The sequence below is a fragment of a genome, unplaced genomic scaffold, assembly GCF_019419815.1.
Source record: "Pyrus x bretschneideri cultivar Hongxiangsu unplaced genomic scaffold, Pyrus_bretschneideri_v1 Contig16, whole genome shotgun sequence".
Classification (NCBI taxonomy): domain Eukaryota; kingdom Viridiplantae; phylum Streptophyta; class Magnoliopsida; order Rosales; family Rosaceae; genus Pyrus; species Pyrus x bretschneideri.
This window is the reverse complement of record NW_025999457.1, coordinates 398448-536660: the sequence shown is the minus strand read 5'-3', so window position 1 is coordinate 536660 and position 138213 is coordinate 398448. Positions and strand designations below refer to the sequence as shown.

The 138213-nt window shown below is 37.2% G+C and overlaps 21 protein-coding genes across 34 annotated transcripts; 11 read left to right on the top strand and 10 right to left on the bottom strand.

The window, feature by feature from the left end:
* Window positions 1-5664: 5664 nt before the first annotated feature.
* LOC125475675 (loganic acid O-methyltransferase-like) lies at window positions 5665-8959 on the top strand. The gene is made up of 3 exons (XM_048580672.1): window positions 5665-5796; window positions 7391-8044; window positions 8449-8959. The coding sequence occupies exons 1-3, from the start codon at window positions 5701-5703 to the stop codon at window positions 8788-8790; spliced, it is 1092 nt and encodes a 363-aa protein (XP_048436629.1). The 5' UTR covers window positions 5665-5700; the 3' UTR covers window positions 8791-8959.
* A 2959-nt stretch (window positions 8960-11918) lies between these two features.
* On the top strand, window positions 11919-13941 carry LOC125475697 (dolichyl-diphosphooligosaccharide--protein glycosyltransferase subunit DAD1). Its single transcript, XM_048580756.1, has 5 exons — window positions 11919-12082; window positions 12185-12232; window positions 13296-13383; window positions 13481-13524; window positions 13719-13941. The coding sequence occupies exons 1-5, from the start codon at window positions 11987-11989 to the stop codon at window positions 13800-13802; spliced, it is 360 nt and encodes a 119-aa protein (XP_048436713.1). The 5' UTR covers window positions 11919-11986; the 3' UTR covers window positions 13803-13941.
* Window positions 13942-15480: 1539 nt separating this feature from the next.
* Window positions 15481-16781, bottom strand: LOC125475804. The gene is made up of 2 exons (XM_048581170.1): window positions 16633-16781; window positions 15481-16367 (listed from the first exon to the last, which is right to left on the bottom strand). The coding sequence occupies exon 2, from the start codon at window positions 16291-16293 to the stop codon at window positions 15754-15756; it is 540 nt and encodes a 179-aa protein (XP_048437127.1). The 5' UTR covers window positions 16294-16367; window positions 16633-16781; the 3' UTR covers window positions 15481-15753.
* Window positions 16782-18129: 1348 nt separating this feature from the next.
* LOC125475696 (TVP38/TMEM64 family membrane protein slr0305-like) lies at window positions 18130-24531 on the bottom strand. Its single transcript, XM_048580755.1, has 7 exons — window positions 24090-24531; window positions 21803-21855; window positions 21311-21403; window positions 20996-21219; window positions 20120-20186; window positions 18526-18636; window positions 18130-18401 (listed from the first exon to the last, which is right to left on the bottom strand). The coding sequence occupies exons 1-7, from the start codon at window positions 24514-24516 to the stop codon at window positions 18378-18380; spliced, it is 999 nt and encodes a 332-aa protein (XP_048436712.1). The 5' UTR covers window positions 24517-24531; the 3' UTR covers window positions 18130-18377.
* A 2532-nt stretch (window positions 24532-27063) lies between these two features.
* On the bottom strand, window positions 27064-35178 carry LOC125475694 (bifunctional aspartokinase/homoserine dehydrogenase 1, chloroplastic-like). The gene is given in 19 exon segments (XM_048580753.1): window positions 27064-27528; window positions 27803-27895; window positions 27980-28063; window positions 28291-28426; window positions 28589-28734; window positions 29681-29906; window positions 30489-30571; window positions 31156-31350; window positions 31521-31619; window positions 31956-32069; window positions 32160-32247; window positions 32337-32545; window positions 32626-32678; window positions 32860-33163; window positions 33261-33349; window positions 33902-34279; window positions 34378-34445; window positions 35032-35123; window positions 35125-35178. Coding segments are annotated over 19 exon segments (2757 nt in total). The 3' UTR covers window positions 27064-27282.
* Window positions 35179-35427: 249 nt separating this feature from the next.
* LOC125475695 (histidine--tRNA ligase, cytoplasmic-like) lies at window positions 35428-43723 on the top strand. The gene is made up of 7 exons (XM_048580754.1): window positions 35428-36771; window positions 38235-38414; window positions 39170-39427; window positions 40655-40789; window positions 41573-41854; window positions 42070-42210; window positions 43252-43723. Exons 1-7 carry the CDS (start codon window positions 35443-35445, stop codon window positions 43552-43554), a joined length of 2628 nt encoding a protein of 875 aa, XP_048436711.1. The 5' UTR covers window positions 35428-35442; the 3' UTR covers window positions 43555-43723.
* Window positions 43724-46013: 2290 nt separating this feature from the next.
* On the top strand, window positions 46014-48922 carry LOC125475820. The gene is made up of 3 exons (XM_048581183.1): window positions 46014-46572; window positions 46664-47097; window positions 48600-48922. The coding sequence occupies exons 1-3, from the start codon at window positions 46191-46193 to the stop codon at window positions 48729-48731; spliced, it is 948 nt and encodes a 315-aa protein (XP_048437140.1). The 5' UTR covers window positions 46014-46190; the 3' UTR covers window positions 48732-48922.
* Window positions 48923-49696: 774 nt separating this feature from the next.
* On the bottom strand, window positions 49697-51147 carry LOC125475849 (heavy metal-associated isoprenylated plant protein 8). Its single transcript, XM_048581217.1, has 4 exons — window positions 50806-51147; window positions 50519-50697; window positions 50291-50384; window positions 49697-50035 (listed from the first exon to the last, which is right to left on the bottom strand). Exons 1-4 carry the CDS (start codon window positions 50894-50896, stop codon window positions 49734-49736), a joined length of 666 nt encoding a protein of 221 aa, XP_048437174.1. The 5' UTR covers window positions 50897-51147; the 3' UTR covers window positions 49697-49733.
* Window positions 51148-51527: 380 nt separating this feature from the next.
* LOC125475693 (molybdopterin synthase sulfur carrier subunit-like) lies at window positions 51528-55977 on the bottom strand. 4 transcript variants are annotated; one of them, XR_007257039.1, is made up of 3 exons: window positions 55333-55942; window positions 54594-54654; window positions 52061-52190 (listed from the first exon to the last, which is right to left on the bottom strand). XR_007257039.1 is itself a non-coding variant. In XM_048580751.1 (2 exons), exons 1-2 carry the CDS (start codon window positions 55287-55289, stop codon window positions 51827-51829), a joined length of 567 nt encoding a protein of 188 aa, XP_048436708.1. In that variant the 5' UTR covers window positions 55290-55326; the 3' UTR covers window positions 51528-51826. The 4 variants fall into 4 exon arrangements, 2 of the variants coding, with proteins under 2 accessions (XP_048436708.1, XP_048436709.1); XM_048580751.1 differs by lacking the exons at window positions 54594-54654; window positions 55333-55942 and adding an exon at window positions 55087-55326 and having other exon boundaries at window positions 51528-52190; XM_048580752.1 differs by lacking the exons at window positions 54594-54654; window positions 55333-55942 and adding an exon at window positions 55159-55326 and having other exon boundaries at window positions 51528-52190.
* Window positions 55978-56430: 453 nt separating this feature from the next.
* Window positions 56431-58514, top strand: LOC125475692 (RHOMBOID-like protein 13). The gene is made up of 2 exons (XM_048580750.1): window positions 56431-56643; window positions 57155-58514. The coding sequence occupies exon 2, from the start codon at window positions 57326-57328 to the stop codon at window positions 58139-58141; it is 816 nt and encodes a 271-aa protein (XP_048436707.1). The 5' UTR covers window positions 56431-56643; window positions 57155-57325; the 3' UTR covers window positions 58142-58514.
* Window positions 58515-58753: 239 nt separating this feature from the next.
* LOC125475819 (protein ENHANCED DISEASE RESISTANCE 2-like) lies at window positions 58754-61018 on the bottom strand. The gene is made up of 3 exons (XM_048581182.1): window positions 61000-61018; window positions 59928-60890; window positions 58754-59168 (listed from the first exon to the last, which is right to left on the bottom strand). The coding sequence occupies exons 1-3, from the start codon at window positions 61016-61018 to the stop codon at window positions 59131-59133; spliced, it is 1020 nt and encodes a 339-aa protein (XP_048437139.1). The 3' UTR covers window positions 58754-59130.
* Window positions 61019-62593: 1575 nt separating this feature from the next.
* LOC125475691 (pentatricopeptide repeat-containing protein At5g40410, mitochondrial) lies at window positions 62594-64813 on the top strand. Its single transcript, XM_048580749.1, has one exon. The coding sequence runs from the start codon at window positions 62852-62854 to the stop codon at window positions 64595-64597; it is 1746 nt and encodes a 581-aa protein (XP_048436706.1). The 5' UTR covers window positions 62594-62851; the 3' UTR covers window positions 64598-64813.
* A 364-nt stretch (window positions 64814-65177) lies between these two features.
* Window positions 65178-68203, bottom strand: LOC125475690 (disease resistance protein RPM1-like). Its single transcript, XM_048580748.1, has one exon. It carries the CDS (start codon window positions 68148-68150, stop codon window positions 65286-65288), a length of 2865 nt encoding a protein of 954 aa, XP_048436705.1. The 5' UTR covers window positions 68151-68203; the 3' UTR covers window positions 65178-65285.
* Window positions 68204-73435: 5232 nt separating this feature from the next.
* LOC125475689 (SCY1-like protein 2 A) lies at window positions 73436-82174 on the top strand. 2 transcript variants are annotated; one of them, XM_048580746.1, is made up of 14 exons: window positions 73436-73930; window positions 74828-74932; window positions 75263-75373; window positions 75819-76001; window positions 76296-76422; window positions 76987-77048; window positions 77177-77263; window positions 77540-77626; window positions 78262-78375; window positions 78673-78801; window positions 79184-79246; window positions 80252-80413; window positions 80547-80665; window positions 80819-82174. In XM_048580746.1, exons 1-14 carry the CDS (start codon window positions 73436-73438, stop codon window positions 81759-81761), a joined length of 2787 nt encoding a protein of 928 aa, XP_048436703.1. In that variant the 3' UTR covers window positions 81762-82174. The 2 variants fall into 2 exon arrangements, with proteins under 2 accessions (XP_048436703.1, XP_048436704.1); XM_048580747.1 differs by having other exon boundaries at window positions 73796-73934.
* Window positions 82175-84742: 2568 nt separating this feature from the next.
* Window positions 84743-88317, top strand: LOC103956569 (endoglucanase 3). The gene is made up of 6 exons (XM_048580745.1): window positions 84743-84981; window positions 86069-86572; window positions 86703-86852; window positions 86997-87108; window positions 87333-87496; window positions 87690-88317. Exons 1-6 carry the CDS (start codon window positions 84751-84753, stop codon window positions 88020-88022), a joined length of 1494 nt encoding a protein of 497 aa, XP_048436702.1. The 5' UTR covers window positions 84743-84750; the 3' UTR covers window positions 88023-88317.
* Window positions 88318-91383: 3066 nt separating this feature from the next.
* Window positions 91384-92009, top strand: LOC125475688. The gene has a single exon (XM_048580744.1). The coding sequence runs from the start codon at window positions 91456-91458 to the stop codon at window positions 91780-91782; it is 327 nt and encodes a 108-aa protein (XP_048436701.1). The 5' UTR covers window positions 91384-91455; the 3' UTR covers window positions 91783-92009.
* A 3117-nt stretch (window positions 92010-95126) lies between these two features.
* Window positions 95127-96584, bottom strand: LOC108866635 (RNA-binding protein 7). Its single transcript, XM_048580743.1, has 4 exons — window positions 96325-96584; window positions 95785-95996; window positions 95438-95600; window positions 95127-95296 (listed from the first exon to the last, which is right to left on the bottom strand). The coding sequence occupies exons 1-4, from the start codon at window positions 96356-96358 to the stop codon at window positions 95127-95129; spliced, it is 579 nt and encodes a 192-aa protein (XP_048436700.1). The 5' UTR covers window positions 96359-96584.
* A 7631-nt stretch (window positions 96585-104215) lies between these two features.
* Window positions 104216-106384, bottom strand: LOC125475687 (urease accessory protein F). 8 transcript variants are annotated; one of them, XM_048580740.1, is made up of 3 exons: window positions 106231-106384; window positions 106056-106126; window positions 104216-105569 (listed from the first exon to the last, which is right to left on the bottom strand). In XM_048580740.1, the coding sequence occupies exon 3, from the start codon at window positions 105544-105546 to the stop codon at window positions 104710-104712; it is 837 nt and encodes a 278-aa protein (XP_048436697.1). In that variant the 5' UTR covers window positions 105547-105569; window positions 106056-106126; window positions 106231-106384; the 3' UTR covers window positions 104216-104709. The 8 variants fall into 8 exon arrangements, with proteins under 8 accessions (XP_048436697.1, XP_048436692.1, XP_048436698.1 ...); XM_048580735.1 differs by having other exon boundaries at window positions 104216-105566; XM_048580741.1 differs by having other exon boundaries at window positions 106060-106126.
* Window positions 106385-110615: 4231 nt separating this feature from the next.
* LOC125475686 (SUN domain-containing protein 4-like) lies at window positions 110616-115592 on the top strand. Of its 3 annotated transcripts, none has more exons than XM_048580731.1 (5): window positions 110616-110788; window positions 111597-111780; window positions 113016-114337; window positions 114471-114556; window positions 115323-115592. In XM_048580731.1, exons 2-5 carry the CDS (start codon window positions 111627-111629, stop codon window positions 115570-115572), a joined length of 1812 nt encoding a protein of 603 aa, XP_048436688.1. In that variant the 5' UTR covers window positions 110616-110788; window positions 111597-111626; the 3' UTR covers window positions 115573-115592. The 3 variants fall into 3 exon arrangements, with proteins under 3 accessions (XP_048436688.1, XP_048436689.1, XP_048436687.1); XM_048580732.1 differs by having other exon boundaries at window positions 110616-110802; XM_048580730.1 differs by lacking the exon at window positions 110616-110788 and adding an exon at window positions 110854-111227.
* A 133-nt stretch (window positions 115593-115725) lies between these two features.
* On the top strand, window positions 115726-120664 carry LOC103939874 (probable glycosyltransferase At5g03795). The gene is made up of 4 exons (XM_048580733.1): window positions 115726-117738; window positions 117951-118195; window positions 119071-119419; window positions 119856-120664. The coding sequence occupies exons 1-4, from the start codon at window positions 117421-117423 to the stop codon at window positions 120528-120530; spliced, it is 1587 nt and encodes a 528-aa protein (XP_048436690.1). The 5' UTR covers window positions 115726-117420; the 3' UTR covers window positions 120531-120664.
* Window positions 120665-126011: 5347 nt separating this feature from the next.
* Window positions 126012-137173, bottom strand: LOC125475685 (dynamin-2A-like). Its single transcript, XM_048580729.1, has 22 exons — window positions 136711-137173; window positions 135945-135995; window positions 135733-135853; window positions 135388-135477; window positions 135226-135287; window positions 134972-135089; window positions 134355-134691; window positions 133538-133685; window positions 132827-132928; window positions 132626-132745; window positions 132114-132197; window positions 131826-131953; window positions 131417-131501; window positions 131120-131264; window positions 130282-130358; window positions 129186-129242; window positions 128482-128626; window positions 128222-128379; window positions 127340-127453; window positions 127183-127250; window positions 126855-127030; window positions 126012-126366 (listed from the first exon to the last, which is right to left on the bottom strand). Exons 1-22 carry the CDS (start codon window positions 136852-136854, stop codon window positions 126116-126118), a joined length of 2781 nt encoding a protein of 926 aa, XP_048436686.1. The 5' UTR covers window positions 136855-137173; the 3' UTR covers window positions 126012-126115.
* Window positions 137174-138213: the final 1040 nt, after the last annotated feature.

Sequence of the window (138213 nt, the reverse complement as noted above, 5' to 3'; positions counted from 1 at the left end):
GTCATAAGAAGGCTTAATAATTAGCTTTCCCATGTAGCAGGTTTGACATGCGATTCCTTGAATTGAACCTAAACTTCAGGTTAGTGGATGCCCATGTGATGATTTGAGGATGCGCCACATTGCTATTCGTCTAGGGTGTCCAAAATGATCATGCCAAAGTGTAATTTCGTGCGGGGTCCCAGAAGTAGGGTCAACCATATAGTGGCTTTTGATAGGGCTTATGGTTGTAGTATACAGACCACTAAGGATACACTCTATCTTCTCAAGAATACATTTTTGGCCATATTCGTAGGAAGTTATGCACATAAATTCAACTCCATTTTCTACATAGGTTTTAACGTGATAATTATTATCTCTAATGTCTTTGGAACTCTATAATGTTTTTTTGGAACGTGGAGAATAGAGTGCCTCATCAATGGTCAAAATTGTACCGTTGGACAACATTATACGTGTCTTACTATATCATTCGATCTGGTTGGATGGGTCTGAGAGGGTTGTCAGAGGTGCATTCTTAAGTATGAAGTTAGTGAAATAGATGCATTCACACAAAACGGTGTGTGTGATTGCACTATCTGTCAAACAACTAACTTTCCCACTGGTCATACCTAGAAATAAAAATTAATTTGGAATTAGTCACATGCATAAAAGTTCGAAAACTTAAATCCATTCAATTAATTTTTTTCGAGAAAAAGTTTATGAACTTCAGGTTCATAGTACCTATAAACAAACACACATATATATATATATATATACATAAATATGCACCAAGAAAATACGTGAATAGAACTTCAGGTCTATAATTATAATTGAATTAATTATATGGACTTCAGACCAAATTTAAAGTGTGGGTGAAAAATTATAAAACCCATAAGGCCTAAAAAAAATAGGCAATTAAATTCGGGCCCCACAATAATGGGCCAAAGCCCATAAGTGGACTGAGTAGGTTAATACTGTGCAACCCCGGCCCAAAAATTGGGCTAGGTATAATGTGGGCCGAGCCAACAGAAAAGGATGCAGGCTTTTCTGGGCTATAGGAGCAGGCCTAACCTTATGGGCGAGATCCAAGAGGGCTCTGAATGGCACAGATTCGCTGCTTCGCAACGTAAATGATCCTGGGGATGCGATCTAGTGAATCAGGGTGCAGGGAACACCGAGAGCCCCATAGGGGCTGGGTTTTACTACAATGAGGACATGGGGACACCAAAGCCCAATTAGGCTGGTGTCGCGAGTAGGTTTAGGGCGAACAGCAACTGGGTTTGGTTCGCAAGCCCAAAAAAAAATTATACAGATAGCTTGAGAAGGGTCTAGGCCCAAAAGGTTGTAGGTCAAACCAAACACAGATCCCAGCCATGCTGGGTGGCGCATCAGAGAAGATGTTCGGCGCCACCGCTTCTGGCAGCTGTGTCTAGGTTTATAGGACTCGGGGCAAGTCACTGTGGTCGTTGACGACCATAATGGTGGACATAGATGGTTTAATCTCAACGTTTCAATAACCAAACCCTAGAAAAATTAAAATTGGATTTTCAAAAACATTTCGATGAGATTTAAGTGAATCTCGATCCAATTTTCGTCGGGGACGACTTCCAGTCATCGAGGAGGGAGCCATGGTGGCTGGGCATGGTTGCAGGCCATGCGTCACGACGGTTCAAGGGGGTGACGTTGTCTAGGCATCGGGTTTAGGGTTTGGGTTCTCGGCTCGGGGAAGGGAGCCTATCAACATAAATGGGTGTTCAACGAAATACTAAAAAAATTCTTTACAATTTTTTCAATTCTAGATTAATTCAATGCATATTCATATAAATAATTTACTGCATGGACGGATATTTGATGCAATTTGTGGCAATATCAAATTCACATAATTCAATAATTATGGATATAATGCATACACGATTTATGTAGAATCTAAAATTCAAAAAACGTAAAGTTGAGTTATGCATTATAGTGAATGTTCATGCTATCAGGGCTGCAAAAATATCAAGATAAAAACCGTTGTTTTGAAAGAACCTGATTGCGTGATGATATTAATGAACTGGTTTGATGCAGAAAACTTCCACGTCAGATTCCTAAGCGCAGCGGCAGGAGCGTGCTGATAACGTGTTGTGGCTTATATTTAACTGACAAAGGAGAGGGGGCCTGACGACACAAAGAAAATATAGAGAGAGATGTGTTTGTAGGGTTGTGTAGATGATATGTTATTCCCCTTACGCAATGCCTTTATTTATAGTAATAAGAGAGAGAGAAGAAATTATTCTCCTCCAAGGAATACAAGTCCTAATATGAAAGAATAACTAGAATAAAATCTAATCTTAGATTTACACAATCACACTTAAATAAGAAGTTTATAACACAAAGGCAAAAAAAAAGGAAAAAAAAAAAGAGAAAAAAAAAAAAAAAAAAAAGGAAAACTAATGAAAAGGGCTTGAAGACTTTGAGTTTTAATGATAAGGACAAAATAAAGGGTAAAGTGAATGGTACTAGGATTGACTTTTTAGTGTAAAAATGTAGTTTTTCGTTAAAGTGAGTACCGTGGACTTTTCATTAAAACTCTAAAAAAAAAAAGGATTTTGACCTACAAAAGTATTATAAAATATAAGATAGTAATAAATAAAATAAGAGGGGTGTGGTGAAGGCAAGGGAACCCTCGCCTAAGACCTAGGGTTTGAAATTCAAATAAAAAACTAATAAAGAAGAGAGAGGCTGCCAACAAACAGGCGTGGGCCTCCTCTCTTCCTTGGGCTTGGCAACTAAACCAGAAATAACAAAGAAAATGGGCGTGGGCCTCATCTTCTTTGGGCCTAACAACGTTCTTAAAAAATATATGAGAAAGGAGTTTTGGGCTACCACTTGAAAGAGAAAATGTGGAGCTTTGTTATTTTGACAACTTGGCTATTAGCAAGGTACCTTCTTCGGCAACTCTCTTTGATTGGAGACTTGGGGGACGCCTACTATATGCTACTACACTTCAGTACTTAGAAGTTTCGTGATTACTCGGTGACTTGAATTTTTCAATTTCCGAACCGAGAAGCTTTCCTCACTCAGGAACTTAGGGGAGCATTATTTATACCATACTTACCCAATCCCGAAATTACTAAGCACCAGTCAATTTTATACCTTCAAGGGCCCATTGAGAGGTTCATGTTGAGGCAGCCCTTGTCGAAGCACGAGAGTTTCCCTTCACTCAGGAGGCCAATTACAGCATGACATATGTCAACATTAGAATAAAACTCATAGAGTCCCACATTGACCGCGAACAAAAGCTTGAGACTCTCCTCAATTATAGAAGAATATCATTCTCCTACAATTAATCCCTAGTGTCATTATTGTACTTAAACTAGTCATTAGAACCCACTGATGATGATTATACTTAAACTTATGTATTTGTGTAAACCCTTCACTATTAATAAGAACTCCTTTACTCCGTGGACATAGCCAGACGTAGGGTGAACCACGTACATCTTGTGTTTGCTTCCCTATCTCTATCTCTTTACATATTATTATCACTAGGTGACCAAAACAACCGAACGAAGGTCACAAATTTGACACTTAACGTTGTTCCAAAGTCTTCACTAATTTTGTACATCAACAATCTCATCTCTCTTTCAAGGACCATACGTGCTTTATAATACCTCATACAATAATTGACAGCTGGCCTTTTTAACAAATTCTCCTAATAACAAGTAAAACCCTCAATTACAACTAGCTTGACTCTTAATTTGTGATTAAGATAATAACAATCCTAAGTTATAACATTACCCTTTCCTTGAAGAAGAGACTTTAATTGATTATCACGTTCTGGTACAATGTTACTTTCATTATATGATTGTTGAATGTTCAGTGATATTCTTATTCACTGGTAATCTAGTAAGTTAATATCTCAAGTTTAGATCACATGTAGGTGATTACGTGTAATATTTGTGTTAAGCTCAATACTTATAAGTTATGGCTTACTTTCTTTCTTTTTTTTTTTTTTTTTTTTTTTTAAAGTTCTGCGTGCGGGGAATTGTTAATGAAGAGAAAGTAGATTCATTTAATCTATCTAATTATTTCATGTCATCCAAAGAACTGGAAGCTGCTATAGAATGAAATGGACGCTTTAGCGTGGAGAGATGGGAAAATTTGCTTCATTTCGCCACACATGACATTGTCTATATGATTCCTCAACTACCTGCATCTCAAGTGAGAGCTACAGTGGAGGGACTCATCAAGCAGCGATTTGGAGACGAATTCTCGGACGAGCTCTTTGACTTGTATGGTAAAAGACTTGCAGAGCAATCCGTTGTAGTGGCTGCAGGGAAGGCAACGCAAGGCAAATTGGCTTGAACATGGTGCTGTGTTGTTGGTATTTATTTTAGGACTATTGTTTCTTCTTTGTGCTTCTGTCTTATTTACTAATAAGGCTTCACCTTTGCTTTCAATCTGTCTTGTGTCACATAAGCAAAACTCACTTGTTGGGCGTGAAAAAAAAATAATTAAAAAGAAAGAAGGGTTGAAACCCTAAACCGGCCGGTGTCCTCCCTCCGTGAAAAATTGGGGGTTTCAACCCGTGGCGCACTCTCTCTCTCTCTCTCTCTTTCCCCTTCGCCTGAACTGTCGTCGGAAAGAAGATGGTGTCTTGAGCTCTGCTCGGTAACGATGTGGTGGAACCGCAAATGGGTTATGTCCACACGGATTATGTCTTTACATTTGGTGGAACCACAATATCTTGGAGGTCTACTAAGAATACTAAGCAAACTTTAGTTGCTACATCTTTAAACCATGTTGAGATACTTGTTCTCTATGAGGCTGCTCGTGAGTGTACATGACTTAGAGCTGTTGTCGAGCATATTCAAAGCACTTGTGGATTGTGATCACTCGTTGACATCCCAACAACGATAGTTGAAGATAATATTGCATGTAAAGAGCAAACTTGAAAATGGTACATCAAGAGAGACCATACCAAGCACATTGCGTCAAAGTTATTTTTATGAAGTTTTTCATAGGAATTGAAATGCTGTAAATTGTCCGAATTATGCAACTTGCAATCTAATTAAGCAAAATGCATGCATAAGTATGATTTCTTTCTGCCACTATGGTAAAGCATCCTATTGTAATTACCTTTGATGTGTTTGATTTTCTTCCTATTAGGATTTATTTCATGTTAGAATTTAATTTTATTGTAATTAGGACTTGTTTAGGATTTGTTTTCTATTAATCGGATTTGTTTCCCATTAGTAGGATTTGTTTTCTATTAATCGGATTTGTTTCCCATTAGTAGGATTTGTAGATTGGTTTCCGATTAGTAGGATTTGTTTTCATTAGAATTAATTTCTCTTCTTTATCTATAACCTTTGTACACTATATATTGGCCTCCAAATAAGTTAGAATATACATAAAAAAATCCTACAGGCACCTAATTTTAGCAGCCCCATATATCCAAGGTCTATTACTCGGCTTGAATAGGTGAGTTGTCCCCTACCATGCAATTACGTTTTGTTTTTTTTTGTTTATCATATGACACATACTACTGTGCATGCAGAGTTCTTGACGACACACTGTACGCATGCAGTTGCCAGTTGGGTTGGGGATGCAAATAAAATACCAGGCACATAATCAAAAACAAGAAACTGATTTTCATTTCACTAAACGCATATATACAACTTGATAATATTCACACAGAGAGAGAGAGAGAGAGAGAGAGAGAGAGAGAGAGAGAGAGGAGAGATGGCAGCAACAGAGGAAAACAGCAAAATCTGTGAAGCTTATCCAATGAAAGGTGGAGATGGACCAACGGGCTATGCTAACAACTCCGTTTACCAGGTTTCTTCATTTCACTATGAATCTCTCTTAAGTGCATTTGGCTAGACTTTGTCAGAATCAATTAATATTCTAATTCTTGGGGACAGAAATAGTTACCTCTTCTGCAGTTTGAAACTACACATATTGACATACGCTACATAGAAATAATATATATATATATATATGACTTATTCTCATCAGTCCTCCGCTGGGGTTTGCTTACATACATTCCATAGAAATAATATATATAAGTTATTCTCATCAGTCCTCCGCTGGGGTTTGCTTACATACATTCCATAGAAATAATATATATAAGTTATTCTCATCAGTCCTCCGCTAGGGTTTGCTTCTAGTGGGTGCTTTGGTTTGATGATCCTTTCTCTGAACATTGTTCTTCTAGTGCTTACCTTATTTTTTCCCCTTCTATTTTGGGGTTGTCGGGTGGTAGCTGCTTGCCTTGTTTTGAACGCCTCCTTATGGAAAGCGGAAAAACAAGTAGCGTACGTGTTGTACAGTGTACTATTATTTTCGTCTTATAATAAGAGTGAATGACATGGTTTATATGTCTAACTTCTAAGGTACATGATGTCATTAAATATTATAGTCTGGTGGTATTCCTCTTCATTTGATGAGAAGTCTTCGGTTCAAATCTCGTGGATGGCAAATTCGATACCAAATTAGGCTGACCATTGTGTGGTTTTGCCAAACTCCTCCTCTCCTTAGTGTAAAAATATCAATGTACTAAAAAAAATCTTCTAAGGTATATTCATTAATTAAAAAATACACACGTACGTTTTTATTTGAGAGGAACAATAACGTCTTGTGGCGTGTTTGGAGTACACCGAGAAACTTTCCCTTTCACTTGTTAATTAGGCCAAAGAAATGTAAAATGCAATTGATAAAGGCTTATAGTCTTATATATATATCAGAGTAGCAGACTTTAGTCAATCCATGGCAAACATGCTTATTTATCTTGTACCTCCAAACATAAATTATAAATATGTTAATATATATAAAGTGGTCTGCAGACTAAAATCGGAAATAATTAATTCTTGGCTTTTTAGATAAAATGGTCTTGAGATTGGTATAACTCATTGCTTTGGTCTCTGAGATGTGAAACTAATAGAAGTGGTTCATGAATTTGTCCACCATCAATCATTTTGGTTCTTATTTAACAAAAAATTTCATGGAATGACCAAATATGATTGACAGGGGACAAACTTAGGGACTACTTCTATTGATTTCAAATCTTAGAGAACCAAAGTGACGAGCTATGACAATTTCAGTGACCATTTTAGCTAAAAAACCTATATTCTTTGATCTCATTGTACGCATAGAATATGTACATTGCCAAAACGAATTGAGTAATTAAGAAACAATTTAATTGGTTGCTAGTAATTAGCTATTCACTGTTATAAACATATATGTAATGTTCATTATTTAGTAATGTATAATAAACTGAACATTGCTTGGCTCTTTACGCATAAGCAGTCATTCAAACCAATATTAATTTATACAAAAATATCTCCTTGGAACCACACCAGAAAGAAAAAAAAAAGTTCTGGATTCCCTCTAGATTCAAATAAATGTAACACCAACGTTTCTCCTTGTGCAGAGAGGAGGTGCGGATGCTTCCAAACAATTTGTAAACAAGGCAATTGCAGAGCTTGAACTGGAAACCTTGTTATCTTCCAAGACCTTTAGAATTGCAGATTTGGGTTGCTCTGTTGGCCCCAATACATTTTTTTCAGTGGAAAACGTAATTGAAGCTCTGCAGTTGAAATGCAAATCCCTAGGGTTGAATTCCCAAATACCCGAATTTCAGGTTTTCTTTAATGATCATGCCTCTAATGATTTTAACTTGCTCTTCAACTCCCTCCCACACAACCGGCAATACTATGCCGCGGGTGTGCCAGGTTCCTTCCATGGTCGGCTATTTCCTAGTAGTTCCATCCACCTTTTTCACTCTTCCTTTTCCATTCCATGGATTTCTCGAGTCCCAAAAGAGGTAGTGGATAAAAACAGTCCTGCGTGGAATAAAGGTCGAATCTTTTACTCAGATGCCACTGATGAAGTGTTAAGGGCTTATGAAGCCCAAAATGTTGAGGACATGGAGTGCTTCCTGAATGCGAGGGCACAAGAGATTGTGAATGAAGGACTCATGGTACTTATCATTCCAGGTCGCCAGGACGATACCCCTCATTCTCAATCTCTGCCGAATATGCTCTTTCAAATTTTGGGATCATGCCTCATGGAGATGACTAGGAAGGTAAGAGATTAATTGTAAACTGATCTTAGTGTTGTATTAAACTACTATTTATAGTTCATCATCTTCCTTATGTGTAGTCATCTAAATAATGTAATCTTTGTTTCTCCAAAAATGAAATCTAATCTTTGTAAATTAAAAATTTAGAACTAAAAGAAGACTTTAATTGATTATCACGCTCTGGTACAATGTTACTTTATTACAAGATGTCTAGTGGTATTCTTATCCACCGGTAGTCTAGCTACTAGGGAGTTCAAGTCTCAGGTTTAGATCATTTGTGGGTGATTAGATATAATATTTAGGTTGAGTTCGATACTTATAAGTTATGGCTTACCTATTGTGTTATCATTAGATATTTATGGTTTTTCCTTTTTTTTTTTTTGTTTTTTTTGAATTTATGCATGCAGGGAATTGTTGATGAAGAGAAAGTAGATTCATTTAATATACCTAATTATTTCATGTCATCCAAAGAACTAGAAGCTGCTATGGAACGAAATGGACGCTTTAGCGTGGAAAGATGGGAAAATTTGCATCATTTTGCCGCGCATGACATTGTCTATAATATTCCTCAACTACTTGCATCTCAAGTGAGAGCTACAATGGAGGGACTCATCAAGCAGCATTTTGGAGACGAAATCTTGGACGAGCTCTTTGACTTGTATGGTAAAAGACTTGCAGAGCAGCAATCCGTTGTAGTGGCAGGGAAGGCAATGGTCTATCTTGTTGTGCTTAAACGCAAGGCAAATTGACTTGAACATTGTGCTGTGTTGCTATTTATTTTGAGACGACAGTTTCTTCTTTGTGTTTATGTCTGATTTACTAAGAAGTACGTGTGAAAAGTTTCAATATTGTAGACGAGTTTTGACTTCCTACTGTCATGTCATTCTTCATTTGTGTGTGGAAAAGCAGAAAAAAATCAAAAGAAAAAAGGTTATGTCTTTACCGTTGTTAGAACCACAATATCTTGAAGGTTTACTAAGTAAACTTTAGTTGCTACGTATTCGAACCATGTTGAGATATTCTTCTTGAGCATATTCGAAGCACTTTGTGGAATGTCGTCTTTCGTTGACGTCCCACCAAGGATATTTGAAGATAATGTAAAGACTAAATTCCGAAAGGATGCATTAAAGGAGACCATATCAAACATATTGTATTGATATTCTTTTCTCTCAGTAGCAACTAGAGCATCATAATATCGAAATCAAGCGAATTCATTCCCATGACAACCTCGCAGATCTCTTCACCAACTAATTACCGAAGTCTAGTTTTTTGAAGCTTGTCCAAGGAATTGAAATGTGTAAATTGTTCGAATTATGCCGCTAGCAATTTAATTAAGGAGTTTTGTCGAACTCAGAGGGAGTATCTGGTAGAAACCTAGTTGACCTTAATGTACTTCTTTCCCCTTAGTTCAGAAGCATTTGTACCATTTTGATTTGTTCACTTGACAAGGTTTTAACGATGCACCTATCATAGTTTGGTCATACCCTAATGTGAGCATTAATCGCAGTTTGTTTTCTTCAAGCATTGACTTTGCACTTCTCAACCTTTTCTCTAAAACTTGGGTTTTGTCCTGCTTTGGCTTTTACTATTGCCAGGATTTTGTGAGTTTATGTTTCCTTAATGCAACCTTAATTTAGATTCATGTGTATAACTGCTAGGGATGGGCAAATACCCATTGGTTATGGGTAACTGCAGTTATCCGTCTATTTCAATTTGACGGTTACGGTTATGGGTTGTTTAGATAAATAAACGGTTATGGGTATAACCGTTTACCCGTGAAATTTAAATGGGCGGTTATGGGTATTACCTGTGGTTATAACGAGTACCCATTTAACCATTTATTTTAATATATGTAAAACAAAAAATTAAAAAATAAAAAAAAAATAGTTTCTAACTAGGTTTAGTATCCCGGGATATATTTGGTTATAAAAGGCCATAATATATATATATATATATATATATATATTTAGTTATGCCTCATTTGAGATAAAAATATAGTTGATAGAACGAGCTAATGTTTAATATGTGTAATTGAATGTGCTAAAGCATTAGAGCGTTCGACAATTTTGTTTTGGAGTCTTCTGGAGCTTTGACTAATTCAAGATAATGATTACCTTGAGCATTTAGAAACATGTTATTATTAGATGATGCGTGTATATATATATATATATATATATATTTAATTGGCCTCGAGTTTTCAATAAATATTTGACCCCAAAATTAGAAATCGATTAAATGGCTTGGATCAATGAACATAAGTTTCTAAATAAAAATCCAAATATTTATCAAATTAGCTCATTAGCAAACTGATGCGTACTTACACATACACACACACACACACACACACACACACACATATATATATATATATATGTATATGTATATGTATACAAGAATATTAATTAAGCTACAACCATGCATGATTCTTGTAATAGATTGACCGTCAAATAATTGGGAGACATCGCATATATTCATTAGTAATATTGCCGTTAATATAAAAATACATGTTAAATGTACTTATAACAGTTTTTAATAGTTAGCAAAAAGAAAATTATGACAACTTTCTTTTTAATTTTCAAGTTGTTAAAAAAATAGGTAGATGGATAAAACAAAAAAGTAAATAGGTACGCTGTTATGGGTAAATGGGTATGCGATTATAGGTAAATGGGTATGCGGTTATGGGCATGGTTAACCGTTTATAAACGGTTATGGGTATGGGTATACCCGTTTATATAAATACCCAACGAGTAAACGGTTATGTGGGTAAAAGCTTAAACAATTATGGGTAAATAACTGCGGTTACCCGCCCGCCGTAATCGTTGCTCATCCCTATTAACTGCTTATGTAGTTTGAAGACTTTAACAATTATCTGAGAACACCTGATGCGACTACTTCTTGAGCTTTACACACTTAAAAAGGGATGTTGTAGTTGATATTATTTTGAAGTTTGATTGTGTAAATCTAGAAGTAGGATTCTAAGCAGATTTGGGAATCAAATCCCCTTATGACTTGTATTACTTGGTTAGAACGAGTAAGTCCATGTAATTAATATAAAACAAATACACAAGACCATAAGGAAAAAACAAGTAATTACAAACCGTGAGCTCCCTCCTCTCCCTCTCCCCCTCACTCGCCCTATGTCTCTCTCCGTCTCTCATCGTCCTCATTCTCTAAATTTTCCTTCAACACTTAGAATCGTGCACTAAAATATGGAAAGCATTGTGGTCTAGATTCCAATATCTATAGTTACTAGGGAGAATGGAAGATTCGACTTTACTATAAGGCTTGCTGTCACCACGGCTGCTCTTGGCGCTGTCATTGCCATGGGGTCTAGCGATTAGAGTATGATTCTTTCTCCTCTTTTTTCTCTGTCCTTCCTTCCCTTCCTATTTGAACGGTCACGGTTAAACAACGTCAACATCTTATATTAGATTTTTATACAAAGAGAAAGACAAAATAGATAATGTGAGAGGAGTGGATGGAAATGAATGAAAAGAAGAGAGGAGAGAATCCTAATCCCTAGCAATTAGACTCTTTTTTTCTTCACACAGCTTTTCCAATTCCACACGACTAAAAATGAACCCAATCAAACTTGAATCCGATTGAAGTTGAATGAAGCCCAATTCGAACCCAAATTATGAAAATTTGGTTGACCTTCCAACCCATCCGAGAATAAAGCAAGAGAGATTCTGAATTGGGTTGGATTTAAACAAAAAGGAAGCCTATCTTGGCCCAACTAGAATTTCAACAAAATTAAAGATGAGAGATTTTGAAGAAGCCCACCCAAATCACCCAAAGCATTACACATGTACGTAAAATGACAATAATGTCCCCAAACCATTTAGGTCGAAAGACCAGTCCGTGCGTTGGATCTAGTAAACACTGCAAGTCTGAAGCAGAGAGAGACAGAGAGGAAGACTGAACAAGAAGAAGAGAGAGAGAAAAATGGGGAAAGCATCATCGTCGTCAACGGCCCAGGACGCGCTTGCCCTCTTCGATTCTTTCCGCTCTGCTTACTCCGCCACTCCCACCACTCTCAAGGTCTCCTTCTCTCTCCCCCTATATCGCTAAGAATCCACAAACTGAAAGCAGAGAGAAGCTTAACCTAATTTTTCCTTTTTGTTTTGTGTGTTGGATTTCCAGATCATCGATCTCTATATTGGGTTTGCCGTATCCACAGCCCTCATCCAGGTAATTCCATCATCTCAATTTTAGTTTTGGGTGCCCAGAATATTCGGAAAGCTATCATTTTGCAGAGATCGCGATGCCCCCATTCGATGCGATCTTCAGGAAATTGAGTTTTGTTTGTATTGATCTGAAACTAGTTAAGTTCCAACTTTCGGTTGACAAGCATTTCTCTTTTCAAATAAAATGTTCGTTCTCAGTTTGGTCGTTGTGTGTTTCTATTTGAATTGAACTGAAAAGAGAAAAGATTAGTAATACAAGCTATATTTATCAAATGACAAAAAACGACTTGCACCAGGGACCAAAATATGGTTTAGTCATTTTGCGTCAAGCTGTTCGTATCTATGTAAAACAAATATGTTCACATGACATGACATGACATGGGGTTACTACCCAACATCTACTCTTTGATGGAATACATCGAAAAGATTTTAGAATATGCGCGTGGCATATACATGATTTTAAATGTGTGTGTGCGTGTGTGCGTGTGTTTGCTGTGCGAAATATTACTTTGTGTAATCGTTTGTGTTATGGTAGTCGTAATTTTGCAAATACTAGTCTACTTCTTTAATTAAGGTACGCTTACAATTTCTTTGTTTTTTTTATATATGAAATTTTCACCATTGAAAATTACTCTGGACTCTGCAAGCATGATTCGAGTACAAGTAACATGTTATTTTCTTGGTGTTAAGTAAGATGTTAGCTTAGATGAACATATGTTTGAGGTTCCAGTGGTTGTCTCTACATGTCTGACACCAACATGACCACCTTGTGGTGTCCATGCTTCATCTTAAGGTATATAAGAGTTCTTGTTTGGATACATGTGGGGGATCCATGCCACCACCCTCTTTCTAGAATTACAGGTCCGTTTTGTCAATGTTTGATTCACAATGTCCATCTTTGCGTCTATCACTTTAACATATTCTCTACCCAATACCTATTTTCTGATGATATCATGATGCTTGAAACACTACCAAAACAGAGCCTGAATGGTTTAAGTGAACGCCTGCGTTGCAGTGCTATAACAGTCCTTTAATCTTCATTTGGTCATCTATTTTGTTTTGGACAGGTAGTCTACATGGCTCTTGTTGGATCATTCCCATTCAACTCTTTTCTTTCTGGAGTACTTTCTTGCGTTGGGACAGCAGTCCTTGCTGGTAAGGGGATTACGTAGTTTATTTCTTTTTCAGGTGTAAATACATATTAGATGTGAGGAGATTAACTCTCAACCTGATTTTTTTTATTTATTTGCAGTTTGTCTCCGTATTCAAGTGAACAAAGAAAACAAAGAATTTAAGGTACAGTGTCTTTCTTGTCCTTCTGTCCGATTCGCAAATGGTTAGTTGCGACATTTTTGCACACTCTAGACCAGCTTTTCATTCTCTACTGTCAGTTCTTCATCATAGATTGAGGATAATAAGTCGGTAGCATTGTTTTGCCACACCTTTCTCATCATATCCCATCATCGTGATCAATGCGTGTAAATCTGCAGGATTTAGCACCTGAACGGGCTTTTGCTGATTTTGTTCTCTGCAACGTGGTGCTGCATTTGGTGATCATGAATTTCCTTGGATAAATTAGCATATTTTCGTCATGTTGGATACTGTTTCCTTCAAAATCGTGATAAGATTATGATCTTAGACGAGTTTTATGAATTTGATGTCACAACTCTTCTCGGAAAGATTTTCATTTATCTGATATTATAAGTTTTGGTGTGTTTTAGAATTGCAAAAAACAAAATAAGGTAGTAAACAGAATCAGATTCATCATTGCAGGCAATTTCCCTTGTCTGTCGGCATGGTGGAAATTTTTGTAAGACATCAGATTCATCATGAACCATCAAAATATGTAAAACAGGAATTTGGAATCCACTTCATCTTCACATCCAAAGCTAGTTTTGACCGCAGTATCTGGATTAAATACAACACATGTTCATGAGCCTCCCAAATTTACACATTCAATCTTCAATATTATCACAAACACGCACATGGCCTCTTTCCTCCCTTTTTCTGCTCACTCGTAGGGGTCCAGACCCTCACAATGGGGTAGGGAGTCGACTGAACATCTTTGCCATTGGCAGGAACTTCGCCCCCATCCAGTCCCCAATTATTCTTCAGAAACACACCCCCAGATCGTAGATCCTGCGTGGCAAATACGATTAAGGATTCAGTATTTGATGCATGGACATCAAATCGATATCTTATTAGATTTATGAACTTGAAACAATTTGTCTACTGGAGTAGTTTAAACGACCACATGAATATCGTGAAATATTCAGAATGTTTGGTAACAAGGGGTGATCTCAGGGATGTGTTGTACCTTCGGGCGATCCACACCTCCTCGTATGGACTCCAGAAGTTGCATCGACACGAAATCCAGTCTCAGAGTTTCTAGTTTAGCAAGACATTCAAGACCCTTTGGCAACGCCTTCAGTTCGATGCAGCTATCAAGGTGCATGTAATGCAGGTTGGCCATAACCCCTTTTCAACAGTTAATAGATTGAGTGAAAAACTGCAGATGAGTAAGATTTATAGAACATAGCAAATTAGTACTAAGAAATTCCTCTTCGCCACTTGCCACTAAGAACAAGTAGTGAAGGAGCTTCATCTTTTGGATTGAGAGACATAGGTCCATCTCATCTCCTCCTTTGATATTCGTAATGCCAGTTCTAGTAAGCTGGGTCAAGTTCCCTAAAAGTCTTAACAAAGTTGCCTTCTGATGCAATGCACGTCATTACTCGCTGTTTCTGCAACGTACGAATACTTGACGGTGCCCTAGCCCATTACATATCTGAAGTCCTTAATACTCTCTATCCGGGAGCGATATCGTTATTTCTGTTCCGAAGTTCGATATGCCACACATCATCCAACACAAAATAGGTACCTTTTCGAATCCAAGTAATCGACCATATAACATCTCTAGCACTTCTCTATAGCTCGTGTAGTCCAAATTTGTGGAACCGCTTCCTTCGGCTTGGCAGAAATCCTTGATCAAATTTGTTGAGCCAACTTGCGAATCGTCTCCCACTTTGATATATATATATATATATAGATACACACACACTGTAGTATAGATATATCATTATTGGTTTGATCTTGAAAAATTAATCTTTTAATTAAACATTTCCTTCAGAACCAACCTTTCAATGATAACAAGTTACGCGTAGGGGTGATTTTCATATGAATATATCCGATCAGAAATATTCTAGTTCCAATGGAAAAAATATCGGCAACAAGCTTTCTTTCCAATTTCAGTTATCCAACCTGCATACCTAGTTACGGTGCATCAAAGTATACTATTAGTAATAGTAAACAATTGTACATGGATACCAAAATGAGCTTGATCTGTAACTCATCTCCAATCCTTCATTCTACAGACACTGAATATAATATCAACTAGAAGCTGGATTAACTATTCAATCCAATTCCAGACATCAAAAGAGGCCTAAATTAAGAGATTCGACAACTTTTAGACCATACCCTCTTGGCCTAAATTAAAGGACAAAGAAAAGGAATACATACGAGATTTTAATTTTCAAATGTTACATGAAATCTCTTATATCTCTGGGTTTTGCACTTGCCCTTGGATCTGAATCTTGTGAACTCCATTCCTTCTCCTAAAGGTAAGGTCACATATTCAAGTCCTTTCTTTTCCTTGAAAACTTGATCGAGAATTGGACCTCCATTAACAGTCACATCAATATTGTTTCTCACCACTATACTCCCATTTGGGTTGAGATTCATAACCTTCAAAAGTTTCAAGTAATCTTTAAACTTGCAGTCCACAGCCGCAAAATCAACATTCTTGAAATGCTTCACCATTCTACAAGGATCAGTATCATAAACATATTCAATGACGTTGTCGAGACCGTTTTCCACAAGTAGGGTTTTGCCAATCTTCTCCGTATGATCGTCGTCGTCGTCATTATTAATGCACACGATCAGTCGGCCTCCACTTTGCTTTGCAGCCACCGCAAGCGAAACCGTCAGCGGTGTTACGCCTTCAGATGTGACTTGCAACATTAACCTTGCTCGCTTTCCAGCTGCTAAAGCTGATATAAATTCCATGCATTTTGGTTCTATAACACCACCACTACATGTTTTCTTCCATGCACCAAGTCTTGATCATTGTGAAACTTGCGCTGCATTAAGAGAAAATAACTGGATGGAATAAGCAATTGAATGTGAATTACTCAGTTAACAAAACAAGGAACTTAAAAGAACTGAAAACGAGTAGTGTTGTCGATGTGGGCAGTCGTATATATGACATGTTATGTTGTCAAACTATTATTATACTATATGTATTTTACATCACGATCTATATATATAAAATGCATCACATAATAACAATACGCATGAAATCCTAACAATAAAACACAAAAACAAAGTCAAGTATTAGAAAATTACCAGCTGAAGAGTATCTAAGTAAGCTTTCAAGGCAGCTTGAGGAGACCATTCCATCGTAAGTTAACGATTGCTGGTGATAGAGTCTCAAAGGATTCAACTTCAAAATGGTTCGAAGGAGAGATTCTGAATGATCTGGAGCCAAAGAGTTTATGGAGGCACATTTATAGATTTGATTCCTTTTTCCCAAAGGGTGGTGAGTTTTGACAAGTGGCACCATAAAGCATCTGAAATGCATGCATTAGGTGAAGTCGTGGCGGACTCTGAGGAATTTGATCATGTGACTAACTGGTTGAAAAGCAAACAGATGAAGTTGTTGCTTGTTTCTCAGACATTGAACGTGGGCGGTAGGAGACACTTGACACTTGTCGCAGCCAAACATGGCCTCTGCAGGACATGTGGTGACCAATCACACTCAACTCAACCATAACTTGCATGCATGGCAACCTGCATACGGTATCGATTAATCTATTCCGTTATGGTTCTTACCAAATTTTATTCAATATTTGCCACTCAGTGTTCTCTTAATCGAAATTGTCAACTCTCTTTTATGACTAATCTATACTAACAATTGTACAACGACTGTTTCTACATAATCGTTTCTAGACAATTATTTACTAACGTAGGACTTAAAAATAGGCATACATGTTATACAGTTATAGTATAAGTAGATTAACGTAGGACTTGCTCATTACATACGTGTTATAGTATGAGCAGATCGGTAACATCGTGTGATGATTACATCAACAAATTTCATTGTCCAAAACAATGGAGGAGACTCGTCGCACACGTCACTAAACCTGGACAAGCAATAGTTGTGTTTGTCACATTCATGTTGTTTTTGTTTTGTATCCATTATCTTAACTGATCATGTTAAAACTCTTATCTTGACGAGTGACCCAAAACAACCCGATCTGTCAACAAATTGACCCCAAACCTATTATTTTCATATTGTTTCATGTCAGATTAACGGATTCGTATAATCAATTGTAAAACCTACACGTCACTATACGAAGCGTAAGACTCGTGGATGGTGACCGACTACGTTCGATTAATTAGAGAGAGAGAGCATAATATGAAACGAAAGATCAAAGTTGGAACGGAATGTTGAGTTTTATTCAATGAGACGGTAATCTATGTTCCACTGTAATTTTATTTACTGGTGTTGTAACAAAATGTATAATTGGTAACTAAAACCATACCATAAGTATAAACTTGTTGTCAAGTGCTGTAATTTGGGTTTGGTAGTGCAGTTTCTTACTCGTCGAGACAACACAGTGCACAATGGATTGCACGGTAAACTTCACAAAATAGCATCGGAGAAGTTTTATAAATAAAAACTGCAATATGAACGAACATGAGCACACTCTTTGACTTTGGGCACCGCCAACTTTGCCAAAGAACTGACATCAAACCAACTAATGTCTATACCAACATAAAGTTTGTGTTGAGGTGTGTTCACTGGGTTTCTTTTTGCACTTGAAAAACACATACTCCAGCTGGAAGGAAACATTTGAACCACATTTCTCAATTTTAAGATCGGTCTCATACGACGATGCAAGACAGAGAAAAGAAATCGATGGGGCTAAATATACAGCTAGGAACCCAGGAATTAATGATACAATTCCTATTCAATTTGCCAAAAGTTGGATAATTACACGGGCAGTGAAGTAGCTATCATCTTTTTCTAATCTTTTTGCGAGTTTCAAATACATTGTGTAGGCTTCATGGGCAGACAGACCCGTCCCCTAATCGATATCTTTTACAGCATCCTGCATCAAAAACCAGAATTCAACATGGTTTTAAGATCGCCTTCTTAGCCGTCTGGTTTTCGAAAGGAACAATGAGATTTGGCAAACCCTATAAATGAAAATGCTTGTCAAAGCAGGAACTTACCTTTGCCAGTCGTGTTACATAAGCAGCTGCCAATGCTGTGGCTAACAGTCCAACCCCTAGTGTCAAGAGCTGACCATTTCCTCCTGGCAAACCAACCTCAGATTCTTCTTGCTGAAACACCACCAGGATAAAAAGAACATTAGCAAATGATTCAAAATGAAACTCGGCTAACTACATGGAACCCAACTAAATTCCTTAACTAAACAACCAGTAGACGGAAACACGTTTTCTAATTCATATTAGAAATGTCTGATAAACAAATCGAGCAGCATTTGGTAAGGCCAAATTCTGATCCTTGGTAAGTAATAAATTTATCCAGTAGCAGTATGCAACTACATAATCTGGAAGACGTAACAAAATGTTCTGCACTATATTCTTGATAAGTAATAAATTCATATTGACTTCATTACAACCAGCTGCTTTTTACCTGTTTAATGGAATATAATTCTCATAAACTTCTCATGTTTTCCAAATATTCCAGTCTGAAAGCAATAACACTATACTCTTCCCTAACAGCGTACAGTTTGCACTATATCCGAAGCTAATTTAAGATATAATCAATCAAAATATTTCCTTGAAAATGACAACTGCTACCAAATGGACCCCTGAAAAGATGGATTGTTACTGTCTCTATTCTAAACCAATTTGATGGTTCCTGAAATTTCTGACTATTCACTTTATCAAATTCCCCCGCCACAAGGATTGCAAACAAGTGTAACTAATCTGATAGGATACCCAAGCTAATAACTGCATGAAAACCATGTGCATTAATACATATATGTAGAGCTCAGTGTTGCAGATGCCAGCATGACAAGCAGCAAGCATCTGGATGCTATGGAACCTATCCATTTCCCAGACTTGTAACCTAATTAACCACACAATTGACAAGGTTGATACCTGACTTAGGTCTGGTAACTATCTATCTATCATAAAAATTAAGAACGACCTAGGGTGTGAAAGTTTTTCACTAGATCAATCTTTTATAACTCATAGTATCAAAACTAAAAGACAAAGAAGAAGAGTTTGATAGAAATCTGATGATCCAATAAAAAATTAACCAGCCACTTACTAATGTAAAAGCTGTATTTGTGTTACCTACCTCATCTTAACTCATAGTTATTATTGATGATGGTTCAAGTCATTTTACAGAAAGAATAATCCACACTATATTCCTCAGTATTCTACTTATATTAACTTGTCACAACATTTTAAACTGAGAAGAAGACCCCTACTTCATAAGAATTTACAGACACAAATATACCTCAGCAGATAAAAAATGTTAACATTATCCCACTGGGTTCCCTTTTTCACAACCAGATGATGTGCAATAAGTCAGCTTCTTGTACTATCATTGTTCTATATTCTTATCATGGAAAATTAAGCTTCAGCGACTAACAATATATTTTTTCTTAAGTTTTGTCTTCATCTGATCAAAGTCGATGTCAATATAAATTTGAAATTTTTTTGCTTTTGCAGTGCGGTTGGTCTAAACATATATTCATACCCGTTCACTCACTTAACACCACTCACGTACCCTTTAGACAGGAGAAACATAGAATCTCCACAAGAGAAAAGGAAAAACAGAGAGACTCACAATTATAGCTCGCCCAAATGCACCAGCACTCACGTAAGCCCATGTTCCTGGAAGCATCCCCAACCAACTGCAAGTCAATTACAAATTGACTTAGAACCAGAGAGTAAAAATTGGTACAAACTCTTAAGCATATTTATATCAGTTCATGAGACGAGATCTAACTCAATACATAAATTACCAGATGTGTCCTGAGTCCTAACCACCACATTCTCTCCACTTTGTTTTAATACCTTTTATCCAATGGGCCAATGCAATAATGCTCATATCAATGAATTTTATTTGATATTTCAATCGTACATTTTCTATACAACACCCTAATTGTACACTTAATAACCTCTACAAAATTAAAATTGAGCAATATGTTTATGAGAATCACTGGACCGCCATTCAAAGCAGCAAGGAAACAATAAATTTCCTTTTTACTAAAACTTTCAGTTCTATTGCTTCAAAAACTGACGATATGTCATCTGTCAGGACTATTCAATCTAAACAGAACAAAAAGTGGATGGAAAATCTTGTTTAAGTTGGTTATTAATTCATTTCGACAACCTAAGGGATAACAAGTTGGACCCAGAAATTTACCAAATCTTGTTTAAATTGCCAAAGCCACTTGAATCTAGTCCACTTTGGTCTGGCCTAAACTTAAACTGTAACCCATCATATAGGGCAGTTTAAGCTTGGGTTAAATATTTGATCCAATATCATCCTAAGAGCCTTAGGAATTGAGCTGGGATCAAAAGGGTCCCAATTCCAGCTCAACCTGTCTAATTAACAGCCCTAACTCTCAAGAGCAGCCAATAAAAACATTTGCATAACAAAAACCCAACTTGAGATGTGAGAACTTTAACTAAGTGAAAAAGGAGCAGGGCAGCAAACCTTCCCAACACGTATGGTACAAACTTTACAGATGTCAATCCATACAAATAGTTCCCCAACGAAAAAGGAAGTAAAGGGCTCAAGCGAAGGAGAGTGACAACTCTAAATCCATTTTCTCCAATAGCCTTATCAATGGCAAGAAACTTTTTGTTTCCCTCAACCATTTTCAGAATACGCTCACGAGCAAAATATCTAGCAATCAAAAAGGCAATGCTAGCAGCCACCTGAAAAAGTTAAATATCAGGAAAAGAAAATTTTAGACCAAATATTGATAGTTCTTTGTATAGTTAGAAAAAGGGAAAAAGAAACACTCACCGTGCCACTTATAGAGACAAGAATAGTGCCAGTCACTGTGCCAAAGAGAAGACCAGCTGACATGGTCAATGGAATTGCTGGAATCGCAATGATCTAGGGAACATAATATTTATTATGTTACTACTTGAAATGAGGATTTGGTTCTCTATATTTATAAATCTAAAACAGATGCTACAGAAGGAAAAAAAAAAAATCTACAAAGGTTGAATGTGGTTTTGAAAGAGAGATGAGGGAGTCAGGTTCAGAATATGTAGTCCATGAAGAATCATATTGTTTATCCAATCATATATAATTTGTAAAATATGTTTAAAAACCTGAAGGTGGGCACACAATTACTTGTTCAAGACAAAATTTGCCTAGTTTTCTTTCTCTTGCATAGGTAAATGTACATAAATAGTGCAAGGGTGAACAAATAAGTGGGAAGAAAAACATATTAAGGCTAAAAACCATATACATAGCAATACATTTAAGAAATGGGTATCAAAGGCATACTTCCAGTCCGGCATAAACTGCTACAAACAAAGCATATCCAGCTGGACCATAACCTGTTCACCAAAAGTTTCATGAGATTTAGTCAAATATAAAATTATACCAACAACAACAAAAAAGCCTTTTCCCACTAAGTGGGGTCGGCTATATGAATCCTAGAACGCCACTGTGATCAGTTATGTGCCACAGCCTTCCTTTAGACCCAAGTACTCTAAGTCTCTTCGTAAAGTCTCTTCCAAAGTCTTCCTAGGTCTTCCTCTACCCCTTCGGCCCTGAACCTCTGTCCCGTAATCACATCTTCTAACCGGAGAGTCAGTAGGCCTTTGTTTCACATGTCCAAACCACCGTACAAATATAAAATTATACCAAAAAGAAAGAAACAGAAAGCCCATTGTAATGCTACATCACTTTTTTTTTTTTTTTTTATCAAAAGGTCACTCATGCAAGGTACAAGAACTAGCGCTTCAAGAAATAAAAGCAGGAAAAAGAGCACATTTTCCCCTGCATGGTAAGGGTTGATTGTTGTAAAGCGCATAGGGGCAGTGGCGGATCCAGGATTTTGACCTCATGGGGTCAAGATGTAAAAATGTGGATTTTTTTTTAAACAGAAATAACAATGAAAAGTTAAACGATAGTACATTCATAAATCATAATTCAAGGTAAAAATAATATTACAAGCTACAATTGTCCATGGTGCTTCTTCATATTCTGAAAAGGTTGCATTAAATTCCAGGGACGGCTCCATCTCAAGTTGTGGATGTAATCAGCTCCCTCAGGTATTCGCCTCATCGAAAACACGTGCAAGGAATTTTTCCTCCTCATCCATCCACGAGTTTATGGTTCCAGCATGCAACCTGGCATACCAAAAGCGTCTAGGTCGCATTTCATTGGTCTCTAAGGCAAAGTCTCGCTTAATCGTTCATCGATCTTTTCTCGCTTAACCGTTCATCGATCTTTCTTCTTTCATCAATCGGTCATGTCTGATCCATAGCTGGTAGCAACATGAGGAGAGGGTCGTGGGGCATTTCGTCGAACAGATGGTGTGCACGAAATGCCCCCTGCTCAGATGACCATAGGGTCAACCAAGGCTCACCCCAGCCAACTTTCTGGCGTCCATGGGGTCAACTGACCCACTTTGACCCACCGTGGATCTGCCCCTGCATAGGGGTTGGTCTTATGTTCAATGTATCGCAAAAGGGAAAGAGTCCATTGCAAGAGCTCCCTAAAATCAAACTAAAACACGCAATTGTACCTAAAAGGGGAGAGCACCTAGGAAAACAACGCATTTAAATATATAACTATATAATTGAACAGTTACACTGTTACTCATACACAACACAACTACTTCTAAAGCACTGTTTTTCTCATGAACTTTGGAGGGCTATTGTAAACTTGAATGGTGAAACTATCAACTATGGCTAGTGATAGCTTGAATTGCTTATGCAAACTATATTTGGCTAAAGAAAAATGCTAGATGTTTAACCAAAATCTGAAGATGATCTAACTCGAAAAAAATGGAGGCTATTTAAACGGAGATCCTTCCTTGCAGAAAGTTCGAAGAAAAGAATGAAACAACAGAACATGCTTTAATTTTCAGTGGCATCTTCCCAATCAGTTTTGTATTTGATCTGTATCACTGCAATGTTAGGCTGGTAATAGCTTATTTTCTGTTTGTTATGTATTTTTTTTCTTCATACTGCTTGTTGTAAGCTGCTCAACTGCCTCATTTTATTCAGATGAAGAACATATGAATACTGTGTGGCAAGGTAATGACTAGTGATTAAACTCTTAGGTACCTTGACAGATTTCCGTGTCCATAAATGGCATGAGTTGGGGGAAGACGTGAATGATAGCTAGTTTTATTTTCCTAATAAGTTGCCTAGTTTGTAATCAGAATCACCTCACCCATTCAAATTCCTTCAAAAGGCTAGAGTTTTACATAGCTAAATCTAATGAAGGTTGAGAAACTGAGTTAACAAAACAATCCATATGCCTCGAATTTGTCGGATGTTTCCATATTACAATTGATCAGGTAAGCGAAATTCCACATGCCAATAACTACAATCATAATGGTATCACAAAAGATCTGAAAAACTGATATCCAATTGGCATACATGGCAATCCTATCCATTCGAGCCCAATCATTGCACCCAGTAAAATTCAAAAAAAAAAAAAAAAAAAAAAATCGAATGGATGCACAACAAAACCAAATTCTAAAACCAATGAACGAACAAAATCCAAGCAGAATTCAAACAAAACCTGAGAAGAGTAAAAAAGTTGGCAAATTTACCTTCAATGAGAGTGGAAAACTGATTCAAGAAGGCGTTGATCTGGTCCTTGTAGACGTACCCAACACCAGCGAGCCCACCTACAATACCGACCAGGAAAACACCGGCCAAAATGGTGCCTTTAAGCGCATTGTCGCCGTCGAAACCACCGTCTTCATCCTCGCCTGTATTTTCATTATCGCCGCCGTCGTCGCTCTTGGGGATGTTGAAGAACCAGCGCTGGCTCTGCGGAGGAGCATTAGGGGTGTTCTGGAGGGACTTCTTCTTGGACTGCTTGAGAGAGGAGCACGGGGTGAGGAAGTGGAAGCGTTTGTTGGGTCGGAAGCTGAAGAGGTGGGAGGAGAAGGGAGGAGGAGAGAGCGCGGAGAGGCATGGGAGGACAAGAGACGACGAAGATGGTGGTGGCCTAAGAGTGAGGAGGGTGCGCATTTTAAGTGGTGGGTTGTGTATAGGATAAGAGCGGGAGTCTCACCGCTGCCATATATTATGTATGGAAGATAATTGGTAATATTATTTTGAGGCATGGAAATTGGAAAGGTCTGGAAATTGGATATTCTCTCCTCTCGTTTTTATATCTCTTTCCATCATCTCCTTTCACATTATCTTATTTTGTTTTTCTCTTACTATAAAAAAGTAATATAAAATGTTAACATAATTTAACCGTGACCATTCAAATATAAGATAAGGAAAAAAGAGAGGAGATATAATTGAGTGGTTGGGCTGTTTTGTGTGCACACTTCGATTTTGTGCAGTTAAAAGTCAATTGAAAACTTGGAAGAGGATGATATAATTGAGTGGTTGAGATTTTATTTGGGGGTAAAAGAGCGGTGGAGGGAGTGCCATGTATTCTTTTGTTTACCTCTAATATGATCCATACATTATGTAGGAGATGGAGTGATGGAGGGAGATGAAATGTACAGAATATACGTTGGGGGTGTAATTCGGGCACGTCAAAAAGTAAAGTCAATTCCAATTGAACCTTTACTGTTCGGATTGGATTGGGATATTGTTCTGGGTTCACATGGGTTCATATCGATCGAGTTTAAGGCCTAACTCGCTCAAGTTTACTAATTTTATCTAATTCGTTCTTATAATATTTTATTGACATGATTTTTCAAAAGTTCAATCAAATAGCATAAATATGAGTTAAAAAGTTCAATCACATGGGCGTTCAAAAGCTTTCACTGCTAAGTTTGCTGCAAAATGAATCTGTAAGGCAACAAGGGGAAGACATAGGAGAAATTAAAATCTCTCTTTTAGCATCGGACAACTGTGAAATGGTACTTTTTCCTATTCAATAACATGATAATAAAAAATTTAATACTTTTTTGTATCCCATTGCCTAAGAAGCAGAGGACGAGCTAATCTTATCTACCTAGGACAAGTCATTTCTACAAAGCTTTGCTGAAATAGAAACAACTAAAGAAAGTTGAGGTTTCACTATAAAATCAATCGGCAATAAGGAGAGTAGCCCAACTAGGATAACTGTATTTGCATAGAATAGGGGAAAGTAAGGAAGCAGCTGAGGCCATCTCCAACCGATTTGGCCAGCGGGCCGAAAATAGCCCAAAATGACACGAAAATTGTTTTCAACCGAAGGATAGGCCAAATGGCTCGTGGGCCCCACCTGGTCAAAAAAGGAGAAAAGGGTCAACCGGCTAGCCCAACCCAGCCAGCTAGCCAACCTCGGGCTGGGCCAAATATTTGAAATCAACGGCTAGCTGACGTCAACAAGCCGTTATATTTGAATTTTTTTTTTTTACAGTTCTTTTTTTTTTTTTTATAAATTTTTTTAGAAAAAATTTAAAAATTCTATTTTTTTTTTCCTATAACTTCTTAATTCATTTAACAACATTAAATAACATTAAGTAACATTAAACAAAATTAAACAATATTAAATAACACTAGCATTTGCCTACATACTTTGTGTGTATGAACACATTTTTTTAGAAAATGAAAAGGAGAGAGGGAGAGAGAGAGGACGTGGGGGAGTGGGAGGTTTTTTTTTTTTTTTTTTTTTTAATATTGGAGGTATTTTAACATCATATGTAGGTAAGGTTTCAATAAAAAAAAGGTAAAATTTGGACCTATGAAATTACATTATTTCCCATCATTTTTTTTGTGTGATAGAAGACTAATTTGTTTTTTCACTCTCTTTTGGTTGACAAAGAGGGTTTTATTAATTAATAGAGATTAAGTAACATTAAACAATCCAGCCAAAGGGCCAAAAATAGCCCAAAATAACACGAAAACCGTCTCCAACCGAGATCTAAGCCAAATGGCTCGTGGGCCCCACCGGGCCAAAAAAAAGGAGAAAAGGGCCAACCGGTTGGCCCAACCCAGCCAGCCTCAAGCTAGGCCAAATTTTTTAAACCAAAGGCTAGCTGACTTCAGCAAGCTGTTATATTTGAATTTTTTTTTTTTAGAGTTTTTTTTTAATACAAATTTTTTTAGAAAAAATTTAAAAATTCTATTTTTTTTTTCCTATAGCTTCCTAAGCCATTAAACAACATTAAATAACATTAAGTAACATGAAACAACATTAAACAATATTAAATAACGTTAAGTAACATTAAACAACATAAAAATTATATAACATAAATAAAAAACATTTAACAACATAAAAATTACTCACACATCGACACGTGTCACTCGAAATCCAAGACGTAAAATTATTGAGATTCCATCTCGAAAAATTATTGACAATCCATAACGTAAAATTATTAAGGTAATTTAAAATAAGTAACCATATTCATTCAATTAAAATAATAACTTATGTTTGGCCCCATAGCCCTTTGGCCCCCTTCGTATGATTTTTTGTGACAGGGCTATGTTTGGCCTATGACCCTTTGGCCCCTCGTTTGGAGATGATAAGAAAAATGGTCTAACATTGTTCATTAAAATATTAATTTCTTGAATGGCTATAGGGCCAAAAGTGAAATGCACAAATAATTCATGTAAACACTTTCAAGGTCATACATTAAAAACCTTGCTTCTTATTCTTTTTCGTTTTAGTTTCGTCATAGAAAGGGACATGAGACGGTATCAGGAGACAAATAACACGTTGTTTTATGTTAGAACCTCATCTAAAAAAGCTACACTTATCAGAAGCCACAAAAGATCCTCATCTTAAAAGGCTACGCTACTCAGGCCGTGTTGCACAATATTTCAATCTTGCGGCAACAGGCTTCCCACCTATGACGGGGCACCAAGGTATGAAGCAAGCCGCAACAGGTCACTGAAGACACCGCCAGCAGTGACTTCAGCACCAGCACCAGGGCCACGAACTATTAGGGGCTGATCTTTGTATCTAGTTGTTGTGAACGCAATTATATTATCTGCCCCGGATAGTTGAGCGAAAGGATGATCATTCTTGTACTTCTGCAGCTTCACTTCCCCTTTCTGATTGACCATGTCAACCACTCCAACGTATCTCAAGACCTTTAAACATCAAAAAGTCAGCAGCGAAGATGAGAATCATATAAACAAATCAAAAACAAAAAACCGGGGTTAAGGGGAACACTCATCATCTACTATATTATATACAGTTACATATCCCTGCCCAGAGAACTCGGAGGATAAAAAAATCCACATTTTCTAACTAGTATGGCCAATAAAAATCCATAGCGCATGTCAAAAATTAATGTGGCATCAGAGGAAAACAATGGCTAGATTAAGAGGAATAAGAGAATAAATGCACATTAGAGGTACTTACTCCTCCTGCATCCTCAGCAATCTGTCTTTTCTTACTCATCTCTTGATCGAATTGAGAAAGTTTTTGCATGAATTCCTCGGCTGATGCACTATCCTGAAAACAGATCACGAAAATTCCACATCAATGGTAAACTTTTACACTTGGTAACATATATTAGAATATGATTTTACAGTTTACCTTCAAGGGTTCCGGCACAAGGCTTTCAACAGGGATGTCAGAGAGTTCCAGCTTAAGACCAGATTCCCTTGCAAGAATTATGACCTGCATTTTTTATGGTGTTGCTTAGGCAGCAAATCTCAGACAGTACAACGAAAAATCACAAGATATCTGATTGGATTTTGGCCTTGGGGTAAAAGTAGCACAAAGATGCCTTTGATCTCTTGTATATAACATAAACTATAGGGTCTCATTCAAAATAGAAGAACTCAATACTGATTAAATAACCAAAACATGTAAGCCTAAGCAGACAAAAAATTAGCACATAGTACCTTTCTACAAACATCTGTTCCAGAAAGATCATCCCTTGGATCCGGCTCAGTATAACCTGCCTGCTTTGCTTCAGCCACCACCTCACTAAAAGTGCGTCCTCCAGTGAAATTGTTGAAGATATAACTCAAAGTACCACTGCAACATCAAAGGGTAGAAGCAAGACTTGCGTTAAAAGTCATAAGAGGTGTGCATTTACAGACATTGGGATTTTACAAGCGTGAAAAAAGGAACTACTCCATTTAAAAAGTGAGGAACTACTCTGGTAATATTTTTAATTTGCACTGGGATTTTACATACCTGAAGATGCCTTCAATGCGCAATATTTTGTCTCCAGTTTCCAGGAGACCTTGTAATGTATTAATAATTGGCAGACCAGCTCCAACAGTAGCTTCATAGAAGTAATGTGTATATGATTGCCGTTGAAGAGCTCGTAATTTCAAATACTGGACATGAACCAAAGCAATGTCATTATTAGTGAAACACCAAAAACAGAATACACAAGATATGAACACTATTAATGCATTCTTCTCAAACAGAAACTAAATTAGAGTAACACAAAATTAAACAGAAATAATAGCTTCTTTTTCCTGCAAGTCAGTATATGGTAATGCTGCAGATGGATTCAAGTCAAGCAGATCAAACAAAATAGTATGCTAAAAATATGATATGGATATGAAGGTCCAAGTGTGAACTCAAAATAAAATCCTTAAAAAAACAAATTTAGCAACCGAGCTGAGTTTAATTCCTACTATAGTCAACACTACGCACACTACCAGACTATAAATCCATTAAAATCCCTCAGCATCCCAATACACCCCACCCTAAATTCGAAAGATAAATATTGGGATCTTTCATATTAAAGAAGGAAGTCAAATTTATATTAACATTGTATCACTTAGCATTTGCATAAACATTTCTGGAGATCTAAGCACGATTATTAGAATAATTACACATGTAAATAGCTGATGTTATCACCATTTTGTTCAGACAACAAGGTATTACTGAAGTCTCTCCTCGAAATGTAAAACCCAAGTGTTAGGAACCAAAACTCATCGTTCACATCTCAAAAATGAAAATAATAAATTGATAAAGAACTGGAAATATGAAACTTGAAAAACATATTTGGTGGAGACCGTAAATGAGCATAATCATGGCTTGATAACTGTGTAAAAAAAGAGATATCTCACTTTCATGGGTTTTGGATGCAAAATATTAATGAAAACCACATAAACGCACTTGGGTAGATGAACTAATAAAAAAATGGTTGATGTTCTTGTTCTTTCTCAGTTAATTGGAATTATTCATACTACTGAAACAAGAATTTGCAATTAGATATCACCAAAGAAAAAAACACTCGAAAGAAATTTGCAGTATAAAAAGAGAGACTACTTGATCAAGTGGCCCTGAGTTTGCCTTTTTGTTGGGAGTGACTACATGAATTCCTTTCCGCAACCAGTCATAGTAATGGCTTGCAATACTAGAGTCAGCTGTGCAGTCAACCAAAACAGTATTTGGAATAAAATGATTCCCATGTACATGCTGCACAAACTTTTCCATATCTGCTACTACTCCTTTCTCTTTTTGGAGTTCTCTCCATCTAGATAAGTCAACACCCCTACAACAACGAAAACTAAAAAGATTAGGGTTCCTGGAAGTGAAACTATAGAGTGAATGATTTGAGGAGTAAATGTATTTAACTAATTACTGCCAACCTATACAAAGACATGGATGACCTTATGAGATAGAGGCTCATGGGAAAAAGGGTAGAGCAAGACCTAGGAAGAGTTGGACATAGACTTTAAGAAAAGACATGGAGTATTTGTAGCTAACGAAAGACTGGGTGCAAAACCGAGCGTAGTGGCATTCTAGGATTCATAAAGCCGACCCCACTTAGTTGGATAACGCTTTGTTGTTGTTGTTGTTGTTGTTGTAAACATAGAAAAAATTACAACAGGAAAAGGTCGAAATCAAAAGGAATAACAAGGAGAACTAACTTTTGAAGTTCTGCATATATAGTAATTGGACTGTAGAACGAGGCAATTTCCACTACTTAAAAAGAAGCATGTTGGTCAATTATCAATTCAAAAACATTTCATTAAAGACATGTATGAATTTGACCACCACCATTAGAAGGTCTACTTCAGATTATGCAAAGCATTTGATTAAATGATATTCCATTGAAAGCTTTTTAACTTACGCCTCACTCAAAAGCATTGTCCGTGAGCCAGTGATTCCCATAACACGCAAATCAATGTTAAACTCTTCCTTGAGGGTAGTTGTCTGCAAAGATTTGAAAATTTCAATTTAATGATTTGCCCAACCATATGAAAGAAATTCAAAACACCTGGTGTTCATCAAAGTTTGGTTAGTAAGAGAAGCAATATATAACTTTGATAGTAAAATTAGAGCAAAGTGTGTGCAAGTGTGGGAAGGAGAGAGAGGAGGCAACTATAAACTTATGACAAAGATGATAAATTTAGGGAGAATAACTCAATTGGTTGGGCCATGAAACTATTTTAACTTGTATGTGGCTGTAAATGAACAACATGCATGCCCTCAGAATATTTTTTACTATTCATTTGGCTGTATTTTCTGTGCACAAGCAACCCACATCTCACCTCATAAACAGAACAAGAATGGATTCAGTACAATTCAAAATCTTGCTGCTCTCTAAACTAAATCCGACTAGGATGGGTACTAATATGCAAAAACCGAAAAAGGCCACCAACAAAGCACACAGAACGATACAATCTCTCTTCTAAGTTTTCAGTTTCTAAGTGCCATGAAGAATTTTCATTGACAGATTACATGTGCTATATTGTACAAAACCAGATAATAACAAATGAAAAGGCGAAATAATGTACCTGATCCCTTAATTGATCTAGTAATGTGGCACCAATCAGACCAGGTCCGATGATGCCCATTGCTATTGTGGTCCTTGAATGATAGAATCTTGAATGGACAGCTCTCAGAGCCCTAATACAATCCTCCCGCTTTACAACTACAGTAATATTGTACTCAGAACAACCTTGAGCAATGGCACGCACATTAATGTTTGCCTGCATTTAATAAAACAATTTACATCCCTTCATAATGTAATAATGGATTATGAGAATCAAAGACTACAATAGCCCACATTGTAAACCAGTATACAAACCATGAATTGTTAAAATCCAATATAATAGTCCAACTTGTTGCTAAAATTAATAGAATATAATAAATCCCTAACCTTTGCCAGTGCATTGAAAAGAGTTGCACTAACTCCAGGAGTACTGGCCATTTTTTGGCCAACTGTTGCCAAAATACTACAGTTTGGAATGACTTGAACCTGAGAGGGAGGAGGTGCCAGAAATTGGTATAAAAATGAACCAAAGATCCAGTCAATAATTAAAATGAAATAGAGTGCAATTTCAGTATTCACAAGGAAACAAACAAATCTGAATATAAAACCAACAGGCTTTGACATTAAAATTCATGTCACCATTTTCAACTCTTCTTGTACGCTGTAATTTTTTAACTTATCCACAAAATGTGGGTCCAATAGGTTTTTCATTAGTAAATAAACAATAAACTAATTGTAAATGTCAGTACATTGTCCTTGATCTGCTTAAGGCAAGTATCAAGCAACCTGGCCAAGAAAATTAGTCAAATAAAGAGTAAGCACCTGAGAAAGACGCCCAGCATTCAAAGCCTCACGAAATCTAGACTGCAGTAACTCAGAAACAGCATTCACTTCCTTCTCAGGGACAGCAAAGCACACAGAGTGCTCACTACTAGCCTACAGTGAATCATCACTAACATTAAGCATCATAGATGTGTTACTCTATCGGCATGCCATGAACATGATGGATTCAGAGGATGAAGTAACCTGAGATATCATAATAACATTAGCCCCAACATCTTTTACAGCACTAAAGATAGCACTGGCTGTACCAGGAACACCAGCCATTCCAGTTCTGTGATAAACAAAGGAGAATGTTACAAAAATGGGGGAAAGTAAATATTAATTCAAATCCAGCAACAATCACTGTAATGCAAAGCTCACCCTTCCACATTGACAAGAGCCAAGTTGTCTATTGTGGCAAACCCTTTGACAAATGACTCCAAACCCTGGGCAGTTTCATCCTCAGTAGAGCGACAAATTTTTGTTCCAGGTGCAGCAAGGTTGAAAATGTTCCTTATTATAATTGGAATGTCATATCGCATCACTGGGATGATAGTGCGTGGATGCAGAACATTTGCCCCAAAATAAGACTGCACATACATGTATATTAAATGTCATAATTGTAAACGCACCAATCTCAGAAAGTTTGATGGTGAGTAGTGAGGTTCACCATTTCCCAGGCTTCTTGATAAGACAAAGTCTTCAGAATCACTGCCTCACTGACTGCAGATGGAGATTTCTTATCATTAGTTAAATCCCACAGTAACTCAGTAACATTTTTAACTTTCTCAAAATGGCATCAACCAATTATTCTCCCAAAAAAATGAGCACCTGTATTTATATGTATAGCTATTAAAAGTTATGATATTTTATACTGTTTACCAAATACAAAGGCAATACGAACCTTTTCTGGGATCTGCACTATAGACTCCATCAACATCTGTCCAAATTGTGACTTGACGAGCCTTGAATAGAGCACCCATGATAGCTGCAGAGAAGTCACTTCCATCTCTCTTCAAAGTAGTAGGAATATTTTGAGGTGTGCTAGCAATAAAGCCAGTAGCTATGATTGTTTTTGATGGATTTTTGGAATACCATTTCTCAAGTCTATCTTCAGATGCCTTGAAATCAGGATCAACTTGATTAGAACTTGTAGGATTCACAATAAGGACTTCCCTTGTATCCATCCAATTGCAATCTACCCCATTCTGCAGAAGGAAATATAAAAAAATATTAATATATTAGAAAACTAGGAAAAGTGACATTCAGCAAATGCCCTTGAAAACTGACAGGCCACCAATATACCTTTCTAATAACACATGACAGCATCTGCGCAGACCATAACTCTCCATGTCCTACAACAAATTCTGTGAATGATTCTGTCGCATGACCAGCTGCCATAAGTAAGGAAAATAGTCAACCTGATAAGCTCCGACCTCAAAGTTTATCCAAACTTAGAAGAGTGGACGCTAAAAAAATTAACCAGTAAATCCAAATTAAGTGGCACAACAGCTAAGACTAGGAAAAATAACAAATTCACAATTACAGAAATTGCTGATGTTAGGGCACTAACCCTTCTATTTATTTTCATCCATTCGGCTAATGTATTGTAATTAATCAGGAAGCAAAATTGGAAGAATTACAGAAGTCATTAACTCCATTCCACACTACTGAGAATTCATATAAAAGAATTAGTCTTTCTATGAAGGAAAACACTGGCTTATATTGTTTGTAATATAAACACAAACATAATACAATACTAAACATGAACTGTTTAAATTCTGATAGGAACTGTTGAAATTACACAACAAATTTACTTTTTGTGAAAATCCATTAGAGTTTATATAGATAGAGAGCCACTAATGTCCTGATGTTTGGTGGAAAATAATAAATGAATAAAGAGAGAGAGAGAGAGAGAGAGAGAGAGAGAGAGAGAAGTGTAGTACCAATGTATATAGCACGAAGCATCGCTTTCAGGTTACTAATGTCGTGATGCAATTGTGCTAAGAAACTACTAAGATCATCCCCATCAAGTAGATCAAGAGCTGTACATTTGTGCTTTTCTAAAACCACATCTAATGCAGATATGTAGGTCTCATCTCGTGACTGAGCCTTGTAGATAAGATCATACATCATATCTGTTACCTTGGACATTGCAGAGACAACTACAAACTTCCTCTCTGAATCATCACTAAGAATTATTTTTGCAACATTCTTAATTCTTTCTGAACTCCCCACACAAGTACCGCCAAATTTATGAACGGACCAGCTGTCACCTTTTGGAAACTGAACTTTTTCAGGGGATGCATTTACTGGAGTATCTACTAATAAAGGAAAGGAAACTAGAGTTAGATGAAAAGTTAAACATACAAGACCCTTAGAGAAATATATGAAGAGTTATAGAAAAGTATGGGAAATGAACCAGTGACTGATGCAAAGATACGGGTTTTCAGCGTCCGTTTCCTTTCCAGCCCCGAAACAAAACCCCTTCTGCAAAAGTCAGCAAACCTCCTCGTAAATTAATAAATAACTTAAGATAATCAAAAGTTACATCACTAATTTTAGAAGTGAAAAAGGAGGATGATAAAAAAAAAGGACTGTTTAACTGCACAATAAAAAGTAAATTTCTCAAAGTAAAATGCAAAACTGTGATAGAAAATTGAACATCTATCTTGAAGGTTGAAAGTACCTACTTTGGTCATGTTAGTTGTGAGATGTAATCAAATTCAATACTAGTCAATATAGAAAGCAAGAATGTTCAAAGAAAAAAACAACTACTTGGAAACGACGGTGACATCAAGCAAATAGAAAATTCATCCAGATTGAAGCAATGCGATACTATCTCTTTCGGGCGTGCTCGAAATTAAAATAAAACAAAAACTGAACTAACAATGAATTAGCTAAAAGTACCAGCACCAAACAACAATTAGACAAAAGAACAAAAAAGGTCCCAACATCCCTTGGAAAACATTTCCATTTTCCGCTGTGCTTTCGCTTCTCGGTATACACAAAGCTCTTCCATTTTCTCGGGAAACAAACAGAAAATGGAATCCAGAAAAGAAAAAAAATTGACTACCTGCAAATGGGAGAGCGGTGAGGAGGGAGAAGAAATGTAGGGCAATGAGAGTAGCAGAGCTTCCTGGGCTTGGCGTCGTGAGCAATTGCGTTGAGGGGAGAGCGTGTGGCCGGGAGTACTGGAGATCGCCGAGGAGAGGGACGCCATGGCTGCTGCCTCCGCGAAAAAACGAAGAGAGATTTTGGGTGGGTTTTTGGTGCGTTGGCGGCTTCGCGATAAATGATGGTTAATGCCAGGAGACCAACTTTTAAACCACGTGATGACATGACGTGGCCACATGATAGTATGATGTGGCTACTTGATGACATGATGTGGCTGCTGAAAAACCCTACCTCAGAAACGAGAAAATCCCTACTTCGGAAACCAGCTAAACCTCTCCTCTCGCCGTCTCTTTCTCTCTGAGCTCCGACAATGGCGAAGCTGCCAGTGATAACAGTAGGAGGTAAGGGCTCGTCTCTGTCGTCCTCATCCGTCTACGCCATAGCCGAAGGCCTCGCTAAGCCTCGCATCGACTCGTCGGTGCTCAATCGGTTCGCCTCCTCCTCGTCGCCTCTCAACGCCCACAACCTCTTCTCTTTCCTCCCCTCCCTCCTAACCGTTGTAGAATCCAGAGCCTCCCTCGTCGTCCTTCTCAGCAAGCTCCTCTTTCTCGCCGGTTCCCCCAACATCCGTAGTGATCTTCCTGTTCGAATCGCCAGAACCCTCAGTTCCCCAGGCTTGGAGCTCGGATCGCTCGATTTGACCGAAGAGGAGGCTCTTGCGTTGGAGGAACTCAAGTTATCCTCTGCTGTGTGCGCGATATGTGCGCTTCTGGACCACCAGTCCGCCACTTTGTCTACTTTTTCCGATGCAGTGGCGGCGATTTCTTGCGAGGCTTTGAAGGCCGACATAACGGCATTTAATTCGATGGATTCAGGGGATGGGTATGCCTCGAAAGAGGTGATTGCGGTGGCCAGTGATTTGAAGGTCTTGCTCAATGGGTCTAAGTTAGTGGGTAAGCTTCAAATTGGAGCGGTGTTGGGAATCCCCCAAATTCACGCGAAATTGAGAGAGCAAGTGAAATCTGTGCACTCCACGACTCGAACGGTGCTGAATTCTGGCGGGGAGGTAGATAGTCTCTGGACAGTGGGGACCGCTTTGTTGTCAGTGGCTTTGGCGCTTTATCACTTGGGTGACCGTAGTTTGTCCCGTGTGAAGATGATTGTGGATGAGGTGGGGAGTGAGGATTTAAGGTCAAGTTTGGTCGCATTGTTTGAGAAGAAATGCCCAAGTAGCGAAAGCTTGAGAAGTGGGTACAACTTGGTTTCCCAATTGAGTTCTGAGGCGGAAGAGAATTATGATAAGTTTGCTTGCGAAGTGAATGTGTTGATGGGAATTGTGTGGAAGATTGTGACTTGGGAGGCATTAATGGCATTTGTGGCGCTTGAGGGAGCTGAGTTGAACAAGAGTGAAGGTAGTGAAGTGAATGGAGGAGGGGATGTGAAAGTGGACAAGAGGAGTGAGAAGAAGAAGAAGAAGGTGGTTTTGGGTAAAGGGACTGGTGTTGTAGTACAGTTGATTAAAGATAGGTTGCAGGGCAAGGGAGGAAATGCTGTTGATAGTTTGGGGTTGTTGGTAAATTGGGTGGACGAGTTTTTATTGTTTTTTGACCTCAAGAACCCGGAATTTGATTGTTTTTTGAGCAAAGTGAAGGAGATAGTGGAAAGCAATGAGAGTAGAAGACTCCCAAAGATTGCAAAGGTAAGATTCCAGTACTCATGACATTTAATCTAATGTATAGTTGATCAGATATGATTCAAGATGATTAACGGATTGATTTTCATGTGTTACTTGATTGGTGGCTGTGGATAATGAAAAAAGATGAAATTGAAAGTGACAAAAGTTCTGCTAAGTTGATCGTTACTTGTACCCCCTAATTGTGAAGTTGTTTAAGTAATCATCTTTAAAAGCACTCTTAGAGCGAGTTTTTACATCAACATAAACTTTTAAAAGTTAGCAATCATTTTTAACCCTTTACAACTTTGAATTTTATATATGTGGCTAGTTATTGGTTTTGAAATTAGTATAGGATCTTGTTTTTTGAAACCTATCAAGAATTTTTTTTTCCGTGTTTCTTTTATTTCCAGATGGTCCATATTAGTATCTCTCTTAAAAGAATTTGGCTTACCACACTTTAGTTTAGAATGGAAACACGTGCTTAGTTGGGAAGGAAGCAGAGTAGGCTGGACTGAAATTATTATAATACTTACTTAAGCTACAATTAATGCAGTTTGTTCACCTATTACTAGTTTGTGGCTCGTAAGTTTACTTGATCCCTGAACTAGTGTTTGCAGAATGTATGTTGGATGGTTAATAAAGTAAGAAATCTATGAAATAATGTTGTTAACAATTCAGTTCTGTAGCATTTCAATACATGTTAATGGAGAATCAAGTTTTCAATCAGTAACTCAGGGCTAAATATTTTTTACACCAGTCTACGCTCATCTATTTGATTTATACATTACCCATAACCTATACATTTATCCTGCTCCTTAGCTCTCTTACTTGATACATCTGACTTTTTTGTAGAGAAATCTAGAATCAATGATCCTATCTAACTAGTCCATCATATTTTAATAATTGAAAACCCAAGAGGGATATATAACTAGTCCCTGTCTATCTGTGTAATTGATGTACACATATATCTTATGCTGTTATGGGATATGTCAATATTTGATAACAGTGGATCATTAATGACATATCACATCTGTCCTGGCGTATTTTCTCTAATCCACATTATTTCATTGATTTGTAGTAGAAAATTAATTTCATTCTTTTCTTATCGTTTTGTTTTACCTTTTTATTTGGGAAACTGTGTTTGTGTTTGTCAGGATACCCATGTGTGGTTATTACTATCTACCTCTTACTTTGTGTTGTCCTTGAAAAGAAGTGAGTTTTCTTAGAAGATATTGCACCTTTGTAGTTCGATACAAAGAGAAGTTTGAATCTGTAATCCGTCATCCGTGATCATTTGCAAAGAATTGAAAGCTTTTTACAATTGTGTGAATATGCATCTTCAAGAAACCATACTCAGGATGCTGTTGCAGTTGCCTTTGCAGATTATGTTCTTTTTTTTCAACTGATTTTATGAGATTTTGTTTATGGGGTTGTGATGAGTGGACTTACTAGCATTCTAACCTTGTATATATTATTGCAAATCCTAGGGTACTCGTGACTTCTCAAAAGAGCAAATGGCAGTAAGAGAGAAAGCATTCTCAATAATTGTAGGGGTCTTTCAGAGGCATGGTGCCACTGCCCTTGACACTCCAGTTTTTGAATTGAGAGAAACCCTGATGGGGAAATATGGGGAAGATTCGAAATTGATTTATGATCTTGCTGACCAGGTACTTTCTCCATTTAAACTGTTGTCAATTTAAGTGGAGTTTTGCTTTTATGTTTCATAGTTAATTTCTATGTTTTTTCTTGTCATGACTCGTACAAATGCAGTGTGAAGAGGGGGTGGGAATAAAAGCTTAACTCAGTTTGGTTCTTAGTACTCGCTCTATTTTAGCCGAAGATCACTTTTTGTACTCGGAATTTCTTGGGTGATCTTTTAGTATTTCGAAAAATCGTGAAGTATTCTAACCAAGAACAGCATTCCAGATAGGCATTTGGACTGTCGAGTCCAAGGCTTTGACCTAGTTTTGTGCTGATATAATTAACCATTGTAAATATATTTTTCTTTAAGTTTCATGAAGTGTTTCTTAATTTGGCTATGAAATATTACGTCAAAAGGCCTTTTAGGTTTATGTGCATGAGCTAGGGAGCTACTCCTTAGATTTTCTTTTGTGGTTTTCCTAAGGAATTGGCTATAGGGATGACCTTGTGTCACCTTGTGTTGGTTGCATCTTGCTCGTAATTTTATCCTTTTTAAACTTTCTGATGGGTATTGTTGTATTTTTCTGACGGGTATAGTTTCATGTATCAATCGGGGAATTGCCTATTATCATTTGACAAGGGCCTTGATATTCTTCTGTTTCTTCCTTATAACTACTTCTTTTAGGTTCCTAGCAGCTATGTTACAATGTTGTTATAGTTTGACAATAAAACTGAAATAATCACTTATGTCTAATGGGGTTTGTGTTTATCTTTTCCTCAGGGAGGAGAGCTTTTATCACTACGATATGATCTAACCGTTCCATTTGCTAGATATGTAGCTATGAATGGTATCACATCTTACAAAAGATACCAAATAGCAAAGGTCTACAGAAGAGACAATCCGTCCAAAGGACGATATCGTGAATTTTACCAGTGCGACTTTGATATTGCTGGCCAATTTGAAAAAATGGGTCCAGATTTCGAAGTTATTAAGATTTTGACAGAACTTCTTGATGAGCTGAACATTGGAGATTATGAGGTAACTTTTCATTTTTACCCTCTGTTTATGTCATTGCGTACAAATTTTTGTTAAATTGGAAATGACTGGAAATTCTTTTGAGGGTGAAGCATATTGGTTCATGGTGAGGAATAAACTTCATAAATGCAATCAATACGGTAACAATAGAAAAAGTAAAAAGCAAAGTGTCCATCTCACTGTCTTGATTCATGTTAGTATGAATACAGAAACAAGACTCATTCTATTCTTTAATAAACCCTTCAATCTTGTTGTAGAGCAATTATGGAAAGATGGAATTTGACTTAGTCTTTGAGTCGTCAACTTGTAAAAGAAGCAAATGTAACATATTACCTAAATGTAATGTAGACTCTCCATGAAGTGCTTCCTACACTGCTAATATTCAGACTTCCAATTGGTTGTTTTGGAATTCATTTTGCTCGGTAGAAAAGTAAAATTATTCCAGGATCACATCCGCTCATTCCGCTGTATGGTTTCATAGTAAAGTGTTTTTTTTTTTTTCTTCTAACAGATGTAAATATGATATAGATTAATTGATAAAACATTATATAATGTCTTAAAGTCTTAAAGTCTATCAATTTTGACTGCATGTTTGCTTGCATTTTACATCCTAATTGTAGATCACTTCCATATGTGTATATCCTTGAGCTGTGTGATTTTTACGTAAAATCATGTCTGAGACGTAATGGAGTTATAGTTATTTACTTTTATGATTTTTAAAAATCAAGGATATCCTAACTTGGTCCATTGCAGTAAAATTTGTGTTTATACTGATCTTACATGCTGCGCTTAAATTAGTTGGCAGGAGCTCAACTACAATATTTTCTTCTTCTTTTTCCTTTTTTTTTTTTTTTTTTTTTTTCGGTTAATAAAATTGTGGAATATGTATGTTGATTTCTTACATGTATGATTATTCTGTAACTGCATAACATTTTGAATTCTTCAACAAAATGGATGTTTATTTGTTTAGTAGCATCTGTGTCATAATATGAGCAATTATTTTGTTATGCCTTATTTTTCTGGCTTAAACTCTAAAATTGTGGAATATGGATGTTGATTCCTTACATGCATTATTATTCTACAAGTGCATAACATTTTGAATCTTTAAACAAAATGGACGTTATTTTGTTTAGTAGCATCTGTATCATAATGTGAGCAATTATTTTGGTATGCCTAATTTTTTCAGGCTCAACTTGAGTTTACATTTGTTTGTCACTGTTTATTATACAGATTAAATTGAATCACCGAAAGTTGCTGGATGGAATGTTGGAAATCTGTGGAGTGCCTCCTGAAAAATTCAGAACTATTTGTTCAAGTATTGACAAGTTAGACAAGCAGTCTTTTGAGCAGATAAAAAACGAAATGGTAAAGACTCAAAAATTGCAACTGATTTCCCATGTGTATGCTTGAGTTACATTGCTGTATCTTGGGTTTGCTTGTTTCTATGCTCTGCATGTGTTTGCTTGAGTTACATTTCATCCCAGTCTCTTTGCTTTTATTTGTAATTCAGTATGAAAAACTTAACAGAACATTAATTACTGCATAATATTGTCTTATGAAGTACTTAGCAAGCTGACCCTAGTAGTTGGTAGTAATCCCATATATAAAAGGAGGATGTTCCTCATTTATAACTTAACAGAACAATGATTATTACATAAGATTGATTTTACGAAATGCTAGCTGAAACCAAGTAGGAGGAAGACTTTGTTGTGAATGAAATATGATAATAGTTCTAATGTGTCTGCTTCTTAAAAGGAATGGCTGTCTAGTTGGGAAGTTTTCCTGGTTAGTATCTGTATTTGTATTATTGCCTGATGGATGGCTGAAGTCTCCACCATGAGGTTAAGCTTTTGGTCCTGTAACTACCAACCCAAAAGTTTGATTGATAATTAATTGTTCACTCTCAAAACACTGAATGGTATTGATTTTAAAAAGTAGGTTTTGAGTTCCAAATAACTGGATGGCAAAACATTTGTCTGCCCGAATTATGAATAAACCGTATTTCATGCTTTTCTCCGTAATTGTCGGGCATACATTTTCATTTCTATCCTTTATTGTTTGTCTTGGTTCATGTCATTTTTCATATTATTGACTTATTTTCTCTTACCCGAATATAATTTTATATTTGGCATCTTTGAATTTTTTTAGGTGGAAGAGAAGGGCTTAAGTGTTGAGACAGCAGACAAAATTGGTGCTTTTGTAAAAGAGCGTGGACATCCTCTGGAACTTTTAAGTAAGCTTAAACAGGAAGGCAGCAAGTTCTTAGAAAACATTTCATCGGTAGATGCATTGAATGATCTGGGGATATTATTCAATGCTTTGGAAAAATCAAAGTGCATAGGAAAAGTGGCTTTTGACTTAAGTCTTGCAAGGGGTCTCAATTATTATACTGGAGTAATATTTGAAGCTGTTTTTAAGGGGGGTGCCCAGGTAAAATTATGTAAATGCTGTAGTGAAATTCTTTTTCATTCATTTGTGTGTTATTGCTGTTTGCATAACACGTCTCATTTGCCTTGTATAATCTTTCAGTGACATTTTTCCAAAATTTCAATTCAGATGAACTGTGCAAGTAATAATAAATGGCGTATTCCCTTTTCTTCCTCACCTTGACTTATGTGTTTCAACCTATATTATCTTGTTATCAGGTTGGTTCAATTGGTGGTGGTGGACGCTATGACAACCTTATAGGGATGTTTGGTACAAAGCCGGTTCCAGCTGTTGGTGTGAGCCTTGGAATTGAACGAGTATTTAATATAATGGAGCAGCTTAACAAAGACCAAAATCAGGTGACAATTCACATGTTTCTGTGCATTTGTCGATTAATAGTATACTTGTGTTCTGGGTGAATGTTATTGTTGGGTTATAATCTGATTGGTAGTGACAGCACTTCAAATCCTATTCCCCCAAGTGGGTAATTAATAGAACAAAATTTTATGAACTATAAATTCAGTAGGTTATACATTTCTTTGGTTAAGTTGCACTATGCCTTCCTAGCGCTGGTCCATATCTTAGTTTAGTCCCTCAACTTTATATAATGTCATTTTGGTTCCTGAATTTTGGTTGGTTGATCCAAATCCAAACTTCTATCGATGAATTTAACTGAATTAATCATGTGATGTGCACAGATGACTGCTTACTCAGAGAATAATTTATCCATTCCCTATACTAACCCACAACTTCAACTCTCTTTCTTTTTTACCTTTTCTAGAAAGAAACTGAAGCTGAAATAAACCCAAAGGTTAAAAGGAAATAAAGTGGAAAATCAGTATTCTCACATTGGTGCTTCAAGGAAACTAAAACTCGTTATTTTGGTGCCAGATCTAGTTATTCTAGAGCCATCTTTCCATTTGTTCAGCATCCCTAGTGTTTTTCTTTGAATCCTGTTTTAGTTTAGAGCAAGGAATTGCCATTGGTAGATGGGTTGGGTGTTTAAAAAAAAAAAAAAAAAAAAAAGAGCAAATAGGTATGTATCTGTCATATGTTACCAGGTATCTATGTTGTGTTTCTGTGACTTGCGATATTGATTGTGTCCTCCTACACTCTGGATTGGTTGCTTCCAATGTCACAATATATCTAGAACACTAAAGGACTTTTTTTGGGGAAGAATTCTTGTGTGATTCTAAGGCTTCTTGTTATATATATTTGTCCGTCTAAGTATATGACTTTTTGGCTAGCTACATGCCAGCTTTTAGGGATAATGTCAATTGATATTTTCGTTAATAACTTGGAGAGCCACATGGCATTATACCTTGCCTTGTAGTTAAGTTTTGCAGCCTTGTATGAGGCATTGATCTGTTTTGTATCTTATTGCTATTATTGCTATACAGAGAACACGAGCAACGAAGACTGAAGTCCTAGTGAGTATATTGGGGGATGATTTAGGACGAGCAGCAGAGCTATCAAGCGAGTTGTGGGGTGAAAAAGTGAAAGCAGAATTCTTGGTGAATAAAAGAGTGACGAAACACTTTGATCGAGCAAAGGAGTCTAGGATCCCTTGGATGATAATTGAGGGTGAACGGGAGCGGAATGATAAGACTCTGAGATTGAAAGACATGGAAGCTGCCGAGGAAATCACAATTTCTAGGGATAGAATTGTGGAAGAAGTTCAAAAACGGCTGGGTTCATCATAATTTAATGTTTGAAGGCGCCAAAGATGTCAAACCAGATTACCCTAAGTTTTAATCCATCTTTTTGTTTTGTTTTGGTACACCGTGTGTGGGTATGCTTTAGAAACTGTATTTTGTTAAAGACGCTATGTTGCTGATTGAACTTGATAATACAAAATCACCGTTTCCTCAAGAAATTGTGCATTCAAAATTTCAATTTGAAAACTTTGACAGCAAATTCGACGGAGTTTTACGCTTACCTCCCCATTTGCCCCCAAACAAATTGAGTGATGCGTTGTTGAGCTTTTCTCACCTTGACAATGTTTTCTTCGTGTATGAACCGTTGAGATTTAATAAATGTGCGGGAGAGTATCCCTTGAATTTTACTTGTGTTAGATTTGCGTACAATGCAGATCCAAGGTCAGAAAGAAAGGAGGCTCGTAATTATTAACAACAAATTTCAGCGTAGAAAAGTAGGGAAAATAATGTTGGGTGAAGAAAAACAAATTGCTTTGTCCCTCCTCAAATCACTTGAGATTTTGTTGTGGAGAGTGGTGCATCGTGGATGGTGGCCTCTGTTGGCCGGAGAGAGAGACTTTTCCGATCCATCGAAGATGCCAAAGAGTGGGTTGCGCAGTTACAGTTTGCAGAATTTGTTCATGTTTTACTTTGTTGCAACAAGATTGCTCACTGTCTAGATTGTTTTGCTTTGTTAATTGGTAATTAAGTCTGGAACGAGAAACCTTTTGATGTTATTCGGGATTGGGACCATCTCCAAGATTCAGTGTGTCATTAATTCTCGTTCAAGGGATGAAATGAAATTATCGTTCCCATTAAAAAAATATATCAAATAAAAATTGCCCAACTTTATTATTTATTTGTTTAGTTTCGCTACATAATTAATTATTTGAATCAATGGTATCCTAAATGTACGACCTGGAACCCAAGTTTGCTACTCGGGCCAAGGGTCTACTGTACTTAATTACATGTTTTATTTGTGTCTCTTTTAAGTAGAGAGATACGTGTCAAAAAATTAGTAAAGAGACACAAATGAGACATACAATTGGTACGTTTGTTAGGTGTAGGAGAAGGCCGCAAGTGTTTTAGACAATTTGGTACGTTTCTACGATTCATTTAGGAATCTTGTATAAACTTAAGACAAGAGGGCAGCAATTGCTGAAGCATCTATTATGATTGCTTAATTTCTGCAGTAAAAATTTGCTGGTGGTGGACATTACTACAACCTTAGAGAAACAGTAGGTAGAAAGCAGGTTCAAGGTTTTGGCGTCTCTCTTGGAATTGTGACACTCTCTGTTGCTTTAGAACCTACTGTCAATGAATAGCTTCCCTAGCTCCAATCTTTCTAATTTAAACCAGCAAAATCAAAACCTGTGGTATTTGAACTGGAGAAAAAGTGGGTCAAATGAGTGAAGTTGGGTTTAATTTCTGATACCAACTTGTATGGCATGAATAAATTGTCATAATAGTGTTTTATTCTAATAATATAAAAGTACGTATGAAAAATCAACACACATATATATATATATATATTATTCATATAACCAACACAAAAGTCTTTATAATAATGTACTCTTGCCTTACAAATTCTTAATTCCCAATCGATTTTCCATCCAAATCCCAACCGCTCATACCATCTAACAAGTCGGCGCATCCATTGTTGATTATTATTCTCAATTGTCGCCGAAAAAAATAAAAGAACAAGAATCTATTTGGGATGTGATGCGAGACTCCAAGTGACAGACCACCACAGATACATTCGTCAAGAAAATAAGCACACGATCGTCCAATCCTAATTGGTCTGTCTCAGAGAGACCCCAGCAGGCCATCAAGGTACCAAAACCCACTTAAATCCAACAGCCATGAATAGGTACCGTGGTTGGACCGAAGAAAAATCGGTGGTGTGGGGTTGTCTTGGAGCCGACTCCTTCCTTTCTTCCAACAATCCCCCAATTTCAATTCCTCCCACACCTACTCCGTCAAGAAAAGGACATCTCAAAATTCTCCCCTACAATTTACAACACGGATACGCCGCACGTAATGTTTTAGTATCAATGAAATGCTTGTAAAAACTTATTTCTCTATTCCAATAACACGAGTAACACGAAACGGCACTATAACAGTACACCCGTGTCCGTATAAGTCATTTTATTCTAAAGAGAGCCAATGTTCCACCACTCGTCATCCCACTTTACCCATGACGTGGCAAGATTCCACAAGTCAAAGCTCCCAAAAAGTATTGAAATTTACGAACTTGACCTCTTGCTTTTATCTTTTGTGTTATCCCGATTCTTCCAACACCACAGGCGGCCCAGCTTCAACAACGGGTGAATCTTAGTCCTCGTCAATCATCATCGCTCTGCTCAAAATATCAAAATAAGGAGGAGGGTGTAATCTGTGGGAATTGGGAATAAAAGGGTACCTGTATTTGTGTGTGGTTTACGAATAAAAACACTCTGTCTTTGCTTTTCGTTGCCAATCCAACACCCCAAAAAGGAAAAGAAACCTCATTTCCCTTTGGTCACGGTCAGGGTATGGCTTACTCTATTTAGATTTTGGGTTAGGGTTTGTTAATTTGATACTGTTCTATTGAGTTTCTATCATTTCCTCCGGTTCCGAATACCCGCCAATCAATTCCCGCCATGGACGGAGGACGAGGAGAAGTTGGTGAGTTGCAGGACTGGGAGGTGCTAAACAGCTCGGACCCTACCCTGGTTAACTCAGACGACTCGATTGATAGCCCTAGGAGCTTCGAGGGAATCGATGTGCACGCCGAAGGTATGATCAGGCCTGATTACTTCTCCCTGGATAATCATGGGAAGTTGGGGTATGGTAAGGCGGTGATTGATGTCAGCGAAGACGGTTCGGTTGAGTCCGACAACCCCAGTTGGATTGAGCCGGGTTCCGTGACTCAGTATGGTGGAAAAGAATCGGGTGGGTTTTGGTCCGATTCGGCAAGTGATCGGTCCGATGACCGAAAAAGTTATGATTTTGAGGGGAAAAAAGAATTGGGTTTTGTGGAGAGTGAGAAGGTCCATGTGGGTTGTGGAAGGGCTGGAGAAATGGAAGCTGTGGATGAGAAAGTTAGTGGGTTGGATGCTCAGGGCCGAGTGAGCATTGAAGAAATTGGGGAAAACGGAAGTCTTGATAAGGATTTGGGTAAGTTCTGGTCTGATTCAGGCGGCGACAGTCTGGTTTCTGCTGAAATATGAGAAGGTTGCGATGGAAAGCGAGATAGGCTTTAGTGGCTTGGAATGTGCAATTAACTTGGAGAATGAGCCAGAAGAAGGACAATCGGTTGAGAGTCGAAGTAGTGCAGTTGAAGAGGAGAAATCAGAGGCGAAATCCGGTGAAGAGGTAGTGAAGAGGACAATCCTGTGGTGGAAGGTCCCATTTGAGGTCTTGAAGTATTGTGTTTTCAGGGTAAGCCCTGTTTGGTCCTTGTCTGTGGCTGCAGCGGTAATGGGTTTAGTGCTCTTGGGGCGGAGATTGCACAAGATGAAGCGAAAGAGCCAAAGCTTGCAGCTCAAGGTTACTCTGGATGATAAGGTCAGTTATTGCAATTTATTATTGGTTAATTTAGTGATCATGGTTTTTCAATTCATGTTATTGCAATTTGTTAAGTATGCCGGCATTGAGATTACACTGTGGTCTGTACTTTATGGCTGTCAATCAAAAGTTTTAAACCATCTTTTTGCATCTGTTTTCATGCACTAGTGTTTGTTATTTATTTGGAAAGTTCAAAAGTTGAAATACGAAGCTTTCTTGAAACCAGTTATATCAAACTCTTTGTATTCCTAGGTCCTCTTGTAGCAAAACAATGACTCGTTAAAAGGAACCTACCCAAGTGCGATAGGAATCATTCTGATTGTTTTTTGTCATTTAGCGACTTGTGTAAGCAAAATTTTAATGCTACCATTTCATATCTTTCTTTTCTACTTTCCAATCTTGACTACTTCTCTTAAAGATAAATAATCATTTGGGAGTACTTTTTGCACTCTGTTTTGTTTTTTCTCGACATTTTCTGGTGCAAAGGAATGTAAAAATCCCGTTTTATTCACCTTCCTCCGTTATTTGATAGATTATAACCTACTGGTATCACCCTTTTTCTCGTTTCTTTGGATGAGAAACGGTGGATATTTGATCACTATAAAAGTTAAATATCAAAGTTTAAATTGAGGTGAAGAAATAGTCAAACTTATACAAACAAACAACATTTTGATGGCAAACATTTTTGGAAGCTGAGAACTATACACAAAGGTGATACCCCAATCTCTGTCATTGAAAAACTAATTCTCTTATCCTTTCCTCATAACAAAACATAGATCCGAAGAAGAGAAACTAATACCCTGCAAGTTGACTATCCTAAGACCTATGCTGATGCTACTACACTGGTTTTAGTTCCACCTATTTGCTTCAGCCTCTATCTACTACTTTTTCCCTCAATGCAACTTAATGCTCATGTATCTGCATTTTTTTTGTGTTTACCGCTGCTTTGAAGTGGAAAGAAACTTTAGGCTCAGAGATCAGTCAATCTAGTACTTTTTAAAAATTTATGGACCGAGAGAACTGATAGCTTTTAAGAACTTGTGAAAGCTTGCAATATATGACAGTTAGAAAGTTATGCATGGAAACACAACTAGAAACAAAATGGATCCTTAATGAAGTCTATCAGTTTATTTTATACTTTCAATTTAGCATAAAGGTGAAAGGTTACCTTTTAATGGTTATTTCAACATATTCAAGAGATCACGAATCCGAAGATAGGTTGCTATAGAATAAATCATCGTGGACACTTGAGGTATTCTAAACCTTTTTTTTTTCTCGCAACAAAGGGCACATTTGTGAATCTTTGATCTTGATTACTTATTCTTCAAATTATTTTGTCTTGGGCAATGAGCTCTAGCTCAAGCGGGTCTTGTTGTAAGAAAAATGATTCTTTTGTGGTGGCATTTATGCACGTGGTCTTACAAATGTGAGCTTTGCTTTTATGTTTTGAGATATATGTTGAGGTGGCCAACCTGGGATATCTAACTGAGCGATATTTACAGAAGGTTTCTCAGTTCATGAGCCGTGCTGTGCGTCTCAATGAAGCATTTTCAGTGGTGAAGCGAGTTCCTATAATGCGACCTTCGCTGCCAGCAGCTGGAATAAATCCATGGCCTGTAATGGGTTTGAGATAGAAAAATTCTTCCTGTGAAGTATATAGAAAAAGAAAGTACTTTGTCCATGACCGTGCTAAAAGTACTACGTTGTTTTGGCTTGGTTTGTATCAAAACGATTGTGGCTGTTATGTATTTACTATAAAGTTAAGAATTATCTGTAAAATGCAGACAAAGATTTCCACTCGGTATCGATCGTTACTCTTCGTTTCCCTGTTGTGTAGCATGCTTTATCGTTTTATCTGAATTCTCGGCGTGCTTTTCATGCCCGGAACTTGGAAAATGCAGAATGTAAATGTGTTAATATGCACTGTTCTAAAAATTCCCGCCTAGCACCGCATAGGCTTTAGGCGGTTGACTACCGTTTCGATTAATGTTTAGGCATTTGAAAATTAAGAAAGGGCACCTAGACTTGTTAAGGCGCCTGCCTAGACCACCTAGGTACCTTCCTAGACTGCCTAGGCACCCATCTAGCTCGTCCAGACCCGCCTAAACACTTGTCTAGGTTGTAACTCACTTAGATTAAAAATATATAACTTTCCTTTTGCATTTTATTGTTTTCAATAAATTGTAAGAGATTTATTGAACACTTAAATAACACACACATTATATATATTTTAAGTATAAACAGACATTTATTTACACAAAATACAATAGATTTATTTAAATCCGCCTAGCCACCTATGCGCTAGGTCCCAGCCCGCCGTCCGACTAGCATCTAGCGTCTTTTAGAACCTCGTTAATATGATATAACAGCCCAACCTACCCAGAATTCCTACTAATTACACCAATCCTTCTCTCAAGTTTTTTGTTTTGGGTCAACTTGTTAGCAAGTTAATACGGCATTAATCACTCGTTTGAGCCATCTGTGCAAATGAATCTTATGATTACCGAAACCGTTTAATCATTTATTATTGTTGTGACATTTATTGCTATGGACAAACCAAAAACTGAAAGCATCCGAAAAGATTTTGTGCACCATGGAAGGAGGAAAGAGCTACAATTACAATCTTAAATTGCTTTTTACATTATGGAACATGCATAAGGATTTTCATCACTAAATGTTTGACAAGGGTAAATGTGTTGAGCTGAATATTGAGGTGGATATTGGAATACACATTCTCCTCCTCCTCCTCCTCCTCGGCTTCTGTAATTGTTGCTACCGCTGTCCTTGCCTTGCTCTTTCTTCTCATCTTGTTCTTGCTTCACTATCTCAGCATGCTTCCCTAATTCCTTCTTTAAGTACTTTACCAGCTTTGCTTCTTCAACTATTCCCCTCACTCTCACCGTCGACCTTTCCATGTTCGCTTCCACACTTAGAACACCTAAAATATGCCCCAAAAAAACCGAGCAAGTTAATTGATCCCTAAACTCGTTTCTCCATGTGTTTCATTCTCGTCCATTACTAAGATCTTGTTTTCTATATACAACAAGAGAAATGAAAATTCTGGTCCCGAATTAAGAACATGTTGTAGAGAAGAATTATCTATTTAGATTAAACGGCTTAAACGAACAATTTCAAATTTTGATGATACATAACACGAATTAGCAATTGCACATCCTCCGCAATAGGGATTTACCTTTCATTTTCTCCAAGTATTTCTTGATATCAATTGCACATCCTTCACAATGCATCAACGTTTTGAGCACCACAACTTTAACCTCAGGCGGAGCCTACATTTCCGAAACCAAAACAAGTAAGATAACGGTTGACAAGAGCAAATGAATATGTCGATGTAAAAAACTGAATGCTCCTCTCTGTAGTTTAGATTAGATTAATTAGAATATCACTCGAATAAAAAAGATACCGCTTCTTTCTTTTTGGGCTCTTTTTGCTCTTGGTTTTGTGGTTTTGGTATTGGAGATATGAGTTGAGCATTTCTACTAAACTTGTTTTGTAGTCTCTCCAAAACCTTTAGAGGGTCGGCGTTCTTCCCCTTTACTGTCACTTTATGATTTGGGTAATCAACCACAACTTCCTCAACGCCTAACCAGCCAAGAGAAAATTTGCAAATATTATTTCTGCAAGTTCATCATATGTAGTATGGGGAAGATGCACAGTAAAAAACTGAGATATTTGTGCAAGAATTTTTACCTTCAAAACTTTTCAAACATTTGGAAACCTGACTTTGGCATCCTTCACAATGCATTAATACTTTCAACACAATTACTTTGCTCTCTGCCATGTTGAAGTTAGGTTGTCAGAAATCTCCTTTTTGATACAAGCGATGCCGGAAGGGAGGAATGGAACTCGGGACTTCGTATGCAGGAGAGAAATTATCTAAACCAACTCAAGTACAAGCCGCTTGTGGATTATCAGTAATTCTCTATGTTAGTAGGATAGTGGTGAAGTATATAAATAAATGATTATTTGACTAGTGGTTTACCATGTTACCAAACATAGATTATTTATATTTGGAATATCGTTCAATTGGATTAACGAAAATATTATCTACTATTTCTATCCTGGAACCTTTATTTGGCTTCCAAATATTTTCCTGCCTTACAATTCATTTCTATTTCGGTTTTTTATGTTATAAGAATAGGACATTGAATGCCCATTATGAATATATTCTTTTCAAAGAAAAAATGATAATATTTTTTTATGCGGTTAATAATCTTCTGCTTAATTTCTTTAGGAGCAATACCGTTATGATATATTAATGGTATACAAACTGGAGAAAATTATAACATTTATCCGATGTCCCACGTGACAGTGTAGAGTGGTAGAACATTTCAGTTGACGTTTAAAACGTAAACTCTGGTCATCAAATTATTAGGCACAACTGCTGCAGCCTTAGCAAATGCATCTGCGTATGTAGAAAGCGAGCAGATAATTTATTTGGTGCTACTGTTTTGTACACATACATCAAAACATCATACATCCAAGAACTTAAGATAATCTGCTTATGCTCTCCTTTATTGGCTACCAAATGTCGACAATAACGCAAGGGTTTCACCTATCAAAAATGATATCCAAGATTTTCGGCTTCGTGGATATACTTGCAGTTACTTGCATGCATATGAGCTCAACGAAAGCTATGAACAATTTTTTATTACTATTCAAGGTTTAGAATACATGGATATCCTTAGAGTTCTTGGTATATGAGATGCCTTTAGCCACCACTTATTGGAGGTATTATGGCCAACTCATCCTTGTCTTTAACGACAGCAGAATCAGCCGTGTACGCCTCATTAAGAGCAAGCACCATGCACCCACGGATCTCTGACAAGTTTGGAAACATGGTGATGAGCTTATCTAAACAATCAAGTGCAGTACTACCAGACGACACCTCCAGTTGTGTATCACTCAAGCCAGTTAGGTCACGAGCCCTGGCAAAGAACAGCACCTTTATATTAACAGATGAACCCTCGATCCCTTTACTTGTAGAGTCTGTGGTTGCCGTCTTCATCTCTTCTTGTTTGGAATCAATAGTAGAATACCCTGCTCCGTGAATTAGTTGTTGTGAAACATGTTGGCTGCAACAATAACATCTTCAGTTTTAAGACACCAAAACATAATAAAATTGATGGAGCAATGATATGGAAATCAGCACAAAAAACTAACTTCTATCATGCTTATCAAAAAAAAAAAAAAACCACCAACATATTATGACTGCCAAGGATACGTGGTAAATAACTAATGCAATTAAACAATTCCAATATCAGTCATACAATCATATAGATTTGACCTCACAAAGTCTAGCATGACTACAATTCTCACAATCGTTTTCTCGTTGGTCAGACAACTACTCCACAACTGTTTCTTTGAGATCTGGAATAAGCAAATTTTACCCCCAGAATTTGAGAACATATAATTGAAATATTAGACTTACAATTCAAGATGACTAAATCCTCGCCATTGCCATAATGGCAATAACAGCTCTTTCTAATAATAGTTCTAGTGACATTAGCAAATCGTTCTCTAAGAGTAATCCACATTTCCCGAGAATTATGACAACCAATGATGCATGAAAGTGCAGAAGGAGACAAAGTAGCACTGATTAGAAATCACAGCAGCATTGTCAATAATACTATCATCACATACAACTTGAGAAAATTTATCAGAACGGGGAATAGATCCATAATAAACCCCATTATTCCATTTCCCTCCAACAAAAGGTCCATTTCGAAATTCCAAGTGACATAATTCGAGTCATCCCATTTCACAGTAACAGTATTACCCACAATTGCAATTAAAGATGAAACTGGAGACTGAGTAAGGGCTAATTGATTAGCAGTAACCATTGTGCACAACCACAGAGAAAGCAGATAGCTTCAGTTTTAAGAAAGCTATAGAAACAGAGAATCAAAACCACTGAATCAACAACGACAAGCCACACAGATGTGATAGAATCCATGATAGAAATCAACAATCTCAGCAATGATGCAGCAGTATATAGAAAACCCACAAAAACTAGGCTTTGAAGTGATTACCAGGCCAGAAAATAACCAACAGAGCAGCAACCAAAACAACAAACCAGAGCTACAATGCAAATTGAAAAATGAAGCAACTGGAAATTCAAAAAGATCCAGCAAGCTGCGACGAAAAACCCCCAAATTCTTGGGTTTGAAAGCAGAGCGTCACAGGAAAAATCAACGGCGAGCAGAGAGATGGCAATAACGACCAACTGTAAGAGAATGACAATGACGACAAAAAAGAAATAGTAAGCGGGAGCACAAGGATCAATTCTTCAAACAATCGCGTCTGCCATAACCTGCGAAGGTACCGGAAGAAGAAAAAGAAGAAGAAGTAGCGTCTACCAATTTTATTTATATCGCATGTAGCTTTTGTGCCTTGGTGTGAATAGCTACATTTCTAATCATTAAAGCCACAAGAAACTTCTAACTCATCCAGGAGCAAAACATATTCAGATAGAAACAAATCCCTTAAAAATTACACTTTTAACAAATGCCACAAACTTTTCCATGTTTTATGCAGCTTGTCCTGCTGAAGAACAAAACTATTCATAAATATGAAAGCATATGGTTTTGTGATGAAATGTTTAAAGCCAAGAAATTTAAAATATTACTGATACTTGTTAAAACTATAGAAAACAACAAGAAAGTTACCTAAACACACCAAAGCAAAAAACAACTTTCAAATTTGTATAGAAAGTCAACATATATTGCTCCACAGACGTATTGGATCAACTGACTCGAAGTGAAAACCAAAACACCCCGTCCTCCATTCTCTCAAAGCGAAGCCCTCTGTCCTCTAGCGGTATTTTCGACGGAGTCAGATAAACCAAACTGTCAGATGCATCGTGGATCAATGGCGGAGATAGAGCCTCCATCACCAGCTGAGCTGCATACAGATTGTCTATGGAGGAAGCGGGAGGCAAGAGAGATAGAGGATGAGTTGGAGAGGGCTAGTGCGCAGTGATTTGTGATGTAACTAGTTTAATAAGTTAATTTCAAAATCTGATCTTTTGGTTTTGAAAGTTTTAGTTAGATTTGGGATAACCTATGCCTAAAGTGATGACGTTTCTAGGATATCCACGTCCTCCACAAGAACCCAACCATTGAGTTTTCATGTAACTGCTAGTAATAACCCCACTCCGCCTGTTAGAAACCCAACAGCTAAAAACCAATTGGCATTGAAAGTTGAGAAAAAAATTCTTGCGCTATAGAGTATCAGTTGCCCAAATACAAGGATTTGGATTTGGCTCACCAAATTCAAATCCATCAAATCAACTACCTCAATTCACACAGGCCTTCCGTGTTTTCCTAGCATTTTAAAACCAATAGTTCTCACATGTGAGCACAATGATGCCAGTTAGCAGGCATCATCCCACAAAGCAAGCAAAACCAATATCAAACATAAAAAAAAGAAAAAATAAAAAAAAAAGAAGCTATTGTATGTAGACATTTTGCAGTAACCTTATTCAACTTCGAGAGAGAGAGAGTAATAGAAGAGGAGCATTACGTTGTCAATTTTCACCTAGAAAACAAATTCATGAAAAAATAACAAACAAACAATCAGAAACCTCACTTTAACTAAATCTTGCACGCAACAAAATTGAGATACAAACTCAAACTCAAATTGGTTTTCTCTCAAGTCAGGTTTTGAATCATACCACCTCCGAACACTATAAGATTCCAAGACATAACGATGATCGAAAGCGCACATGTTGAAGATTAAACATATACAGGTGACTCTAGATATCATTTGATTATCCCATTCCCAACCCTGAACCAAAAACTACGCAACACTTAAACTTTGAATTAAAATAAATGAAAACTGAATCACTATAAATTCTGATGTGAACTATAAGCTATTACAAATATTCAGGGGCACGAATATTAAGTCAAATCCTTCTCAATCAATTACGATTCATACAAGTTACAAGTATGAAGTCAACTACCAAATTACCAAGGTGAGAAAGGGGAAAGCTCTGGTTTTGGAAGATGAAATAAATACAAAAGGATGTTGAAAACTGAAAACCCCGACCAAGAAGCGAACTTGAAAATGAATTGAAGGGAGGTGGCACAGCAGCAAACAAGCATTGTGTTTTTTAAGGCAAAAATGGTTTCTGGGGATGCCCAGAAGATAAAGACAGTAAAAGTTAAACCCATCTAATAGTTGCTGGAAATTGATGGGAACAAATACAAGCTTTACCTTCACCAATCGTTCCGAACCCCAGAGACTGCAGAGAATAACAAGTGCGAGCGCTGACCAAATAAAAACGAACAAACAAACAGGAATACCACTTCGACGCTTCTGTGTTGGGGTTGGTCTTTGGGGCTTTTACAACTTTGCTTTCTTGTTTTGGGTTTGTATTTGTTTTAGGTTTATTTTCTGTTATGCTCTGTCAATTTTCGATACCTTTTTGCGGAATTCAATTCTTAATATATGCCTATCAAATAGCCAAATTGAAACTATATGATTGTTAGTTGAGGAGTTTAGGATTTTTTTTTTTTTATTTTTTTAGAACCATATTCTTCATTATAAATGAATGTCATAATTGTTTTAGATTTATATTTTTTTTTACAATGATGATTTTGTGAATAATGTTCTAAACGATAGATAGTTCGGATTGTTAAAGTATAATACGCAATGGGCTCACAAAAATGTGTGTCAAAATTTTTGAAAAAAAGAAGTGGAAATTTAAAAACAAAAAAAATGGTGCTCCGGATCTGTTCCCCAAATGTGTGTATACACAGTCCCCTTAGTTGAGGGATCCTTTGTAAGGCACACTCCATATTGTATGTCAACAATCCAATCGTCAATCTTTTAGATCTTATATAAAAGATCATCTTGACGAAAAACAACTAAATCCCAAACCATTTAACTGTTGGATTAAATGATAGTCATAATATTGTGTCTTTGGAAAAATGTATTTATCTGTTTACTTCATTGTAATTGGATATCTTAATAGTTTTGAATTTGTTTAATTTTTTACCATTTGATGATTTACGAATAATATACTAAAATATAGACGGATCTTTACGAAAAATGTTAAGGAATGAGCATCCTAAGGTCTCTCAAATAAGCTTATTTGAGGAATTAAGGGGACTATATGTATATGCGTTGATAATATTTGTGATTACCCCCTGTAAGCATTAGAGTTTTAACGATAAAAATAAAATAAAAAGTAATAAGATTTACTTTTTAATATAAAAATATAATTTTTCGTTAAAATAAACAGTACCGGAACTTTTCATTAAAGTTCCTGTAATAAAACCTTGCTTAATAGTTAATACCTTTCCCTTTGCGTCACTTTCAACACTACTACGAGAACACTCTACACATCGCGCATGGAATGCGCCGACCACTATTAACTCCCCCATTCCTTTCGTCCTTCTCATCTCTCTCGACATTGCAGCCGCGTTTCCCAGAAAACATTGAGGATTCAATTGATTCATAACCATCTGCTTCCTCCACAGATCTTCGCAGCACAGCATCAGCCCCCGTCTCACTCTGACTCAGGTATTTCACTGATTTGGGGTTTTATGCAATTACAAATTTAAGTCCGTTCATGTGTTGATCTCGGTTTATTTCTGTTACTCTCGATCTGACTGGAACACAAAAACCCTAATTTTAGATTGTTCTCTGAGTCCAGATTGATTTCATTCACTACATTGCTAAACAAATTTCCCCAATATCACATTTTCCCTTATTATTTTCATACATTTTATAGTTCTAATCAGTCTTTTTCGACCTTTATCATTCCCTATACAATTGTGAATAAGTAAGTTCCATGTCTGCAAAACTCTAATTACTCTGATTCAATTATCTTTCTGGAACCTAATCCCTCAACTTATTAAATTCGTTAGAGAGGTGATTTTGGATTGAATCCCAATGTTCCCTTCCCATTTCTAGGGTTGGTGTTTTGTGCACATTTTGGGTGGTGGGTGTTGTGAATCATCACATTTTATTGAAGGTATTTGATCTGGGTAAATTCTTAACTTACGAACTGTTTTCTGAGTTTCCAAAACAGTTATGCGGTTTTGAGGAAGCCCTTTGATTTATGAACTTTGAAGGAGCTGTATACGTGCCATGTTTGGTAGTGCAAAAGTGGTCTTGATTCTTCTGCAGCTTGCTACAGTTTTGGTCTTGGGATAGTATAGGTTGTGTTCAAAACATCCTTGAGAACTAGGGTTTGGCACAGATGGGTAGGCCATTGGTTTTTGAGATATTGGACAAACCAGCCACAAGTTGTTTCATAGGAATATGCAGTGCAATTTGGTTCTACATACAGAAGAAAAACATTGGCTATTCACATGTGGGCTTGAGTTATGAAACTGCGGTTGCAGGGCACCATTGGAGGATTATAACTTCAGCTTTCTCTCATATAAGCATTATTCATCTTGTTTTCAATATGAGTGCCCTTTGGAGTCTTGGGGTAGTAGAAAAGCTGGGTCCCATAGGGCTCGGGGTGGAATATTATCTGCAGTACACGCTTGTCTTGGTTGTTCTATCCGGAGTGCTAGTCTTGGGAATTTACCATTTGTTAATCCAGAAATTCAAGATTGAATATTTTCGGAGAGTGACGGCTGTTGGGTATTCATGTGTTGTTTTTGGGTGGATGACAATTCTTTCGGTGAAGCAACCCACGTCAAAGTTGCATCTTTTTGGATTTCTCTCACTTCCCATTAGTTTTGCACCATTTGAGTCACTTATTTTTACCTCAATCATCGTTCCTCAAGCAAGTTTTATTGGCCATTTATCTGGAATCATTGTTGGGTATGCTATTGCGTGGGGTTTAATTCACGGGATGAACAATTACTGGGCGGTTTCCATGTTGGGATGGATTGTGCTTGTTACTGTGTTCAGTTTGAAGCGATCCAGTGCATATGATTTCAGTTTTCTTGAGATTGAACCTGTTACTGATTCTTCGTTGCCAGCCGTACGATTTATTGCATCAGGACATGGTAGAACATTGCAAATGAACGCATTACCAGCTTCGGGCGTTGAGCTTGTGTAATATATTTGTAAATGCAAGCTTGACTTAAAGTCCAGTTACTTCAGAATTAAATCCACCAAGCTCTAGTCGTACTTGAAACTGCTAATTCTCAGAACTTGCCGAATATTTCACCTCTGCATGCTGCGGTGATACAAATTCTCCGGTGCTACGGGTTTGACGCTAAAGAGTGACAGATTATTGCTTACTCTGCATATGTGATGGTAAATGTTCATAGTTGTGTGAAGCAATTTTTTTATTATCATTTATTGGATCTCTTGACAATGTTAAGTTGAGCAGACAATGTATAATTTTACTACTTTTTTTTCTCATAGAAACTGATCGGAAACAAATTGTGTAATCGTATTGACAGTGGAGTTGCAGCATTTTCATTGTATGATACAAGCGTTAAGGAAAATAATTCAGTAACAGATGGTAGGCGAGGTTCCATATCTTGTGGAAATGTTGCATATCTCGATATCCTTTCTTTGGTTCGAGCTACGCCTTGTATCCTCAACCAGTGCTTTGTTGTAAAGCACCTGTGTAAGTGCTCGAGACCTTTCGAAATCCTCTCGAGCACTGCACCAGACCTTTCAAGGATCCTCAAGCAATGTTTAAACACAAGAAATCCAACGGTTTCGGAATCCAAATTTTTCATGAATAAAATGTTAGAAACATTTTAACTGGGGAAACAAGTGTTGCAAACGTTAAAAAGTGCCATCATCGGGGGATAATTCGTGGAATCTTGATAGGTACCAGGGTACCGCTATAGCTTTTTACACAGGGCGACGCTATTCTATACACACTCGTTTAAATATCAAATGAACAAAAGAATTGTACCTACATAAATTAAAATGTTGATAATGTGAATATCTTGCCAACTGGAATTAGGGCTCAGTGCCTACCCCAAGGCCTCCTACTCCATAGCGCCGGATAATCAGAGACAAGCAGAAGACACAAGTGAGGCAATCCATATTGACAAGTTTGATCTGTGATGCTTCAACAAATTCGAATCACTTTGTTTTGTCGCCATCACATTTCACTTGACTATCTGCAAGTATAACCATGTCCACTCATACATCAAAATAGATGCAATCAAAGTGCGAAATAATATAAGTGTACTTGATCAAAAAGATCCACAAAATGTTACTATGGCTGTGTTTTGTTAGACATGTAAACACCAAAATCTTTAGCCTGGTCCTGAACAACTGAATATAACAACATAAACAAAACATTACACCCACAAAAGGAAAAAGAAAGGTTTTGTCTATATTTTTGTGCAACTTTAAAAGGAGTTTCTATTCAAAGGCTTAAATCCGAGTTCAAACAGCATTCATGGATACATTGTCATTCTGTCAAGAGTATCATTTGACCACAAGCAAATAAATGATGTCATAGGATTTCTTCTTTTGCATAATGCCATCAGAAATTAGATCCTAATTACTAGCAACATTGGTTCAGACATCGACAACGAAATAGTTTATTGTTTGTTCACAATAAAGGAGCATATGGGACAAAAGGTGAAGACAGTGCACTGGACAGGCCTCAGTACGATTACACATTCCAACCTGCAGAACTTCCTAATGATAGAACCAAGAAACAGGGAAAACAACAGAGGGATAAACGAAAGAAAAAGAAAAAAAAGCAATTTAAGCTGCATGCAAGAAAAAAGATTATAACTTTCTCTGGATTCGTATGGAAGTTTCTTGAGGAACCATTCTGATTACATTTCCTCCACAACAGAAACTCCACATGTGCAAAAAGGGGGGGCGGGGAAGCTCAAATGTGACCACTGGTCAGAAGAACTTACCATTTTTTAAGCTGTTTTCATTATCTCCAATCCCATTAACATGTGCTGAACCCGAGCTAGATCCATTTTCATGGTCACCTGAATGAAGCATGTTGGAAAATCCTTGTCCAATTGACTTCCATAACCGTGTAGGCAGATTAGACTGCAAACTGCCAGTACTCCTACCAAGATATGGTTCAGTTGGCCTTGCCACCGCAGGGTCTAGTTCAGAGAATCTTACAGCACCTAAAAGTTGTTCTGGAAGCTCTGATTCAGTTTGGCTCTCGATGAGAAATGCAAGGTCAACAGTCAGAGTTGTGATATAACCAAATGCCAGATGAACTATTGCACTTGCAACCATGGAAGACCCAATATCCACGTCTACTTCTAAGAAACTATCTGATGCACAGTAATAACAAGAAAGGGCACGCCCAATTATGCATATGGCCTGCTCCCCAACTGCTTTCCTCACGATCCAAGGGCCCTTGACAATGTTGGCAATCAATTTAAGCCTTGAATTCCTAAACCCATCATCTCCCTTCAAGAACTGGTCCATCAAGGACCCCTCAGGAATAGGCTCTCTGGTTGTAAAATACGCCACAGCACTGTAATTATCCTTATTCGGAACTTGAAGATTGAAAGCCCAAACAAAAGGCTTATCACCTGTCGGGAACTCCTCCTCAATAGCCTTCTTGACACGACTGTTTGGATGTTTTAAGACCTCCCCAATCTTTGTCGAACTTCTAATCCAATCGAAACCAAGAGGCTTTAGAAGATATTCACCAGCAGGAACTTTAACTCTGGTTGACAAGTAGTCAGGACCTCTAACTAAGAACTTGTCCCCAGGTGGAGAAGCCCAACCATTTCGACAATTGTCTGGATCAAGAAGTGGAACAGCTCCTTCTGATCTCACTCTCTCTATCCATTCAAGCTCCTTCTTTTCACCAGCGCATGTCCATAAGAGATTTTCCTTCGGCAGCAAACCTATCACATAATAAGAGAAAACAAGATAAATACGAAAAGACGTATAACTGTTTTCCTGAATTACGTTTTATTTGTGTCATAGAGACACAATCAATAAATATGGCCATACTATCCTGACAATCGTACATTCTACAAATACTTTATACTATATACCATAACCAAGAAAATGCCCCTAAAAATCAGAATAAAGAGGTAGTTTGTACTTCTGTAACTATGCTGAAACACCAGCCTCTTTCTGATAGAAACAAAAATTAGAAATAATCACATAACTATTCTTCACACCCTTCCAATACAAAAGGACTTCAGAACGCGGATAGCCGGATGCTATTGCCGCATATAACATGTTCACCGTTACCGTTCAACATATTTTTCTCCAAAGAAAATATATTCCGTGCACTCTCTTCCCTGGGATGCTAATGTTCCTTACCTTGTTCTGCTTTACAACAGAAAGAAAAATCCAGAACAATCGTCTAATATCTCAATAGTTTTTTTTTTCTTCCCCAATTATTTAAAATTTAAACAAATTAATTAAAAAATCCCACACAAATGAATCCAATTTCCAGCTGAACTTATAAGATTCACAGCTAAAGATAACCAAAACAATGAAAAATATAAATCAATCAACCAAAATTGCGATCATATTGAACCAAATTGAAGCAAAAAGATAAGTAATTTACAACTTGGAATCAAATAACATAAAAGCGTGATCACAGGCTCAGAGATAAGGAAGAAAAACCCTAACCTTGAGCTTTGGGGTAGAAATTGCGGCAATCAAGCGTGGTAGCTTTGCAAACCCTAATTATACGGATTAGCAAATGGGAAACGGAAATTAGGGTTTTGCAGTCTGATTAATTTGGGGAGGGAGGGAGGCCTGGTTCCTTGTGTGTTACTTTTGTCTTTAACAACGAAGGAGAGGAGGTGAAATTGCTAACACCATCTGCAGACGAGCTTTGTTATGTTCAAACGAGCCTTGTTATGTTTGACAGCTTACATTTTTTTTTTCCTTTTTTTTTTTTTTTTTTTTGGTGAGGATAAATTATGCTTTTCTATTTTCCATGGTTTGAAATTTTTTATTTTTAAAGAGATCATTTGCTTAATTTTTTTTTTTTCAACATTTGATTAGAATTTAAGTATTTTTGGCAATAGTATTGGCTGTACCAAATTATCAATTTACATGTAGAAGTTGTAATAAAACGCATCATATGTTATATGTATTAGCTCATTTTTATGTATATATTCACGATTTTAAGAAGCTGAGATGAATTGGAGTACTAATTGTAAGGAAACAAAAGATAAATACCTCAAGTCTTATAAAAATCTTGAAGTGATGAAAATACACTTAAAAACAAACCCAATAAAAATACAAATATGGCTTGACTAATGTTTAATGAATCAATGTAGGTGATATATTCATACCAAAGCATGAGTATAAGTTACCATCATACATCGATCTAGTTTAAATTTGAATGAGAACCAAAGTCGTTCAAGTCAATTTGACCCTTAAAATTCTTTTTATTCGGCCAGGTCCAATACACCGGTTTAAATATACAATTTACCCTAAATCAAATAATTAAACGAAAAAAAATTACATAATACGAGTATAATGTCATTGTAACATCTTGTGCCAAACTACAAATCTCATATGAACAGAAATTACTGGCAAAGTATCGTGACGTCTAGTATCAAATCACAAATACAAAAATCTAAATACATATTTATATTATTGACAAACAGCGTCGCGATGACACTGTTCCTTTTCTTTTCAAACAACCCGTCTTTTCTTCCTTTTCCTTTTCTTTACTGTCAATTTCTCTCAGACAACCAAGTAATACCAAACGCGCCAAACAAAAAGTAGTGAGAATCAGAGCAAGCTAATGTATGAAAGGAGAAGCACGCTTTTTGTTTTGGCAGATGGAACAACGCATACACAAAAGGAATGAATGAATGAAAAATGATGGGATATGTTGATGAATCCAGACACTTTTCTTTCAACCCTAATTTTTTCTCTGAGGTCCTGCACTTCCGTCTCCTTTTGCCGCGCAATTCAGGCCTGCGTGGTCAAATCGTTGGATTATAGAGATGGGTTCATTGGCGATCAGCTGGTTTCTTGTTATTCAAGTTTGGGCCGTGCAGATGATGCACGGAACCTGTTCGATGAATTGCCCCATAAGGACTTGGTCTCCTGGAATTCTTTGATTTCTGGGTTTTCGCGAAGAGGGTATGTGGATAAATGCTTGAATGCATTTTTTAGGATGAAGTTTGAAATGGGAATACAACCCAATGAGGTTACACTTATGTCTATAATCTCCGCTTGTGCTAGTAGGGGAGCTGTTGTTGAAGGAATGTACATTCACGGCTCTGCATTCAAGTTGGGTGTGCTGTGGGAAGTTAAGCTTGTCAATTCTTTGATTAATTTCTATGGAAAGTCAGGCTCTTTGGATGAAGTTTTTCGACTGGTTGAGACAATGCCGATAGCAAATGTTGTATCATGGAATTTAATGATTGCGATTCACACTGAGAATCGGAGTGCAGCAGATGGAGTAGCTTATTTTAATCTCATGAGAAGGTCTGGAATTGATCCGGATGATGGCACTGTGGTGTCCTTGCTTCAAGCTTGTGAGAATTTAGGTTTGCGGAAACTCTCCGAGTGCATCCATGGTATGATTATGAAATGTGGTCTCAATGAAATTGTCACAATTGCAACCGGACTGCTGGATTTGTATGCAAAGTTGGGGAGACTTAATTACTCGCTTAAGATTTTCGGGGAAATAAATAATCCAGACAAAGTAGCTTGGACTGCTATGCTTGCAGCCTATGCTGTGCATGGGTACGGGAGAGAAGCAATGAAGCTCTTTGAAAACATGCTTAAAGAAGGTGTGGAGCCTGATCATGTCACCTTCACACATTTGTTAAGTGCTTGTAGCCACTCGGGGCTTGTCGAGGAGGGGAAGAATTACTTCAACATTATGCCTCAAGTTTATGGAGTTGAGCCTAGGTTGGATCACTATTCATGCATGGTTGATCTTCTGGGACGCTCTGGGCTTCTAAATGATGCTTACGAGCTGATTAGGCATATGCCAATGGAGCCAAACTCTGGCGTATGGGGGGCTCTTTTCGGTGCTTGTAGGGTTTATGGTAACACTCAACTTGGGAAGGAAGTTGCAGAGAGATTGTTTTCTTTGGACCCATCAGATTCCAGAAACTATATCATGCTATCCAATATGTACTCTGCAGCTGGTTTGTGGAGGAATGCTTCAAAGGTGAGGGCTTTGATGAAGGACAAAGGTCTCATCAGAAACCCTGGATGCAGTTTTATCGAACATGGAAATAAAATTCATCGCTTTGTCGTGGGTGATCAATCTCACCCTGACTCAGATAAGATATATACTAAATTGGAAGAAGTGATTGGAAAGATCCGAGAAGCTGGGTTTGTGTCTGAAACAGAATGTGTTCTACATGATGTTGAAGAGGAGGTGAAAGAGGATATGATCAGCAAGCACAGTGAGAAATTAGCCATTGCATTTGGGCTTTTGGTGACGAATGCTGGCTCGCCGATCATTATTACCAAGAACCTTAGAATCTGTGGAGACTGTCACAGCACTGCGAAATTCATATCGTTGATTGAGAAGAGGAGTATCATAGTTCGAGATTCAAAGCGGTTCCACCATTTTGAGACTGGAATATGTTCATGTGGAGATTATTGGTGATGATTCTGCACATTGTGGTGGTTGTAATATTTTCAGGTATGAGTATCGTGCTTCCGATATTTTAGAGTAGCATTGTATGCATAATACGTCTGTTGTATGCATGAATTATTGTACGAGTTTAATCATTAGTGGCACCAACTGTAACATGCTTATAATTGAAGCATAGGAAGATGAAAACCAGTATTTGCAATTGAATATGGATAAATGAAATTCCAATCTTTGTACATTAAAATCCGAATGCAAAAAAGTAAGAGTGGCATATCAACTGGAGGGCATAGGGGGCATGAGGAGAAACAAAAAATCCACCTGGACTATTTTGGGGTTCCATCAAATTATCACAAAAGTTATAAATTAAAAAAAAAAACTCAATAATTTGAATTTCATGTGACAGTAAGAATAAATGAAACTGCAATCCTGCATAGGAAGTAATTCTTTTTAGTAAATTACCACCTAATTAATTACAATTTGTGGTAACAATCCTGACTTCCAGAATTCACAATCAGAGTATGAAAAGGGAAATACCATAATGGCAAATTTTAAGTATACAAAGCATTAGGGGCAAAAACGAAGAACTAAAAAGTGAAAGAAAAAGTAGGATTCCCAAATAGTATTACATTTAAGCCACAAACGGGGTAATAACACAGCAAGTTTTGTACAGATATCGGAAAACAAAGGGATTTGGGGAGGATCACAATCTTTTCCAAGCCCAGAACCCCAATTCTATTTTGCAGCAATAACGGATGTCGGAGATGTGCTTGACCTTAGAACGATCCAAGCTTCCTTCTCCACGTATTCGCTCTATGAGTTCACTGGGAACATCTATAAAATTCAATTCTTGGAGACATGTAAGGTGTTCAATTCCATCAGGCAATTGTTTTAACTCCATGCACTCCCCAATCCGCAGTGTCCGTAGTGATGGCATCACCCCATTCTCTATGATGATGGTATTCAATTCAGGGAAATTGCCTAGACTTAATTCAGTAAGCTTTTGGAATCCAGTATGAAAGACTAATTGATTCCCGACGTGTGCATTGTGTAGCACAAGTTTGGTCAAATTTGGCAGTGTTTGGATGTAAGGAAGGAAATCCTCTGTTAATCTGGACCAATGCAAACTCAAGTATATAACGCTGTCAAGGGAATGAAACCAATGTGGAACCTTTTCTAGCTTTCCTGTTAGGACAAGTGTCTTGAGTAGAGGAGGAGTTGTTGGCAATGCATCCAAGCGTAATACTTCATCCTCGTCACTTGTCTTGACACCTAAGAATTCGATGAGTTTCATGCTCTCAATTGATTTGCACAAATCCTTCTCATCAACACCTCTCACATTTGATAAGCTAAGTCTTGTGAGTTGGGTCATGTGTCGAAGTTGTTTGATTAGCTCACCTCCTGCCTCGATACCATCCAACACTTGCAAGCTCTCTAGCTTACTTATGTCGAACATTGCTTGTGTGCTATCCAACCAATTAAAAGACTTGACATCATACGCCGGATAATGGTACATCAAAAGATGTCGTAGGTTTTTTAACTTCACCATTCCAACTGGAAGTGACCTTATCATGGAGTTCTTAATGTTTAATGTTTCCAAATTGTGGAGCTTTCCTATGTCTTTCGGAAGCTCTTTCACTTTCGTTGATTTCAGATTTAAATACCTCAAGTTAAAGCACTTCACTATATCATCTGGGAGCTGAGCAAGTGGAAGATATTTTAGATCCAAGACTCTTAAGAGTTTGAAACCAGACGGCAGTTTTTCCAACGAAGAAGAATCGCTCATCTCAGGGGAAAAAATAAAGAAGGTACGAACCTTTGACATATCTCTCTGTGGTTGAAATTCTCCATTGCTTGCTCGCAGTGATAACCGGTGTGCATCTTTACACCCTTCATTTGCTTCCTGACTGTGATACACTGCACAAAATTTCTCAGCTTCTGAAATTGAAAGGGCAAGTTCTCGCAAAAGGTCATGCACCTTGAATGTTTTTGCCCTTCCAGATGGTTCCCTCTGAACAACTTGCAGCATGCATCGACAAGTGAGCTCCGCAATGTAGCTTTCAGCAATCTCTTCTGGCCTAGCCCCTCGAACTTGTTCGACAAACCCCTCTGCCATCCACAGCCTTTTAAGCCTTCCACATTTAACCACATAATCTTCTGGAAAAATGCAAAAATATAAGAAGCAACGCTTGAGTCGATAAGGTAAACCGTTGAAGCTTAGCAGTAGGATGCTTCTTACTACTTCAAGTGTTGGATTGTTGCTTAGCTCCCAATTCAAGCTACTGCAGAATCTCGTCCACTCGGACGTTAATCTTTTGGTTGACATGAGAGCACCCAAAGCCACAATTCCAAGGGGTAAACCTTTGCACTTTCTAACAAGATCCCTAGCAATGTGTTCGAGCTCTTGGGGGCAGGACCTGTCTGGCCAGCTAGAGAAAGCTTTCATGGAAAAAAGATCCCAAGCCTCTTTTTCAATGAGAGGATGAACATGGTACACATGGCTTCTGACCCCGAATGAAAATGAAGCAATGTCTTCATTCCGAGTTGTAAGCACAACTCGACTTCCATGTGCTCCATCAGGAAGTGCTACGTTTATGTGGCTCCAGAGTTCTCTATCCCATACATCATCCAAGACAATCACGTACCTCTTCGGCTGCAAATATTTTATAAGCATTTCCACCAAACCTCTGTAGCTCATATTGCTTATGTCAAGAGGAATAGCTTCCATTGCAGCTCTAAAAAGTTCCTTGATCATTATCTTTAGCAGATCTTCGATGTTGTAAGTTTGCGAGACTGTGATCCAGGCATGACAATCAAAGTGTTTCTTTACAGTTTGACTGTTGAAGGTGTTTGCCACTAAGGTGGTCTTGCCAGAACCTCCCATTCCAACCACCGAAATTACACTTCTTTCTGGATGTTCAGACAACAACCATCCAACTAACTTGTCTTTAGCAGCTTTGATTCCCACAAGTTCATCATCTTTAAAGAAAAGAGAGGACTCACCATAGATTCTGACTCGATTGGGATCGTAATTATGCGAAGCACCGATGCCTTCTATGCGATCAACGCCATAGCATTGGTTTCTTTGTCGAATAGCTCTGATTGTTATGATGATCTTGTGCAATTTGGTGGCGATCCTATGCCTCTCCCAAAGATGCTTGGGGAAGCAAATCATTTGACGAAAGGCTCTTGTGTATGGACCCCAACTTCTCTGCTTGTTCATTTGATAGGTGAACTGGTCAATGATGTCTTCGATATCGACGGATACGTCCCTCACATTTTCGACCCATGTTTTCTCTACTTCACTGAGAGCTCCCTTCTTTCCAGCATCTGCCAGGAAAGCCTTCATGGTTAGCAGCTCACGCTTGATTTCATCGAGTTGGTCACGAACTCCTCCTATTAGTGACACTTCATTTTCGATAATCGACACTATCTTGCCCGTCAAAAACTCTAATGGAGGGGAAGCCATCTGCTGCCTTTGTGTTCTTGGTTTGCTCCTCTCTCCTCTTCTTTCCTCTGGATTGAATTCAACAGCAATTTCAATCTTTGTACAGTGATAAAAATGCATTTCCTTGTCTCGTTTGCTATATATTTGATTCTTGTATTTATTAATAAATATCGCATAGGCCACTTTTATTGACCAACAAATTTCATAGACCATAATACAGGTTGCGTGAGCAAGCGGAGCATGTGCTGCAAACAATGCTAGCTGTAAAGACACCTTTTCTGGTGTGTGGTTGCTGCATGTCTTTCAATTAGACTCCAAGGTCCAAAACTATACTTGCAGATAATGCCAAACCACATCGAATTTGAATTTCTTGTGTCAATGTTGTTGCGTACATAGCCTTCGCGTACATTAAGCCCTCAATTGCAACTGTCTTTTAGAAAAAGGGCTTGTAACTCATTTCTTAAAGAGCGTTTTACCCTCCATCTATCTGAGGTCCCACAATTGGACTCCCTTTCTTTCAGTATCACTTTCATCTCTGTATATAAAGCCAACAGCCCATTTTGGGGTCATGGGCTTCAGCAAAAAGTTTTGAACAAAATGGCTTTCAAACAAAATAAATTCAAAAGCAATCCAAAATAATGTAGGGGCATTTTCGTTATATAAATAATATTTTTTAATAATTAATTCTTTTTGTACTATTTTTTTGTAGTGCCTCACAGTAGGCTAGCAATAATGTTGTTTAATCAATTGTTTATTAATATTATTTTTTCTTTTTTAACACCTTCAAAACATCTTAAAAGGCGTGTAATGCCGGTTATAAAAAATGTATTTCACACACGCATAATAATGTGATTCAATTAGTTGTCAAATAATTGTTTTTTTTTTTTGAATAATTGATATTACCTACACTAAGGGAGAGGATGTGGGCTTAGCCTCATTATGGGTTAACAATAATGTGATTCAATTAGTTGTCAGGGTATTTTCGTCATATAAACAGTGTTTTTTAATAATAATTCTTTTTGTACAGTTTTCTTTTAGTACCTCACAATATGTGAGCAATAATGTGATTCAATTAGTTGTTTATTAAATATTATTTTCTCTTTTTCAAACACGTTTAAAACATTTTAAGAGGCGTGTAGTACCGGTCATAAAAAAGATCTTTCTCACACGCATAACAATGTGATTTAATTAGTTGTCAAATGATTGTTTTTTTTTTTTTAAAACACACGATATTATTTACACTAAAAGAGAGGGGTGGACTTAACCTCCCAATAGACTAGCAATAATATGGTTCAACTAGTTGTTTATTAAATATTATTTTCTCCATTTTTAAACACGTTCAAAACATCTTAAGAGACACATAGTGCCGATTATAAAAAGGTATTTCGCACGCTCATAATAATGTGATTCAATTAGTTGTCAAATGATTTTTTTTTTTTTAACAATTAAGATTATCTACACTAAAGGGGAGGGGAGTGGGCTTAGCCTCACAATGGATTAGTAATAATGTGATTCAATTAGTTGCAGGGGTATTTTCATCATATAAACAGTGTTTTTTTAATAATAATTCTTTTTGTACAGTTTTTTTTAGTACCTAGCAATAATATGATTCAATCAGTTGTTTATTAAATATTATTTTCTCTTTTTTAAACACGTTCAAAACATCTTAAGAGGCGTGTAGTTCCGGTTATAAAAAAAAGTTTTTTCGCACACGCATAATAATGTGATTCAATTAGTTATCAAATGATTGTTTCTTTTTTTTTTTTTCCCAACAAACGATACTATCTACACTAAGAGGGAGGGGGTGGGTTTAGCCTTACAATGGGTTAGCAATAATATGATTCAATCAATTGTTTATTAAATATTATTTTCTCTATTTTTAAACACGTTCAAAACATCTTAAGAGACGCATACTACCAGTGATAAAAAAAGGCATTTTGCACTCACATAATAATATGATTCAATTAGTTGTCAAATGGTTGTTTTTGTTTTTGTTTTTGAACAAACGATGTTGTCTACACTAAGGGGTGGATTCATCTACTTTGATTGGTTTATGAGGGGTTTCTTCTAGCATAATCTAATAATTCATTTACTTCAAATATTTGACCTTCTTTTTGTCATAAAAAAAATTATTGAAGAAATTCACGCATATAAATACATTTACAACGTATAAGTCGCACGTAGCATGCCGTGATTCAGAAAATCTCTTCTGCATGTGCACGTGCATGAAGGCTATTTTATATTTATATAAAAAAATTAGTATGCTATGCAAGTCCCTATTTGGATATGGGTGGATTTGGATTTGGTATGTTTGAGGATTTTAGGCCAAAACTCGGCTCAATAAAAAGCTCATCTCACAAGTAACAATTCAGGTGGAAAACAAAGAAACTTACAAGATTAAGTGAAGAAGTTTTGCTTTTGTGGAGAAATATTGAATCCGTAAAGAAAAGAAAGCATTCCATGAATTCAGATACTTTCCTCATGTAAAGTAAGTGCACGCCTTTGTCAAAAGTTGAAGTACCAGTCTAGTCATAATTACCCAAAAAGAGCAACATGACACTTTTAAGAAATATTTGCAGCCAATGAAACCTTCAAATTTTGATAACTCCAGTAGTCGTTGTTCGGGCTAGATCTGTCCTTCACACAACTCTTATGGGTCTTGCCTTTCGGACAAGGTTTGCTACTTGATATACTGCAATATGAGTTTGTTATTAGTTTGAATGGTGCCTTTGTGGGATCTTTGTTAGGCCTTGAGACTCACAATCAAAACTAATATGGATCTGAGCGTGCCACGGTTATTTTTGTATAACAAAGTGTTCTTTTTAGTTATTAAATGGATTGATTACTTGCGCCACAAGTTATTTCAACTTCTTAGTTCGATTGGATTGTTTACAGATGGGTTAAGTCTGTATAAAGTTATTTTTTCTTGCCTTGTAAACAAGGACTTTTACTCATAATATCATATGTCCAATTAAAGGGAGTTCAAGGCCCTTCAAATTATTTCTTTGGTTACAAATTTAGGTTAACAATAAAGAAACAAGGTTAATTAGTATAGCAAGATTAATCATGGATATATTTTGAATGAAAGCAATCGAAAATGATATAGGATTCAATGAAAGATGCATAAACAACATTTCTACTTTATGTAAGTACAAACAAAAGAGACTCGGGCAAGATTACAACCTTGTCAGGCAAGGTTCGTCTTCTTGCAACCACTTCTCTTTGTGTTTTACAGGGGTTGAAGTCTTGGAGAATGAAATATAAATCGGGTTTGCTAAAGAGATTTGATACTACAACACAGGGAAAGGTAGCAGAGCTTCTAAAACTTGACAAAAGATGGCTTTCTATGGTGGACCTGCGACTAAAGGGGTAAAGTTTGAACAAACTAAAGCTTTATGGTTTCTTGCTTTTTGGAGTGCAGAGTTGAATGTCTTTTGATTGATTGGTTGATAGAGATCTTCCTTGTGTCCTTCATTGTTTTTATAGACTTTCTAGCCCGACTATCCAAGTCTTCCCTTTTGGTGATGGCCTCCAGAGTTTGGTGAGTCATCATCTACTTTTGTTATTTACCTATTCATGCCATGGAAAATTACTTTTTGCTTGAGGTGAGCTGCCCTCTGTCACTTGTCACTTCTCACATAGGCTTATTACCTATATCTTGGCAAAAATGATTTTCAATTCTTCCTAGGCTGCCAACTGTCCGAGCCAATCCTCCTTCTACTTTTCGTGTTATTGGGCCTTTAATCGCACTAAACCCAACATTGAATATCCACTCAAACAGTCATTTCAGATTTCATTGCCAAACTTTGTCTGCAACTCAGGATGCTTCTCAAAGTACTCATTTGCATTCATAGTTCTCATCTTTTTCATTGATATGAGAGCATCCAAAGGTAGAATTCCCTATAAATGACTTCAAACTCTGGTAGGGGCAACAACTGTGAGGCTAGCTGGAGAAAACTTTCATGGAAAGAAGATCCTAAATGAAAAGGCGGCTACTTGATCTAACATAATCACATACCCTTTTTTACTGCAAATAGTTGATGAGCATTTCCACCAAATGCGTGTATCTCATATCGCTTATATCCATAAGGCATGAATAGCTTGCATTGCAAGTTTGCACCTCTAAAAAGTTGCTTCTTCATTCATGAGTCTTACTTAATATATCCACACCTGGTAATCAAAAGGTTTCTTGACAGTTTGACTGTACTAAGGTGGTGTTGCCTGAGCCCCCCATTCTGACCACTAAAATTACTGCACTGCATCATGCCCTTGGTTTATTTCTTTCGTAAATAGCACATGTCATGTATTATATCAATAAATTATTAATGTCATGCACTGCACTGAAATTACTGCATTATGTGTTCACATCCCATGTCACATGTTCCTAGTCTGTTTTCCCACACAACACCTTCTCAGGGCTAGCCCTAAGACTAGCCTGATGGCAAGTTTTTATTTTTATTTTTTTAGCAAACAATATTATCTCTACACTAAAGGAGGTGGAGAGTGGGCTAAGTTTCATAACGAGCTAGTAATAATGTGATTCAAATTTGCCTTTGCTGATGCTTATTTGCATTTTTTTTTTATCAAAAAACTAGAATTCAATTACAACAAGAAGCCACGAGAACACCTAATTCCAATATGATACGTCCTATCTCGAACGTGAGTGTCCTCAGTCCTAAACTATTGACAGCAAACAAGGAGAAAATTGTCACTCAGTACTACGGTTTGGTGGTATTCCTCTTCACTTGGAAGTGAGATGTCTTAGGTTCGAATCTTGTGGATGGCAAATTCGATACCAATTAAGCTGCTTATTGTGTGATTTTATCAAACTCTGTATTTTCTTAATGTAAAAAAATCGATGTACTTAAAAAAAAAGAAAAAAAGAAATTAGACTCTCAAATAACATGATTTCATGAGATTGTCTTTTGAAGCGTATTTAAATGGACCAATTTCCCAAATAACATCATATCATTGATCCAAAATTACACTTAACTTGCTACAAAGCCCAACCCACCCACCGACTATCCAAGTCCGCTGGCCGCCACGTGTGAATCAGTCATCTCACCTAAATTATCAGAAACAAAATTAATTAGCCCAAGACAAGCCAACTGAAAACAGCAACAAACTGCCCGCAGAAAGAAATTGTCCAAACATAAAAAATCATTTTTAATAAAAAAATATTAAAAGAAAAGAAACTGCGCGGAGAGAGGGAGAACAAACCCACAGCGATGATCTGAGGAAAGCTTCCAAATTCCACCACCGTCTCCCCCGTCGTCGTCAACCCTAAACCCTAGACTTCCTTCCCAATTCCGCCCATCACATACACCCACACATATCACATATACGAACACTTCTTTTATGATTTAATTTGTATCATACACATTGCAATTCCCATTCGTCCGAGCATGTCTCTCAACATGAAAACCCTAACCCAAGCCTTCGCCAAGACCGCTGCGGCCATCGAGAAGACCGTACAGACCACGGTCCAGGAAGTCGCCGGACCCAAGCCTCTCCAGGACTACGAGCTCTTCGATCAGATCGGGTCAGCCGGACCGGGCCTGGTCTGGAAGCTCTACTCCGCCAAGGCGGCTCGCGATTCCACGCGCGCGCACCAGTACCCCACCGTCTGCGTCTGGGTTTTGGATAAGAAGGCTCTCTCGGAGGCGCGCCTGCGCGCCGGATTAACCAAGGCGGCAGAAGATGGGTTTTTGGAGATTATTCGGGCTGATGCGGCGAGGCTGGTGAGGCTGAGGCATCCCGGGGTGGTGCACGTGGTGCAGGCGCTGGATGAGAACAAGAATGCCATGGCAATGGTGACGGAGCCATTGTTTGCGTCTGTGGCAAATGCGCTTGGGAATGTGGAGAATGTGGCTAAGGTGCCCAGGGAGCTTAAAGGAATGGTAGGTAGGCTCTAGTGGGCTTCAATTGTTTCTGTCAATGCAGGTTTCGAGTTTCGATAGTGTGATTTTAGTAATTTAGTGAATGCATGTTTGGATTTGTATCATCGTATGCCAACCCGTAATTATTGGAATGTAGTTCAAATCAGTGAAATGCTTGATTGGCTTCAGTTTCTTTCATGTGGATCAGTAAAGTAACCGACTTGAATTCGAATATAGTTGTGTGATTTTGAGCCTTTTGAGAATGATCCATTATTGGTGTTAATAAGCGGATGTTCTGTAGAACAAGCAAGTTGTTTGTATTCTGAATACGATGTGCTCATTCTTGTCTCTAGATCTATGCCCATTTATCAGAAATCAGGGAACACATCTGTTATTATTTTCTCTAAGGCATCTTAGTTTTCAAGATGGAGGTCACTGCTTTTGGCGGTTTGCTTGTATTGGATTGGCCAAGCTATTTGACGCTTAGCTTTCTAATTCTTCTTCAGAGTTATTTTTTTGTCTTCCGTATAACTCATTGTCCAATATGAACTCTCGAACTTGAAAACAAGTTTGGATTTCTGCACATTGATGTTCAATGCATATCATACTTATTTTGACTGAGGAAATCAAAATGCTATGAGCAACCTCAATACTATTGGGATTATTATATCGAAATTAGTAAAACAAATAACAGTAAATTTGTTGGTGGTAAAGTAATTTTTTATAGCTAATTAAACTGATCTAGTTGTATATTTTTTAATGGGCTAGAAATTTTCTCTTCCCCAAGGGGAGAATGTTCTGGAAAATATTCTTCTGCAGGAAGTGCATTTTCTTTAGTCAATCTGCCATCTGTCATATGCTATGTTCTGAATCATATTGAGATATAATTACTTGCTCAAAATGATTTTTGCTTTGCAGGAAATGGGTATATTGGAGGTGAAGCATGGTTTGCTCCAGTTAGCAGAATCCTTAGACTTTCTCCATAACAATGCACGTCTCATTCATCGGGCTATATCACCTGAGGTTACAACTTCTTTCTTTGTTCTCACAACATTTGAAATATGTAGAAGTGAAATTTGTAAAAATTTAAACTCATTTGTAGATATTTTATCTCTGTTTATCTGGAGGCTAGAATATCTAGCCGATTAAGTTTATTTCTGGTCCATGTTAACGGGGAGATATATTTACCAAGGAAAAGACTACTTTCTCATTTTATTGCTTGATCTTTATGAATCAATCCCGAACCCAATCTAAGAATCATGTTTCTTGTCAATTAGTATCATAATTGTTCTCCAAGTTAGAGATTCATTGCATATTGAATATGTCAATTTAATGTGAAACCTATTGCTGCAGAATGTCTTTATTACATCAAGTGGAGCTTGGAAGCTTGGTGGATTTGGTTTTGCAATCTCAACAGATCAAGCCTCAGGAAATATGACTAATGTTCAGGCATTCCATTATGCTGTGAGTGATGCCTCTTTTGTAATCTTATTATACAAAGAATTCTACTTCACCTGCACATTTTAACAATCATGAAAATGTGCCGTTCTGTTCTGCCGAAACATTATTACTACACATTTGGTTTGTAGATATCTCTTATTATAGCATTTACGTTCTGCATGTACTTACGTTTGTGAATCTATGAATGTCTTCATTTTCTTCCTTGGTCTTTATCCAATTGTTTCCATCTATACAGTTGCTTTTGCAACAACCTTGAATTTTCTATTCCTGCACACCAGACTCTTGACAAATAGTTAACAGTTTAGCATTTTCTTTATGATCAGTATGATGCTTTCATGTGAAAATGTTGACCTTCATTTTTTAGGTGATTAAGCTTATTTATATCCATTGAGAATTCCCCATGAGCAATATCTGCCTATCATTAACTAATTTGATATGGGTTGCACAGGAATATGATGTTGAGGACTCTGTGCTGCCCCTTCAGCCATCACTGAATTACACTGCTCCTGAAATTGCTAAGAGCAAAGCATCTTCAGCCGGATGTTCTTCTGATATTTTCAGTTTTGGTTGTCTTGCCTACCACTTGATTGCTCACAAGCCTTTGCTCGACTGCCACAACAATGTCAAGATGGTAACCTTCATTCAAATTCTTCACTCTTTCATGCAAATGCAAGTGTTTAATTGATAGCTTGTTCATGTATGGAAACACAAAAAGTGCTTGTATGGTATGCTCATCTCCTTTGGCAAGGATCTCCAACTTTTAGCTGTTGCTTCCCCCACACGTACAATAAAATAGGTCATGGAAAGTAGGATATGTGTACTGGTCTTTAATACTTTTCTGCATTTTCATTGAGTCATCCTCATCCTTGAATCTATGATTTTGTGTATTAGTGATATTCTTAATACTGAAGTTTTTCTTTTGCAGTATATGAATACCTTAAGTTACTTATCTAGTGATGCCTTTTCCTCTATTCCTTCGGAGTTAGTTCCTGACTTGCAAAGGATGATTTCTACAAATGAGGCTTTCAGGCCAACAGCAATTGAATTTACAGGTAAGTCATTGAATGTAGGAAAACATTTCTCTGCTTCCTTTAAATGTAGAATGTAGAGACAGAGAATAAGGATGATGTGTGTAAAGAGACAGAGAAGGATAAGGAGTGATAAATCATGGTAAAATCAAGCATGTATTAATATTCAAAATCTCAAAAACTTTTACTAGGAACCTATTGATAATTTAATATAAGCAATCCAAGATTATTAAGAACTTTGAAATAATTAAACCGAGTAACTGAATTTCCAGGTTTTATTGATTAAAAGTTAATAGTAATAAAATATCTAAGCCCACCATCATTCGTACAAATAGAAGGCATGAGGAGTTCGCGTTGTTCCTGTCCTGAATCCTGATACATGAAAATCAGTCCCAAATCTTCGTGGAAGCCAAAAGTAATGTAGTATTATGGTTAGAATTCGTTTGGTCCTATATGTATTTTTGCTTTAATCTCTACAGTATAAAATTTGTACACATTTGGCCAGGTTATTATTGTTTTGTTACATATTAAGTGTACTTTGATTGCTGTTAGTCTCATTCTCGGGTTTGTTATAATATTTGTTTGCAGGTTCTGCATTTTTCCGTGATGACACTAGGTTGCGTGCTCTTCGCTTTCTCGACCACATGCTTGTATGCATTTGTATTTCCGCTTAATCAGTGCATGCTTCCAGGATATTGTTACCCTAGATTAATGTCTTAAAAAAAAAAAAAAAAAAGGCTTGAAATCATAAATCATTTTTTTTTTTTTTCATTTGCAGGAAAGAGATAACATGCAGAAGTCGGAATTCCTGAAAGCATTATCTGATATGTGGAAAGATTTCGATTCTCGAGTATTGCGATATAAGGTTTGATTTACGTTTTGAATATGTGTTTGAATTTTGGAAACAAAGATTAATGAAAAGATCTCATGATTATTGAAATGAAAACCACATGATGGTTTTTGTTTTGGGTTTGAGAAAGAAAGATCCCCTCAGGTATCTGGTTATGCCTATTGGTAATTTGTATTTAACTATATTGGATTTCATAGTTTTGTTCAGCCAACTGCTGAAGATATTAACTATCTTCACACATGGACCACTTGAATGATTGAACATGGTCTTGTCTCTATTATGTATTTCTAGGTACTGCCGCCGCTTTGTGCAGAACTTAGGAATTTGGTTATGCAACCAATGATTCTGCCCATGGTTCTCACGATTGCAGAGTCCCAGGTACTAATTGCTTTGCCTTTGTGATTGGAATTGAGTCATTGGTATACCTACAAAAAAAATGCTTTTGTCACTTTATTGAGCTTTGTAAATGATTGTGAGTGTTTGTAAACTAATCATACAAGGCTCGTTATGATGTCTTAAGATTATATCATAATTCCGAGAAAAAAGATGGTAGCAATGACGGATGCTTTTTTGGGGGTAGTTTAGGCAGTTTGGAAAATTTTATTTTTGTCGCTGTTGTTTGAAAATGTAGCCTTGTCCATAGCGTGCATATGTGTTGTTTTTCATATAAGAAAATATTGGTTTTCTGTTAAAAGAAAATTGTTGTCAGCTACCCTTGTCCAAACAATGGAAGGGCTAACTGAGCAAATAAGGTGTTCCCACAGAATCACTCAAAAAGTATATGTGAGCTTTTGAAAAATACAAGAAACAAATATGTGATGATCTCATAAAAACTGTGATGATACTTTATTTTTGAAAACTGGCATGATTATTCACACGCACGCCGCACGCGCACGCACCCTAGTGTTCGAATTTATGCACATCATCAGGTGAGAGTGAATGCTTTACATTTCATTACCATGATTTGGTTTTTCAATTGGATTAACTAAGTTTATGTCTTCAACATAACGTAGGATAAGAATGATTTTGAGTTATCAACATTGCCAGCCCTTGTTCCTGTCCTGAGCACCGCTGTGGGAGACACATTGTTGTTGCTTTTGAAGCATGCAGAACTTATAATCAACAAGGTAAGTGAAAACAGTATGCTGATTCTCTTATTTGGTAGTTTAAGATATTATTGCATTCTGTGGTTCAATCCCTGCATTCTTTGTGTACTGTGGATGTTCAGTGCGTGGAAAGGGGTGCTGATTCCCAGACATAAAACCAGAAAAAGAATGTGAAGTTTGTTTCTATATTGATACATTAAGCTAATTGTCGTGAACCTTTTAATTATATCTGCCGGGTTCCACTGGATTACTATGTTGGTAGTAGACACTTTTCTCATTATTGAGTTATACACTTAACCTGTTATGTTTTTATTTTAGACTATGCAAGATTACTTGATATCACACGTCCTGCCCATGATTGTTCGAGCATATGGTGATGCCGATGCTCGCATACAAGAGGAGGTTTTGAGAAAGTCTTCCTTCCTTGCTAAGAAAATTGATGTTCAGGTGAGTATGCATTTACATTCTTTAGAAGAGCGCACACACACATAAACATTATTCTCAAAGCAATGAAAACATTTGTTAATGAGTACTTCAAACAGCAACCCAAACAACACAGGACTGAATAAAAAAGTTTAAATTCCTTTCGGTGGAGAACAGAAGTCTGCAGTAGAAATTTAATTTTGAATGCTACTTTTGAAGATGTGTTACAGTTATGGATTATACCACTGGCTTTTTTTCCATAATACAAAACTGTGTTTAGCACATGGATGAAGATAAACAAAAGCTATATTTCAGCCATGTAACAGTTTTATTATCTTTCTTCTAAAGGAACATTTTATGGGACAACTACTAGTATTTGTTTGTCTTATATTTTCATTCTTTCCAGCTAGTGAAACAAGCTATTCTGCCTCGTGTTCATGGCTTAGCTCTTAAGACAACTGTTGCCGCGGTATGTATTGATTGTTTTATTGTCTTTCTTTTCTTAAGTTTAATTTAAGAACATTCTCATCGTGCATTCATCTTAATTACACCCTACTGTAATATTTCTGGCTCTGCCGAGTTCTCATTGTGCATCCCTCTTAAATGACGCCCTACAACTGTCACTTCTATTATATTTTATTTCTGTTATGCAGACTAATTGATTGTACTTGGCACTCGATAATAAAGAGTGATTGACCTAATCATAGCAAGATGGAATTTTAAATCACACGCTTTTATTTTGTGCATCGTGTGCTCGTTGTATATTGCATCCTCATATATGCCCCTGACATTTTGCATTACTGATCCTGAATGCTGCCGGAATTATTTGATCGAGTGATTATTACATCCTAAATTTTTATTGAAGCATAATTATTTCTTTTATTGAATTTGCACAGTATATACTGTTTTTCTGATTCCACTAATTATTAAACCATTTGATTGTTTGCCCATGTTTCTTCTGAGGAAATTGACTCTTCAAACTGCCATTCATTAGTGAACATGTAACTTAAACAAAATGGCGTGATTCGGCATTGTGAAAATTATAGAGGAATTAAATAATAATGTGGGAGTCACCCTGCGATTCGCCTCGTGAATCTTTGGCCTGAGTTGGTTTCTCCAATATCTTCAATTTATGTATTTTTCTTGGGACAGTGGAATGCTTGTGGCCGTGAATTCATAAGAAACTAAATTCCCAAAATACAGTTTTCTTTAGTTTTTCTGAATTGACGGTCAGTAGTATGACAGTTCAAGATGAACGAACTGAATGTTGCCCTTTTATTTTTATTGGTATGTGGGTTCAACTGTAGCTCTTAATTCCATGGGACTGGTAGTTCGAGGTGGCTCTCGAATGAACGTCACTTGGGTGAATTTTATTTTATTTATTTTTTATTTTTATTTTTATTTTTGGTTTTTGTTGTGGTTTAACCTTAATGTAAGAATTGGACGTGAATTTCAAATGTCCTTATTTTGGCAGGTGAGAGTCAATGCTTTGCTTTGTCTAGGAGATTTGATTCCTACACTCGATAAGCGTGCTATTTTGGAAATTCTGCAAACAATTCAGCGTTGTACTGCAGTTGACCGTTCTGCTCCTACCCTTATGTGTACTCTTGGGGTGTCAAACTCAATTCTTAAGCAGGTAACAGTTTCCAATAAGGAATCTTGTTCTGGAGTCGTTTTATCTGCTTCTGTAGCATTCTACCCTTATATTGCAATGTATTATTACAAAGTTGGAAGATATAATTCGTCATCGTTGCTTTTATGATTTTCAGCATGGCGTAGAATTTGTTGCAGAGCATGTCCTCCCACTGCTGATACCTCTTCTTACTGCCCAGCAATTAAATGTTCAGCAGTTTGCCAAATACATGCTCTTTGTCAAGGATATTCTGAGGTAATGTGTTGTGCTTCTTCACCCCATTAATGTCTGCATGCTTACATGCATTCTTATCAGTTTCAGCATTATATAATTCTTTCTCGCGTTTAGTTTTTCTAATATTGAGTGTTACTCTCCTTTTATGTGTTGGACCTATTGGTTTTGTGGCAGGAAGATAGAGGAAAAACGAGGAGTTACTGTGACGGATTCTGGAATTCCAGAGATAAAACCATCTCCATCTGCCAATGGGCTCCACTCCCAAGTCCCAAGCAAAATTAGCGGAAATGTTGCCACTGCTGCGAGCAGCAGTCCGGCATGGGATGAAGATTGGGGTCCCATCAGAAAGCAGCCCTCCAATTCCCTCCAAAATTTTACAGATTCCATTACCTCCACTTATCCCACTCTGGGTAATGAACCAATTCAAGTAACTTCTTCACAGCCAAATTCGTTGTTGCGAACTGCAGTATCTAGTCAGCAAACACCCGTGTCATGTCCCCCAGTTGATATAGAATGGCCTCCTCGAGCATCTTCTGGAGTTAACCCTGTTGCTGATGCTGAGAAGCAATTAAATGCAGGAACCTCATCCAGTTCCAGTTTTGATGACATAGATCCTTTTGCTAACTGGCCCCCACGGCCTAGTGGCCAAGTAAGTGGAACGGGCCCTTCCAACAATGGTATGATAGAGTCTCCCAGAAACAAATATGGTCCTAGTTCACTGTCCAGTACATCAAACAGTATGAACCTCTACAACAATAGCAATGATGGTTGGGCCTTTGGTACAGGAAGTTCTGTTGAGCAAATAGGACTTAATCAAGGCAATGCATCGATTACTGGTGGCTTGGGTAGCTCAGGTTTTAACCCCCAGAGTTCTATTGGATTTATGAAACAGAATCAACCGATGTCGGCTTCAAATGCTTACACAGATAAAAAATCAGCTGATCTTGGGTCCATATTTGCTTCTGGAAACAATGGGCAGACAGCACTTAGGCTTGCTCCTCCCCCATCAACTGCTGTAGGTCGAGGAAGAGGCAGAGGGAAGGGTGCTAGTTCAGCGTCACGCTCCAGCCATGCCAAATCGGCAACTGAACAGCCACCCCTTTTGGATCTGCTATAAGCTTAATGCATGGTTTGTACCTTCATTAACGTTGGATGTAAAAAGGGCAAAACAAAAGATTTGGGAGTGGCCCATGTGGAGTAGGCCTGCCTTGCTGTGTGGAGAGATTGATTTTGTAAATGGTTTTGGGATACAAGTGTCATATTTCGAGCATGGGGGAGTGACTGCAGCAGCTCTCGGGGATGGCAAGGTTTGTTATGTATTGATCTTTTCTGTGCTTAGTTTGTATTTTGTTGTGATTTGGCACCAAATTTTGCACTGGTAATTTGAAAGGTTTTTCGGTTCAATTATTCTGGGTAGTGTATTGTTCGTTGCAGGCCCAGCTTCAATGACTGGGTTTGAAATCAATAAAAGACATTGTGGGTGGCTAAATGCTAATGGAATTTTGCTGCTCTGATATGATTTTGTAGTCACCAACTCATCGCCAAGCGCCTATTTTACTCTTTCCGTTCATTTTTTTTTTCTGCTGTGGGAAATTGTTACATGAGGTGAGAGATTGAAAGTGGTTTTATTGTGGTTATGGTAGTAAACACTCAAGTGCTTTCCCCGTTCTGACTGCTGAGTGTGTGTGAGTGGTTATTGTACATTTCAATTTCGTATGTGGTAAAATCATGATTGGCTTATCCTCAAATCAAGATAGCAATTCACCCGTTTGATCCCTATTTGGGTACTTAATTTGGTCGTGCTACAAACGCAGCTATCTTTCTCGGTAAACCAATAGGTATAAGACCTCCAAACTTTAAACTTTTAGCTCAATAAATAAACAGACTATACTCTTCGAACGCCTGCATGACAAATCGCATGGCATGATTTATCTAGTTAAATAATCATTAATCAACCAAGAGTAATGCATGTTACCAAGCCTCATTTCAGACAGGACCTTTGTAATATGCTTCTAATGATTTCCAAATGTCAGATATGGGTTAGAGGTCGGACCTCTGTTTTTTGAGCGAGACTCAAATATAATATAAAATATCATGAAGAGATTCGAACTTGAACACAAATAGAAAGTCAATTTGATTAGGCTAAAATATGTAGTATGTTCATAAAACACAGACAAGTGTTTTGAAGCACGAACCCAAGGAGACCGCTTATCACCTGATATTTAATCAGTTTTGTGAGAAAGATGGAGGGCCACGTAGGCTCTGTCACGATTTATTTGAAAATGTCCAAGTGGTGATTGGGTTTCAAGTTAGTGAAATAGCAAGTAGAGTGTTTTACTGGTCTGGTACTGTACAACTACCCACTTCTCCCTTTCTGTTCAAACTACTACTTCAAAATGTCTACAAAAATAGTAAAATACATTATAAAACGAGCTTAGTCCTAAAGCAAAGGAAACAAAGTAGCTAAGGAGATCCCCATCAAGTTTTAAAGATGTGATATCTGTACACCATCGTATAGTGTTACAATTTTATTTATACTATAATTCAATATTCATCTTTAGTTTTTAATTTTTTTATTACTATGTCCTAAAATACGACAAATTAACTTTGACACCTACTCGTATATATATAACCACGCGATAAGCATTTTAGTCCCGCACACAAAACTTTATCTGAGAAACTTAAGATTCAAACAAAAGCGACACACATGGGAAGACATGACGAAAAAGAATTATGAAAGTAATCGGCGCCTATTTGTTAGCGCCATCCGCGGGGTTGAAGTTGAATGACTGACGAAAGCGGCGCCATTAGCGCCTCCACTTTCCCTCATCAAACGGACAAAAAGAGGAAACACACATGGATTGGGATGTGAATGGAATATTGGAAAATGCCGGGAATTTCAATAAAGTGACCATTATTTTTACTCCATCGTATGTGAATTCTCTGCCTAACCCTAATCCCCTCGCACATGACCCTAAATCAGGGACTCTGCTTTCTCCCTCCACGAGGCATTTGTACACAATTGCCGCACAAAAATGAGAAATTTTTCAATATGATCGGTACACAGAGTAATAAACCACGTATTCCTATACGCTTAATAATATTTCAGACGCATTTAAAAAAAAAAAAACTATATATATGGCCATTGGACCACTGGTTAAGAGAAACTGGGCCCAAATGCATGCCATGCATGATAATGATGTTTGTAATTTAATCATAGTTAATGATGGTAAAGTAGTAGTTAGGACTTAATTCGGAGTATTGATAGGAATTCATCTGCTGATTTAGTTACGCTTCAACAAATTATTATGAATCCACATTTTATGCTCAATATGGTGGGTTACCATCCGAAACAAGGGACAAGATCAAATAAATAACATGTTTGACTGCATTAGTGTTATACTCAATTTCTCATAGATTTGGAGTAGACTAATTAATTAGGTAATTTTGTTAAAAATAAAAATAAATTATATATTCATCACACTACCAACAGATGGGTAATAATGACTTAGGTTTTGTTTTTTTATACTACGATCTTTCATTTAAAGGTAGAATATTTACACAGTAAATCAGTCAAAATAATTAAATTTTGAACTCACTGTCATAACGATTCTCACTTAAAATGCATAACGAGGCATAGGGCCTTACTTTTATGGTGCGTGCTTGAAAAAGAAGATCAAAGGTTGAATAAGATATATTACTTTGCAACACGCCACCGTTTTGTTCCTCCTTGTAAATGTTGTTTAATTCTTTAAGGTAAAAAAAGGAAACGAAATAAGCAAAATATTATATTTCATTTAATTAATACTATTGTTTAGTGGTATTTCTTTTCATTTGTAAGAAACTGTAATATCGAATTTTGTAGATAATGAATTCTATAGCAAATATATGCTTTTATGTAAACATAATGTTATATTTAATACCATATACAATATAATATATATATACACGTAAAGAAAGGGGGAATGAAGGAAGAAGAAAAGGCCAGAATTTGCGGAATGGTGACTGGTCTTTCCCGCCCCTATTTAAAGGCATCTCAATCGACATAAAGTCATGAACTAATCTCAATATCGCATTACTCATTGGGTGCTTAATATTAAGTACCAATGGCAATGAGACTATCATTAAGCATCTTCATCTCTCTCTTTGTTATATTGGGCAGTAGTATTAGTAGTAGTGTCCAAGTCCTAGCTGCAGGCAACCCTAATTACAGAGAGGCCCTGGCAAAGTCCTTACTCTTCTTCCAGGGACAAAGGTCAGGGAGGCTCCCCGCCGGCGCTGCCCAGCAAATCACATGGAGGTCCAATTCTGGACTCTCCGATGGTCGTCAGGCATATGTAAATATGCTGTACATACATATTTAATTACTGCATTGTGTTTTGATTTATATATATATATATATATATATATATATATTATTATTATTATTTTTAATTAAGTTCACTATAGATGCTCAATTTCTGGGACATTACCTTACCTCTCATGCATGCAAACCTATTTGCACTATTTGTAATGTGGTCTCTGTAAGTTAGGGAGGGAAGGGAAGGTGATGCTATAGTCAACCGCACATGTGAGAAATCCTGTAAGTAGTAATGTGGTGGATGGGCGGCAAGAGGGCGGGAACGTTAAAATGCTTAACTGTGTTTTAGGTTAAAAGTATTTTTTTGATAAATAATAAATTTTAATAAATTAAGACATTCACCATATATATTAAAGTGACGTGAAATGTATAAATATGCTCTTACATCGTGTGATTTAAAATTTTGATCTGAAAGTATTGTTTCAATGGATAATGCTTGGAGTATCACTATCATCAACTAGTTTTGTGCTAGCTATATATGTGCAAAGATGATAAGCTAGGCATATGTAAATTAGACGAACAAAAAGAAAAGAAAAATATGAGTGCAAATAAAACCTTCCGAATTTCAATATAATTTTCTTTGATGATATATGCACATCCTAAGAAAGCTTATAGTTTAAGCTTCATTTTACTAAATTTGGGAGCTCAAATGATTTCTTAACAAAAAAAGGTAGATGTAAAAGAAAAGGAATGGTGGATGTAATGAAAACAAGCTCTTTGATTTTCCTTTTTTCTTTTTATCTACTATGTTTGTACAAAATAAATTTATTTTAACATGTGTATTTTATCGGTATCTCAAATAAATCACACGATGCATTATTATATGTTGTAAATCCTTTGTACATGATAATGTGTAATTGACTTAAGATATCAACACATCGATGATATCGTATTATAAAAAAGAAAATTGATTTTTTTAAAATTCTAAAAAAATACTAAAAAGTCAGGAACGAGAAATTATTTTGTGTCTTGTGTGCCAAATATTATTGTGTCGACAAAAATTTGTGTTGGAGACTAACATGAACATTCTACCTATATGAAAATATTTGCATCAATTTTTGCAGGTGGACTTAACTGGAGGATACTATGACGCTGGAGACAATGTCAAGTTCAACTTCCCAATGGCATTCACCACCACAATGCTGTCATGGGGAGCACTTGAATATGGCAAGCGCATGGGCCCTCAGTTACCAGAAACCCGCGAGGCAATTCGGTGGGCCACAGATTACCTTATAAAGTGTGCTAGGCAAACACCCGGCAGACTCTACGTTGGGGTTGGTGACCCTAACGTAGACCATAAATGTTGGGAGAGGCCCGAAGACATGGACACTACCAGAACCGTGTACTCAGTCTCACCAAGCAACCCGGGCTCGGATGTTGCGGGAGAGACAGCCGCTGCATTAGCGGCCGCTTCTTTAGTTTTCCGGAGGGTTGACCCAAAATATTCAAAGTTGCTGCTCAACACGGCCAGGAACGTGATGCAATTTGCAATTCAGTACCGAGGTGCATACAGTGATTCCCTTGGGTCTGCAGTCTGCCCATTTTATTGCTCATATTCAGGATATAATGTAGGTGACATATTTATCCTTACTATATTTTACATTACTTTTTTATTTGTTAATTTATTTCTATTTTTGTCGACCTTTGTTAATTTATTGATCTTTCTACTTTGGTGAAAAAATAATAATTTAATTTCAGGATGAGCTGCTGTGGGGAGCTGCATGGCTTTTTAGAGCAACTAATGAACTTTATTATTACAATTTTATAAAATCCTTGGGAGCCAGTGATTCAACGGACATTTTCAGCTGGGACAACAAATTTGCTGGTGCTTATGTTTTACTATCAAGGGTAAAATTCCATGCTCATCATCAACCTCTTTCCACCTTATTTTAATAGAATTTTTCTATCAAGGGCCCACTTAATAATGATTCGTTTTTAGTTTTCATACTTTGTTTTAACTTTAAAATGATAAAGTGGCTTATTTATTTCTAGAGAGCACTCTTGACTAACGACAAGAACTTTGAGCCATATAAACAAGAAGCTGAGCAATTTATGTGTCGGATTTTGCCGAACTCACCCTCTTCAAGTACTCAATATACACAAGGTAAACATAGTTGTTTGCACTATTGGTTTCATCACTTCAACCAAGTCTTGGCCTGCCAAAATCTCAACAAGTATAGATTTAAATATCAAATACGGAATGTTTAGTAAGAAATTATTATTAGCAATTTAAAATCGTTATCGTGTCTTTTTCCTCCCTCGTTTTTCCGTTACAGAGGAGTGTAAAATACATTTTTTCCTAACTATGCATAACCGTTTAAATTATAGGAGGGCTCATATACAAGCTGCCTGGAAGTAACCTCCAATATGTGACCTCAATAACATTCTTGCTTACTACCTATGCCAAGTACATGGCTGCTAGAAAGCTCACGTTTGACTGTGGTAACCTCGTTGTCACTCCGATGGCCTTAAGAAACCTTGCAAAACAACAGGTACATCACTTAATCCTGCATGACAATGTCATACTGTAAATTTGTACAAATGATCATGTTAATTACGTCCGAGTGTTTACTTACAATTTCAATTGGACATGATAATTAAGTCTAGCAAAAAATCATTATCGTATAAATAGACATATACATTTGTGATTTTATATAGGGGCTGATATTTTATTGAAATTTTTAGGTGGACTACATATTAGGGGTAAACCCTCTGAAGATGTCCTACATGGTAGGGTATGGCCCCTACTATCCCAAGAGAATTCACCACAGAGGATCCTCATTGCCTTCATTGACAAGCCATCGCCAGAGCATAGGTTGCGATGGTGGTTTCCAACCCTTCTTCTATTCGCTAAACCCAAATCCCAACATCTTAGTTGGAGCCGTTGTTGGAGGTCCAAACCAGAACGATGGATTCCCAGATGATCGCGGCGATTACAGCCATTCGGAGCCTGCAACGTACATAAATGGCGCTATTGTAGGACCCTTGGCATTCTTTGCAGGGAGCTACAGAAGTTGAATGGAGACCTCATTAATCAGGGGGGCTTATATTAATTGTAGATAACCATCCATTTCTGTTGTTCCCGAAGGGAAACGGGGGGTCTATCTATATGATATATCTCACCACGAAATGGAAGGGATATTTCTGTGTGTTTCTGGTTTCCTAGTTTGATGTGGTATGTAGATGATGGTCGTAGTTGAAAAATTAGATGATGATCTCAGGCTCACAAAGAGGAGCAGCTTGTGAGATCTAATTAAGCTTTTGGATTTTCATGTGCCAGACTCAGTGTCAAAGAGTTTCTCTTCCTTCTCTATATGGTTCCGTTTCTTTTTCTTTCTTTCTATAGTCATAATCTTAGGATCAAACAAATTTTATAATTTTAGAGAGATTATTATTGTAGTTAAAACAAAAAAACATATTGACTTAGTTATCCATAATAAAAGTTATATGGAAAAAAAAAATAACGACATCAGTAGTGAAGCGTGTCACTTTTTAAAATATAACATTGGAAAAAGAGAGACACCTAATTTTAAAAAGCTAGTGCATGTATGTATGCATTGGTCTCTTTGATACTTCTCTTTCTAAGTAATCGGGGGGTTTGTATGTATTTTCTCCTTTCTTAGTTGGATTTGGGAATTAGATGATCTGAACTTCTAAATTCAAGAATTACCATCAAGATGGACAGAGCCATTGGAGCCGAATCCGATACTTTCCGGATAACTCCCCAGAAGTTTGAGAGGAAGAGCGCCGCCGATGGAGAGTGCAATCGACACCAACACAGCTTCAAATTTACCATGATGAATATCATCCTTAACTCTAATCTTCGACTCCTCAGTTCTGCTAATGCTCTGACTACTACTACTCACATGAACCAAAGAATCCGAACTCGAATTCTCATCGTAACTCTCCTGAATCAATTTAATCTCCTCTCCTTCCTTAACAATCGACTGACTTGTTTCATCGCCGCCGTGTGAACTCAAAATATGCTCGCAAAGAGCAGCAGCTTATGAGATCAAAGATTTTGGATTTTCATGTGTCACTGTTTGCAGTACTGCAAAAGGGAAGCACGCAAGAAAAAAAGAAAAGGCAAAACTTGCAACATATTCAATTTAAAGTCCAATGCGCTAGCAAATTAAACTTCCATAGCCATCGTGATACAGGCATCCGCGATACCCCATATCACCAGGGAAACAGAAGAAATGGTTACCAAACGTAAGTTGAGAATCATATTTGGTTGCACTACTTTACTCGTTGAATAGGTGCATGAATGAAAAATATATCATTTCGTACATTTAAGAAATTGGCATGCAACACAATTTAATTGGTACGAAATTGACAAAAGTGTATAAATACACGAATGCTAGGGCATATAAAAATATGGTGCTAGTATACTACGGCTGAAGTGTACAACTGCATGGTAAAGATGCTAGCCGAAAGCACTAGTTATTGTTCACCAAAAACGGTTAATCTGAGCACAAAACCATAGTATAGTATACCATTGTTAGTCGTCAAGTTTTCACTGCCAACAACTGAAAGAAGTAATTGCATCCATTTCTTCTTGCAAAAGAAGGGCATCAATAGTTCAAAAAAAAAAAAAAAAAAAAGAAGCGCATCAATAAATACATCCAGATTCTTTCCCTGCATCACATCGTTTATCGAATGATGTGTGATTCCAACACGGTGATCAGTTACACGTCCTTGAAAACAATTGTATATATGGATGCGTTCAGATCTATCCCCACTACCAATCCGTTCAAGGATATGAGCACCATATCGATCTTGAAAGCAAAGCCAAAACAAATTTTATCAACTAAATTTATCAGATATCACACATACCTGTTGAGATCGGAGTCTTGTTCGATTGGCGTGAAGTCTAGACCTCTCTATCTCATAAAGCTTTGCACACAACACCTTAAGTGTCTTGGCTTTCTTCTACACAACACCATAAACTTGCCCATCTGTGATGTGTGTGCACATGTTGCTCAACTCAGCCGTGGCTTAACCACCTCTCCTCTGAGTCTCTGACTCTCTCAATTTTCAAATTTTTTTTTTTTTAAAACAAAACTATAATTTTCAAAATTAAAATAAAAAAACTCAAACCGAAACGAAACCAAAATCAACTTTGAACCGAATCGAAAAAAAACAAAAAAATTAAACCATACCAAACGGAACCTTGATTTCGGTTTGATATCCGATTTCGGCAAAAAACCAAACCGATTGGAACCGGATGCACCTCTAGTGAGATTCACTAACACGTTGGGTTCAAACCTTAGACTGAGCAACAGGCCCATCACGACATGTCGTTTCATCCGAAGCCCAGATTGTTTTCTGGGGTTTTAGGGTCTTAAACCCTTGGCTTCCTCCTCCTCTTTCTTGTTTGCAAATCTCTCAAGATTCTCAACGTTTCCACCATTGCCTGGTAAACTCTTAATTCTAATTTTACTTTCTGAACTCGATTTCCATTTTTCATTGGATTTCTTCATCTGGGTATATCTACAGACTTCAAATTTTTTATTCTTCGAAGCTAATTGGTGGATTGTTTGATCTGGATGGTTGTGTTCTCTACTGCAATCTGATAATATATTGACAAATGCAATGTCTCGACTTGCAGTATTTGGAATTTTCGTTCGTGTTTGTGATCCGAATGGACAAAATATATATTTTCATTTCTTTAGATTGATCTGATTGTCTGATGTTCAACACTCGATTTTGTAATTTTGTGAATTTCAGAATGTTATCTTTTACTTTGGTTGTGGACTTGTTGTTTAGAAAGGTAATGCGAAACACGCACTGATGGACCCATTAAGTGGGTTCGACTCTATGAATCTAGCTCGGTTTTGCACCAAATCTTCTGTTAGCTCCAAATACTCTATGTATTTTCTTAGAGTCTCTTTCCAAGTCTTTCTAGGTCTTCCGCAACCCCTTTTCCTTGAGCCTCTACCACATTATTGCATCTTCTATCGCATCTTCTAACTGGAGCATATTCACATGTCCACACCACCTAAATTGTTTTTCTCTCATTTGATCTCCAATTGCGGCACTCTTATTTTATCTCAGATATCCTCGTTCTTAATTATGTTCTTTCTCGTGTGCCCACACATCCAACAGAGCATTTTCGTCTCTGCTACGAATGTTTAATAAGAAATGGTACTTAAGGAACACTAAGTAGTCAATCAAGGGGGACTAATCGTGGTGTATATTCGGCTTATTGTTGGTGCAGTGTTTCTATTTTTGATTTGGAGTTTGTAACCGGTTGTATTTGTGCATGTTTTTCAAAGATAATCGGTGCTGATTAACATGGTCACATTATTCTTCCGATCGTGTTAACATGGTATTGTAATATAGATGGCTATTCAGGGTGCTCCAATTTCGAATCCAAGGTATAAGGTCTCTGTTGTATGTCCATTGTTGCAGGGATTTCGATTGCGAAATTGCGTGTAAAGATTGAGGAATGGGAACCGAGGAAAAGGGAAAAGTATTGCAGCAAACCACAGGTCCCCAAGATGCTGCCGGTTTGAGAGGAGCTGTGGAAGCAAAGTACCGGCAAATCAAAGAGCATGCAGAGACCTATCCTTACGTTTGGGCTTCCTACATTGTTGTATACGGTGGTTTTGCTCTCTGGGGTACCTACAGATGGAGAAGGCTTCGCAAGACTGAGGATCGTGTACGTGCCCTTCAGGAGAGATTACGCAAACATTATGCAGCAGAAGAGGCTTGTGCTAGCTCTTCCACCCCAGCTGTTAAGGTTCCAGCGTCTGCTGATAAAATCTCCAACTAGTATGAGCATTGATCAATGCTTTTTAGGTTTCCTTCAACCCGATAAACAATAGTTTGCTTCGAGTATGAACACAGATTGCCTGGGACTTTCTATGGACGAGAATTGAATCCAAATGTGTCGTATACGTAGGTTAGGGTGAAATGTTAGAAATTGATACTTTCGATTAAAACTTACGGAAACAGCTTCTTATGCTAATTTTGTGACACTTGACGGTCATTTTATCCGATGGTGACTTTCCATTTTTCCGAGTCATTGGGGGATTGCATTCATGTCAATACACAAGTCTGCAAAATAATGTATAGTGATCTTCGCAATGATGTGTTATATTTGACAGCAATTTGTTGCAGCGTAGCTCACGGTTCTTGTAATAATATTGTTACTTTATTAAATAATTTTTGTTTCTTAAATGTGAGCTCTACGCTTGCCGCATTAACACTTAACGGTCAATCTCACAGATTGCCTAACGATTGCACGATACTGGTGCAAAAGGAAGAGTTGTCATATGAAATTGAAAATTTTGAAAGATGTATTAACTTTGAAATTGGACGAAAACTTAATAAGACAAAATGTAGTTTATTCTGTAAAATATCTTTTGTCAAATGAAAAGGAAAATAAATAAATTAATCACGTATCCGGTCGCACACGGAATAAGTTATTATTTCTTAGTTTGCCAGTCCCAGGCAATTTGCAAACTTTCAAGACTTTAATAGTTTGCTTGCATTTCTGTTTCAAGAATCTTCATGGAGAACCTGCACCATCAAGTTCAATATAACAGCTAGGTTTCAGTGCTTCATTCCCATACCACCCGTGACTCGACTTGTAAAAACACACATTCAAATTCTTTTGCATATACATAGCACGATAACATGAATCATCGTATGCCATGCTATATTTTAACTGGAAGGTCACCGTGCTTCATGCGACTAACAACTAGGGGTGGGTTGGAAAACCCGATAACCGAAAAAGAACCAAACCGAAATCGAAAAAACCCTAACCCAACAAACACCCCCAAACAAAAACCCTAACCCAACAAACACCCCCAAACAGAAGTAAGAAAACTGAGCCGAACCAAAAATTACTGTTTCGGTTTCGATTTTGGTGATTCAAAAACCAAACCAAACCGAGCCAAACCGAATCAAATTAAATATAACTAAGTTTATTTATTTAATATTTAAGTGTATATATAGCAAGCCCAATTTACATTTAGACCCAAGTTTTAAGCTTTTGTTTTAGGCCGATCATTAACCCATAATCCAAGTCCTTTTTCTTCTCCCAACCCAACCCTCTTCTTTCTTCCATTTTTTTCTCCCCATCTAACCTTCTGCTTTCTTCCTTTTTTTTTTTCTCCCCACCCGACCCTCCCTGCATCTTTTTTTCTCTTTGTTTCTTCTTGCATCTTCTTTCCCTCTCCTTTTTTTTTCTTCCTTTACTTTCTTTGAAATGAAAAATCTGTAAGCAAAGTTGTAGAGCATAGACCAATTTTCAAATTTAAAAAAATAAAATATAAAATAAGTTTTATAAAAAAGACTGAACCGAACACTTAAGTTGAGCCAAAAACAAAAAACAAAATCGAAATTAAACGGAACCTAATAAAAACCGAAAAAAAATGAACAAAACCAAACCGAACCTACCCTTACTGACAACACCTACCTGCCTCGTATTTCCGTTGATCAGATATTGCCCCTCCTACCAAACAGCCAGTGTTTCTCACTAACATTCTATCATTCTTCCGTGATAATCATTTATACGAGAGAAGCATAGCATGTAAACGATACCTATCCCAGTGATAGAAGCGTGCACATGTTATGCACGGGTAAAGGACGTGCTTGTCTACCGTTCTATGTAATCCTCTTCTGATTACGATGGTATGCATGAGCACATTTAGCACACTGATGTGAACATGCATGCTTCGACATCAAAAATCAACAATGCCAGATCAGATTTTACAGCGTCCAGTCACTTGATCAATCTGCAAAGAAGACACGGCAGCCCTATCCATTTCATTCGTAACAACAGTAAAGCTTTTTACTCCAATTCTGTTACGGAGTGGCGCCATGCCACCAGCTAGAGAACCCATGCATATGCACCACATTGAGGGCTCATTTGGTACGTAAGATTGGAATGGAATGAAAAAGCTGCCGACCTCAAGGCACGTAGAGGGGAGAAGTGAAAAAACTATGACCAACTAGAGGGTACAACAAATATACAGCCCATATGAGAAACCGGATCCTTTACTATTAATTCGAATATAAATACTAAGTAAACAACCTAGACGCTTAAGCCCCAAACAAAATACACTCAAAAGCAGCAAAAACACTACCAAAGGATGCTATTTCAACAGGAATTCCCTTCTAGACCTAGATGCTTTGTAACCAATGAAGCATTTCATATATGGAAACTCTGATATCCAAAACCTACAGAAACACTACCATAACAGCATCAAGGAGCTTACAGTTCCTTAATGCTGTTGTGGTAGTGTTTCTGTAGGTTTTGGATGCAGTCACTCAAAAAACTGGAGCACCTTAGCCTCCACATTAGTCCATGTTAACAATCAAAATACAGAGAATGGGAGCAGCAGAAACCTAAACTCAGCTACTCTAGGTCTAACAAACACACTGTAACTACTTTGCAGAGCATAAATCTATGGAAAAGAAAAAATTTCACTGATTGATCAAAGCACAATGAGACATGCCATTGCTTTTGAAAGTCTCAGTGAGTTTTGTAAAGTCAATTGGTCCACAAGTCAGATCATACACCAACCAGCAAACATCTAACAAGCATCATCGCATTCCATAGAGAGAATACACACTACCAATACAACACAATATAGGATCACCGTGTATAGATATTGGGCTTACATGCATGAACATGGAGTGCATATATATGCACAGCAAACCAAATTACTTCTACAAACTCGTTATTTAGAACACAGTGTAACAGTCTCACAATCTAAATGGAACTCCATCAAACTTTGATTAAAATGTCAACAATTATAAACAAGAACTAAGAACAAATATGAAAAAAAAAAAATTTCTAACATTAAGAAGATATTAATGTACAGAGGTTTTGTAGCGGGGTTTTTAACAAATCATCGAATTCCAAAGTTCAGTGTCAGCCTTCTGAAGATAAGCATCGTACTATTAAATAATGAAACTACAACAACTACAGCAAACAGAACCACCACTTCTCAAGTCTAAACATGGGAAGCACAACAAATATACATACCTGAATACACCTATGAATTGGCATAGTGAGCATTGACAAAACAAACTAGCTTACTTCCATTTACCCATTAAATACCCCAACGGAAAAGGTCTGATACCTATTCATCTTCATATTAAATTCTAGTAAGAAGGATAGGAGATTGGGTTGCTCATATCATAGCGGCGTGACCTAGTGCGACTAATGGTATCCAGTGTTGCCCCAATAACTCTTCGACTATAATCGTAATTGTTGCCATTGAAATGTAATCCATACCCATTAGATTGGTTATTTACACCAGGGGGAGTGGGCTCTGAATAAAAAAGAATGTTTCAGCAAGTATGAAATAATCAAAACAGCCGGTAGAAATTCTGACTAAACAAAAAAAAAAAAAAGAAAAAAAAAAAACAGAAACCCAAGGAAATGAAACAAAAGAAGAGAGAAAACACATCACCTGGGGGATAGTCTGAAATTCTGGGTGTCGATAAACCCACGGTATTCGGAGAGTTTTCCATACTGTTAATTGGTACAGGGGCGGACCTCAGTTTGTGAGGAAAATTGTGTGTGGATGTCACCATAGAAGTAGTATTATGCGAGGGCTTGTCTTGCCCAGATATCTGTGAGCCAAAAACCATGTGTCAATGTCAAGAATCTTAATAAGAAGTTAAATATCCAGAGAGAGCGTCACGGTATCCACATGCTATATAACTCTAATTTCACACAACTTATCAAAGCCAACAAGGAATTCAACACAGCAAAAGAAACATCACAGAAGCATTTCAAGGGAGAGAAACAATATACCGCAAACTTGAGTGTCCGATTGTAGAGAGTGACAAGACCAGTGAAGAGCCTAACAGCATAGTCAGCAATCTCCTCAGATTCATATTCTGCAAAAGCAAAACCTTTAGGCTTATCGGTGTCTTTGTCTCGTGGAATGTGCAGGTCCACCACCCTCCCTGCCTGAATGAGAATATCATACAAAACTCTATCACTCACTCGCTCGTCCAAATTACCTGTTAAAATAAAACTCATCTAATCATGCATATCACCATCAAACTTAAACAAAATAAAAGCAGAGGGGTACACCAATTATTCTGAAAAATTAATTCCTCATCAAATATAAAACAAAACAATTCCCTGCAAGATTCATTCAGCCAAAAAAATCCTTTCAAACTAAATTCTAAATTTGGGAAATTTTCAGTGACGCCCAAAACCACAATTTTAACCACACTGTTTTTAAATTTGTTTAGGGACTTTGAGCTACGAACAATTTTCCTTGAATTGAATAAATCAGAAGCAAATATTGTGCGACGAATTAGAAAGAACGGATGGATGACAGACCTATGTAAACGCTGGATTTTGAGTGGGTGGACATGGTGGATTTGACTTCCGCAGATCGGAGGAGGAACCCTAGCTCGAACGACGCAGTAAAGACGCAGTAAAGCCGCAGACAAAAACGACCTTCTGCTTCTTCGTTTGAAGAGACTCTGCTTTATATAGTCAACTACACTGAAATCTGAGATTACCGACTCAGATTTGGCGTCGGATTTCTGATTGCAAATTTGCAACCGTTGAATTTCCAGTCTGTAATACTCAATGACACGTCGTCTTCTCCTTCCTCCCCCGGGAAAGGAAAAGACACGGTTGGGCCAAGCAATTTTCTCTCGGTACATATAAGGGCCCAAGGCCCAACAAAAGCAAATTAATACAATGCAATGTTACGTACCATTTAATGATACGAGTGTTTTAACCGTTAAATCTAATTCAAAAAATTGTTAAATCTTTTATTTTTAAACACAAAAACTGTTTATTTTTTGAATCATTTGAAATACAATGCAGAGTCGTCACACAAACAACGGTTAGCAATCAAGAAACACTCAAAATGTCAGAACAAACCAACAAAGCAAAGCATTTTGAAAACGAACTAATTGTTTCTTCTTTATTTTGTCACATCCTCTAATTGGTAAGGCAGCTTCAAATTTAAATTCAACTTCAAACTCTTCTTCCATGCCAATGTTCGCATCAACGACTTACATCATCACCTAGTATTTTTGTGGGTGCAAGTAGCAAAAGGGTATACCAGAGAAGCTATTGCAGCAGCAGCCGAAAATACAACACTAGTTGATCTAATCAGAAAGTTAAGAGGCGCATTTTCCCTTTGTCAGTTTGTCCTATTGGCTTGAGATGAGTAAGCCTTGTGAAGCTTAATTGGTGTCTGGCCGGTAATATATTGTTCGATTACCATCTTCTGCTTCTTCACCATGACGCTGGTACTCTGCGGATAATCGGGAGTTTGACAAGTAAGAAATGAAAATATGGTGAAGACATAAAGAAAAAGTACATGTGGTAAAGTGAAACAAAAAAGAGTAAGCTTTCAGCTTGTTAGAGTATGAGCATGAGATTAGGTGTTATTAGAGGTCGGCTGTTTCAGTCCATTGTGAATAAGAGTCTTATTAGAAGAGGAACGCTAATCCTTAGTGGTGAAGGATTATTTTTAAACATTAGCTGAAATATTACAGGAAACATATTCACTTTCCGGATTCTAATAGAATATCTGTATTGGTTTTGACAATGATTCTGACAGGGAGGAGAAGAACTACTGTGTTTCTTCATTAATCTACTTGAAAAACCAGCCCAACTTTTACTTACTTCCAACCCTTGCTTCATCTCCAAGTCAAAGGCCATTTACTATAAATAAAACCATCCTCGCCAAAACTCTCCCTCCAGCCCCGGCCCCGCCACTCACCACTTACCGGCACCACAATGTCGTCGCCTGTTGAAATCCTTGTATTAATTATTCATTCCCTCCATGTGCTGATGCTCCACATGCACACTGCCATCATTCCATCTGTAGTCATCGTTTCCTTAAAGAGAGGACATTAACTTCTGGAAAGGAAGATTGCATGTGGCTGCTGAGCTGTTGCTCCTGGACAGCAGAGAGAAGATTTAATATTGCTGCATATGTGCTGTTGCTGCATGTGGCATCGGTGTAAAGCTTTTCTCCTCATATAGTATAGGTGTAAAGTTTTGATATTATTATGTATAAGTATTGTAATGAATGATAGTTCAAATCAGTTGAAAAGCAACTCTTTCTACATACATACACTTCGCCATTTTACATGGTATCAGAGCACCTTCCTGGTGCCTGAAACACTTCCGCTAGATCTCGTTGTTCATCATGAGCGACGAAGAAACTTCTAAACACAAACCACAACTCACAACAACAATGGACATCACTGATCCATTCTACATTCATCACTCGGATCACCCGAGTCTACACCTCGTTTCCAAACCATTGGATGGTGACAATTATTCCACATGGAGTCGTGCGATGACAATCAGCCTCAGCGCCAAGAACAAGCTCGGGTTTGTGGATGGTTCGATAGAAGCCCCGCCAAAAACCGACGCCAAATATTTCCTTTGGAAACGGTGCAATGATACGGTCCTCTCATGGGTCGTTAGTTCTGTTGGTAATGATTTGATGAGCAGCGTCCTATACACGGATTCACCCTCTGAGATATGGGAGGATTTGAAGGAACGTTTCTCGCAAGGAAATGTTTCTCGCATTTTTCAAATTAAAAGAGAGATCATTGAACATCGACAGCGTCAACAATCCATATCGGCATACTATACCAAACTCAAGGGACTTTGGGATGAACTAGCGTCCTACAATACCATTCCAGCCTGCACATGTGGAACGATGAAAGCGATCAATGAAAGAGAACAACAGGAACAGGTTATTCAATTTCTCATGGGATTGAATGACTCTTATTCGGCTGTTCGTGGGCAAATCCTCTTAATGCAGCCACTACCAAACATTCGTAAGGTATATTCTTTGACTTTACAAGAAGAAAAACAAAGAGAGGTGGCAGAAGGTGGTGAAAGTAACAATACACATGCCATGCACGTATCCAAGACCACCTGGAATAAACAGCCTCGCAAGCCGAACAATGGTGGCAAGGCAAACACTGGTAAGGACTTTCATTGTACTTACTGCGATGGAACTACTCATACAGTTGATTACTGTTTTTACCTTCACGGATTCCCTCCTGGTCACAAATTTCACGGGAAGGACGTAAAGCCTCCCAACAAAGCCAGGCGCGCAGCAGCCAATTATGCCCACAACGAAGAGGCCAAGTCAAGCACTACCAAAGAACCTGTTGGTTTGAAATTCACAATGGATGAGATCAACCAAATCAAGGCTATTCTTCGTGGTGATGGTAAAAGTCAGATTTTTGCAAATGCAGCAGGTACACCTAATACACGTTGCTATTCTTTTTCCACAAACAGTCCAGAATCTTGGATCATTGACAGTGGGGCTACAGATCACATCTCTTCTTCTTTTAATTTACACGACAAAAGGAGACCACATTCTTCCTCTGTCAATCTGCCAAATGGGTCACAAGCACCAATTTCTTGTCTTGGTTCAATCAAACTCACTCCAAATTTAAACCTAAAAGATGTCCCTTGTGTTCCTGGTTTTCGAGTTAACCTGATGTCAGTTAGCAAAATTACTCGGGGATTAAATTGTTTGATCATTTTCTTCCCTACTTTTTGTCTCTTACAGGATTTGGCAACGAAGAAGATGATTGGATTGGGGAAGGAGCGTGATGGCCTGTATTATCTAGTCCCAGTCACAAAAGAATTCGTTTTTCGACAGAATAAGCCTGGGGTCATTGCTGCTTCTACATCCGCATCATCCAATGTCTGGCACCAACGCCTTGGACACCTTTCCACTGGTCCAGCCCGTGTCTTATCTAGTTCCATTCCTGATATTTCTTTTGATTTTGATTCTCATTGTGATGTCTGTCCAGTAGCCAAACAAACAAGGTTACCTTTTCCCTTAAGTTCTACTTCTAGTCTACAACCCTTCGAATTAATACATTGTGATATTTGGGGTCCGCATCGTTTGCCATCTTCATCAGGTGCTAAATACTTCTTAACCATAGTTGATGATTACTCCCGATTTACTTGGCTTTTTCTCATAAATTTAAAATCTGAAACACAAGAGAAAATCAAACTGTTTTTTTCTTATGTCAACACTCAATTTCAGCGTCAAGTTAAACAAGTACGCACTGATAATGGCACAGAATTCATATCCATGCGTTCATTTTTTGACAACTCAGGCACTGTTTTTCAACATACTTGCCCACACACACCTCAACAAAATGGGGTGGTGGAGCGTAAACATCGACACCTCCTTAATGTAGGTCGCGCACTTCGTTTTCAAGCAAATCTTCCCCTCAAATTTTGGGGAGAAAGTCTTCTCACTGCCACTTATCTTATCAATCGCACACCAAGCATTGTTTTATCAAAGAAAACACCTTATGAAATGCTCCACACACGCCCCCCCACTTATATGCACTTACGGGTCTTTGGGTGTCTTTGTTATGCTACACACACCTCTCCTAAACACAAGTTTGATGCTAGGGCTCACAAGTGTCTCTTTGTTGGTTACCCTTCTGGACAAAAGGGATATCGTCTCTACAATCTTCACACTCATCAATTTTTTACTAGTCGTGATGTGGTTTTTCATGAACACATCTTCCCTTTTGCCCATCATCCTCCCGACACCCAACCTGATGAATTTGTGCCTGTCATTCCTCTTCCCCTCACCGATGCCATATCAGATTCTACCACCTTTCCACAAGAACCCTCATCTCCTATCGTCTCTAGTCCGCACACTTCTCCTCCTTCACCTTCCACAACTGTCTTGCCTACCTCACCACCTGTGTCGCCCCCATCTTCTCTTACTTCTCCCCGTCCTGTCAACCCTATCCCACCACCTGCCCTTGGTCGTGGCCTCCGCCCCAAGCAACCTTCTGTCTTATTAAGGGATTATGACTGTTCACAGGTCACCATGGCGCCTTCCACGTCCACTTCTTCTTCGCGGTCAGGTACTCGCTATCCCCTCTCTCATTATCTCTCACCTTCGCATTTATCACCAACTCATCAAGTGTTTATCAATAATATCACTCGTAGCATCGAACCTACTTCTTTTTCTCAGGCCAACCTTGATCCTAATTGGCAAGCTGCCATGCAGTCTGAACTTGCTGCACTTGAACTGAACCATACTTGGACACTCACTTCCCTGCCTCCTGGAAAACGTGCTATCGGCAGCAAGTGGGTTTACAAGATCAAACATCGCTCTGATGGCTCCATCGAGCGCTATAAAGCGCGTTTGGTTGCTAAAGGTTACACACAAATTGAAGGCCTGGACTATTCTGAAACATTTGCACCCGTGGCCAAACTTACCACTGTTCGTTGTTTATTGGCCGTGGCTGCTCAACGCCAATGGCCTCTCCATCAGCTCGATGTCCAGAATGCTTTTCTCCATGGTGATTTGGACGAAGAAGTTTTCATGTCTCCACCTCCTGGACTTCGTCGACAGGGGGAGAACTTGGTTTGTCGACTCCATAAATCCCTCTATGGCTTGAAGCAGGCTTCCCGTCAATGGTTTTCAAAGTTTTCTCAAGCTATTCAACTCGTGGGATTCAAACAATCAACTGCAGACTATTCATTGTTCACCTGCACTACTGTGCATTCCATTACAGTGGTTCTTATCTATGTTGATGACATGATCATTACAGGGAACAACCATGAGGCCATTCAACGCTTAAAACAATTTCTTCATCATCAGTTTCGTATTAAGGAGCTCGGACCTCTCAAATATTTTCTTGGGATTGAAGTGGCTCGTTCACAGCAAGGCATTTCTATCTCACAAAGGAAATATGTTTTGGACATACTAGACGATGTTGGACTATTAGGGGCATGTCCAGTGGATTTTCCCATGGAACAAGACTTGAAGTTAAGGCCAACGGATGGTGAATTATTAAAGGATCCAACCAGATATAGAAGGATCGTGGGACGACTCATTTACCTCACCATAACGAGGCCAGATATCACATTTTCTGTCCAAAATCTTAGCCAGTTCATGAACCAACCACGCAAGCCTCATCTTGAAGCTGCTATGCGAGTCTTGAAATATCTCAAAGGGACTCCAGGACAAGGTCTATTTTTTCCATCTACAGATGCTTTACAATTGAGTGGTTACTGTGATGCTTCATGGGCATCATGTCTAACGACTAGAAGGTCTGTGACAGGTTATTGTGTGTTTTTGGGGAAATCACTTATCTCCTGGAAGACTAAAAAGCAACATACGGTTTCACGATCGTCTGCGGAGGCAGAATATAGATCAATGGCTGCAATCACTTGTGAACTTACGTGGCTTCGTTATCTGTTACAAGATCTGCAGGTCTCCCATGCAGCTCCAGCTCATGTTTACTGTGACAATAAGGCAGCGCTACACATTGCAGCTAATCCGGTTTTCCACGAGCGAACTAAACATATCGAATTAGATTGCCACTTGGTCCGAGAAAAGTTACATTCAGGAATGATTGCAACAAGGTTTACACCTTCAAAACATCAGTTGGCCGACATATTTACAAAAGCACTAGGAAAGGCATCGTTCCATTCTCTTCTCAGCAAGTTGGGCATTCAAAACATTCATGCTCCAACTTGAGGGGGAGTGTTGAAATCCTTGTATTAATTATTCATTCCCTCCATGTGCTGATGCTCCACATGCACACTGCCATCATTCCATCTGTAGTCATCGTTTCCTTAAAGAGAGGACATTAACTTCTGGAAAGGAAGATTGCATGTGGCTGCTGAGCTGTTGCTCCTGGACAGCAGAGAGAAGATTTAATATTGCTGCATATGTGCTGTTGCTGCATGTGGCATCGGTGTAAAGCTTTTCTCCTCATATAGTATAGGTGTAAAGTTTTGATATTATTATGTATAAGTATTGTAATGAATGATAGTTCAAATCAGTTGAAAAGCAACTCTTTCTACATACATACACTTCGCCATTTTACATCGCCCGACCTCATCTCCCTAGTCTCCCGAGGAACATTAAACAGAGCCGTCGTCTTTCAGACCACTAAAACGGAGCATTGCGGTTTTGTTTTATTTTATTCTTAATTTAATTTCTTTTGGTTTGTTTGGATGTGAAGCTGAATTAATTTTGTGAAGGGTATGTTTCGCGAATTGGATAGGATTTTGGGATTGCGGGGTGATGAATGGTAGGACCTTTTCGTAGTGCGCCCTGACTTGAAAGATTATTCCATTGCATTTTTGAGGTCTTTGAAAGATTATTCCATTGCATTTTTGAGGTCTTTGACAGAGCCACAATCCGTCTCAAGTTACTTTATAGAGCCATATTCTGTTGAGTTGGTCAGAAAAATCGTTAACTTGGTTAATTTTACCATATGTGTAGGTTCCTTTCGTTCTTGTTGAAAGTGGTGGCGGAAAGCCGAGTTCGGGTTCTGTTGTTGTGAATGTGGATGGATCAACCCATCCCTTCCCTTACCTCTCACTGCAGTTTATCAACATTTGTATCCTGTCATTGCTTCCCCCTACTCATCCCTACTGGCACTTTTTGGCAATCAATACCCAGTGAGTACTATTTCATCTCTTAACTTGTCATTTTTATTCGAAATGTGGGATAATAATGACGCATTTTGTTTGCGGTTTTGAAGGGTGGTGTGCTCGACCAAGACAAGATTCTTCCCTTGAGAAAGGAAATTACTGCTGTTGGTCTCTGCAGTCTCAAAAATGGAGTGCCGGAAATCGAGTCTTGCAAGGATCTTCCCTATTTTCTGTAAGTTGGGTTTGTTCTCGAGTCAGCTTGCTTGAATCTTTCCTATTACAGCTGCATATTCTTAACTGATGTTGGTATCTTTTTCAGGTTCGAGATGTCCAAAGATGAGATGGTTGCAGATCTTACACCACAAACAAACACACTATTCTGAACTGGGGTTTTGCTTGGTACAATTTCATTTGGAGTCCTCGGCTGTATGCTTTTTCCAGGTACAATATGAATTTGACTTCAAATGTTAAAGTGTTGTACTCCATTCTGATTGTGATTCCCGACCGCGATAGGAGATGTGCTTCAATAAATTGATTTGCAATTACTGTTTCAGGAACTCGAATAAGTGCAAAGTGTGGAGGCTACAGAGGCAGTTACAGCAATCAATCCATGGCGCTGACAGCAATGCCGAAACTCAAATTCAACAAGAGGAGGATTCTGGAAAGTTGACGAGGAGACGGGATCAGCATTTATTCCTTGAGGGCACCTCGTTTGTTGCCGGCCATGTAGCATATCAATCGGCACAAAATCCTCATTTCAGTGGGAATATGAGTCTTAGGCTCTTAGCCATCAGTAATTTGGTAGTGTTAGGAAAACGTATGCATAGAAACATAATAAGTTCCATGATTCAGTGATTGTACACATATTGGAAATCAAAAGGAGAACAAACGAAGATTACTCCTCTTCCCTCACTCACTCTACACACACACAAAAGACAGGCAAACCGAATATTCTTGATCTCTCTATCAGAGAGAAAGCAGAAGAATCTTATGAGTTTTTTCTATGCAATTGAAGAGTTGATCGTGGCGAGTCATGGAGACAAGCTGCGGCACCATCAAGGTGAACAAGTTACAACTTGTATAACGGTGGTTAAGAAGTCAATGGTGGAGGGGAGTGCAAGTTGTTTGAAAGTGATCCAATAAGTGCTTTCATTCCAATTCCAATATAATGGGCCTAATCTGCACAAGTTAGCAAGTTTATGCTGACTGAAATTTGATGTCAACGATTTTTGGCAGTACTCTTGCATCTTGATTTAAAAAGTTCAAGCAGACCACCAGTTGATGCACTTATTTAGGCCTTCAAGAACAGAACAATCTAGAAAACAAGTAGCCATGACATCCCTGCACGATATCAAGCAAAGCAACAGTTTGGCATGCTTCCCCAACAGGACGGTCCTTCCATTGATTCAGTATAGCTTCGGCAACTGGACCAATCTGATGCTGCAGTACCGCCGCACCAAGGGGTCCTACCAAATTGAGCCTCGTCGCCGCAGAAATAACATCTCTCATTGTAATGAACATGTAAGCCCTTTGAGAAGTAGTGCTATCCAACCCAAGCAGTCCGCATATAACCCCAAACAGAGGAGCATGGTGAAAAGAAACAACACCAGTACTCAAACAAGCTTCCCTCATAGATTTAAGAGACGGTATTTCCGAATACACAGATGCAGCCACCCTCATCAGTGCCGACCCTTGTGCAATTGATGCCTTTCTACTCACTTCATTAGTCAGCATTGCATCCAAGATTTTGTCGAGTCTACGCCTGGTCTCTGAATCAGGTGATACTGTTGCAGAATACACAAAAGGAAGCAGTAAGCTTCCAGTATTCTCCAACAGATGTATTATGAAAGTTTGGAGATCTTCAGGACCGGAGACTATGCGAGCTTGGATTGCAGCCTCAAGACCAAAAGAATGAGCAAAACCGCCAGTTGGGAGAATTGAATCGAGCAGTTGCCATTGGCTCCACTGTAAGGAGGAGTCCGATGAAGCACGTTTTTTGGTTTCTCTGTCTACGTCCATAGGATCTGTTGGGAGGTCAGAATCAAGCAGTGACCATTGATTCTGCTGTAAAAGAGAGCCTGATGAAGCACGTTTCTTGCTTTCTTTGTTTCCGTCTATCTGATTCTGATCCTCCATTTCGAAAAGATGAAACCACTCTGCTTAGGGTTAGAAGAAAACACCAAATAATTAAATCAAAACAATAGCACTGTTTATTTTCTTCTTCTATTTATCAATTGACATCACTTGGTACAATAAGGTTTATGCGTGTGGGGATGCTCATGATGAATGACAAATCTACGACGACTAAATTGAAAAACTTAAAACACACATAATCATAAATGTCTTATGCTTTTTCATCATCTGCTCAAACACATAAGAAATGAATTTCAGTAGCATTACGGCCTCGTTATTACTTTTTCATGGTTCAGAATCTACTCTAATTTACTGAGGGAGGGAGCATCGAACTCGGAACCTCGAGTTCATGCTCACAAACAAATGATCTACAATCCCTTCAGGGCCTTTAGTGTTCAGAATCTACTCTGTACTAGATGGTAACTGTTGCAATACATACAAGATTATCTGACAAAGGCAATGCTCTTAAACTTGAGGTAAATTAATAATTTAAATAAAATTGAAATACATACGTACACACACGTTGCCTCCCGATTCAGGAATCCCTCAATTTATCATCACTCTATCCCAATTCGGCAGCGGTCTGGAATTCAGGAGATAAAATTAGGAGCTTGCCCCCTATTCAAACCATATGGAAAAAACATAAGAAGAATAAGAAGAAGAAGAAGAAAAAGGAGGAGTTTTGACCTCTTTCTGAGAAGCCATTTTGGTTCCTCTATCTGATCAAAGTCTTAGGGGGGCGACTTCGGTATTGAGAATTGAGATAGAGTTGGAAACAAAATCGACCAACCGGCCGAACTGACCCCAACCTAAATAATTAAAAAATTAGAGCTTGCCCCCTATTTTGGAAGGACTTTCAACTTTCTCTAGAGCAAAACATGATCAAATTGATGAATGTTGGAGTAATTCTAGTTGGAGGACGTTCGTGAGTTACTTGGCTTGATCATGTCAAAATTTGGAATTTTTCTACCAATGTGATTTTCTGACAATAGAATAAAGGTGCAGTGCGTGATGCTAGAAAAGTGACGTTTTGGGCTTGAATTGTTTTTTTGGAGCCCAAAATGACATCTGATGGGTTCATGGCCTTCTAGAGATATGTTTAAAACGTTCCAATCTTTGAAATGAGCTATTATGGGCCGGGTTTGGATGATATTTTAGGTTAAATGTGGCTGGACAATTACCTGGCAGATTCTTCTAGTTTAATTAGGAATTTATTTTCTAAGATATTTTATTATTATTTGGTTTCCTAGTTGGAACAAAAGACTAATTTTTAGGGATTGTGCGATGGTTTGGATGGGATTTAAGGTTTTGGCTGGCCCTAGTTTTTCTACCTTCTCTTTTATGCGACTTTGAAGATAGATAAATTGGCTAGGGTTCTTGAAGATTTTCAGAGTTTTACTTTAAGGTGTTTTCATTCTTGTTTTTTCATAATAATATTTTATATTATTTTAATTATGAATATGCGTAGCTAATCCATTTTGCTAGGGTGAAATATTGAGCCTTAGCATGAATATGTAATTTTTATTTAATTGTTTATGATTGATTGCATGCATGCTTTGAATTATTGATCACCGTTTTAAATTATCTAATTGTCTTAATGCTTGATCATCATTAGGATCTTTATAAAAGTAAATTGATGCAATTTTGGTCAGAAAATTCCTTGAAATTGACGCTGGCTTCTTGTGGTTAATAATTGTAATTTTACTTAAGATGAACACCACGTCTTAAGGATTGCATGATTTTTCAAAGGATTTTCATAAAACAGAACGAGTCTCTCATGTTCATATTTGATCCGAATGTCCTGACGGATTGCATGTTAGATATACGTTATATGTTGGAGGTTCCAAGTATAATATATATTAGGAAAACCTAACCTTCAAATTGGCATGTGTAGATCATAAGTAATTGGTAAAAATATATAGGATTGCTAGGTGATGGTGGAACCCTAGTGCTTTTATAAATTGGTATTTAAAACTCTTTTCTTTCATGGTATTAGTTTTGGGAAAATTTAATATTTGTTTTCAATTAAAATTCGTTTTTAATATTACCCAAATTCAAAAACTCATTTCTCAATTTTCAGTTTTAAGTAGTTAATTAGGAATTGTTTTTAAGTAAATTATTAAAATAGTCATTGTGGAAAATGACCTTGCATGAGCATCTATACTACAATATCCTTGTACTCATGCAAGTATTTTATGTAATTTTAACCCTATTTGTGTAGACAGTAAAAATCCTATTAGTACATCATTAACATATTCATAAATACACACAATCTATGCTTCAAAAATACCCTGCAAACATAAAGTGGATAAATATGAGGACCTTCCATTATGTTTCACTGTGAAAGTCCTCGTATTTAGCTCGGAACCTTGGGTTTCATCAAATATGTCGTAGTATTTCATTAACTCGACAGTCATCGAGTTGATTAACATACCATTCACTTTGCAAATAGTTAGTTAGTCGAGTTGTTTATACCCAAGTTTGCTACAAGTAGCAATTCAGATCTCCATGAGGTGAGAAATAAGGTTATAATTGGTCTCATTCCAGACATCGCCAACGAGCAGAGCATTTTTATTGTTTTAAGCAAATATAAAATGTATTAAGTATGTAAAGTTTATTCAACAATTTGTAAGATGTTAATATAATAAGTTTAAAAAAACTTTCTATGTTTCAAAAATATTTTTAAATGAATCATACAATCGCGGATATAATTTATACGCCACTCACTCTCATCGACCCCGACTATGAAGACTGTCACGAGCAAAGATAATGCAAAATAACGTGGACATCCATTGAAACGTGGCAAGCAATACGAAGGAAGCTCAAATTTAAAATGAGTCGAAACATTTTCAGTGCAATAAAGCTGAGATCACTAATTTACAAGTAGGTAGTCATGACAAATGAACTCCTCGTGACATGTCGGCACTTGTTTTATTTTATTTTCCAATCAAACGTCGGCACTTGCAACCAAAAAAAAAAAAAAACCAACTAACACGGCAGTAGTTTAGTTTCGTTGAGACTTGAGACTTAGGAGTGAAGGCAGGAGGGCCAGCTCATGTTGTCAATGCAGCATACGTGTAAGAAAAGTACTGGCTCTGCCACGTGCCACGTACTAACTAGATTTTGGCGTTGGCAATGACCTGTGCGGTTACAGCTCACCAATTAATTTGACATTTGGAACCATGTAATTGGAAAGTAATCTGCAATTCATAAAGCACGAATCCAATCATTTTAACTAGCATGGAAGCTTTTCAATTAGTTTATTATCTTTAAGGAAGGTTGGTTTTTCTATTTCTATATTTATAAAATACCAAAAAAACGTCTAATTCATATCTTTTGAGAAAATGATTCACTAACATTTTTCTTTTGTATACATTTTCTTTTAATTACATCCGTCATTTTCAAGTAATTTATTTATTTGATGATCATTTTTTGTTACAGAAAAAACGAATTCCAATTGTTGAATTTTGAGCTTATCGTTATAGATGCAAAAACAAAATCTAGCTTAACAAAAAATAAAAAAAAAAGAAGGAAAATGTAGAAATGGTAACTTTATAATTAAAATCCTTTGGGGCTATTAGTGGAGTTACTAAACATATAATTAATATCTCTTTGTCAGTTTTATATATTATATCCCCACTAATACAAATACAAATACAAATAGTATCCTCCTGCCCAATGTGGCATTGAAAGTCTGCAATTTTTTTCATACGGTGCAGAAACAGAATTGGTAGTAGTACGGGTGAAGGCTCCATTTAATTACAAAAAGCGGTAACTCAACAATTCCTTCTCATTCTTTTTTATTCATTTTTCTGTTCTTTTCTCTATGTTTTGCTTTTGGTTCACCGTCGTAAATTTGTAAGAGAAAATAACATGTTTCTTTTTTGTTATTTTATTTTTATGATGACTTACAATAAAAATAGGGATTGAAACCTCTAGATTTCGAGAAATTTTTAATTGCGAAATGAATACAGATGATACAACACGTATTTTTATGTAAATGATGAAAAATTTTACTTTTTAAGTTATTAACTTTTAAACACACATATCTCCATATTTATATAATAATACATGATGTATCACCTCATGTAATGATCATACTGAAAAATCTCTCGTAGATTTCCTCATCTCAAGTCCTCAAAATTCCCACAAATCCCAAATAGTTGCTGTTTGGACACAGGGACGCAACTTCCCTCTACTTCTCTTCTCCAAGTTCAGAAAACCAACCCAAAATCTCAACATCCCATCCGAACTTACTTTTAAGCTTAATATATATATATATATATATGCATTTTTAGAAACCAACGATATTACCTACATTAAGAGAGAAGATGGACTTAACCTTATAATGAGTTAGTAATAATGCGATTCAAATTCACCTTTGACAAGAATCGAATCTAAGATCTCTAACTTATAAATGAAGAAAATATTAGTAGTACTAAGTAACTATGTGCCTCATTTTATCCAAAAAAAAAAAAAATTGTTATATGCCTCATTACTCCCTGCAAAACAAATCACAATTTACCAAAAAAAAATAAAGGGTTATATTAATGAGTTATATATGAATATGTGTTAAACTGTAATTTAAAAATAAGTAGTTGAGAAGTTTTTTTAATGTGAGTCATACTGTCATATGATATTATCAATTTATTATGTTATAAAACATAATATTGTAACTTATTATTAATATGATGCACTCATATTATAACGTTTAGATTTGTAATTGTGTGATGATTTCAACGTATCATTCAAAAAATTGGTAGAAAAACAAACTAAAAAATTAGAGGGGGAGAAGGACAGTTCGATTTCAAACAACATAGAAAATCCAAGAGACAGCTGTTTAGAGAGAGAAAGACGAGAGAGAGAGAGGGTAAAACTTAAAAATTGTTTTACGAAGAAGCAACTATTCGGCCAAATCAAATCGAAAGCAAAACAGTTACGAGAGGAAGAGACAGACAACGCGCACAGTGATATGAGGACGATGAAGTATATAAAAAGGGTGACGACGTTTAACGTTCCTCAACGCAAAGGCAAAAGCGCTGACGACAATCTCCTGAAACTACGCCGTATCAACGCTCTGTTTGCGCTCTTCTGCTTCTTGCACGATGACTTGGAACTTCAATTCCTGACTTGCTTTCGCTAATCTCCAAAATTCCCCCACTTTCCCTCATTTTGTGTTTTGTTTTCTTGTTAATTTTGTTGATCATCTCGATACGATTGCCGACTGCTTCCACCAACCCAGAAGGTCTGCATCTGCATGTGATTCTCTAGTTCTTTCTTGCTTTTTATTTGTATATTTATAATATTTTCTTGAATAAATTTGAATTTGGATCCGATCTTTGGTTACCTACCCAATTGAAGCTGGAATTATTGGACTAAGATCTGCATACATGTATCTAAATGTGTGTGTATGCATTTTGGATTTTTCTTTTTCAAGGAATTACTTGGTCGCATAAATAATTGGATTTTTATTAATTATAAAAAGAAAGAATTTTTTTTTTTGAAATTTGATGGGCAGAACCAGGCTGGCATCCATGGAAAAGCGTTTGCTTTGGCCTGCCCTTTAATTTAGCTAAATGGGTTTTGTCAGTTTTACTCATTTCTCCAGCAGCTTTTGTAAAACAGAGCCTTGGTGGCACACTGTTTCCTTTAGGATTAAAAGGGAGTTTTGCTTGGCTGCTAAGGTGAATTTTTCTCTTTTGGAGATTACCCTTTTCCATTCTCTCAACTGGGTGTGACTTGTATCATTTTTTTCTCTCTGTTTTTATTGGAATTTTACCATTTAAGATTTTATCTTAACTGTGAAGGCATTTATCTTCGTTTTCAATCTAAACACCATTTGCATTCTAAGTATTTTCAATTCGCTAGAAAATGTAGAAACATGTAGCTGAATCTGCAAGTTATTGTTTTGTGATTGCTTCATTGACTTAAAATCCATTTAAAGCATCGTAACCTATTCTTTGTTTCCTCTTGTGGTGAAATGTATGTTCTTTCATTTCCTTGTTACTTTGGAGAGTAGAAGATTAATCAAATTTTGTTTTTCTTTTATGCAGGGTGTACTCTTATCTCTGGCTTTTTATGCGATGCAGAGATCACGTAGAGCTCTTCTGAACAGAAGAGCTTTAGGGATCAGTGGAAGGAGCCGCTTGTATAAGGTGTCTCTGTCTTTAGTTTTCGTCCTCTGGGGGCTTGTCTTCCTTTTCAGCTTATGGTTCAGTCGTGGACATGGATACAAAGGTAACCTCTTTACTGAATATTATAAGGTTCCTCTGTAGGCTCCCCTTAGAACCTGTTACGGAGTGTTTGAAATGATTTCTCGAGTGCTAATGTGTTGGATCAACATTTTTTGTTGGGTTGCAATACCTCTTCTGATGCTCGGAATAATTCAGAATCTATGGCCTCACTTAATCTTGTTTACCTGAAAATTAGCTCGTTGTTACAGAACATATCAATCTTTCTTTTCTATTTTCCTTTGTTTGGGTCAACGATTCAGCATAGTAATTTATATGTTGTGGTGTTGTGTGCTACATTCTGCTTCTGTTGTTCAATTGGTTAGCTATGATCTTGGTTGTGATTGACTGAGAATACTGTTTCAGTTTCTGGTGTTTCTTTGCTTAAAATTTTAAGGCACGTCTTGAAAAAAGCCGTTGAAAAAACTGATTTTTGTTGAATATAGTGTGCAAATACAGTGTTGCTTAGGAACTCTTTAATAGACTCCGTCAACTTAGTAGAGGTTCTATGGGTTCAAAATTATGTGCAGAAGTGGTATGTTGTTAATTGCCAAATGATAGATCTCCGTAATAGTTTTGCATTTGGGAAAGAGTGAGGAAGAATGGGTTTAAAAATAAAATGTCTTTATGTTGCACAAGGTTGGAACTTTCAATTTTTCCAAATATCAGTTGCAAGTCTCTTTTTGTTCTGATCAAATAGGTAATACACATGGTTATTTTAATCAAAGGTATTGTCACCAAGCTCGTTTGCTCTTCCATAAAGACAAAGAAGTCTTGGGTTTGAAACCCCATTTCCCCTTAACATCAGTATTTTTGCGCTAAAGGAAATGTTGTGGAAGGTTTCTGCAGATTGCAATTGCATGAATATTCCTGAGATTAAGATGGCTTGCAGTGTTAGCAAGCTTTGAAATATTCTTAGCGACATTTTAGCTGAAAATCTCTCTGATAAAATCATAAATGGACTATCTTTTACCTCCCTTTGTGAACAAGTGAGTTCATTGAAGAATTATTGCCTGCAGTTTTTTTTTAATTTAAGACACAGCTGAATGCCATGTTGATTTTATAGAGACAAAACCAGAACATTATTTTGTGTCATTGGCAGTGCTATAGATTAAAATAAGAGAGTGATTCTTATGGCCTTGTATTGATCTTACTTCTTTTTGTTTTTATTTGTACTTTTGATATTATATATGGTCATGCATGCTTATGAGTTTTTTTTTCCCTATTTTTCTGTTTATGTAGATGGATCCACTGTATCCCCAGTTGGTATATCAACTTGGGACGAAGCTAAGCTGGATCATGATGAACACTATGGTATACAAAAAGAAACTGATTTGGGCTACTCTTCTGGAGGTGAGTGCACAAATGGGGTTGAAACTGGTGGTTTAAATGGTGAGTTCTTTGCAATTGAAGGAAGTAAACAGCATGCCTCCGCTGAAGGAAGTAGACAGCAAGATTTAGCTGAAGGAAGTATCTTTCATGACTCAGCTGTGGATGAGCAACCTGAGGTGGTGACCGCTGGTTCAGGTGTAAAACTTGAAAATGATGCTCCAAAGAATGGTCGGTTGCCTCGTGCTGTGCCTCTTGGTCTTGATGAATTCAAGAGCAAAACATTTAGTTCCAAAAGTAAATCTGGAAATGGTCAGGCTGGAGGCATAAAACATAGAGTGGAGCCTGGTGGTGCAGAGTACAATTATGCATCAGCTGCAAAGGGAGCCAAGGTCTTGGCTTTCAACAAGGAAGCTAAGGGTGCCTCTAATATCTTAGGCAAAGACAAAGACAAGTACCTTCGCAATCCATGTTCTGCAGAAGAAAAGTTTGTCGATATAGAGCTTTCTGAAGAAACCTTGGTAGATACAATTGAAATAGCTAATCTTGAGCACTATTCGTCTAATTTAAAAGATTTTGTGGTGCTCGGCAGTTTGACTTATCCAACAAATGAATGGGTCTTTCTCGGGAATGTTACTGCTGCAAATAATAAACTTGTACAAAGGTTTGTACTTCAGCAACCCAAGTGGGTGAGATATATAAAGTTGAAACTTTTGAGCCATTATGGTTCAGAATTCTACTGCACGCTTAGTATTATTGAACTTTATGGAGTCGATGCTGTTGAGCGAATGCTTGAGGATTTGATTTCTGTTGAAAGCAGTTCGTTTGTTTCTGAGGGAGCAACAGTTGACCAGAAACCTGTACCCTCCCACCCGGACTCCCTTGAGGTTGATGAATTTTATCATGATACTGTTAAAGAATCGGAACCCCAATATGCAGCTGGAGGGTCTAATGTGAATAATGATATGATGAATAGTGAAGTGCCTAATCCTGTCAAAGAAGTTCGTCATCAACAAGTTAATAGGATGCCTGGGGACACTGTTCTTAAAATTTTAATGCAGAAAGTTCGTTCATTAGATTTCAGTTTATCAGTTCTGGAGCGATACCTGGAGGAATCAACTTCAAAATATGGCAGTATTTTCGGAGAATTTGACAAAGATTTGGGAGAGAAAGATACAGATTTACAGAAGATCAGAGAAGACATAAGGAATCTCGTTCAAAGCCAGGAAGACATTGTATGTGAAATTCTACGTCATAGAATTTTGACTATTATTAGATTTGTTATGCTTCTTGTTAATAATAGTATTATCTGTTTTTTTTTGGTAGTATTATGCATTTTACTTTTCTAATGGTTTGTTTTCCTTGCAGGCTAACGATGTTCACAATCTCAGATCTTGGCAGTCCCTAGTTACCATGCAATTGAATAATCTAGTCAGGGACAATGCTATCCTCAGGTCAGATTTTTTTTCTTGAATATTTCTTTTGTGAATCCATGCGGTGTTGAGTTGACAGAGTAACGGTTTTATTTAAAACATTAAAAGCCAAAAGTACAAAAATGAACAAGAAGTCCACCAGTACTATCAAGAAAGTACAGAATCAGCCTTATGCTGAAAGACGTACAACAAGAACATAGCTGATCTTCAATCTGGTAGAAGAATAGAAAAGGAATACTCTTTAAGCTCAAAAGCACCAGATGCCCACAAGGAAGCCCAAAAACAAACCTTATCCTATAAACAGTCTACTTCATCACCAGACACATCCTCAGAAATCCTCTTGTTTCTCCCTGCCCATAAAACCCACAAGACTGCCAATATAGCACCTCCTTAAAGTTACACAAAAATAAAAGGAAAGAAAATTCCGAAAACTGTGTTTTGAATCAGTATATGTTTTTAGGCATTGAACACTAATTTTTTTGGTTTGAATTTAAATAAATTTCAGTGTGAATTAGTCAAGTGTGAAAATTATTTTAGTGAATTATTTTTTAAGCAAGTTAATTCATATACAAGGGGTAGGCAACCTTGTGCTTGTTTTTCAATTGTGTTTTTCACCAAATCTATGCAAGTGGAAGCAAATGTAAGAAACAGATGTTATTGCAGATGAGGTGTACCTTAAGAAATAAGGATTCCTAGTTTGATTTCATCTACTTGTTTTTGCTAGCGAACTATGTGTGTAGGTGGTTGTATAATTTGAACCTAATAAAAGTTGTTATTGACCTTGCAGATCTGAGGTTGAAAGGGTGAGGGAGAAGCAGATATCTGTAGATAATAAGGGTATCTTAATATTTCTTATATGCATAATATTTTCATTGTTAGCTCTTGTGAGGCTTTTCACAGAAATGGCGGTTAGTGTTTATATGGCATTGAGTGTTGATAGAACAACAGAAAAGCCGAGGAAATTTTGTTCGATGAGTTCTTCCTGGCTTTTTTTACTTGTGAGCTGTATCCTTGTCCTGTTTATATTATCATTATAATCTTGGAGCTTTTTGGCTTTCTTGTGGTAATTGCTTTTACTTTTTGGTTGACGCATCCAACATTCCATTTCATTCTGTTGGTGGGAGTGGTCTATGAGTTATGATTTGTAGGTGAACGTCGATTATCAACAATAACCCCTCATACAGCTTTGCATTTATGTTTCTTATGGATCACAGTTTGTATGTAACTCGTTGCGATTTATATTTTGAATTCGTGGGAAAGATAAGAAGGTGAAGAATTGCAAGCATGAGTTATAGGATTCCCCTCAGTCAAATACTTTAATTGCAAAATGAATAGGGTTGTTTACATGATCAATTACATAGACACACAAAACTCTGTAAGAGGTGGAGTCCTATTATTGTATGAGGTAGGGACTCGTATTAGGGGGTATCAATTTTGTTTGTGTGTCCAAACATGGGTTTAAGCCCTATCCTATCATGCTGTCATAAATCCAAAGCTCTCTTCTTATTGCCGTGTGCTCACTTTAATTTTGTCTCTTGATTCCTCTTTGATTTATTCTATCTTCTGTTGTGCGGAAATCACTTCCCTCAAAATAAAGGGAGGGAGGAGCATTTTTCTTGTCATGCACCTTTTGGTTTGTACTTTTTTTTTTTGTCAGATGGTTTGTACTAACAAGTAAGAAAAGAAGCGATTCTTGACTTTGGACAAGATGATGGCATGGGGGTCCTCCCATCTCTCTAATCTCCTATATGGATGCAGATGGGAAGTACCTTCCTGCACACGGCAAACCCTTTCCCCAATCTGTTGTCCAGATGATAAGGAAATGAGCTCCATTTCCTTTTATTCAAAACTAACGATAAGTAGAATTCGGTCTTGTAGCTCTAGTGATTAAGAGTATTTATCTTCACATATAATGCTAGAGTAACGAATCTCCTCCGTAAAATAGAAATATTTTTATATCAATTAGAAAGTGTCGTTCTTCATGATTGATGAAAGAAACATGGAAGGCTTTGGATTATATAGCAATGCACGAAGAATGTTGGATATCTATGATTGTTGGCATGGCATCACCAACTTATTATTGACAATGTAATGATTATATTCTTTAGAAACTAATTACCAATCCTTTTCTATTGTATGAATCAAATTGATTATACATATACGTAATTAATAAAATTTCAAAGATAGGCGACTGGAGGTCATTCTATCAGAGAGTTAGTCTTCTCTAATCGCTCTGATCGGGAAGGAAGTAGCTAATTTTGTAGTTGATGGCTAATTCTCGGGTCCTAGTTTCTTTTTGATAGTCTTATGCTAGTTTGGAGGGTAAGCCTTATGTGTAACTCAACTCGCCTAATCTATTATTATCCTTCTACATGTACGTAAATCTCAAAATTCAAACTCATCCAATGGTAATAAATACAGTGGTGAGGATTATCACTATTTGAAGGTGGTGATCGAAAATGCACCTCACATTTTCAAGTTGGCGAAGGTGGCGAACACTGCACTTGGTCACGCAGCATTCAAGTGGGGGGATTCTAACACCTCATATTATGCTGGTGTGTGTCGAGTGTTTTCCTGGGTCGTGTCCTTACACACACGTATATATACATCTATATAAGCTTTTCCATATGTACAACCCTTTACCAAAGAATGACTTTTATGAGCAGCAAGGAATAACCATCAGTTTAAGTTATGAATCAATCTGCAAAATATGCGCATTATTCATAACATTACTAGCTGCCTAGTGAGCGTGATAAATTGTGACTAGTACTTGTGGAAGAATATATATATATATAATATATATATATTTAGAGAGAGAGAGAGAGAGAGAGAGAGAGAGAGAGAGAGAGAGAGAGTAGAGAAAGAGAGTGATCTAGAATCTAGAGATGAAACCTCCTCTCAGCAACAAGAGGCCAAATTCTTTGTTGTCGTCGTCTTCCTATTCAGTTTTGCTTCTAGCTTTTGTGGTGCCATTTTTTGTGATATCAGTGCTGGTTTGCAGTTTGGGCGTCACGAGTTCGCTTTCGTGGTCATGGAGATTCGGCAACGTATTGGAGACTGAAGACTATTCTTCTTCTTCATCAGCTTTCTCTGCAACTGCAACACCACCAAGGCCTCCTCAAGTTCTTGAAGCCGCTAAACAAGGTCATAACATCACTTCTTCCTCAAAACCAAATGAAACAGTTGTCCCTCGTCAAAATATCGTAAGATTTCTTGGTACTTTGTCTTTCTTTTTATTACAAGTGACACTACTACTCTAAGCTAGACTAAGAGGAGTGAGAGGGTCTGAACTCTAAACCCGAGATGCAATGGGTTGAAGAGAAAGCTCTATCCACCACCACTGGCAATTAATTTCTTTCTTCAAGCTCACACGAATTTCCTGTTTATCTAACGGCACTAATTGAATGTACCGCAGGGAGAAAAACAAGGGATGGTGTGGATTAATGGTACAGAATCTGATGAAATTAATGGGACATCGGCTATAATAACTGGTACATCAATAAAGAGATATAGCAGGTTGGAGAAACTTGAAGCAAATTTGGCCGGAGTCCGGGCTTCCATAAGAGAAGCTGCTCGAGTCCGAAATCTAACTTCTAGCCATGAAGATCCAGACTATGTTCCTCGTGGACCAATTTACAGGAATGCAAATGCTTTTCACAGGTACGTATAATCTTAATAATTATTCCATATATAATCTCTACCTCTCTTTGTAATGGTACTAATAAATAATTAGGTAAAACTTCCACAAATACTATGTGGACTATTAGGGTTGTGCGTAAATATATACCATCTAAACTAAAAACTTGTCAATATGACAAATGATACTCTTAACACATATTTGTACATCTCTCTAATAGAGATGAGACAAACATGTGTTAGTGGCCCTATTTCTATTAGAGAAGTACTACAAATTTGTGGTAAGTGTAATATTTCTATTAGAGAAGTACTACAAATTTGTGGTAAGTGTAATATTATGTTCTCAATCTATGAGTTAAACTTGTGTTTTAGAGTGAATGTTCCACCTCCATTATTTTTAGTTAAAAAATTTAGTTCAAACGTTTTCATGTGCAACACATTTGAGTCTTTTTCAAGGCTATTTTGCCAATTAAAAGACCCATAGATGGCTTAAGATAAAAATGTAGTTGATTAAAGTTCGTGGGTGGGACAATATATTATGCGTCCTTGAAAGACAAGCTGTGTTTAATGAAATTTTTATCACAAGTTGTCTGGGGCTAATGAATTGGTGCGTGAAAAAAGTGCTCACGCGCACAACACATAGCCGTTTTGATGTAATTTTTTACGGATATTGACAGAGATGGTACATTTACACTAAACGTGGAGTTTGTATGGTAAATTGGCAAGACTTCAAATTTTGGGGACATTTGCGCACACCTTTAATAGTCCATGGAGTGTTTGTGCAAATTTCTTTAATGTTCATGAGGAAGTGTATTAGAAAAGTGATCCGCAAGATGATCGCTGATGAAATATGGTACAAATAGTTTTATTGTCATCTAACTATATCTGTATCACTGCAGGAGTTACTTGAAGATGGAAAAGCATTTCAAGATATATGTATACGAAGAAGGAGAGCCACCGATATTTCACAACGGTCCATGCAAAAGCATATATTCGACAGAAGGGAGATTTATTCATGAAATGGAAATGGAGAATATTTACAGAACAAGAGATCCAGATCAGGCCCTCGTTTATTTTCTTCCCTTCAGCGTGGTGATGCTGGTGCAGTACCTGTACGTGGCCGACTCCCACGACACTCAGCCCATCGGGCGAGCTGTCGTCGACTATGTCAATGTCATTTCGGATAAGCATCCCTTTTGGAATCGAAGTCTTGGTGCTGATCACTTTATGCTTTCTTGTCATGATTGGGTAACAGCAAATCTTATATGTTCCTCCCAACCCTTTCCCTCTTCTTCTTTTTTTTCTTTTTCTTTCCCTTTTTGATTGTCTCTACATTTTTGTAAAATATAGTCCAATATATATTAGTGATCACTTGATTAATTTAGTGATAATTATTTGCACTTTTGGTGACAACTTAAACTTTTGTGTATAGTAGTTGTACAACATGATATATATTTATTTTAGGTTAAACGAAATTTTGGAACATTAATTATCCCTTTTTTTTCATGTCTAACCCTTTTTTTTATGCCAACATGTGTCTAACTCTTTATCTACGGATGAGATTGCACATTAGGGTTGATGTTCGCTTGATATATGTTGTTGGTCTCGTTCCCTAGCTTACAATGTAAAATAATGGTACCAAACTAGTTAGTTATGAATTGATTTTGTCTATGTACACATACAGGGGCCGAGCACATCTGCATATGTTCCTCATTTATACCAAAACTCCATAAGAGTGCTATGCAACGCAAACACATCCGAAGGATTCAACCCTTCAAAAGATGTCTCATTTCCAGAAATCCATCTCCGAACGGGGGAAACCAAAGGACTTCTCGGTGGTCTCTCCCCATCCCGAAGGTCGATTCTTTCCTTCTTCGCAGGCCGGCTTCATGGCCACATAAGGTACCTGCTTCTAAACGAATGGAAAGAAAAAGATCAAGACGTGCAAGTTTACGACCAACTCCCCAACGGTGTATCCTATGAATCAATGTTGAAGAAGAGCAGGTTCTGCTTGTGCCCTAGCGGTTACGAAGTGGCAAGTCCGAGAGTGGTGGAAGCCATATACGCAGAGTGTGTTCCGGTGTTGATTTCGGACAGCTATGTTCCACCGTTCAGCGATGTTCTGGAGTGGAAGTCGTTTTCTGTGCAAGTGCAAGTGAAGGACATACCAAACATCAAAAGGATACTGATGGGAATATCACAAAGTCAGTACTTGAGAATGCAGAGGAGAGTGAAGCAGGTGCAGAGGCATTTTGTGGTGAATGGACCTTCCAAGAGATTCGATGTTTTCCATATGATTGTTCACTCCATTTGGCTCAGGAGGTTGAATATCCGCATTGAGGATGAACGAGTTGAGTAGAATCTTTTTACTTCAGTCCTATATATTACATGCATGGTAGTATGGTACATGGCATGGGACCGTAACAATTTTTCGCTTTTACAACTGGGCAAAGTAGAATAAAAATAATAAATATATATGAGGGAATTACCAGAGGATCATGATGTATAAGGAGTAGATTCTCTCCCCTCCTATTTCCATCTCATTCCTTTCCTTCCTTTCACATATTACTTTTTGTCTTATTGTCACTATAAAAAAATCAATATAAAATGTTAACGTGACTAAACCGTAACCGTTCAAATAGGAGGGGAGGGAAGGGGAGAGAGATTAGGAGGGGAGAGAATTCTCCTCCAATTCATAAAGTTATATCTCTAAGACCGTCTCCAACCCATGAGATAAAACTTAAAATATAAGCTTTAGAACCCCTCCAAACCATCTCCAACTATTGGGATAAAATAAGCCCTGAGGATAAAATATATCTTTAGGCTGAATTCTCCTCAGGATATAAGCTTGCCTTAAATTATTCTAAACCCACCAAATTGATTTATTTCAAACCTTTTTTTTTTTTTACTATAATTTAATGGCTATGATCAAATGAGATCAAATCTAGTAGTAAAAAAAAAGATTTGGAGGCTCAAAATTAATTCTAACGTCTAAACTTTGTAAATACTTATGTATTTGTTTGATTTTTAATTACTTATCGGAATTGAAATATTTTTATATTATAATATTCATAAAAATAAATTAGGATAATCTACGTAAATTTTATTTCCAAAAAATTACCGGAAAAAAAAATTAGGCTAAAAATATTATTTAACAATCTTGAGCTAAAATTTTAAACCATAAAGGGTTGGAGAGAAAAAAAAAAATTATGGGTTATGGCTTAAATTTTTAAGCTTTATCCCCAAAAGTTGGAGATGATCTAAGACAATTAGTTTCTTACTTTATTCTTGCAAACATCAGATTTTTAATTATCACTTTGCTTACTAACGTATAAATAGAATAGTGTCGGGTTATAATTTGTCATCTCCAATGGTGCAGAGACTATTTTGTTCCTCTCAACATTTAATTACTTTTTAGCATATTGAGGCATATTATGGTACAAAACTCACACATCAACTATTATGTTGTTTATATAGTAAAATCATTATACGGTAATATTTTATAAAATAATAACTTCCTTAAATTCATAAAAAAGTTCATGTCCCAACTTGGTACCGTTTTGTATAAGAATAAACTTTACACTTCACATTGTAATAAATAAATTTTTTTAATCCTATCTTAAGGAAACACATATTCACATAGTAATAGTTGGCAATGGGTATAACAATATGGAATATGACAAATAAAAGTTTAAGATGGACTAAAATATTTCTTTAAAGTTGTTTGGGACAATACTTTAGTTTTTAGAATTTATGTGTTTTTGAGCTTGCATGTATATAATATTTCGTCAACATTGACACCTTCTTGTTGAAGCCAAAATGTTTGTTACTTCTCTAACATGTTTATAGCTTCTTATCATGAAACTTCTGGTATTTGCATACGGTCATTTCAAGAATCTTTTTCAGAAAATAGAACACTCATTAAGGATATATAAGTCAACAAATAATTTTTTTTAACTACATCTCTATTAAGTAATACCTCCTTAAAATTAAAAAATTGGTTTGGTCCCAACTTACTTTCTTGAGGTTTTACTGTATTAATTAAACTATTATTACACTTATCTAAATTATTTTATGGAACAATTTTAATAAGATGTATATCAGCAAATATTTCGGATATGACACGTGTAAGGTTGTAAACCAATTAGCGAGATTTGTGTTAAGGTGGAACCAATTAGCCATATTTTTAATACCTATTTTTACGTTTTTTAAAATAAAATTGAACAAAAGATCTAACAGCTAGTTGACGTCAACCTATCTTTTTACTTGGACTGTTGGATGTACGCAGGTGCTTTATCTTGTGTTCTAGCAAGTGCGATGTATTTTGGCTTTGAGAATGTTACCCTGTACACATTTCTCTAAACTAGCTAAAGATACGAGATCATATACCAGTGCAAACATACCTGCAAGAATAGACGTACCTAACAGACATCGAGTTAACATCCCGAAGGGGTGTGCTACCCCTGAAGGATGGTTGGTCTTCCTTATTGGATGGCCTGGTACACCAACGGATAGCCAATCAACCTATCAATGGCCTAAAGCGCAACATATCACTTGATTTGTGTGATCACTTCCTTTGAAGAGAAAGAATAAGGCACAAAATGAATCCATATTCGATCGTTGTATCAATTATTTTCATCTCATGAAATTAATTTGGATTACTCTCGAGAATTGAAATTCTTGGTCCAGTATACTAGTTTAGGGACAGTATATGAAATTGGAGTGAGATTAGCATCGATGATGTTTCAATTATATGGTTACTACCAATATAAATGAAAAACGACGATATCGAACTGCATTCCGTTGATTAGTGACGACGTAGAACTAATTGACCTATTAAAATTACAATACAGGTTGAAATTAGATTCCTTATCAAAGAGTGTTTGGACCCAACTGAAATTACAATTCAGGTTGAATTAGGTTCCTTATCAAAGGTTGTTTGGACATGTCGTTCCTACGTTGCCCAATCTAATCATGTTATATTATAAGTGGGAAAGGAAGTATAATGAGATGAATGAAATAGTGCAATATAATGCACGTCTTATGGTGCAAGGTTTCTCTTAAACGCCTTGTGATTGATTATAGCACATGAATTGGTTATAGGATTTCTCCATGGGAATATTGATATGAAGATTTACATGTAAGTTCTCAAAAAGTTACATGAACTGATTCAACTTGTTTAGACCACGGAACACCTTTCAACTCATTTGAGGCGTTCACTTTACAGTTTGAAACAATTCGGGCAGATGTGATATACCCGTCTAAGTGATTATGATATGAATAATCAATAAACTATGGTGGCGTGTTAAATTAAAATGTCATTCTCCAAATTGCTAAAGTTACAACTTATGTCAATGACATGAATCTCTCATAGACTGTAGAAGAGTTTGAGAAAACTACCTCGAACCTGAAGAAGGAATTTGAGATGAATGATCTTGGGAAAAGTCGTTTGTGTCTTAGTCCATCAGTCGAACCACGTCCAACAGGTGTTGCTTTTGAGTACACCCATGATCATTCATACGCTAGATGCAAATGAGACCTTGAAGAGGTTGTGGAATTCAAAATTCCATATCTAAGTTCAACTTTCGCTTTGATGTAAACAACTTATTGCATTAAACAAGACATCTTCTTCGTTGTTGATTTGTTGGTAAAGCTACAGTATTGCGCCTACACTTAGCCATTGAATTGGCACTAAAGATATTTTTCCACTCCCTTGAAGGTACTACGGAGGCTTATCCGTATGCATCCCGAGCAAATTGAACCCCCATGATCCTCATAATGATACTTGCCTTGTTTGTTGTGTTGACACCGGTTACTTAACAAACCCACACAAGGCAGACTCCCAAATGGTTATGCCTTTAACATTAGAGATACTACAATTTTCTGGAGGTCCAGGTGTAGAGCCTAGTTGTGAAATCTTCGAATCTTTCCAAGACTCACCACACCTCACAACACTACAAGTGAAAGACATGGTTCAAAGCTCTTGTTAAGCATATTTGATATTTTAAGTACCTACGATTTTTTCACCCATCAATGAGTCCCAACGCCAATATATGGAGACAATGCCACATGAATCGACCAGAACAATACATGATACATCAACAAAGTCAACACCAAGCACATTGCGCACTCATCACATCAGTAAAGCATCAGAAGATTGAAGTCAAGCAATCTGAACCCATGAGAACCTTGCCAACCTCTTCACGAAGTCACTACCGAAGTTTACCTTCCAAAAACTTATCCAATGAATTGGTATGCGTAACTATCTCATTTGTAGTGCTTGTTGTTCTCACTCGGAAGTTATGCAACTCAGAGAGTATCCAGAAATATACTCAATTGACCTTAATGTACTATTTTCCTTAAAATTAGGAGCATTTTTCCCACTGGTATTTTTGCTACCTGACTAGGTTTTAACGAGGTATGATCCTAAGCTAGTCATACCCTTATGTGCAAGGGTGTGCATTTTGCTTGCGTCTTGAAGGCGTTTAGTTTTGACTTAGTGCAACTTCTCACTTTTCCCCTTACACTATGAGTTTTATCTCACCTTAGGTTTTACCATAGTCAAGTTTTGTGAGTTTTACTACATATGCATTCTCCCGTTTGTTTTTGAGACTCGCATTTGGCATTCATTCATAGTGCTGACTAGATGAAAGGATTTCATCAACTGCTTCTGCGTTTGCCTAAAGAACTGATGCTCCTACTTGAGTATTTCCACTCAAAGGGGAGTGTTGTGAATATATTTATATGATATTATTGTGTAAATCTGTAGTAGACTTGGTATAGAATCTATGAAATCTAGAAGATATTTCCTTGTACAAGTTATACAACTTGGAGAGTAATTTTCTCTCTCCTTATTGTTTACTATAAATAAAGACATAAGAAATAAGGAATAATATAGAGAACTCTTCAAGCCATTTTTCCTCTCTTTTTTACTATGTGCCGCATCCCTTTAGTAAAGATAGGCAACAACAATTAAGAAATTTGTGGGTGGGTTGGTGAATTGACCACAAAAAGTATAATGGCAAAGGGTAACAGTAAAAATAAATGGTAAAGAAACTGACAGTCGATGGATTAAATTAAGGAAGTTTTAAAAGAGGAAGTTTTTACGAAACGCTACCAATACTGTTCACTTTTAACGATAAACCATTTTTTTACCTTCCCTGATACTATTTACTACACTTTTATTTGTCATTTTTCATTAAAAAAAAAAAAAATTTTAACTCTTCATTAGTTTTTCTTTAAATTAATAGTGAGGAGAGAGTAAAAAGTAATGAAAAAACTCCAACAGGTAACCTTTGTCATAAAACATCCCACATTGCTGTTGCTAGGACGGAGATTCCCTCAACAAGCCGGGAGACGGTATGGATTTTCACTCGGAAACTTAGCTAAACATAGTTGCATTAAAATATCATAAAGACAGTTGCAACAAATATCATAAATTGGACCAATCCTCCATTATGGGAAGAAATATCATAAACTGGAAAGGCTGAAGCGCCTGAGACCAAATATATAACGTTAAGCTTTAGTCTATCCATCATCCATCCCTCACTAAAGAGGACAATCAAGATCCAAATGTTACAAACCCATCAAAGCTTGAACATACGTATCAAAAATCAAAATCATGACAGGCAAATACAGCTTTAGTATCCAAAAATGAATGGACCAAAAAAAAAAAAAAGGAAAAGGAAAATGCTACGAGCAGAAAGAAAAATTGAATAGAGGAATACACGATAAGTGTTTTCAAGTATGCCTTGAATACATCCTTGTGATACCCGGGAAAGCTGCAAGAACCTGATAGGAATGTAATCTTCTATGTACACACCCTCTCTCTTCGCCGCCCATGGATATTCTACTAGAAAAATCATAGAGTAGGGCGGAGCAGCCTCATCCACCAAGAATGCAAGGGAATATATAAATCATCAATTAATCAGTCTGGTCGCACATCTAAAAGTATCTGCTGCCTGAAGAACCTGGCGGTGGAGGTGGCAACCGATTTGGAGTACGACGGCTACCAGAGTTTAGACCAGAGTTCACATCACCATTTTGTGCTGGATCACTATAATGTCGGTTGTGACCATTAGACGAAGATCTAGATAATGAAGAACTACGGTCAACTGGACCATTTGCGGCGGCATCAAAGGCGGATCTCCAGTCATCACCTGATGCACCACTGGACGAAGATCTTGACATGCTTTCTGCAAAAGTAACATACAATTTCCATAAATTGCCATGTAAATAAAGTCAAAGTACCAAGGTAAAGTTTCGATCAACATTAAGGTCCCCCATTGTTATAAACTTAGAAAAGGCAAGTATTTGCATAAGAATTTCACAGTCAAATACTCTCGGTTCTTTCCAGGTGAGAAGAAAAGAAAAGAAATCTAAAATTATAAAGGTCAGGTTGGCCAAATACCTCACCAATTATAAGCAGTTTCTATCATTTATATATTCATCTACTCAAGAATAAGCAAGTCTCGGATTATATAATTTTATAGGATAGAGCCATCCACACATCCATTTTTACTTCTCACACCCCCTCTCAATTTTCGGCCATTGGCATCGAATGAATGGAAGATCAATGGCCAAAATTAACAAAGGTGTGTGGGAGGTAAAAATGGGTGTGTGAATAGCACTATCCATTTTATAATCAAACAAAAACAAAATAATAACATTTGCTATTGCATACCCTGTGCACCACCACCAACAGAATAGCTGGATGCAGCAGCCGCTCGGTTGTCATGAATGCTGAGTTGGCGTGTTAGTTTGGAAAGGAGTAGTGACTGTTTCTGGTAGCGTTCCCTCCTACCCTTCACATTCTGATCCTCTTGAAGCAGCTCTTCAATCTTTGTTGTGCTTTGAGCACTACCCACAGAAAATGAAAATATTTATCAAACATAATTACTATTCGACACAAATAACATGAGCTATATAGGTGATTGAACATGTCTTCCTTTTGCCTTTTCAAGTTAACCTGACAGCTATATAACTAAAAGGAGAGTAAATATCAAGTTAACCTGACAGAGCTATATAGCTGATTTAACATGTCTTCCTTCGCCTTTTCAACTTGGCAAAGAACAACCGCCTGCTCAACCGATAACAAATTGCATTAAAGCATTTTCCAAATGTCCAATCATAAGTACGACAAATACAAAGCCAACCTTCCACGCTTACCTTAGGGACATTAGCAGCCAAACTATTCAATACAGCTTCAACATAACCCCGAACTTCTTGAGACATCCACCGGAGTTCTTCCTCAGGATCAGCAGGTCTTCGAGTCATTGTATCCTAAAAATAGGTTGATAAGACAACTTGACACTTCAGAAATACAAGGCTAAGGCTACAGGTCTTAAATTGCACGTTTCATGTTTTTAAGAACTTCACGGTATGATACACATACTTTTCATATTTAATACAAGTTATTAGGCTTATTTTTTAATAATACACATAAAATTTACGTATTTTAACAGAAAACTAAACTATGAAAATTAAAAATTAAAAAAATAAAAAAACCAACTTTTTTAATGTACGTTTTTAACAAAGTTGCCGAATAATACACATACCATACCCATTCCCATATTTTTCTATGTGCACAATATTACTGTGGAAAATTGACACAGGCTATGTTTGCAAGAGAAATTTCCAAGCCCCAAGGAATTGAGATCACAAAAAATTAGATAGGAGGGATTTGAAACTCCCTCCATGAGCATTACAAAGGTAGATGAGAGGGAATAGCAAAAAAATCCTACTGGAAGGTGTCACTTGCAAATCCCTCTTACATGCCTTTGCATTGCTGATGGAGGGCTTTTCTAATCCCTCGTATCTAATTTTTTGCGATCCATTTCTTGCTACTTGAGCCCAATCCCTTGGAACTTGGATATCCGCCACCCAAACGTAGCCATAAGGAATCGCAACTACAAAGATATAGGTAAGCCTCTGCAGATACCAAAAGAATAAAAAACAAAATAACAAAATTCACAACTGATATTCACACATAAACACAAGCATCCATTCATAATATCACAATTATAAAAGTTATCGAAGTCAGCAACTCACAAGAGAACCATCAGAAAGACTTTGTCGCATTGTAGGACCACCTTCAGTTGATGCACCCCTGGGTAGTCCTTTAGAAGGTTGAATAACCTTTCCAATCTTATTTATCCACTCTAGCTTGTCTGCCACAGTCTCTGCCTTTAGCACAACGGCGCTGTGTGCTGCAATAAAAATGGATTTTAGGATTATGATAACGAACTCATGCAAGAGACTGGGTGAAGCCACTGGCAGACGACTACAACGACCAAAAAACGGGGATCTACCTTTCAGAACAGTTTTATATGGAACTTTACTAGTTATCTTAAACACAAGGCTGGGTGATTTTTCTGGTCCATTTGACTTTTTGTCCTTTGAACTCTTTGATGGAGGTGGTTCATCCTCATCTGAAGCCTCTTCAATATTACACTCCTGCAAAACAATCATGGGCTTGGTCATTGCCGCAACTGGACTGCAGCATCATACTGTTATACTGAATGGTGTGCTGGCTACCGTTAACATGCACATACATGGTGTTTTGACATGTTCAATATAATGCTTTTGTGCATGCACCAAGATGACAAAATTGATATGCAAGTGCATCAGTATTGCTCATATGATAAGAAGACTACAGAGACGACAAAATTTACATTACCATAAATGCTGGTCACATTGTTAACCCCGGCAAGCATTTAGGTCTATATACGATTTCACTATTCTAAACTTCTATCATACTTTCAGGGATTAACTTGGTTTCCTAAAGCTCAAACCATGTGCATATGCTAATCTCAAGCCCAGTTAAAATGGAAGCGTAGAACCTTGTGGAAACACATTCAAAAGAAAAAATTTGGCATCAAAACATCACTTTCTAGTCATTCGGTTACACTATATATGCCTTCCAGGGGACTTCCTATGCAAGTACAAGAAGTAGCAGTATGATAACTAAATCATATGAAATTTGAAGAGGCAAGGCATTGAGGGATTCCAATACCTCCAAAGTGATGACACCACGAAAGTGTCTCTCCTCTTGCTTTTTGGTGTAGCCAAGCTATGAAATAAAGCAAGGGTCAAGGCATATCCACATAACAATTTGCAAGTGTAAAAGCAGCATCAATAACATCAACACATTCACAATCCAGAATTCAGAAGTGAAATAAAGATAGATAATGTAAGAAGCAAACAAACACCATTTCCAACATCTGGCAACACGTATATAATCTGCAAGCTAGCACAGCGGAAGACACTGCCTTATTTGGACTTTAAAAATTAAAAATAAATAAAAAACAAAAGCATTGAGAACATATCAGACTAAGTGCAATCACTAAGGAGAATCAGGCAAACATGAACGTATGCATTACGAGAAAAGTTGGATGAAGAAAATGGTTATTTTGACCACTACGCCTTCCCCGCTCCCAGTAAGGAGGTGAGTTGCATTTCAAGAATTGTATTATGTTAAAAAAAAAAATAATATACATAAACTAAATAAAAAATTGAATTAAAAAAACAACACGAATGAATGTCATTCACTTTTCTCTCCCCAGAGGTTGGTTGGGTGCCACCAAATTAAATCGGACATTGAATGGATGAAAGGAAGCTTATAATAAAAAGATCTTTTGGTACTGATGACTTGAGAGAGATTCAAGAAATTTTGAAGGCATAGAAAAATTTCTGATGGAGATCAAGACTCCAACAAAGCACAACTCTTTTTATTTTCTTCACGGATATGAGGCATAACTAACTCCTAACTTTATTTTGTTCTTTATTTCTTTGAAATAGATGTAAACCGGCGTAGGGCTTTTTAAAAGATGATACCTCAGCATTTTTACAACAAACTCAATTAACATGTCAAGAAATTGTAAACAGAAGATTTACAATGTACCAAAATTGTACAAACCCCACACACAAGCAAAATAAAATAATAATAGTTTAAACAAACTCAAAATGATCACTGCCTTAAACTTCATGCATATCAAAATATACAAAGGCATATGTCACCTATTTGATGCATCATATCCATCGGAACACCATAATCCATTGTTGTTATATAAGCCTGGATTTATCAGGCATATGAGTGTAATTTTACAAACCTTTCCAGTCTTTTCATTCAAAACAAACCATCGCTTGCTCCACCCATTAGTTTTGGCACTTCTTTTATACAAGAAACCTGCAGATGTTGGAAACTTCAGCATTAATACATGCAATTTATAGAACTTCAGAGAACTACATGGTTAAGCAAACCCCCGTCAATTCAAACCAACCCAAGATGGTGTCCAAATTAAAATTTAGTCATTTCTTTCACCTAGCATACTAATGTGAAGTTCTGAAAAGAAAAGGCAAAAACCAATACATGACCAGAATCACACAGTACATTTCCTTGATTAATTACACTATCTTGAAGTACAGTGGATTTTCAGAGTTCAAATTTATCACAGTTTATATCATCATTTTCATCAATTACGAATTAAGAGACGGGCAATTGAATTAGAGCATAAAAGACCTGCCATGTATGTTTCAACATTTCCTGGGTGACCCTCAAATGTCTCGAAAGAATATGTTCATGCATTTTTGCAAAACTTTAGACAAAAAATTAAGTAATTGCCCTGCTAATTGCCAAATATTTATCGAGGATTCTAAGTTCAGCACGATGCACTAAAAACATGCACAGAAGAAGAAAACCTCCATGAAATGTTACCATGGGTAATTCTAAGTTGCACAATAAAATAAAACTGTTTACATATAGTATGTATTGGTGTTTAGCTAAATGAAAAATTTTAAATACCACTTAAAAGGGCATTCAATTAGGAAAACTCAAGAAAAAAATTGGCAGGAGCAGACCTACTGTTTCCCAAAGATATTAATAAATAAAACTGTTTCACACAAACCCTGTTCCAAGAAGTCAATAGGTGCAAGCATTTGCATACAAACCTGCTGTTATTTCGCCATCAGGACCTGCAGTCTTCAAACCAGTTGCCTCCTGCACATCTTTGCCGTCCTTACCAGATTTATCCTTATCCTTCATTGATTTCATGCTACCACCAGCTTGTTCAGCTCCTGTTTGAGGGCTAGTTGCCTGAAAAAATGGATAATGGAGAGTATGAGCAAACAGCTTAGATAATTCAGGGTTGAGAAATTAGCACTCTATATGTAAACGAAATTCATGTCTACTTAATATTTTCATTTCACTAATGGCAGTTTACATAGTACAAAGAGTCAGTCCCATACCCGATTCATTATTGCTTGCTCTGCCTCTTGTCCTTTCTTTGAAGATCGATTTTTCACTTCTTCCTCTCTACGCTGCCTCTCCATCCTGTAATAGACCAAGAATAAATATATTATATAACAAGCTGCATAAATAGACATCACAATACTGACTAAAAAAAAAAACAATTTTAATAAACTAGTCCATGGGGACATGATGTGTGTGCCAACATGAGCAGCCAGACTTTCTATAAACTCTTAAAAACTGTACGATATTAAGGTGTCCACTTCGATTATCCATCTGCACATGCAAAAATCTACTAAACATGCCATAACACTGCAATTATAAGGAATTGAGTGCACATGCAAGAAGCTTAAAACAGTTTGTGCCTGAAACTGGCATTATGTGTCAACAGTCAAACAAAAAGACTACCTCCTTTGCACCAAGCGAATGAAATGTTGAGGAGGCACAAAAGCACGCTCCATATCTACCAGTGCAACCACCATTTTCTTTGATTCATTCTTAAACGCATCCAATGCAGTACTTGCAATGGCCACAACCTTGAAAGAAATTGATGAAAAGAAATTAAGCAGTACAGAATTTACTCACTGTATTAATCATGGTGTAAAATACAGAGCTAAACGCCAAAAGACTGCATAATCATGGTGTAAAATACAGAGCTAAACACCAAAAGACTGCACAATATTTAAGGTAGCATACCTCCCTCTTGAAAGGAGGGTATCTTCCAAGACCTGGTGTAGCATTTGCAGCAGCAGAAACTATATCTACCAGGACACGGTGTACCTGTTTAGCCAATCAACAAAGAACTCATCATCAATCATTTACTGGAGACGTGGCAGACAATTGTCCATATGATCAAACAGCAGTGAAGGATGATTTTAGTTGTAGGCCCTCCAATCATTCATATCAAATAATAAAAGACAGGTGCCATCATTATTGTTTGATATTAGAAAAAAAACCCAAGGAAGTTTGGAGCGAATGATGTCTACAACAGAAAGCATACTGTAAATACAATCTTAAAGACCCAAAAAAGGGTCAACATAGAAGATTTCGTAATTTCAATGGCTCCAGCCACAGAAAATCAAATTATAATTAACTCAATAAGAAGCTAAGGAAAGAATGAAGGGAAACATTAGCCTTCTGTACGCTCGAAAACAGAAAAGGTACATGGAATTCAAACAAGTGCAGAAGCAGAGACATAGCTAGGATACCTCATCCACACAGAGTCGTGATGGTTCTTTTGCAAGCTCTAAGACCCCTTTTATTAAAGATCTCAACCCCTTTTCAGGGGATATGAGATATGGTTGATAACCATCTGCTTCCAACACAATCTGATATAGAATGATAGCAAAAGGTCATGTGAAGTTAAGAAATTTTAAACCTCAGAAAAACAAGACCATGACAAAACATACCCTCTTCACATTATTGATATCAAAATGTCGGTCTAATGGGAGTTGTTTTATTCTATTTGGAAAATTTCCTTCAAAACTTGCAACAATTTTCCATCCAGAACCCTGCATAAAAAGTTTTAAAACCACATGAACTAATAATCCAGAAACATTCTATTTCAGAAACCAGAAACATTCTACTTCGTAATAGGAAACTAAATAGTACTATATACCCTAAAAGATTCAACTACTCACAAATTCGTAATGAAATGTGATAAACCACGTAAAGTATTAACAAACAGACCAGTTTAACCTGAAAAATAAATTGAACCTAATGGAATTTATGATCCATTTCAATGGAAATAAAAAAACAAATTGAATGACCAACTGATAGGGACTGCATGTATAAACCCAAAGCAAGGAGTAAATTATGAGATTTGAAGCCTACCTTCAAGAAGGTCTCAAAGTCCGACAATGATCAGACAAACTTCTCCATTGAAAAAGACAGCCCAGTACATTACAAGATTTTAAAATAAATACACATTTTTAAGGTGGGACTTTAGCTTCAGCGGAATTTTATCTTGTTGCCACTCATCCACCTTTCTTACATGAGGTTATGAACTATTTAATTCCTTTTTTAGTTTTTTGTAATCAATAATTTGAAGGAAATACAAAGGTATATATCACAAAAATACTTAGCACACACAAGTCGACCATTTAACTAAAAGAACTCACCTCACCAGATGTAATGTGTTGGAGAAACTTATCCTCAAACTCACGGCAAAGCTCCAAAGCTAGAGATCTGGTGCCCTCAGCACTCTGCACCATAGACGCACCAAGCTTCACTAATTCATCCTGAACTATTTGAGACTTCCCTTGTAACCTGGAAAAAGAGTAACAAGAACTATTAAGTTGAAACTGACGAATTAATATGGAAGGAAAAGAAATTACCACAGTTGAAGCAGGGAACGTATATTATTCAAGGTAGTAGTTCGATCAGTAGGTTTTCACGTCCTACACTTACAGATACATTAAAGTGTTGATTGAGCTAACTTATGAGGTCAATGCAAGTGGAATGGCCAAGTGTGATCTCATAATTAGTAAAGGTACTAAAAAATATCCCCACAAAGCATCTGGGAGGGAGTCGATCAGTAGAAAAACAGATCCACAACTCCAGATATATCCCAAAAAAGAGAGCGAGGTACCAAGAAGAAAATAACCCTGACCAAACAGCAGCAAAAAGTCTCCACACAGTGAAATAATAGGAGGTATGACGTGACAATGACTGGGCCCATCTCCCTAGAAGTGGACAGAGAGGGGAACGGGTGGCAATTGGTAGGTGGGCTAAGTTTTTCTTCATTTTTAAAGAAGCCAGGGATTTTTCATCTTGTGGAAGCTAGGTTCAAGTCTCTGATACTTCAACAACAGCCAGTTCAGAAGAGACCATTTTGTGAAATGGACCAAACATATCCTAAAGTTGTGTGTTTTGAATAATATGAGAAATGCATAAGAATATTATAAAACAAGATAAACAGAATTCGCGAAAAATTACCCAGAAAGGAGGTTTGGAAGTCGAACTTTCATACGGCTACGAATCTGCTGTGCCAGAGCATCCACCAAGGCTATTCTGCCTAGCTTACTTTGAGGAGCTCCGGGCAAAATAGACTTCAGACTTTCGCTTTCAGCCCTCCAGGCAGTTTCTAGGGAACTTTCAGAACCTCCAGACTGTGCAGAAGCTATTGCAACCGATTGACCTATCAAAGCAACCCAAGGAATATCAGATGCCCTTGATGGCCCTTGATTTAACAGAAGTGCCTGGACTGCAGCAAGTGATTTCTGATCTGAAGCAGCTTGGTCTATCTTGCTAATAACACCAACGGTTCTGGTACCTGTAATCCACATTTGATCATCTGTTCAATCACTTCAAACAACAAAACAGAACACCATAATAAAACAATTTCTTGGAGGTGGGGTGGGGGTGGGTGGGGTTGAAGAAATGATATTGGATGGGGTTCAATTAATGTACAGGAACTCTAACATGCAGCATTACCAACAAGGCCTGATAATTATTAAAACATTTAGAGATCAAAGAATAAAAGCAACATTTCAGCAACCCACTCCCTAGAGTAGGGAAAAAGGGTCTTACAAACTAAATAGAAATGTTTTTACCATCTGCATCGTACTCCTTGACAACTCTGAGGGCTCGAGATGAAGCAACTTCAGGTGCTTGAGATGCAGGTATTATAACGAGCAAAATTGAATCATTGTGCTCAGCATATTCACTAATCTACAAAAGTTTAACAATTTCATTTTCAGTAACAAGTTTAAATTCAGTAAAGAGAGTGGTCGCCACTGAGACATCAAGTAAACCTAACCAAAGTCCCAGTGAAACTAACGGTCTAAAACTGCAAACAATTACATACCATAGACTCATCCATAATCCGTTGATCAAGCCCAGGTAAATCAATCAATTTGAGGGGTGGGGCTGCAATAAAAATCATATTAGTAACCATAAAATTTCAACCAACCACGTATCATTAACTACTGAGTGAAGAGCTTGGAAGCTAGGTATTAATTGAACTAACCTGTACTTGTCCGTAGTTTCAAATTAATTTCATCTCGGGTTTTTCCTGTAGCGTTACCCAGCCTACCTTGCAGTGAATGCCGTAAAGCACCTGCAGAACAAGAAGCACATTAAAGTTTAAAGTTGACAGAATAAGGATGAGATTATCATGGTTATGACACATTATGTATCCAATACATCATGAGGTATTCCTAATATCACATAGGCTTCAACTGAGTATAAGCCCTGCATGAGTTAAGAGCCATTCAACAGGGGATTCCTAATGTTGACCAAAGATATCCAAAAACAAGAAACAGTCAAACATGAACTTGAACTAATGTAAGAACACAAAAATGTAGTTACTGACTGGCAGAAACTTGTTGAGATTTATTGTCAATCTGCAGTATAATAGATTTGCTGCTCAAAGAACCATCCCTCTGCAAATCAATGCTAATGGGAGCTCGAGTAGCACCATTTTCACCGGTTGGCTGGAAGGAGAAGAGAAACATACTTTAGAATAAAATAGAGCTTTTATTTAGTCACATACCACGCAAAACTTATCTATTATATCATACTTACCAAAACAGGATGTCCAATCAAACTGTTCAAAACTGCTGATTTACCCGCACCCTGACAATAACAACCATGAGAAAAAGAAAAATATATCAGGATCTCCAGATAGTGAGCTCAGTATGGACAAGTAGAAGATTAATTCCAAACCTAAAGAACGATGATATTTAAACATAATGTTTTTCAAAATGTAAATTCATCTTCAAGCTGTTAATCGTAGCTTATAAGCCATGGAAATAAAATCGTATGCAGACACACATGCAGAATGCACGTATCCACACACGCATGACAATGCACACTATAAGCACAGCAAGAGAACAAGTCAAATAACAGAGAGTTTTTTCCCTAATCATAAGGAAACTGTAACAAATTACAATAACAGCAGTGAAAACTGCTGAATGTAAATTTCTTCAGTTAATGCAGTGCGACAAAGTAAGGCGAATCATGGACGCAAAGTAGATGCAGATCGCCAAGAACTGCCCAAGAATTTAATATCATTATCGCGTTTGGTGCTCATTCTTCAAATCAAACTCCATTAACCATTTCAATATCAGATTCAATATATCCTGTCTTCTGGGAGACATGATTTCCAGTTATCAGTTAGCGAGACAAACAAACAGAGTATTCAGGCTAACCCACATCAAATAAGAAATACGAATTAAGAAGATCAAAACACGCTACGTAGATTCAAAGATCTCCGATTGCGTCAGAGCAAGCCGATTCAAAGAGATCAAAGTGCAAAAGAATGGAATCGAAAGAGGATTAGTTGACTTACAACATTGCCGAGAGCGACGACGTTAAGGAAACTGGAAGCCCTGCGAGAGGAGGTTGTGTTCTCGTCAACATCTTCGTCGGCAAGTATAGCGGCGCCTTGCCGCATCGAGTCTGATAGCTGCAACAACTCCTCGATCGCCTCCATCGCAGCAGAGGATTGAGGATCAAAGATCTGAGGGGGAGACCGACGGATCTGATTCAAACCCTAGGAATTGGGAATTCGGAACCAAAATAATCGATCTCGTCTGGTGTGGGTGTGTCTCTCTGCGCTCTCTCTATCGTTGGTTTCGACCTGAGGGAAACTGAAATTGGGGGATTCAGAACGAAACTGCGAGCGAAGGAAGACAAAGAAAGAGGAAATGTGGGAGAAGCTTGCTTTCTCTCTCTAGACTCTGTCTCTCTATCTATTTCTTTCTTCCCACTTTCTCTCTCTTGCGTTTTGAAATCTCAGACTCTTCTCGCCATTCTCTCTCTCCTCTTTCTTTTATTTTGAATGTTTGTAGCTGGGTGGGGCTGGATGCCGGTTCCCTTTTAATTTTTTCAATTTAAAATTTTTTTTCTAATAAATAAGGGGTTTTAAATTCTATTTTTATTAAATACGAGTTTAAACTATATTATTGTTAGTCTATTGAGAAACTAAATCCATCATCTCTCCTTAATAAACTGAAGATAATGTCATTTATTAAAAAAAAAAAAAACCACTATTTCTTGTATGATTTTGCTTACACTATTTTCTCTCCAGTGTTTCATTTTTCCCCTCAAATTTCAAGCCCTCTCTTTTCAATTTCCCTTTTTTTAGGGAGTTTTAAGTAATAGGAATCTTAATCTTATTTGTGACCACATTATCACGTCAGATGTACTTATACATTAATTACTATTTATATATATACATATATATATATATATATATATATTACACATCAATTATCACATAACTTGTCTCTTTAAAAAAATTAAAATATGATAAAATTATAAAATTGTTATTAGCATTCTAAAAATCTCATTTCACACTTTTCACAATTATATTTTTCTTCCTAATTATAGAAAATTTGGAGTGCAAAATGAAACTTGTGGAGTGTCAATAACAATTCCCTAAAATTATTGTGCTTTAGTCTTTGTATTTGTAAAGTGTCAATAACAGTTCCCAAAATTATTGTGTTTTAGTCTTTGTATTAAACTTTTCATTTTAACAATTGATGGTATCTACACTAAGTTGATGAAGGAGTGGACTAAACTTTACAATGGACTAGCCATAATAATTGTTCAATTTCGTTTTTGGTGAGATTCGAACCTACGACCTCTGCAAAGAGGAATACCACTAGACTACTAAGTGACAGTTTTTTTATTAAACTTAAACAATGAGAGTAATGGATTATAACTAAGATAGGTTAAGAATTTAAATAAAAAAAACATTATTGTTTTTAGATTGTAATTTTATTGATTGGCTCCCTAGTCCCTACCCCTATACCCGTGGTTAACGTGTTATTCTTGATCTCCCCTCCCC

Bases quoted from the DNA above. Each gene is read 5' to 3' on its own strand.
- LOC125475675 (XM_048580672.1), top strand. From the start codon at position 5,701: ATGGCAGCAACAGAGGAAAACAGCAAAATCTGTGAAGCTTATCCAATG. The intron at 5,797-7,390 runs GTTTCTTCATTT...CTCCTTGTGCAG, and splicing joins CTAACAACTCCGTTTACCAG to AGAGGAGGTGCGGATGCTTC. The intron at 8,045-8,448 runs GTAAGAGATTAA...TTATGCATGCAG, and splicing joins TCATGGAGATGACTAGGAAG to GGAATTGTTGATGAAGAGAA.
- LOC125475697 (XM_048580756.1), top strand. From the start codon at position 11,987: ATGGGGAAAGCATCATCGTCGTCAACGGCCCAGGACGCGCTTGCCCTC. The intron at 12,083-12,184 runs GTCTCCTTCTCT...TTGGATTTCCAG, and splicing joins CCACTCCCACCACTCTCAAG to ATCATCGATCTCTATATTGG. The intron at 13,525-13,718 runs GTACAGTGTCTT...GTAAATCTGCAG, and splicing joins AAGAAAACAAAGAATTTAAG to GATTTAGCACCTGAACGGGC.
- LOC125475804 (XM_048581170.1), bottom strand. From the start codon at position 16,293: ATGGAATTTATATCAGCTTTAGCAGCTGGAAAGCGAGCAAGGTTAATG.
- LOC125475696 (XM_048580755.1), bottom strand. From the start codon at position 24,516: ATGCGCACCCTCCTCACTCTTAGGCCACCACCATCTTCGTCGTCTCTT. The intron at 21,856-24,089 runs GTAAATTTGCCA...TTTGGTGAACAG, and splicing joins GTTTTCCACTCTCATTGAAG to GTTATGGTCCAGCTGGATAT. The intron at 18,402-18,525 runs GTAAGTTCCTGC...TTTTTGATGCAG, and splicing joins ATGTAACACGACTGGCAAAG to GATGCTGTAAAAGATATCGA.
- LOC125475695 (XM_048580754.1), top strand. From the start codon at position 35,443: ATGGCGAAGCTGCCAGTGATAACAGTAGGAGGTAAGGGCTCGTCTCTG. The intron at 36,772-38,234 runs GTAAGATTCCAG...TGCAAATCCTAG, and splicing joins GACTCCCAAAGATTGCAAAG to GGTACTCGTGACTTCTCAAA. The intron at 39,428-40,654 runs GTAACTTTTCAT...TTTATTATACAG, and splicing joins TGAACATTGGAGATTATGAG to ATTAAATTGAATCACCGAAA.
- LOC125475820 (XM_048581183.1), top strand. From the start codon at position 46,191: ATGGACGGAGGACGAGGAGAAGTTGGTGAGTTGCAGGACTGGGAGGTG. The intron at 46,573-46,663 runs GTGAGAAGGTCC...GGGCCGAGTGAG, and splicing joins AGAATTGGGTTTTGTGGAGA to CATTGAAGAAATTGGGGAAA. The intron at 47,098-48,599 runs GTCAGTTATTGC...CGATATTTACAG, and splicing joins AGGTTACTCTGGATGATAAG to AAGGTTTCTCAGTTCATGAG.
- LOC125475849 (XM_048581217.1), bottom strand. From the start codon at position 50,896: ATGGCAGAGAGCAAAGTAATTGTGTTGAAAGTATTAATGCATTGTGAA. The intron at 50,698-50,805 runs GTAAAAATTCTT...TTGGCTGGTTAG, and splicing joins ATGTTTGAAAAGTTTTGAAG to GCGTTGAGGAAGTTGTGGTT. The intron at 50,036-50,290 runs GTAAATCCCTAT...GGCATATTTTAG, and splicing joins ATACTTGGAGAAAATGAAAG to GTGTTCTAAGTGTGGAAGCG.
- LOC125475693 (XM_048580751.1), bottom strand. From the start codon at position 55,289: ATGGGTTTAACTTTTACTGTCTTTATCTTCTGGGCATCCCCAGAAACC. The intron at 52,191-55,086 runs GTAATTTGGTAG...TTATTGTTGCAG, and splicing joins CTTTCCCCTTTCTCACCTTG to CCAACATGTTTCACAACAAC.
- LOC125475692 (XM_048580750.1), top strand. From the start codon at position 57,326: ATGGGTAGGCCATTGGTTTTTGAGATATTGGACAAACCAGCCACAAGT.
- LOC125475819 (XM_048581182.1), bottom strand. The intron at 59,169-59,927 runs GTAAGTTCTTCT...TTATACTTGCAG, and splicing joins TGAAAACAGCTTAAAAAATG to ATAGTCAAGTGAAATGTGAT.
- LOC125475691 (XM_048580749.1), top strand. From the start codon at position 62,852: ATGTTGATGAATCCAGACACTTTTCTTTCAACCCTAATTTTTTCTCTG.
- LOC125475690 (XM_048580748.1), bottom strand. From the start codon at position 68,150: ATGCATTTTTATCACTGTACAAAGATTGAAATTGCTGTTGAATTCAAT.
- LOC125475689 (XM_048580746.1), top strand. From the start codon at position 73,436: ATGTCTCTCAACATGAAAACCCTAACCCAAGCCTTCGCCAAGACCGCT. The intron at 76,002-76,295 runs GTAACCTTCATT...TTTCTTTTGCAG, and splicing joins GCCACAACAATGTCAAGATG to TATATGAATACCTTAAGTTA. The intron at 78,376-78,672 runs GTAAGTGAAAAC...TTTTTATTTTAG, and splicing joins CAGAACTTATAATCAACAAG to ACTATGCAAGATTACTTGAT.
- LOC103956569 (XM_048580745.1), top strand. From the start codon at position 84,751: ATGGCAATGAGACTATCATTAAGCATCTTCATCTCTCTCTTTGTTATA. The intron at 86,853-86,996 runs GTAAAATTCCAT...ATTTATTTCTAG, and splicing joins CTTATGTTTTACTATCAAGG to AGAGCACTCTTGACTAACGA. The intron at 87,497-87,689 runs GTACATCACTTA...TGAAATTTTTAG, and splicing joins GAAACCTTGCAAAACAACAG to GTGGACTACATATTAGGGGT.
- LOC125475688 (XM_048580744.1), top strand. From the start codon at position 91,456: ATGGGAACCGAGGAAAAGGGAAAAGTATTGCAGCAAACCACAGGTCCC.
- LOC108866635 (XM_048580743.1), bottom strand. From the start codon at position 96,358: ATGTCCACCCACTCAAAATCCAGCGTTTACATAG. The intron at 95,997-96,324 runs GTCTGTCATCCA...TTATTTTAACAG, and splicing joins AAAATCCAGCGTTTACATAG to GTAATTTGGACGAGCGAGTG. The intron at 95,297-95,437 runs GTGATGTGTTTT...TTTTTTATTCAG, and splicing joins AATTTCAGACTATCCCCCAG to AGCCCACTCCCCCTGGTGTA.
- LOC125475687 (XM_048580740.1), bottom strand. From the start codon at position 105,546: ATGGAGGATCAGAATCAGATAGACGGAAACAAAGAAAGCAAGAAACGT.
- LOC125475686 (XM_048580730.1), top strand. From the start codon at position 111,120: ATGGGTTTTGTCAGTTTTACTCATTTCTCCAGCAGCTTTTGTAAAACA. The intron at 111,228-111,596 runs GTGAATTTTTCT...TCTTTTATGCAG, and splicing joins AGTTTTGCTTGGCTGCTAAG to GGTGTACTCTTATCTCTGGC. The intron at 111,781-113,015 runs GTAACCTCTTTA...CTGTTTATGTAG, and splicing joins TCGTGGACATGGATACAAAG to ATGGATCCACTGTATCCCCA.
- LOC103939874 (XM_048580733.1), top strand. From the start codon at position 117,421: ATGAAACCTCCTCTCAGCAACAAGAGGCCAAATTCTTTGTTGTCGTCG. The intron at 117,739-117,950 runs GTAAGATTTCTT...AATGTACCGCAG, and splicing joins TTGTCCCTCGTCAAAATATC to GGAGAAAAACAAGGGATGGT. The intron at 118,196-119,070 runs GTACGTATAATC...GTATCACTGCAG, and splicing joins AATGCAAATGCTTTTCACAG to GAGTTACTTGAAGATGGAAA.
- LOC125475685 (XM_048580729.1), bottom strand. From the start codon at position 136,854: ATGGAGGCGATCGAGGAGTTGTTGCAGCTATCAGACTCGATGCGGCAA. The intron at 135,090-135,225 runs GTATGTAATTGT...AAACTTTTGTAG, and splicing joins GGATTATGGATGAGTCTATG to ATTAGTGAATATGCTGAGCA. The intron at 132,198-132,625 runs GTATCCTAGCTA...TTGGCTAAACAG, and splicing joins CACGACTCTGTGTGGATGAG to GTACACCGTGTCCTGGTAGA.